Source organism: Alligator mississippiensis, chromosome 3 (assembly GCF_030867095.1).
Source record: "Alligator mississippiensis isolate rAllMis1 chromosome 3, rAllMis1, whole genome shotgun sequence".
Taxonomy (NCBI): Eukaryota; Metazoa; Chordata; order Crocodylia; family Alligatoridae; genus Alligator; species Alligator mississippiensis.
The window spans coordinates 166,204,478-166,348,656 of record NC_081826.1 but is presented as its reverse complement, the minus strand read 5'-3'; the positions used below and the strand labels follow the sequence as shown (position 1 = coordinate 166,348,656).

Sequence of the window (144,179 nt, the reverse complement as noted above, 5' to 3'; positions counted from 1 at the left end):
AAGCATCTAACCTTTATGATGGTGGAAAAGAACTTAAAAATATAACCCTAAAGGATCAAAAAAAAACAAATGGCAAATATAAAGGAACCCAAAAGTGTATGTGTGTATGTGTGAGGTCCTGAGTTTCTGAGGTGGTGGCATGTTCTTTGAGGGCTGGCAACATGGCTTTGTCCAGAGTGGTTTTTGTCTAACAAGATAATTCAAACTTGAGCCTCTCCCTGTACATGCTCCCTCTTACGTTACTGCCAGAAGTAGAGCTGTGCCACAAAGAGCAACCAGATGAAATGCTAAAGAAAATGTGTTTAATGTACAGAAGGCCAAGTGTGGGAAGCAAAGCACCAAGAGAGCTCAGTTTAGGTATTCCAGGAACTGCATGTGCTCTGCCTGTAATAAAATATAGAGGGTCTGAGTCATTTGCAGCCTTCCAAAATATCCGTGGAAGAATGTACCGCCTGCCGTTTGGCTCTCCTGCTTTTTTTTTTTTTTTTTTTTTGTATCTCATTAATGCTCCATATCTATTCTCTTGCCCTAACTTCTGAAGTTTGCTCTCACTCTCCCATTTAAATGTACAAATCAGGATGTCATTTTCATAAAGGACAATAATGCAAGAAAAATAAATGTAAAACAGTGGATATGGAAATCTGATGGAAGAGTAGATGTGGAAATTTCCTGTACAGACTCAATAGACTCCCAGAAGACAACAACATAGTTTTCTGCTTGGAAGAAATGTGGTAGTAGATACTGTACAAAGTTTGCCAATCATGACTTCTGACATTCTGGTTTCTGAGTCTCTGAATATATTGGTCCTGCCTTTCATAACAAAAACTCTTCAAAAATGGCCCTCAGAGTTATGTGTTGGCCACTCTTCCGTGTAAGCCAGACCTTCCAATTGACATTTGTTTTGATCCCTGTAAGTCTACCCAGGATTAATTTGTGGAGGCAGATACCCATCAGTTGTGTGTGCATGTGCCTGACTATGTCTACATCCATAATGATGTCCTCTTGTCATAAAAAATGTTTCCCAGTTCTTTCACATGTTCCATCACTACTACTATGAGCCCAATTCTTCCAAAGCAGATAGAAGTCTTGTCATTATTTGCAGTGGGAGCAGAATTGCACTCAACATGCTTAAAATCAGAGATAGGCAAGAACTGTAGATAAAATAAGAACTAACTTCATATTTCACACACATTTTTCAGCTACCCTAAGCCTAAACTCTCTTGAAGGTTGAAAGCATTTATTTCTCTTCCTCCATCCCTAATCTTTTAGGTAATTTTCCAGCCCTATAGCTTTTGGCTGGGACAAGTAACAGAGGAAATGAAGTAACCGAAGAGGTTTTCTAAAAAAAAAAATTTCTCACTCATGTGAAACTAGAAATATAGTGCAAGAGCTCAATTCAGGCAAAGTGATTTAGATAAGCTTCAAGAAAGCATCTGGTTTAACTCATCAAACCTTCTGGAGTTTCCCTACCAGTATGTTATAGGCCTACTGTTAAAAAACAAAACAAAACACGTTCAACACAAACCCAAGTCTTTCAAGTTGGCTCCAGACATTTGGCTCTGTATTTGCTTCATGCTGTAAAGCTATTTAAAAATGTGAGGCCATAATGAGTACATCAGGTTGCCTCTCTATTATTTTTATTATTCTTTCTTGTGCACCGAATCCTGTGGCAAGAGCTAAAATGGGGTTTGCCCTTGGAGTCTTGCTGCTTAACAACAGAGTAACCGTGTTTCTGCATCTGGTGAACTGAATTGTATTTTTTTAATCAATCCATTAAAAAGCAGAGCAATGACCAGAGCAAGCTGGCAGGGTACTGCTTCAGGCTTAGGAGTATAGGAACACCTGGAAAGAAGATAGAACTGTTTGAAACAGTTCCTGACTCTCTTTTCATGGGACCTGCTTTCTTCTCGGCAGGTCATGATGATGATAAATGATGTGTAGTTATGATTTTGAAAATAGACTGTGGAAAATATCCCTTCTCTTAAATTGCCTATCTATTCTTTGAGTGTCTTACTGACTCAAACAAAATAATACTCATCTTAGCACTGCAGACCAATTGCAGGGAAGAAAGAAAGAAATGGAGACACTTCTGCATCTTGTATCTTCATAAAATTGTCAGCTATGTTCTTACTCCAGCATCTCTATTACTGTTGATTGGGTGAAACCCAGGAAGAGCAGCTTGGTGCTGAGATTCAGGCAGAGTTTGCAGAGAGTGCAGTGATCCTCACTTGATTCAAACCTGTTCAGTTTAAAAGAGTAATTAACAGCAGTTAAATATGGAACTTCTCACTTCCTCACCAGGATACTTCAAGATAATTGTCCTGATATCTAATGATATTTGCTTAGTCCAGGAGTTATCAACTGGGGGTATACATACCCCTGGGGGTACTTGAGAAGGCCCTAGGGATTATGCACAGGTGGGCGGGGACAGAGCACCGCCACACACCATGCCGTGCAGGCACCGCCTCCCCAGTCAGACGCGGGGGGCGGGGAAAGGTGGCAGCTGCCACTGCTCTGTGTTCAGCTGTGCAACCCCCTACGCTGCACATCCGGCCGTGCACCATCCCCCTCACCCCCGCTCTGCATCTAGCCATGCACCACCACCCATAACCTCCCCCCACTCCACCTCCGGCCGCCGGGGGCACACTGATTCAGAAAGGTTGTAAACCTGTGGCCTAGTCCAATCAAGTCCTCTTACGCGCCAGGTATTATGTACACACAAATAGTGTAATTCAGAATATGAAATCAAAATGAAATGAGATAAAATTAAAGACAATTGCAGGTGTGGATTAGAATGTCTTATTTGCACCACTTTTTAAAAAAGCTATTATTAAGGAAAAGCAGATGATTAATATTCATTAGGTGTTTGCATGTTTGGATGTGGAGGGTAGTCTCCAAACATTTCTCAGATTTTCCCCTTTCTGGGTGCGTCTACACATGTAAGCACGTGTGCTTGCAGCAGCTCAAATAGCAGTGGTACAAATTTGTTCCAGAGACTTGTGCCTCAAATCATGTGCCTGAATGTACACTTTGGTGTGGTGCAAATTGTGCTGCTTGGGGCAAACTGACCCTGCCCATCTACTCCCAGATTTTCAGCCACAGGGAGCTGGGCACTGGGGTCAGCATCTGTGTTGTCCCCAGAAGTATAAAAAGGTGCCCTGGTAATCAGCTGAGGGCTGGCCAGTTGGTATCTGGGGACACTAATCCCCTGTGCCAGCTGGACTGCTGCAGGAGCCCTGATCTAGAGTGGCCCCTGCATCCTCCACTGCAGCAGTCTGACAGTGGAGGCTGCTGCCTGGCTGTGACTTGCTGCCACCTGCAACAGCATCTTCCCCCTTGGACCTGTGGCCCCATGGCTGTGCACCCACCAGGCCCTGAAGGGGACCACACAGCTGCCTGGGTTGTGGTAATGGGCACTACAGCAGAGCTGCCTACACCTCTTGGCCAGTGGGCTGTGGCTGTACTGTTGGCCTTTGTGCAGCACTGCTGTCATGTTTTCCAGTGGGTCCATTCTGCTATCTGAATTGCTATTGTCTGCAAGATACGTTCATTGCAATGGTCTGCACTGAGCTGTTGGAGTGTGTCCTCCTGGCCCTAAATGACAAGGTCAGCCACCTCATCCGCCATCCACCTGGGTCCCTAGTGCCAGCCCTGGGCAAGCCCCTCTGCCTGGGTCCCCCACTTGCCTTACTAGCAGAGATCTTGGTTTTCTCTGTCTAAAAATAGCAAATTTTCTGATTTAAAAAACCCTAAAATTCTGTGATTTAAGAAACCCCAAGTCTGCATGTTTCCACGATTAAAATGAATACATAGTTATCAATTGAGCACAGTTTTATTAATATATGTACAATTTTAATGCAGTTTTGAAACCTACCACCGCCTCAATCATTGTAATAAAATATATTCTAAATGCCTATATATTTTGGCATTTGCTTTTGATTACTTATCATAGGACATCAGAGCTCCCCCTGCTCCCTTAACACACCAGGATGTGGGTCTAGCTGTGTCTGTCCCTACCACTGGTTTGTTGTGCTGAGCCACGCTGATATGCCTGTGCCTTGTCCCTGACCATGGCCTTGCTGCTCACCCACCTACAGCTCCTACAGCCCTGCTAGTGCCTCTCACTCCTGACCCACAGCCCTTGCCTGCCTCCTACTCACTCCTTCCTGGCAGCAGCTTCCTCCCTTCACCAGGATGTGGGTCCAGCTGCAGCTGTCCCACCTGCTGCTTTATAGCTCGAAGCAGTGCTTCTGTTCTCCCTGGCCCCAGCAATCCCCACGGCCTTTCTGGGAAGCCCTTGACTGAAGCTCAGGGACTGGGCTGCGTGAGCCCCTTCCTTCCAGGTTGGCCTCTCCCTGCACAGACTACTCTCGGGGCCGGCAGTCTCCAAGCCTATGGGGCTTTGCCTGATGCAGGCCATGAGTGCCCCAAGGGCCTGCTGCTGTTTTTTCCACAAGCTGCTACAAGCCATGCCCCACTTTTATTTTCTCCAGCATGCTCAGGCAGTGTGCTGGAGCAGCAGAGGGATGCAGCAGCCATACAGATTGCTCTGGCCAGCTGCCAGAGCGTCTCCTTGGAGGACCCAGTTGCTTCTGGGCATGCTCCAAGAGTGCACCCCATGCTGCTTTTTTCCTGGCACATATTTTTTTAATACCGGTGTTCCCTGGTATCAAATTTAGAGTCCACACTGCAAATATTTTCAGCCCACCTTAGTACATCTGGCCACAGGGACTGAAAGCAGCAGAGTGGCAGTGTTATAACCCAGCTAAATAAAAAGCTGTTGGGCACCCGTCACAGAAATAACTCTTACAATCAGAAGATGGAAATATCCTGTATTACTAAGTACAGTGTGTTTTTGATTTGCTTTGTCTGTCTGTTTAGATTATGCAATCCTTGGAACACAGGTCACATCTTGCCCTGTAGTTGTGCATTAACAGTGCCTAAATAGTTACTATGGTATATGTTGCCATGGATTTGTTGAGATACATGTACACATATCAGCATCTTTACATAAGAGCAGCCTGTTCTGTAATGGTTTGGAGAGAATGTAGTGAGCTAGCTCAACACAGGTGCTGTTTTTTCTATCTTGGTGCATGCATGTTCTCACAAAGATCTTGCATGGATGTTTCTGTCCATCCTCCCCCGCCTCCCCTTAAAAAAACCTACCAAAAACACTGACTCCAAAACACTGACTGATGCTGTATGGAAGTGCTTTCCTCCATTGCTGGTCTCCAGGTGGTCACTTGCAGAATTAGCTCTTGCTTGCGCACTGCTTATGCTTGTCTGCTAGCTTCTTTGGCTGCGTCCAGATGAGCGTGAACGTTTGTTTCCCAGGGAATTACTAGCAGCAGCAAATCTTCTGTTGCCACTAGTTGTCCCCAGGGAATGCCCGTGCCACGCGCACTCTGGCATGCAGCAGATTATTCCGGGTGGTGTAGGGGAGGCCGGAGCCAGCACTGGGTTGGCCGCAGCAACCTTGCCCGGGGTCCTGGGGCTGCAGCAGTGACAATCCTGGCACCCGGATTCTGGCCGGCAAGTGCAGTGTGGCTCTGGCTGGCCAGGCTCCAGTTTTGAGCAGCATATGCTGCCCCTGCATGTGCTGCTCTGCTTTTCCTTTTTTCCCCCATGGGTTTTTTTGACCCCTGCTTCCTTGCAGCATGGAGAACAGCTGAACATGCAGTATGTGGCACTGCAGACATGTCTGCAGTGCCACATACCACACGGCTGTGCTTATCTGGATACAGCCTTTGCAGCTAGAGAAGGCTGAAGGCCAGGGGGCGAATGGAGTGGCTTGTCCCTCTGAACTGGGGACCCAGGGCCAGAGAGGGCAGTGAAAGATTGCTCCCAGGTGGGGTACCTGAGGAGTTCTGCTTGGAGCAGAGAAATACTATGTGCAGGGGGAGACTGCAGAATAGGGAACTGTCATTTGTACACAGAAGCAGTCATTGGCTAAGAGAGACTCTTTTCCCCTCTAGCACAGATCCTACAATTTGGCCATAATCATAGCAAGGTGAGGGCAGCAAAGGCAACTCCCATAACACTGGTATGTGGCAGTTTGTCCCTGCACTTTTAGGTACATCATATTCCTATTGAGACTGGTATCAAAACAAAAACTATTTTAAGTTTGAAGTTACCATTGTTGTTCAAGTTTTCTGCTCTGTTTGGAAGTGCGCCCATCCCATGCAATAAAGGAGATTGTGTGTGGTCCAAGAGGCTATGCAGAAGTCACAAGATGCCAGGTGCTTTTGAAGGATCTCCTTGACCTTTGATTACTTATAAAAGCATAGGACTTAATTTAGAATCTGGACACCAAAGCAGTAAAACAATAAAAGGGGGTAAACTATGGGGAATGGGGGTTTTTTTTGTTTGTTTGTTGTAACAGGGTGGTTGTTGACTTATTGCACTTCCTTGGCATTTGTTCTGGCTCAGTACAAGCTGATACATCTGAGATCCCCAGCGTCTCCTGCTAGGGATTGGGCCCTGTTTTGCATTCAGCTAACTAAAACATTAAAAAATTCCTTCACAACTCTGTCAACATTTCCCCATCCCATTAGTGTTGTTTAAGAGCATCTGATTATTAGAATGAGGCTGAGACTGATGTTAAAAAGGAAAAAAATTGTCTTGTAGATCTTAGATCATTTTAAATTCCATATTCTTATCTGATTCTCGTGGGTACACTTTTGCCGATAAAGACAAATAAAGTGTTCTCTCTTCTTCTCCAGTAAATATCTAGGGAGCAATTAATTGTATGCACACATCTGCAAGAATTGCGCATGCACCTGCGATGACCACCTCTTGGCCAGCACATAAGGAGCTGCTCTGGGGAAGTCCAGAACTAAAAGCATGGGTAAAAAGACACAGATTTCTTGATAGGGCAGCAAGGGAGGATTTGTGACACAGCCACTGATGCTTTTGCTGCTCAAAGGAAGCTTATCCTTAATGTCTGAAGCTGAATGTGTATTGAATCATGACCTCATTTGAGATCTCATTTGTGATGACTGCTTCTTGGCTGAAATGTGAGGAATCAAACAAGAAATGTCCTAAGCTAGAAATATGAGTGACGAGAGGTAGCTAGAGATGTTAGTCTGCAGTCAGGCAGAAGGCAAGGCAGGGTAGCACCTTATATACTAGCTGGTTCAGAGAGACAGAAAGATTATGTCAAGTACGATCTCAGCCGAGACTATGGATTCTTAGCCCATTACCTGTACTAGCCTTTATAACCTTCATGTCCCTCACTGGGTTTAACTGCCTTGCTTATCCCTACTGATCTGTCCAACCCACTTTTGCCTTTCTCAGCAGTACTCCCTTCTCCTATTATTTGTATTTAAATTCCTTTCTATTTAGAACCCCTGTTTTCTGCTAGTCAATTCATAGCATCTCTTGAAGTAGGTTGTCAAAGTGTGGGTGTTTATAGACATGCTTTGGGAGTGTGTATGTTGCAGGGAGGGATGTTCTTTAATTAGAGCAGCTCTGACAGCCACTCTAATTACAGAGCCCGGTGCATCACATGCATCAGCAACCCCATGCTGAAAAATGGTACTTTAACTGAAGCTGATTCAATGAGCTTTAGTTAAAGCTTCCCCACTGCCATTTTTCATCATAGGGATGCTGATACACATGATGCTGGAGTCCAGTAGAGCATAGTAATTGCCACACTCACAATTATAATTGTGATTATAGTGCCTCAGAGGAGCCTCACTGCATATCTGTAGGTGCCCTTTATGCGTCTCTGAACTGGTTAGGTGCCACACTGCCCTGCTTTCTGCCACACTAGAAACTTGAGATGATAAAGCTCTGTAGCAATAGGTTGAAACCTATATCTTCTGTATACTGAACACAGAGGGAGCACCAAAACACATGCCTACCATGCAGGCTACACTTAGCATATACAATTTATGCATGCCAACATCTAACTGGGCATTTGCATGGGCAGTTGCTTTAGCTGGTCATTAACCTACAGGAAATGGCCAAACTGCACATACACAATAGCTGCATATATAAATTAGGCATAAAACTGTATGAGCTGTTTTGAATTAGGCTTCAATCACATTAATAATAGATCTAATATGTTTGTTTGTGTTGAAGAACACATATACTATGGGAGTTCTTTAAAATGGCTATTGAGTTACATTCTTTAATCCCATAGCTGACCAGAGAAATGAGAGTGTGTAACAAAGAATTTCCTGCATTTCAATTTTTTGACCTATGTATATCATTTGCAGCCAAGAATGTGCATTTCTGTTCAATACCAGTGTTTGGGCTGAAATATCTTTAGCTTCATAATATCTCCAGAGAAACTAATACCCAGGAAGAACTTCACAGTGGTAAGCATTAACAAATGGAAGACAAGGTTCCTTGGATGAATTTGATATCTTTTATTAGACAAACCCAAATAGTTGGAGAATAGTTATTAAGCAAGCTTTTGGGTTCAAAAACCCTTCGTCAGGCTAAGGAAGTTTCAGCAGTTGGTGTGTGCTCTTCCTGGATGGAATAACAAATGGAAATCATTTAATGGCGACTAATTGTTTGTTGTCATTGGGGGGAAGTGATCAGGATAGTAGTTCACATGGTAAGGTTACGTTAGTGAACTGGAGTCACTGAGTGTGCTTGCTGTACCACAACCACAGTATAAAATTAACCCAGGAGCACAACAGGGTCCAAATAACTGTATTTACTAAACATGCATAAGATTTAAGACCTAGCTAGGTACATGTATTGCTGTTCATTTCTTTCTGGAACGTAAGACATAATAAACAATGCAAGATGGCTCACATTGTTTAAATGGAAGACAGGTCACGTGGCCTTTAGGGACTAATGGATATTATTTAAAGGAATGGATTGTAGTCCTATGCACTACAGAAGTTATTTAATTGGAGGAGAAAATTTAGCTGGAAACCGTTTAGCTTGGTTTTGGGTGATTGTGGAAAGTAGGTACGAAAAGCTAAAAACATGTAGCCTGAGAAAATGCAAAAGATGAACGTGTAGTCTTGCTGAAGTAAGTCACAAACCTCCCATTTGTCATGACCCAAAGGTCTGATTTTTTTGTGTGTGCTTCGGCACTAAGAATTATCCCCGTGGGTTTACCGCTTCGTTACACGGAGGAGTTCTGCTGCGCAGAGAACCTGCGTGCAGGGGAGTGTTCCCTCCACTTTGCAGCGATCTTTGCAGGGTGCATTTACTTTGCAACACAGAAATGCACGGTGCAAAGAGTTCCCACTTGTCGTATGCAAATTTGTGCCCCGCAATTGGCTAGTTCTAAATTATTCACATGTGGCGGCTAGCGATTGGCCTGCTAGCCGTATAAGAGGCTTGAGCAGTTTCCGCCCAAGCCGAAGAGGACTCCGCATCCATCTCGTGGGGACTCTGGGTGTGCGCGGCAGGGTAATAGAAACCCTGTGTGTCGCTCAGAGGGGTTTGGCGGCCTGATCCACCGCCCACCTCTTCCCGTCTTCGAACGGAGCCTACTATAAGACGTAACGACGAGTTTAATGCGTGCTTGTCCTGGACATCCGGAGTTTGTCTGCGTGGAGCCTAGCAAGCTCCACGTGATTGTTCGTGTTCTGTCTGCGTGGAGCCTTGCAACCTCCACGTGTGTTCGTGTTTTCTGTTGTAACCGCAACTCAAGCAAGTTCTCAGCCTACACCACGACCATCTCGGTGTAAGTAAAATAATCTTAAAATCAACCGTTACGTGTCTGTGCCTAATTCTAGCTCGGCGACCTCCCTCTCCGACCCGGCCTGCCTGGGCTGCTGGCCACAGCCCACGTGCAGAGCGATGAAAGCGACCCGGGGTCAGACCCGGCGCGCACACCATTAACTTCAGTAAAGCTAGGATTTCATATGGAGGGTGCTACCTTTGTTCAGTTTGTATTACAATACCGTTAATAGAACTGTCCTGGTACGGAAGGGAACTCTGAAATAGAGACAAGCATGGTTTACATTTTCAACCTGTACTAATCTTGGACGGCTTCGATACATTCCTTTGATCCCCTTACTTCTTTCTGTGATGTCAAATGTGCTATCAGATTAGCGAATGTCGCTTTAGTAAAGTATGTATCTTGTTTATAGATTTTGCTCCTGCAGACTCTCTAATTCTTTTTCTTGTGCTTCTTTGGAATTACTTTCTTACGTCTACTCTTATCTTCCAAAGAGTCTAAGTCTGAAAAGAACATGTGCTCATAAGGAAATGCAAGATAATCTTTCTATTACACTTTGGTAACCTGTTTGCAGTAGAAGTCAAACAAAAAATGGTGGTTTCTTATATCCCAGGAAAATAAAAAATAGTATTTCAATGACTACTAAAATGTCAATATCTTTTGTTTCCTTGTTAAATATTTTTGGTTTGTTCGCCTCACTTTTTTAAAGCATCAGAAAAGCAATTGTCACATAATTCCATAAGATTTGTTCATTCATTTTTAGTATAATTGAAAACAAAAATTGGCCAATTTACTTAGTTTTTCTTGCTACGCAGATTTTTATTGGGTTTTGCTTGCCACCTTAAAACATGACATTTGGTCATTTTCAATGGGTCTTACTGTTGCAAATGCAAATTCATAATGCTTTTCTGAATGCTATATATATTTTATGAAATGAAAACACAATACTAGTCCATATGCTAGGCCACATATTAATGGAACATGAGCTGGGTAACACAGATCAGAGAGAAACCTGGCCTAGAGTGCCTAAAGTGTGCTTAACACTAGTTTTTAAGCACTAGGACTAGTGTGCTTAAACTACAAGGCCCTGAAACTTTACTTACACACACACACACACACACACACACACATATATGAAAGTAAAGTTATAATATATATATTATGAAACTTTACTTTCATATATATATTAAGACAGTTCTGTCCAGAAAAGTTGACATCCAGGGCACCTCTCCTTCAAGGAACACCCTACAGATGGCCCCTTAACCCTCCCAGTGATTTGATGGGAGCTTGAGATCAGGTGTATCTCTGATCTGTGTTACCCAGCTCATGTTCCATTAATATGTGGCCACTCCCTACAGAAGAGCTGCCCAAGTTGCAGTCCTCCAGCATCCCAGGATGCAGTGTCCCCTCCCCCAACCTCCTGTTTTTGTGTGGACAAATTTTCCATCCCCCTCACTCTATTGCCAGGGTACAATTCTGGAGGTTGGAAAACAAGGTAGGGGGCTGGATCAGGTCCCCATAAGTTGGGGCTTCCTTCCCAGGGCAGGAGCAATAGTTCCCCCAAAAGTGCTGTCCCTCTCTGCTCCCACCTCCCAGCCCTCCCAGGAAACATGATCAGAACTTCCCACACCCCAAGCCCACATCCCAATTTATTAAAAACATGAGATCTTTAGTACTTCCTCTTTATTTATTTTTACATTCTTTTTCTTAATTTATTTTTATTTTACCCTTATTTATATTCATATTATTAACTTCCTTCATTTCATCACCTTTCCCCCACTCCCATTTCCTTTCCACCTCCCATTTTATTACCCATCCCCATTACATTAACTCTCCTTCTCCCAACTTCATATTCCCATGTTCCCCACACAATCCATCTCCCATACACCCCTACCTAGAGCAGGGGTAGAAGCCTTTCCTGGCTTACCAGCCCTAAACTGGCAACACACAGCTGTAGCTCCTAGTCGGGCCCCTGCTGGCAACTCTCAACTCTGCAGGTGCAGGACAGTTGGAGGTTTTTAGCTTTTAGGTGTGACTGCTCCAAATTCGACCTACCACTTACACCAATAAACATTTGTGCAGCTCAAAGTACAATGTGTAACAAGGCCCTCAGTTGTTCATTATTTCTTTAGCTACTTGACTGCATCCAAATCACTAATGTAAAGTCCGGTAAATGCTTCTGGGATGCAAAGAACAACTTTCCATTTTGTGTCTTCTGTCCTCTGAACTGGCTTGAAATCCCTTGGAGTAGTCATTCTTAGCACATCTCCCTGCACCATATCTAGAATGGCTCATCTTGGTCCATGATGGCTGTGGGGCCTGGGAAGCAGGTAGTCTCTCATGAGGTGCTGAGATGAGGAATGAGTCATTTATAGCAGTGGTTCCCAACTTTTTTTATACTGCGGACTGGCAAACTCACTCAAATTTTGGCGGACCGGGTAAGGAAACAATCAAATTTACATATTTAAATCTAATTTACATATTCAGACTTAATTTTTATGTGTGGGGTTGCAAGGATTAAATTGGGTTGAGGCACTGCAGCCACGGGCACTGCACCAGGGGACCCTGCAGGGAAGGGGGCTGTGCAGGTAGTGGCCCGGGGGGACCCAGCTGGAGCTGTCCAGTAAGAAGGGGCTCCGCTGCCTTCCCTAGGAGCAAGCAGCAGAGTCGCCTCCACACCCTCTGCCCCAGGCATTTTTCTGCCTGCATCCCCCTGCTCTCAGCTGTGGGTAGGGCTGGGGAGTCCTGCCCAGCCCAGCATGGGCACCCTACCCATTGCACAAGCAGCGCCTCACTGGGTACGGCCATGGTGGTGGGAGCGGGACAGGGTGCACAAAGCTGGCTGTCTCCCTCTTGGAGCTGCCCCACCTCCTAGTTTTAACTGCACGTAACTGCCAGTGGCAGAAGCCACTCACCCAGGTGGACACAGAGGGAGCCCGCTTTCGAGGGTAGGTAGGGAGCTCGACAGGCACGACCCAGCAGCCTACCCTTCGTGGCCTGGTACTGGACTGTGGCTGGTGGTTAGGAGCCTCTGGTTTAGAGGAATGGTGGCAGTTTATAGGGGCAGTCATAGCCAGCAAAATTGTAGCATTCTATGTCTGTCTAAACAGACTAAGCTCTGGATTTTTCAGTGTGTTTTCTTGCATTTTCTCTGCAGGTACTTGTCTCCTGATGTCAGGTGTCAGTATGTTGAATAAGTTTGCCAGTTTATATTTGGCTGTATGCAACCTGACATGGATCTTGTTCATTACTGAACATCAGTGAGTTAGGAATGGCAAGAATTTAACCACATATGCCCTATAAAAAGCCTACATCATGTATCATCCTCTTAAATCAAACTTGGTAGAACTTGGTAGCACCTAAAAGTGCTGGTGCACTCCCTGACAGCCAGCGCTCCCTGCTTAGGCGATGTGCAGGGGTGGCAGGCGGGAGCATCGGTGCCCCCCCTGCGAGCACCAACCGGGCAGTGGGGGTGCTAGGAAAAGCACTGATGGCACTTCTGGGAGTGCTGCTGGCACTTCCAGGTGCTGCGCTTCTGGGTCGGTGTGATTGGCTGAGGGATACCTCCCCCCCCGCCCCCAGTCAACAAGATTGGCTGTGAGGGGACTCCTCCCTGGTCACTGTGTGATTGGCCACAGGGGTCTCCCCCCCACCCCCAGTCTCTGACTGGCCACTGGGGGGAGCACATACCCCCCCCACCCCCGACCCAGGAGGCACCACTCACCCATGGGTTTCACGCCAGATGGAGTGATTATATGACTTCATGGTTGAAAGTTCTTCTTATATGCAACTCTTTTGGCCTTGCTGAAGTGACACTAAAGGCATGTCAACATCATCCAAGGACCTTGCTAGGGAGCACCTTGGTGAGGCCCAGAACAATAGTTCTGCACTCAGAACACATGTGTTATAATCACTTTAGCACAGGTTTCAGAGAGACCTCAACAAATTGGAGGATTGGACCAAAATTAATCTTATGAGGTTCAGTAAGGAGAAAACATTCTTGCTAAGTGGGTAGTAAATCACTGGAAGAGGTTAACCAGAGTGGTTGTGGAATCTCCATCCTTGCAGGTTTCTAAGACTTGGCTATATGAAGCCTTTGCTGGGATGATCTAGTTGGGGATGGTCCTGCTTTGAGCAGTGGTTGGACTAGAAGGCCTCCTGAGGTCCCTTCCAATGCTAACTTTCTATGATTCTATGAATGCATTAATAAGGACATCTGTGACAACCTGTCACCACTTTAAGGCTGTTATATTTAATCCACTTCAGGGTATAATACCTGTGGATTAGCCATGCCATGACATGGTTTTTCTGGCTCTTCCTAGCACAGTTGTTCTACAAGGTAGATGTTTTACCCATCAGTTTATTTTCATAAAAGGCAATTTATCTATCAATTCAGTTTTAACTTAGTGTTCCACAGAGACTCGTACTCTTAAAAGGAATTGCTTAAGCAAAGTCCAGATTTCAGCATTCTGAAATAGTTTAAATGGCACATTTCTGCATGGCTGGCTTCCCTATCATGTATACAATAGCTTAGAGTACAGTATATTAGATTAAGCAGAACTCAGTTTTTCCACTGTCTGCTGGCAAAGTGCCCCTTGGTTCGTAGACTACCTTTTGAGCCCTCCAGCCTCTAAAGTTTCTGTCACTTACAGCAGTCTGTTAAGAAAGCTTTTCCTGTTCGCTTTTGAATATAACCGCTGGTTGACAGTCAAAACAGCTGGCAGGAGGAGTGGGATTTAAGTATATTTCTAGATTGACCAAAAATGTGGAAAAGATGCTAATTAAGGCATTTTTGAATGTGAACCAGTACTTTAAAGACTTGCAGTTACTGTTCAAAGCAACTATCTAATGGATAAAATACTAGGAGATGTCTAATCTATTATTACAGTTGTTTGCCTTATTCTCTTGTGCCGAGGGCCTCAAAAGGGTCAGAACCCAATTGTGCCAAATGCTGCACAAACTCATATTAAGACAGTCTCCATCCAGAAAAGTTGACATCCAGGGCACCTCTCCTTCAAGGAACACCCTACAGATGGCCCCTTTACCCTCCCAGTGATTTGATGGGAGCTAGATATGGATGCAGAGGTCTTGCTGTGTATGCTGTTTATTGCAGCATTGGGGATGGTTTAAAACTAGATGGAACAAGCAGTTGTTAAAGACCACTGGAAAAGATAGGAGAGCCATGGGAAGAGTGCCAGTAATAGAAATATGCTGTGATCTCTGTTTACTTTATATACTAATAGCAGCCTTCTCACCAAAAGATTCATCTTGCTTTTAAATCTAATCTGGTTTGTCTTCATTAGTCCTGTCTCTTGAATCCTAATCTGACCTGTGCATCCAGATACTGTTCATATCATGTTTGGTCCCTATGACTCTTCTGATCCTCCCAGTTCAGTCTAGTCTATACTATCTCATCTGTAGTATGGAGGAGTGTTGTGATAGGTGTTTGATTTAGGCCCAACTGTAACGTTGATTGAGGGGGGAGGAGGGAATAAGGTTAAAGATGTCATATTGGCTGCAACATTTCCTCACATTTTGGAATTTCTTGACTTACAAACACTTTCCCACCCTTTTGACTTATACTGCTGGAATTAGGTTCTCAGGGCCAAAATAGTGTCTTTCTTCCTCAGACACTTACCTGGTTTTGATTAAAATAATATATGTCAAGGCTGCTTGTGGTTTATAACAATGTCGTACATGTTAAAAAAAAAGCGGGGGGGAACCTGTGGCTTAAAATAATATTTTTACGATACTGAGCCTGAATTTAAGTTTGAGGCAGGACTTATTCATTCTAAGGCTCTGTCTTACAGGCTTAAAAGTCAGTGCCCTCAGACAAGGCCTGTATCCAACTCCCTCGAATGAATTTTTTATTTTCTATAAAACCAGTGAAGACTTAAAAGTAATGACTGAAGACATGACCCAACCACAGAGTGCTCCAAATGAGATTTTGAAAGCAAGCCCTGCTTTGCAGAGACAAGGTCTGTGGTATCTCCAACCAGGAACATCAGATTTGAAAATATGTTAAGCATAGCTAAACAGAGCCTTTTATCTTGATGTGACACCTTTTCTGTATTTAGACTGGAAGCAGGATAGTCTTTGTTTGAGTCACAGGACAAGCTCAGGATATGTTGGTTGCATTCTGGGCTTTATTGCTGGCACTCTGTGACTCCTGGTGATATACTTTCATAGATTTTTTTTTCCCTACGTTGGTTGCTTAAAATTAATCTGGGGCTCTTCACTCCATCTGACTGTTAGGGTATTTACTGAGATAAAAATCTTTTGAAGTATCAGTCTAGGAACCCAGCTTTCGGGCCTGAATTTTGGCTAGTTTTAAATATTGTATTCCCTCTCCAATTTGCCCAGTTCCCCAGGTACTTTATTTGAGGTCTTGGCTGCCCTCCCCAAAGGCACTGATGGTTTCTTTAGGTAGGATGCCAAGATTGATTGGCCAGTGCTTTTAGCAGGTAGGCTAAATGCCATGTTTCTGTCCTTTACTGACCAAAATTTCTGTCTTTTACTGACCAAACTTCCTGACCAAAATTGTTTTGCCAACAATTTTGCATCCCGGCAAGTTTCAGTATCACACGTTTGAGCTAATTCCCTCCCCAGAAAAACCAGTGCAATGCTATTCATGAGAACCCACAAATACTTCATTTGCCTGAGCCTTCCCAAGCTGGCAAACACTTCAGTTGGACAACAAAACATGTTGGCCAAAATCACACTGAACCAGGAACAAAGCATGAAAGGAAAGCTCTAAGTCTTGACAGTTTCCCTGATTAAATCAGTGGCAGCTAAGCAGAGTGGCAATTCCCATCTCTTACACAGAATGTGCTGACAGAACTGAACTGAAGACGTTGGTAAACAGTGTTCAGCGAGATCCCACCTCCTGACTTCTGCTTTCCTGGTATTCTTCTTTCATTCTCCTCCCAAACATTTGGCTATGCTGTCTTTTCCCTTGTGACAATACAGTGCACTCCTGGGATCTGAGTTTGCATCATATTTTGGCATCCATGTCTTGCCAATACAAAGCTCCATCACGTAGCAAACAATAGAATAATGCCGCACTCCTGCCAAGATACTAGGCTTTAATAAATCTGTTATCACTTAATCAGCCCACTGCTCTCTGCACCTGCATATTTTGTTCTTGCATGATCTTCACACCTTCCATCAGCAGCTTCAACCTCTGCTGCTTAGATTACAGTATTTTGGAAAGAACACCTCCTCCCTCCCCCTCCCCTCTCCTTTCCGCCCCATCTCAGTCCTCATCATTTCTCAGCTCCATCTGGGAGATGAAGAATTCCTCGTCCATTTGTTCTCCTTAATGCACAGGTTACCTCTTTTACTCTCTCATTTGTAACTTTTAAATCTTAAGTTTATGGTATGACGCATTGCTCAGCACTGTGGAATGATGAGATGGTGCCAATGCACAAATCTGTAGTGAATCTTGCTTGTACTGCTTGCACTGGGATTTTTTTCCCTCTTCACTTCCTCCTTCCTCAAAGTTCTATGGTGCCCAGTCATTCCCCTCCTAATGCCTATAGGGAATGGCTTGTGATATGAATTAGAAAGTAGGCACACATGGTCTTATCCTGGAGATGGCAAATGTCCCTATAACTCCCTGGAGTAAATGGGTGGCTTATGTTTTCAGGGCCTTTCGGGATAAGTTGCAATGAGAAAAATAAGAAAAGCTCCAACATCTGTCAGGACTGAGAGAATTGTAGGCAATAAGTGTGAGAACAGAGGAATTGCTTACTTACAAAATAATGGAGAAACGTAAAGCAAAGTAAGAATCAGAGATAATGTGAAGGTTTGCAAGGGGAGCTTTGTTAACTGACCATTTAAAAAATAGTGCCACCCTTGGATAGAAGGCTACAACTGGTTAATGACATATAGCAATGCTAAGATCAGGAATAAAGGGTAATAATAATAACTACAAGTGGGTGGAAATTTAAATAAGCAACATATAAATAACCAAGGTCACGTTTGGCCAGGACCCAAGCCCAGAATCTGTAATCTTAGAAAGTGCCATAGGGCCTTTAAAAACAAAACAAAATAAAACAACAGCCACAACAAAATGGTGATGTCGGGTCTACATCTCATCTGACACATGTTGCCATCAGTAGGTCTGTATCCCCTGATGCCATATGGGAGAGTTATTCCACTACAGATATAGAGAGAAGTTTTTCATGTGTTGAATTGCCAAAAACATTCTTTGCAACAGGCTGACTTCTTAGAAGTCCCCCATCCAGACATCACACAGGCTGGATTTTGCTTTGCCTCAGGAGAGGCAAGTCTAACCTAAGATGGCATCACTGAAATGTACTTATTTTGTGTTTACATAACTTTACCGAGCATACGAATTCACTATGGACTGCATCCAACTCCCAAATGAGGTCAGTAGAAATCTTTCCATTGACTTGAATAGAGCTAGATCTGACACTGCTTTTCTAGTTGTTGTTATGGATAGTTTTAAATGATGAATACCATAGTTCTTTTTCTGTGCTAGTCTAGCTCATTAAAGCAAGCTGAGTGGGGCTGGGGAATCTGAATGTGCAGTTCTAAGAGGCTGCAGTTACTTTGTAGGTGTTTCATTTCCATTCAGATGTTGATGGGCAGCTCCAAAGTGTCTCCAGGTCAAATGTTAACCTTTTGTGCTTGAGCTGGGTTAAGTTGAGTAGACAATTACTTCAGTGCTCAGTTAAGTATTTACACCTGTTGCATGCACAGAAATAATAGTCAACACTTCATAAAAACCACCAAGATGGGCTTAAACATGAGCTTGTACTTGCCACATCCAAAATAAATGTACAGCCATGTTTATTATAGCTAACCAGTGTGTCATGCACAGTACTATCCCTTTTTCCATTAATAATGTTAGGTAATTAAATGGATGTGGTAGGTCTAGTGAAATTCCCAGTATGCTACGGTGCATGTTTTATGCCTCGCTTGGGACCAACAGAGATGGGGAAATGGCTTTTAAATAAAGTTGTGCTTGGCCAAACACATTTGGATAGTTTAACAGAACCATTAACCCATCAACGTGTCTGAATCACCGTAACCTAATACCGGGCGTAAATTTATGTGAAAACGCATCTTTTTTTACTCATTTTGGAACCATCTTAATCATGTTCCAATAAATTGGAACCCTCCTGTAGATAGGCATCCTAGAGATAAGACTTACCCTGTATCGCTTTTCTCATTGTGTGTTTTCTCTTTTGTTAAGAGAGCTTCCCATCACTCAAGGAAATACCTGTTAAGTCTTTAAAAGCTTTTTAAAAATGAAATTAGTGCTGATGAAAGCTGCTGGCCTGTAGCCCATATAACAGGCACACTGTGAGGACCAACAGCTTCTCCTTCCCACCATGCCTTAATCATATACTCAGACAGTCACTGGTAGGTCCAGGACGAAGGTGATTTTTCAGTCGTTGGCCTCTCCATAGAAACGTCCAACAGAGGTGCCATGTGATGTGTGTTTGCTAGGACAGGAATGAGACCACCAGCTCCCCATGAAAGCCAGCTCTACAACTGTCAGTTGGTAATAACTCTGAATTTCTACTAGCCCAGGCTTTCTTCCAAGCATAATGAAGAATTTAGTCCATGAAAAATGCTCATTATTCTTTGCCACTAGCACACTATGTAAGTGTTGAGCAAGGTGCCATACATAGACTTTGACTCCAAACAATATGGCTTTCACTAGGATCATGTTATATGTGCTTTTAAAGAGGATTAAGGGGTATGTATGAGTTTTGTGTGCAACAGGGAACTACAGAGGCTGCCATTACCTGTTGTTATTTCAGCCACTCACTGGATGCCAGCACTTCTTACAAATGTACTATAGCTGAAAAAAGGGGGAAAAATTCCTTCCATTCATCAGTCAATGAAAGTGTGCATGTGACTCAAGGGAAGACATTCCAAGAGACTGCTTCAGGGTGTTTGGCCCTCTGTCTTGCCAAAAATGAGTATTTGGAGTTAGCCAAATTGTTTGGATCCCAGTACAAACTTGTAGCTCGGAGATCTCTAATTACAAGTCAGGAAGCTGCCAAGGAAGGTCATCCACAGGTCATACTTATATAACTTTAGTAATAGCATGCAGCAAGTTATAAACTGATCAAAAGTGCCCTGCCTCATCTCAGTTGTAATAAAACAAGTGTCCTACATCATCTCACTAGTAATAAAACTTAACCTTTCTTAAACATTGGTGTTATAAAAATATTGCAGTCAACATTTAGAACAGTCTTTCCAAAGACTCTTGGTTTTGACCTACTGATTCACCTGCTCCTACATGAATTGAAGAATTTACCATTTTGCTTCAATGACAATGGAATCAGGTCAAAGCAAATGTAATTTTTGATGTAATTTTACTTTTTATGCACATGTACCTTTTATATGAGGAAGAGATGAAGGGTTAATCATAAATTACCACTCTGCTTCTCTCTTCCCAGAAAATGCAGAATTTAGTAGGTAGGAATGGATAATAGCTTGATATGCCAAAATGCAGTTACTCCAGGGTACCAGCAGAACATCTGCTGTCCATTGGGTATCACAGGTTTATTGGAGATTGCTTGTCAGGGTTTAGCGTAGATGTTGGAGTGCATGTTCATTCTTGGTCATGGTTCTACTGAGTGCTTTGAGGATTACCTGCTTTCCTTGCTTGGAAGCGGAGCTGCCTTCCTATCCAAACAGCCATCTGTGGATGAATTATGTTCTGTAGAAACAAGCCTGCTCAAGGGAGCATAGAAAGCCAGTTCTTTAGATAGATGGTTGCAGTATTTGGAACTGGAGTATTTGTATTTATCCACACAATTTTTTTAAGCCAGCCTCGTTCTCCCAGGGATTAACAACTGACATCCAGTGACCAAATGGAAGAAGTGCTCAGTGAGAAATACTGTATTTCACCTTTGTTCTTACATGGATGTTTTAGGATCATTCATGAAACGTAGGCTGGAAGGGACCTCACAAGGTCATCTAGTCTAGCCCCTTGGCAGAATCATTCCAAACTAAACCATCCCACTTATCAAATCACCCCTCAGTCTTCTCTTCTCCAGACTAAATTATCCTTGCTCTTACAGGCTTTCCTTATAAATCTTGCCTCCCAAGTCCCTAGTAATTTTTATTGCTCTATGCTGGACTCTTTCCAAACTATCTACATCTATCTTGAAGTGTAGGGCCCACAGCTGGACACCGTACTCCAGGTGAGGCCTCACCAATGCTTAATAGTGGAAGAATTACTTCCCTTGATTTGTAAGTCACATTCCTGCTAATACCACCCAGTATGCTGGTGGCTTTTTGTTGTTGGCTCATATTCAGTTTATCATCTGCTGTAGCCCCAGGTCCTTCTCTACAGTCCTGCAGCCTAGCCAGCCATTCCCCAGTTTGTATTTGTGATCTTTATAAAGCAACATTTTTTCACACTTATGCCCTGATCCAGCAAAACACTGCAACACACACTTAACATCAAGCATATAAGCAGATTTATTTAATCAATAGGACTACTTTGTACTTGAATATATGGCCTTTAACTTTTACAGGGTCAGAGGTTAGGAATGTAAATGTTCATCTTAGTTTTTTAGAATTAAAAAAACAATGTACATTTACCTCTGGAGTTGTGAGTCTCAACTGGGGTATAATGACACTTATACATTCATAGATGCTAGGGCTGGAAGGGACCTCAGAAGATCATTGAGTCCAGCCCCCTGCCCCAGGGGCAGGAAGTCAGCTGGGGTCATAGGATCCCAGCAAAATAAATATCCAAATGTCTCTTGAAGGCATTCAAGGTAGGCACTTGAACCACCTCCGGCGGCAGTCTATTCCAAACCTTGGGAGCTCGGACAGTAAAGAAGTTCTTCCTTATGTCCAGCCTGAAACAGTCATGGAGGAATTTGTGACTGTTCGACCTTGTCATCCCTTGGGGCGCTCTGGTGAACAGACGTTCCCCCAGATCCTGGTGAGCACCCCTAATAAACATATAGGTGGCCACCAGATCACCCCTGAGCCTGCGCTTTTCCAGGCTGAAGAGTCCCATGGCTCTCAGTCTCTTATCATAAAGTGTTTGCACCCCTGGGTACAGTTTTAAAAAATGGAAGAAAAAGATACTGTGGCATCCGGAGCAGTGCCCCTTTGTGACCATATTTTTTGGTAAAAAGTGTTATACTTTGTAAAATCATAGGAGAAAGAAGGATTCCTTAGTGACCTTTGCTGTTGACTTTCACCAGGAAGATGTCAGTGTTAGGTCATCTAATTTAGTCTCTTGCTAGTGTAAGACTATTGCCTTCAATATACTATTGATGCCAAACTGAAAGTCAGCCCAATTTTGCTTGAAACAAAGCCTAAATTCAGCCCAAAGGATTGTAGACCTTGTAATAAACCTGGGCTGAGTAAGTAATGACACCCAAAAGCAGGCATCTTTGCATTGCTTAAGGTTTTTGTTCTGAACATTTTGTATGGTTCATGCCAGGAGAGATTTCTAAATGAGGAAGAGCCATACAAACCCAGTGAGAGCTGTAACTTTATTAAACAATATGCTTGGTCACCGCACTGAGATCCAAATTCCAGCCTTATGACCCATAGTGCTCTATGAACTGAGTTGAAACTTCTGCCTAGGCTCTAGTCCTTTGGGGGCAGAGACCGCTTTTTTGTTTTGCATGTACAGTGTCTAGCCTAGTGAGTCTGCAGCTTGGGGGCAATATACATCAATATAAATAATAAAAATTAAGCACCATAGGACTGTAAGTAGATCGACGCACTGGCTCCTTTAAGAGGAGGACGTAAGTGTGGCATTTTAGCCATGCAGGAAACGACGTTCCTCAAGTGAAGAACTTCTAGTTCCCCGCTGTTCTTCCCACACAGAGATCCTCTGTCATCCTCTTGATTCTCAGCAAGGTGTTGGAAGCTTCACAGTCTTCACTGTAACTAAAGCCTCCCTGTTCTCTAGTATCAGTGCCTGTGAAGTTTAATATGACTTTAAATAAGAAGATAAATTTAGCCCTGAATGAGCTCACCCTTCCAGCGAGTGAATGACCTTCTTTCATTCATTCAGTGCATCTCCTTTCAGCACAGTCCCACTCTTCCTCGAAGTTGTTTGTTTACATAAAAGTTTTCCTGCCTATACAAACTCATGAGCTATAACACCTCATTTACATAAGAGTCCTGGGGGACAGCAAATAAGCATATAAATATCCTTCCAGGCTTGCTCGTGCTGGTTCAATGTATAGAGTGCAGCCATTCTGGACACTAAATAGAAACATTGACCTATCAAGTTCATTAGATTTGCACCAAATCTGTAGAAAGCCAAGCAGTGTTCAAATATTTGCTCAGATTATTATTATTATTATTATGAAATGACGATGGTGTTAGTGATGTCAGAATTCTTAGAAAATTCTGGCTGTCAGCTGCTGATAAAACATTTGCGTAGTTTAGTCTTAAATGTGGGTTGGAAATGTGAAGCGAAGTATCAGAAACATAAATGGACTTTAATATAAAATGCAATCTCTATTCCAGTCAGCAGCCTCAGTACACTGTGTACAGGAAAAGTCCAGGTATTGCATAGGTAAAACCTTATGGTTTTAGCTCATCCTGCAGACAATTATTACCAAAGGTGGTGTTTGCTATATAATAAGTCCATTTTAGGGAAGCCCTGTGTAGTAAATACTACAGGAATATATATAAAAACTTTCTTTAAAAGTTTTTGTCAATAAGTTCCAGTGAAAGATTCCCCTTTTTTTGTTAGAAATTTTGGAGGAAAGCCAGAAGCTCTGCAACTGTAAGAAATGTTTGTAAATTAAGCATTGTTTTTTATGTTAATGAGAGGAGGATCCTGGAACTGGCCTTTCAGAATCCTTGAAGCCCTCTGATTTCCAACCGCCTGTGACTGGAAAACCAGTTTTCCTTGGACTTCACAGACTTGAGGTGTCAAGTATAATGGAGCAATAAGAAGCCTAAATTCCTCTGGACTGAAGACCTGATTCCAATTTGTAAATAACATTGGGGAAAAAAGTCTTAAATAATAATTGGAAGGAATAGGATGAAGCTTTTCAAAGGCACAAAGCTCAGAGGACCCTCACAAGCCTCATTGCCTTAACAGGCAAGGTCCTTTGGGTAGATGTGATACCTTTTATTAGACCAGCTAAATAGTTGGAAAAAAGGTTTTTGCAAGCTTTTGGGCACAAGTACCCTTCTTCAGGCATTGGGAGATTTGAGTCCCAAACTGCTGAGTCTCCCAATGCCTAAAGAAGGGTGCTTGTGCCCAAAAGCTTGCAAAGAACAAATTTTCCTACTATTTAGTTGGTCTAATAAAAGATACATTTACCCAAAAAACCTTGTCTGCCTATGTCCTTAGACCAACACAGCTACAACCAACAGCCCTGCAACAGGGGGCCTTAACAGGCAGCCCAACCAGGGCTAACTGCCTAGTTGGCCAACCCTAACTAAGGCTCTGCCTGGTAGCCCCACCCTACCTGATAAACCGGTTGGCCACTGTTAGCACTTCCGGACTGGTTGCTGGGGAGAGCAGCATCCCCATTTAAGTCTACATGTGGCCAGCTGGCTAGAGGTCAGCCAACACTTCTGCCTGAAAATCTGTTTTGGTGACTATGTGTTCTTTGTTTTCTGACCCCTGCTTCTGCTTGGCTCAGATCTGCTCTTTTTTGTACTGTAGGTTTTTGGAAAGTCCCCTTGGATTTGGTAATTTGGTGTCTGACTTCTGAACCCTGACCCAGCCTGTCACTTGGAATCTGCTGCTGGATTTCCCCTTTGGATCTGATAACTTGGGATCTAGCTCCTGCCGTTCCCCAGTGGCTTTACCCCAGGCCAGACTGCGTATGATATGCTCCTTACACTCTGGGTGCAGGGCAGGCTTCCTTTTGTCTTTTTTCTCCTACATAAACACAGAAAAGCAATATCCATTAAAAAGGGCAGGAGCAAGACCTTACTGACAATGTTCCCCTTGAGAAAGTGATGGGGAGGACAAGCCACATATAGGCAGTCAGATTCCTTCATGCATGCCTGGAAAGTATTTGAGTACCACAGAGGTGAAGGCTCTATGGGAACTCAGGTAGGTTAGAATAGCAGATCTTCCAAAAGCAACCAGAGACTTTGGGTACCTCTCTTTTTTGTTCCCCCCAAATCTACATAAACACCTGAAATGAGCCTGGTTTTACTGAAGGCAGGAAGCAAACACTTCTGTCATCATCTGTCAACTCATCCCTAGGACCTCAGGTCCTATTAATACCATCGAGTTAATGGTAGAAAAATAAGTATACCCAAATGTTTCAAAATGCTGTTCAGGGCTGAGGGTCTAACTACCCTTAGTCATTTGAACATTCCTTACTATTCCTTTAGGTTTATGGAGAGAAGTGTTAGCCTGAAGTCAGACAGAAGGTAGGGCAGGGTAGCACCTTAGGGACAGCATGTAAGACATCTTCTTTTTCAGAGATTTTAGGTGCAAGAATTAGAGTTTCTTTTATAGTGAACTTGAATTTGCCTTTAAAGCAAGAAAGAAGGTAGTCCAGTTCTTTGTTCATGGTACATGTGCTGCAGGTAGGCACAGGAGTCAAACCAAAGCAGGAAAATATTTCTGTGACTTAGTTTGCATTTTCAGAAGTTAATGCAACTGGGCTGGGCTCACTTTCCTTGAACATTCAGGTTTTTATTGACATAAATCTTCACAGATGGTGAAATCCACCCTTCTATAGAAGGTCAATGAACCTTTAAAGTTTAATTTACATCCTAAAATGTAGGGATTGTTCATCTTGTGCATCTGTGGCCCTTCACAAAGGGTTGTGATTCTCATAATCGGGACATCTCAGGGCATCCATATGGCATTCACAGAAGCTAATTTTAAGTGCCCCAGAAAGATTGCTGCGCCCAAACAGTTTGCGTGTCATGTCAAGTACTGAGGAAGAGACATACCTCCTGTCTTACCTGATTAATAATATCTAAGAAATAGAGTTTTACTCAAGGACAGAATGATTTTTAAAATTCAGTTGCACAGAATGCATGTGTGCAAGCAACAGTTGCCTGCATATGGATGTCTGTGCCAAAAAAAGGCAAAGATGTCTTGGATAAACTCTCTATTGCAAATTTATTTGTTCAGCTGCATTTTATACAGAGCAGATTCACTTTAACTTTATGCCATACATTTACTCCTGATATACACTAAAGCAAGTGAGATCAGTATTCAGACCCAAGACGTTTCTAGGAATCTTGGGTAAGAGGAAGCCCTCTTCCTTATGTAGAGGAGGCTTCCTTTTCACTGTTTTTCTAGGATACAGTGGCATTAGTATAAAGGTCAATCAACCCCTGGTTATTTTAGTAGCCTCCCATCTTAGCTTTGTTTCACCTTGCAGTAGTAAGCACTTGATAGTCATCAGTCATTCTTGACTAGCTCGGAGCACTTCAGTTCTGATGTATACTTCACTTTGCTAGCATAAGTCTGGGAGGGCACAATTTGTTTGTCTGGTCCTTTAAACCATTCCACTTGTTCAGAAAAAACTTGGTTTGTTCCTACAAAACTTAGTTGAAATACCCCTTTTGCTGCCAGTAAAATACAGAAAAAGAACCATATTTAATAGACAGTAGTACAATTGGTCCTTGCTAACTAGTTCCAGCTTGAGCACCCTAACACAGCCCTACAGCCTACAGTCCACAGGTTAGATCCAGCCTATTGGGTCCTAGTGGAGGAATCGGCAGCACAGGTGCCCCAGAGAAGGTGTCCCCAGGGTCCTTTTTTGCCTACCATTCACATCAGTGATTTCCCAACCGGTTCCTTCTGCCCATCATTCATCCTGTCACATTCTTGTGCCAGACTCCACAGTATTGATGCCCCAGCCCTATTTTGCTGCCAGATTTGTTCTTCAGCAGGGCCGTTGGTCAGGGGAATCTGCCATGTGGTATGCACAGACTACAGGAGATGGGAGCCCTGCAAGAGCAAGAGTGCACGGAGTGCGGGGTCAGCAGCAAAGGATCAGTAGACCACAATGGCATCTGGGTCACAAGCAGTGGCCGGTCCCCTGACCTTCAGCTGCAGCATACTATAATAAAACCAACATGAAAATTAAAGTTGTGATAAAACTGACATTCAGATGTGAAATGGAGTCTGTTTTGACAACTTACTGAGCTTCCAAATCATAAAATTGAAGGGGATTTTTTAAAATTGCTTAGGATTGTTCTTGACTTTTCAAGATCCACCTTTTTATTGTGTAAAATACTACACACAAGCATTACAGAGGCAGTGCTAGTGTGCAAAACTTCCTGTGCAATGTATATCATGTCTTGGGCTCTCCTTCAGAACCATCATTCACAAAATGCATAGGAGATAAATTCAAGAGATCATAAATCCAAAACAAAACAGGTATATGGTCTATGCAAAAGTGTTTGATTTAGGAGTGACCAATAAGATTTAGACCAGGGTACATTTATGGGGTTCTTCCTTTTGGCCAAGATAACTTTCTGTTGCAGACAGTAAATTATTAGAAATTGAAGCCAAGCATGTAAAATAAATTTTATTATATCTCTTTTAAAAGATTTATGAAAATATGAATGAGTGGATTTCTGCACCCCTTGTTGTGTCAAGGTAATCACCTCATACCATATGTCCTTAGTAGTAAAATTTCATATATACTATGAGTGCTCTAGAGAAGACTCCTGACAAGGGGATGCTCTTGGCAAACATGATGATGCAAAACTACCCCTACTGATTTAGGCCTTGATCCAGTGCCTAGTGAAATCAATTGAAGACTCCCTTGTACTCAAATGGGTTTTGGAAGAGGGCCTTAGAAAATTCTATCCTGATACTTTGCTCTCTTCTGTGAAAACACTTCAATCCATATTAGAGACTGTAAAACAGTTTTATCTTCAGTTTGTTTTAAGCAGAGCCCTATTGTCTATCCAAAACAAAAACGTTGTGGTAAATTGGAGAACATACACTGACAGAGCAGAACTCTCACATGAAGGGAAAGCCCTCTGACAGAAGGCAAATTCTGTAGAGCAGGTGGAAAAATATACAACAGGAGGAAACCCTCAGGGAAAAATTCACCCAAGTGCAGAGACAGGTGCAAGGTCTGTGCCCTGCTTAAAACTTTCAAAAGGAGGCATCATTTAGGTGATGCCTAGGGCCTGTACTTCTGTACAGGGTTGAATTTCACCCATGAAGAATGCATGCGGGATGTTTTACTATGAACAACTTGATTTTCCCCATGCAAGAGGGTTAAACCATTCTATGCAGCATTTAAATGAAGGGGCACTAACTGCAGTACATTTATAGTTCACTCTTATATTGCAAAGGCTGGAATGCTGGACAAGGAAAACCAAGTTCTCCTCTCATACACCCTTGGACACATTCCCTTTGACCTTTATGAAGCTCAAATACTGTCACCGAGAGGAGGACTTGGCCAGGAAAGTGCAATGAACAGGGCTGTCATTCCAATGTTGTAGGAATCTTTTTTTTTCCTGATGAGAGGTGGGGAAAGGGTACAGCATGTGACATTATAGGATTTTTAACTCTAAAGGCTACAAGTAAGATCAGGAAAGCATCAAGAAAACTGTATTAGTATCTCAGAACATCTTGATCAGGTGACAGAGGGGAAAGAGTAAAAGGGATCAGCTGAAGTCAACATGGGAATCTCAGAGACAGAAAATGAATTTAAATCCCTCAAGCTTTAAATGTATTAATGCTGTTTAGAGTAGTTATACATAGCACAGGCTCTCCAGAAATCCACTCTTGATACCTTTGGAGAAGGGAGAGTCTTAGATTACACTTGTTTATAGAAGCATTTGCAATGGAGGTAGGACAGAAGCTGCTGACTGACATACAAAGTCTGAACACATTGGGGAATAGGAAAGAAAAAAGGATGGGCAGGTAGGGGGGAGGGGGAGATAATGCTAAAGGAGACTATTTTCCTAAAAGAAAATATATAAATGTGAGTTCATAAAGGAGAATGTATTTTCTCATAGAATTTGTGGCTGTAAAAATAAAGGGTTGATCTAGTAAGGAATAGTGATAATAACTGATAATAAGTCTAACTGCTGTATTTTTACCCTTGATTTTTGTGCAAACCACTGCAGGCTAAGGGGAATAGATGAGCCTGACCCATGGACCAGAACTGAATTTGTTTGTCACTACAGAATTAACTTGAAAACCCTGCTCTGGAACTTCCCACGAGGAGTTGATATTCACCACTATCTGGAAGACATATGATTTTGTGAATTTAAATTAGGATTAATGTAGTGTAATATATAGATCCCTTCATCCCGCAACATGTTTAATGAAGGAGGTTAAGATCAGTATTCTCATTTTACAGAGGCAAGAATAAAAGATACCACAAGAAACAGGGAAGTAGCTTGATTTTTGTGCCTGAGGTCACCAAGTAGGCTAGTGGCCAAGAGAACCCTAAATCTCCTAAATCTTAATTTAGGGCTTTTTTTGTTTAATTGCTCTTGCTGTGGGCAATGTTAATTTTGCCACTGCTTTCAGATGGGACCATGCTTGGCCCAAGCTGTGAGACTCTCACAAAACGCAATGTTATCACTCTAGCTTTTGAGCCTAGTCTTCCAAAACCCTCTTATTAATACCTGAAAAATATAATCACTGTTGTTTTCAATCAGACAATAAAAGCGGTTCAGGAAACGGGGTTATAACTTAGCCCTGCCTTTTCTCTGCTCGCAGAACTCTCATTGACCTCAACAGGAGGTTGCAAGAAACTCAGAATGAAGTTATAATTAAAAGGCTAACAAGAATTACGCAACCTGGCATCCACTGACAAAAATTGTAACAGTATAAAGGTATTTCAGGGCTGCTTCTGCACACGAGAAATGTATGTGTGTTGAAACTAATCATGACTTTGAACCGTGGCTTTAAAGATATGGAGAGAACGCTTTTTTTTTTTTGGTGCAAATTCTCAGACAAACAGAGTATTTCATAAGGGCTTAACTGGATTACAGGGTGACTGATAAAGTCCCACCCAGCATTCTCTCCAGTACAATTATTATCTTCTCTAAGCTACCACCCAGATTGCCCTTGTGAGACATAATGATGAAACAAGCTGGACATTTGTCTAAAATTCTTCCCTTTACAATGTGATGCCAGTCTGCTGAGATGTTGTTGGTCTCTTCATCAGATCAATTATATATGTGAGGTGAAACTGAAAGGGCCAAAATACCAAACTCCTTATTAAGGGCTGGAGTGTGCTTATAAGGATCAGCTCTGCACTGGGGGTTATAGAGAACTACCCCCCTACAGAAATCACAAGGAGGAATTCCATCTTGGAGAAGCAACAGTCCCTCCGAGGGAATCCAGCATCCTGGATGAGTACTTCTGCTGCTGTATTCAATCAGGGAAGTCCATGTACTCCCTCCTGTGTGCCTGGCCTACTTCCCCAGCCCATGGATAGGGCCATGGCCTCTACTCCTATGTGATATCTTTTTACCCAGGATACATAAAAGGGAGAAATCCAGGGATTAGAATAAGTCAGGGATGGATGGGCAGAAGTTTAGTTCCTCCCTCACTCTGCCTCATGCATCCTTGCAGACCTGTGAGGCAAAAAGTCAATCTGCCCCTCATTTTCTATTCAGCTGTACTGAGCAAACTCCCACTGATTTCATTGAGTGCTGTGGTTCTTCAGCATGTATGTAAATCAAGATTGTTATCCAGGAGCCTAACTTCAGGCACCTTAGGTTGAAAATGTTTGCCTACGTGCATTATGGGAATTTACTTTCTTCTGTAGAATCATGTATTAGCCACTGGTGGGCTAATGGTGTAACAGTGTACGGATATTATCTCTCTGAATGGGCAGGAGGGAAATATGATGGGGGGAAAGAAATGGGATAAAGCACAAGAAATATCTTTTAAAAGGAAATGAATGTGACCAAAGACAACTTAACGGAAACCAATACAAAAAGAGATTTAAGAAAAAAATCTGAACGCAGGCAGTGAAGGCAAAATGGAATAAAAGCCAAGTACTGCAAAAAGAAATGAAAAGGAAGGCAAAGAGAGACGAAAAGAAAGGGAAGCTGGGGTCAGCAGAAAGTTTTGCTTTCCTTGGTGCTGTTCCTCAGGAATTATGAATAGTAACTATTAAACAAATTTGCAGTAACAAAACCAAGATTCCCTCTAACCCAAGGGAGTCCAAGCCTTATAACCGCAGATTAGTTTAGAAGATAAATCCTGTTTATGAAGGTGACATTTGATTTTGCCCTTTGATGCACAAACAATCTGTTTCTGTTCTTAAGAAAACGATCCTCTCATAATGCAAGCAAAACTCCCAAATATCCTATTTGGCAGAGGCATGCTCTTCCCCTTCCCCTTTTCAGCTTAGCAGATTGAAGCTTTGGAGTCCTGTTTGGCAGTCCTCACTCAGGTAAAACTCCCCATGAATTCAACTGCAGCTTGGGAGTTGTGACTGAGTTATCACAATAGGCCTGGACAGTTCTGTTAGCTATTCCTGCTGTTTTCCTGACCTACCCAGGCCCAGCTTGACTGTTTACCCTGAAGGTTGCTTGATCTGAATCACCAAGAACAGGGCAGGGAAAAGGGGTGAAATGTTACACTGCTGTATGCAGCTCACACATGAAGAGCAGCCACCGCCCTCTCATATATACGCTCCAAAATGCGATGGATGCTGGCAAAACTGGGTCTGTCAGAAGGCAGCTTACTCCAGCAAAGGCGCATGAGGTTGTAGAGCTCCAAAGGGCAGTTGTCGGGACACGAGAGAACGTTGCCATCTCTCACGTAGTAGATCACCTCCTCGTGAGCCATACCGTAGTATGGCTGCATGCCATAGGAAAAAATCTCCCATAGGACCACACCATAGGCCCACACATCAGACTCAGTTGTATAGCGGTTGTAGAATATGGATTCTGGCGGCATCCAGCGTATAGGAATAGCATCATTTTCATTGGCTTTGTAATAGTCTGCTGAATACATATTTCTTGAGAGACCAAAGTCAGCAATTTTTACCACCATGTTCTCTCCCACCAAACAATTCCTGGTGGCTAAATCCCTGTGGACAAACTTGCGTTCTGAGAGGTAAGCCATGCCAGCTGCCACCTGTTTGGCAATGCAGAGTTGATCAGTGCAGCACAAAGCGAGTGGATTAGAGAGCCGGACTCTGGTGTCAAAGTTACCGGGCGTCAGGCTGCAGAGGTTGCGAGGTGAGCGGTCACGCAGGTACTCGTTGAGATCCCCATAGGCCATGTATTCAAACAGCAGGCACATTGGTTTCCCAACAGCACACACCCCTGGAAACAAGAAAATATACCAGATAAGTCCTGGGGGTTGTGTTAAGTCACATTTATCAAGAGACTCCAAAATGTACTGACTTTTATTGACTCCTTTGTACCTTTGAAAATCTTCCCCTAAAGTTCTAAAACTGAACTCACAGGAGAGAATAAAATCTTAGGTAGTATGATTGGTTGGTTTGCTCTGATACCACAGAACAAAAGATTTGGATAGTGGATATTTATTTAAGCGCCAAATTCTGGTTAAATTGGTACTAATGGGAGTTTTGCCATTGACTTAAATGCTTCCCAGACTTGATCAGAGGGGTTGTGCTTTCAATGAACAGTCTTTAACATTTTGTTCTCAGTTTTGCCTATTCAGAATGTTGTGACCCAATTTTTCAAATGCCATTTTGTGTCAGCACAAATACTGGAGGGTTTTGCATGCAAGCTATGCTACTTTGTACACATTAGGTAGCATGACTTCAGATTTGTGCACAAAGATAATTTCTGCACACACACCCAAGAGTCAGGAATGAGAAGGGGAAGGAGGCATAATTATAGGAAAAAACCTGTGTGTGTCTGAAAACAGCAAGCAAAACTGAAAACGTTGTTCTAGAGCCCAAATGAGGGTCACTGAAAATTACAGATATTTGAAAATGCCTTCAGGGAATCAAAATGGTGGAAAAGCAGGAGTCATCAGAAAAGATAGATTTGCAGCACAAACAAAAATGTTAAAAAAGCTAGAACTAATCCTGGAAATGGATCCATGCTGGTGGAGCCTTGCATATACACAGAGCTTCAGTGACTTACATGGGGTGTTAGATGGCCACCTGCACAGAACTTGTCAAAGGATTGGAGTCTAAATTCACCAGATAGGTGCATGTGCCTTATATTCCTTAACATTATTAGCATTATTTTTTGTAATTCTTTACTGTCTAGGAGCCCCAGTCATAGGTCAGGGCCCCACTCTACTACACAGTGTACAAACACTAAATAAACAGATAGTTTGTACCCCAATCTAATGCTGAGACTTCTCCATGTGAGTGTCTGTCTTCTAATTCTAATGCCCATTTTCTCATTCTAGTTTTCCACTAAGACTTCTCTTTAATTTCCCCCTAAAATCTCTTTATAATATTTTTGTCCCACTGAGGTTCAAACAATCAATTTCTAAGCTTTGAACATGAAGATGAATAGTTATTTAACCTGAGGGAGATTTCCAAAACAGCTGTTGTTCCTAATGGCAGCAATTGGGTGTCCTGAATTCTTTTGAAAGTCAGGATGCAAATTCTTTCTTTCTTTGCAAAATGCAGCAACTGCAGATTCTTCAATTAACAAATTTCCAAACCAGATTATTCACTCGGTTTTACCAAATGCATGGCAATATTAAACTAGTGTTAAAGGTGAACATCGAGGCAAGAATGTTGCTCTTGTTCTAATGTTTGACAATGACCCACCAAAAGCAATGGAATTGTTCAGACTATACAGCATTTGCATTCAGGCTGTACACAATTTGCCTTATTATGACTACCACTGAACAGTCTGTTATCTTGCTTATTGTGAAATATGAAATTCTTGCCTATGACCTAACACTTGACTCTTTGAAAAAGAACAGACAAAATTTCCCAATGTAATACATCTGGATCTGGCAAGCAGGAGCAGTGTATGTGAAAGGTTTATAGGCCAAATCATCTTCAACAGCGTGGCCATTTCTCAACACCCCCTCAACACATAATGGTTTAATTCCTGCATCTTTGGCTTTTCCTAATTTATCCAACATGTTAGTAGCAAACAACAAGTTGATTCCAGTTTAGTGCATGCTTCCTGTTTCTCCTTTCTTTTGCTACAGTAAATGTTTGTTTTGTTCTTGTGAAACTGGAGTGCTTACAGAATTCCTGCAGTTTTCACTACAGAAAACTTCCTTGATATTCTGTTGACATAAGCAAAGGGTACAGGTAGATACAACAACTGTAGGGCTATGAAAGGATACCAATACAAGCTGTTATATGTGACCATGGGTGAATCCAGAGGGGGTGCAGTGGCATGGATGTACCCCTCACACCTTTCAATCAATGCTGTGGGAACAGTAGTCAGGGCCTCTTTTTTTTTTTTTTTTAAATCCCCAAAGTCAGTAAGGATTCCCTCCTCTCCCTACCCCCACCCCCGTCCCCATCCATGGCATGTCCTGTCCTCTCCCACTCCCTCCCTCCCCTGCCCACTGCTGCTGCTGTCCCCATTGGGATGGTGAGGCGTCACAACTGCTCCTGCTTTGCTCCAGTGAGGCTCAGCTGGGTACAACAGTAGTGGTAGGCAGGTCCCCTCTCCCTGCTCAGTCCACCCCTTCCCACCCCACCAGGTATTCCCTGCCAGCCCAGGAGGAGATATGGGGGAAGGAAATTTGCCCGCTGCTGCTGCAGCCAACCCCAGCCAATTCACCCCAGCTGAAGCAAGACAGGAGGACCTCCCCTCTGTCCCTTGCCTCCAAGCAGCCAGGGTCAACAGCAGTGGAGGTAGGGAAGGGAAGAGAGGGGACTTGTTGCTGAGCACAGAGGAGAAGGGAGTGGAGACCAAGAACAAGGAGGGGAGATCCTTATCTGATTGGGCACTCCACTGCTGCTTCCAATGCAGGATATGCCAACCTGCTGGGAGTGGGAAAAGGTGGGAGCAAGGGGTGCAGCCACCCCTGCAGTGCTGGTGGCTGCTCCCACACCCCCCTTTACAAAATCCTGGATTCACCCATGGATGGGATTATTATGTCTGCATGATTCTGTAGCAAAACAAGTATAGTGTAACGGATACCAGCCGCAGCTCTTCCTGCTCTTATAAATGGCTAAAAAGTGTATTGGCCCATACCAAAACATTTGAATGCTTGACGATGAAGGTAACAACTATCCACAGCCGATTCATGTGATGATGCCTATTAATGGTCTCTATGATATGTAGATGATAAAGCTTTCTAGACTAAAACTTGTTTGTTGGTAGATTTCTTCATGGCATAAAAGTAACAGAGACAGTTTGTGGTCAAGATTTGTCCCTGTTTTTTGTACCTGCAACTCTAGCCAGTTTATTTGTGCCCATAGATAAAACTAGAAACCTACATCTTTCAGAAGCATGCAGAGAAATGCCTTTCTGCAGCGAAGTGGTGATGCAAGTTCCTCAGTAGGATTTAGATATTTTTTATTTCCTTAATTGTAAATAAAATTGCATTAAAGTTAAATTTTCAAATATGTGCCAATTAGGACAAAATGGAAGGGGCTTGAAAAAGCAAATTTCAGTTTCCTAGAGTGACCCTACATGCATTATATTTTCTGAAGTGTAGCAGATAGCAAATGGTTTCCTTAAAAGACCAGAACCCAAAAGCTTCACATTATGGTTTTGTACCTAAAAGTTTGACAATATTTGGGTTATCAAATTCTGCCATGAGAGCTGCCTCCCTCTGGAAATCAGCCTGCATGTCTGCTGATGCTTCTTCCTTCAGCATTTTCACTGCCACCATAGTGAATGGCTCATAAGGAAGCAATCCAGGAGCCCTAAGGAGAGAGAGAAAGTATATGAGCACAAGGGAGAAGTAATGCCCAAACTTCATCTTCAGTTACTGATAAAAACAGGGATGTGAGGTTTTTCAAAGCTCTAATGTGCATTGGAATTGAAATGCAGTGTTGTTGGACAGTGTGAAGAAGGGACAAGGACTGAAGGAACATGAAGAGAAGAATATCTGCATTTCACCTTTAGAGAGAGTTCATCTAAGGATATGGATGTGTGAACAAGTTACCCTGTGATAAAGGAGGGCAAGGCTTTACCATATGTTAGTTACTTCGTGATAACTGCCTATGTGCATGCTTTTGCCCAGCAGTAAATGAAAGCTAGCCATAATGTACCCCTCTTTCATTGAGGCCTAAGCTACCGCAAGTCAGATTCCATTGCTACAGGGTAAGATGTACACATGCATAATTACTACAGAGCAGGTGATGCACTGTAAAATACCACCTTCCTTTACTTCGCAATAGCTTGTCCATGTGTCCATGCCCTAAATCAGGATAAGTGAGGGTCTGTGTGGATAACTGATTTTTTGGACAGAGGCTTGAACTGAAAAATTGGTACCAAATAAAATATCCCATTCCATGAACCATTTAATATAATGTGTAGATCTATTTTAACCTTTTTGACAACAACAGTAAAAAAGTTCAGTATCAAAAATGTTGAAATAGAATATTTAAACATTTTCAAACCTTCTTCCCACCTTTTTTGGGGTCCAGAAAAACAAACAAACTAGTATTTCAGTTGTCCCAGGATTGCATCTTACAGCAGACAGGCTATTCAGGCACAACATTTTGTGTAGCTCTGGGTAAAATATATCTACATTGTCTATAAGAAAGATGGCACCATGGTGACTCTCGGTATGCCTGTTTGTGCTTACAAAGAAGATTATAGTCCCCCAGCCAGTGACTCTTGCACACTGCACCAGCTCTAGAAGGTGGATGTCTTTGAGGGAACACCAGTGTTTCAGGTCCACCCAAGAACAGATTTTGTACCATGTTGTAGACCCACTGGTAAATACAGCATGAGTTGGAAAGTCATGATACCTTGGTTCTCTTCCTGCTTCTTCCACTGACCTCTTTAAGACTTAGGAAAAGCCAATATCTTGTCAGAGAAGATAAGCCAAAGCTAAAGCTTCATGGGGACAGGCTGCCACTCACTGCGTATGTGTATTTAGTGTGTCTTCAAAACTGAGGCTGCTTTCTTATTTGGAGCCTCTAGAGATTATTGTAATATAAACATTTTCATTTTCAAATTTACAGGGCAGTCTGTACTCAAGACTTGTAATTAAAGATGCTGGCTCCCAAGCTTGCCAGAGGTTTTGAGATGGTCATTTCCAAAGCTCAGGAACTTTCTACTCTGTAAACAGTTGAGGTATATCATGAATTTTATTAGCCACAGTATTTCATACCCAGGGAGACGTGGAAGGCAGGTGCTCAGCACGAAAATATTATGTCTAGACGTAGCCTGCTAATGCCTATAGAAGGTGGCATCTCTTTGGGATTCGTGTTTCTTTCCTGGATTTACTGATCACCCATTACTTAAACGTCAGCTTATTTTACTGTCCAGTAGCATTGGGCAGGTTCTAATTTCCAAAGCAAACTTCCAGTTTCCTTGTCATCTACTCCAGACATATGGCTTTGCAACAGATGTACTTGGACATGGTAAATGTCAGATCATTGTCAAATGTCAAAGAATGGCATAATGCCCATCTTAAAGGAAATCTCGCAGGGCAGCAATATCACAGCTGAAAAGATTGCCCATTGAGTTCCAGCACTCAGGAGCAATAAAACTGATTCAACATTCATTTGCAAAAATGGGAGGATGGGAGTGTATGGAAGCTTCTACTCTATGAAGAGGGAGAATACCCTTTTCATGTGCTGGCCAATATCACATATTTTGGTGCTTGAGAGTAAATGATCTGTATCATTCTTTCTATTAATAACAAAAGTATGAAAAAGATAAGGGGTCTCATGTCTTCTGATTGGTATTGGGGGTTCATTACACCCCATTAGTAGCTTACATGAGCTTATATGGTAGAAAAATAAAAGGTTGGCACGGATTTCACATTTTGTTTATTGCAAGGCCAGCAATAAACCATGTGTTGTCTGATCTCTGAGAGTGAAATGTAAGTGGAACATAAGCAGTATCCTTGGGGCTTTGTTCACAGGGGATTTTTACTCTGTGTAAATTGTCTCAATGATCTCAGACCAGCTCTTAATGGACAAGTATTCATATGGCAGAAAACTGCCACAGTTTGGACATAATTGGTGTCTTTATTAGCCCACTTTGTACAAATACAGAGACCAACCTCTTTAATTTCAATGAATGATCTTTTCAGGCTGAAATAGAGACAGTTGTAGGACAGTACTAGGAGGCTACTTATTCTGAAGTTAACAAAGGATTTCAAGTTTCCAAGTCTGAAAACTGAGGGCCTTCTGCCCAACTGGCCATTACCTCCTGGAACAAGGTTATACCAACAGCTATTTTCACCAGTATATCTCTTTAATGCTTTCTTCAGTGCTTGGATTAAATAGTCAGCTGTTGGTGCACAAGGGTATACATGACGAAAAAAGATATTAATGTCTCCTCTCCCTCCAGGGAATCTGCACAGCTCTGGAAAGAACTGTGACTGCTTTGGTTTTAAGCTGTCTACCAGTGCAGAGGTCAGACTAGTCATACAGAGTTGTAGACCCTGAATCCAATGGCTATGGTATCTGAGACTCTTTCATGAGTGCCATAAGCAACATGGTTATGACATGCAGTTCATTTGATTTCTTCCTCCCTCTCCCAAGGGACAATGATGTACTGGTGTTGGTAGAGGATTACGCTGTTCTTCTTTTGTTATATTTTATTTGTGAATGCTGCTCTCTGTTTATATTAGGAAAGGCGGGGTGAAGAAGTACCCCTTGCACTTGGAGTGGAAGCTGATGAGGTGTGCACTGGAGAAGTTCCAGCCATCCTGATTTCTGGATGGGTTTCCACAGGCACAGACTAGCCCCTGAGACAGCTCTCTCTCCTGCACAGACAGAGAGTCTTTATGGTAGAAAGAGCTGTTGTGCCAGAGAAATAGGGTTGCCAACCACAGTCTTTATCTAAGAGTTTAGCAAGTTTTGATAGACTGAGCCCAGACCATTTAGCTCCAGCTCTAGAAGAAATCTGCATGTTGGTCCATAACAAATCAGACCTATCTTGAGAGCTATTAGCTGACTGTTAGTGAGCACAAGGAAATACTCAGCAGCCTTGAAAGCAGAAGGCCTTGACCTGGCCATAGCCATGCAGACAGGACAGATTTGAGCATGATAAAGACAAATGTGAAGGTAACTTGTTACATCCTCATTCTCTTGCAGCGTGAGTTAGTTCTTAGCAAACATGGCAGCTTTTCAGAATTAGCCAGTAAATAATAGCCAGTCACTTCCTGTCCTGACATGTTGCTTGACCCAAGAATAAGAAAACATTGAATCAGAATTCTAGGCAAGCCAACTGGCAAAGAGATTATTGGCACCATGCATAGAAGTATGTTTACAGGGATGAAATATTAGACAAGGAGAAATAGGAAGCTTACTATATTTAGTCGGAGACATCCATTTAACACACATAGGCCAATGCATTGCAGTTTGTTTTCGAAGGCTGAAGGGAATAATTTAACTTTGGCAGCTTTAGTGATCCATGAAGGTGTTATCTTCAATACTGTCAGGCCAAAGATTCATTGTATCTTTTACCTGCCAGGGCTGTACAGTAGGGCCAAGTTCTTCCATTTGCCTAGCAAATGAAAAGCTTCTGAAGCATGCTAAATTAACATGCTACTGGGAGTGAGAAGATCATACCAAAAAACCCATTCAGAAATCAGGAGGGCTGGAACTCCCCCCAAAAGCCAATTTAAACAGTCATTGGCAAAGAAGAGGATCTTTCCATTGTCTAAATCAGTGGTGTTCAATCATTTGGCCCTGCAGGCCACTTGACTGGCACCGGGCTGGTTCATGAGCTGGATCAGACCCCACACACTGCCTCCACTTGGCCCCATATGCTGGCGTTAGTCCCCATGCCACCCCGCATGCCCAATCCAGCAAGTGGAGCTAGGACCCATGGGGAACCCCATGGGCCAAATGACATGGTGTTGGAGGCCATATCTGGTCCATGGGCTAGGGATTGAGCACCTCTGGTCTAAACACTAGATAGGATGTTTTTCATACATGTGCTGCCTTTCTCCTTTTTTTTTCTTTAAATATAGCTATAGGGTTTTTTTGAAAGTAATTAAAAAAGGGCACTGATATGCCAACATGAAGTACTACATCACACATATCCAGTGTACCAGAGACCAACAGAGCATAAATGGAGATTGAAGAGATTTATAAAGGCTGTGTTCCTTTTTTTTTGGGGGGGGGAGAAGGGTGATACTGACCTCCATCCAGAGGACTAGTACAAAGAAAGCCTATGCAGTATTAAGTCCTCCTTAAAACTCTCAAAATAGAGCTTGAGTGGCACTCAAGTAGGGGGATAATCCTTGTTTTGCCTCTCTCTAGGGGTGAATTTTGCCCAGGATGAAATAAAATAATGAGCTATATTCAACAGCATGCTCTTTGGGTTTGTTTTAAAATTTACATACACTGGGTTTAGGGGAGCTTTGCATCATCAGCATGGCATACAGCATCTGGAACATAGCTGAAACTCTGCCCTAGTATGCTTTGTTGTCACTTCAAATTTAACTCATCCAGTTTAGCCATCAAAGCTCACAGATTCACAGAAGTTTAGAGCTGGAAGGGACCTTGTGAGATCATCCGGTCCAGCCCCCCTGCCCTGGGCAGGAAAGACTGCTGGGGTCAAATAACCCCAGCAAACAATCAATCATAAGCTAAGTATCTGTGATTTCCCACTGCATGCCCTTTAAACTGTTATTTTTAACACTCCCCATATAAATAAATGCATGCCCACACTTCTTCTCCATCTCTTCGTTAAAAATATTTCTCACATCCATCACAAGTATTTCCCCATTGAAAAAAATGTAGTCTACCCATCATTCGTTTCCTAATAAGCTTGTCAACAGTAGAACTGTCCATATTTAGTGCAGACTATTTTCATACTATAAACTTAAAAATATCAGCTGTTGCAGCCATTCTGTGAAAGAGGAAGACTTCAATTTTGCTGAACAAGACACCATAATTAACAAGTTGCAGCAGAATATTCTCTTCTGTCCATCATGCTTAACCTGTAAGAGAATGGAATAACTGACAGCATTTAAGCTTCATCTCACTTCTCATGGAATCACATAGGAAAGTAGGGCTGGAAGGGACCTCATAAGGTCATTTGGTCACGTGTAGGGCTGGGCCAGCTGCCAAACTCAGGCAGTGGTGTGAGGCAGTGGTGTGTCTTCTGATTGCTGCTGGCATGATTGTGCGGTGGTAACAGTGGCAATTTTTTCCCCTCATGCCCTCTAAATTGGTACCTGGGGCAGCTGCCCCAGTTGCCCTGCCCTAGTTATGCCATGCACCTAATCCAGCCTCTTACTCAAGGCAGGATGATCCCAGACTAAACCATTCCAGCCGAATGCCTGTCCAACCTGCTCTTGACATTTTCTAGGGATGGAGATTCTACAATTTCTCTAGGGAGCCTGCTCCAATGCTTGCCCACCCTCAGAGTCAATCTTTCTTCATAAGTCATGCTCTCCAGGCATCTTGTCATTTTTGCTGCTCTACCCTGGGCTTTCAAATTTGCCCACATCTTTCTTGAAGTGTGGGGCCCAAAACTGAAAATCCTGAAGCATACAATATCATCACAACAAATCACTCTCAGTAACAACAGGAAGAGTTATATAATTGTCCTCAATGCATGATAAACTGAGCTGCCACCTTAAACTGGTTTTGTGGGAGTACCTGACCTTCCCTATCTAATAAACAGGAGGAGAATGGGGACATTTACAAGACTATTTTGCTAAATAACAATGAAAAAATGATTAACAATAGAAATAAGTGAGCTGTTCTTATGCTTTCATATATGAAGATTTCACTTTTATTTGAATTATGCATTTCTCTATGGCACGTTGAGTATATGAGCCAGTGGTTTCCTGTTTTCAGTACTCTGGCCAGACAGTTATGGCATCTAATTGTGAGCACTAGGGAGTACTCACTAGCAGGACCTTTACCTTGCTTGAAAGACTCTTCCAAATGCTCCTTCTCCGATATCCCTCACATATTCAATGTTGTTTCTTGGATATTCCAGGCTGAGCAATTTAGGATTCAGGAGAAGTGGCATACGCTGGTACATAGGATTAGGATGAAGTCTGTCCAGTAAGAGCTCGGAGGGAAGAGTTGTAAGTGCTGGTGCCTCTGATTCCCTGAATTGAGGGACAAGGAATCAATGGTTAGGTGAAATCATGTAGATATTACTCTGCCAGGTGACAACATTTTTTCATCTCATTTGATGTTTGACCCTGGATGACTAGAGAAATGTGGTACAAAAAGACCCCACAGGGCCTCTTGGCATATGTGGAGTCAGTTGCAATCCTTCAAAAGACAGCCTATCGCTTCTTGCCCTAGTCTGCAGTGGCAGAAATGATTTGCCACAAGAATGGGAATTTCAGCAGATTCGGGCCTCTTGTCTTTGCCATGCCCTCTGTGCTCCTGCCAGCATGTCCATGTTCAGCATGGCACACTCAGGTGAAACTGTACTTGGGGACTATCTTTGATGCATAGCACCCCTTAACATGGAGCTATGCACCTCTCTATGAGCACCCTGCTTTATTGGGCATTTTGCCATCTGTCCTTAGTTTATTAATTGTGTACTGTTGTCTCATGACACTGAATCGTTACTTCTGATCCATTTCCAATTTTCTTCTTATTTCTGGGCTGAGCCTGTCAGCTTGCCAGGCCAGAATCCAATCTAGTACATCCTCACGTATGGGGCTGATCTCTTTCTCCTATGATTAGTCATGTTGAGGTAGCAATGGAATGACCCATGTGAGCAAGAAATATTTGTCTGTTTAAGAGGTTTTAGGACCATATATATGTAATAATTATTATACGTAATAATATTGCGTATTATGGTACCAATATTACCATAATACGCAATATTGGTATTGTGGAGCAGCAATATGGAGACAGAAGACCTAAAAGTCTTTGAGAACCCTACAAAAAGCAATGATACCCAGGAAGCATTATCCTGAATAATAAACAAAGTGCCCTGCACATTGACATGCCTTTACAAAAAAGGCGCCTTTCAGTTTTTGACAACAGAAGGAATCTAGGCTGGAAAAATCCTTGGTCTGATTCATAAACACTGTTGGCTATTAACCACAGAGGCTTAGGGTTGAGGCTGTGGAATTTGCTTTAAGTGGATGAGGATTCATGTCTAGATAATGTCTTGTGTATTCACTGAAAAGTCTGTAGAGTAATGCCTGGCAACAGGAGAAATTTAATTCAAAGACTCTTTTTTGTATTTATTTGAGTCTTTTTCTGTTCCTTTCTTCCCCTTTGATCATTCAACCCTTAACAATGTCCAATAATCTACTGAATAGTGTTCTTGCCAAGGAGGAAAGTTTTACAATTTTAGAATGGCAAATATGGCCTAGAAGACCTGGTCCTTACTTTCAAAGCCATGCTTGATCTGCACAACTGATTCTTTAATTCAGCATTTGCTAAACTGTGATGCATGCCCCCCCTGCCCCCCAGGGGAGGCAGGGTGGACCTGAACATTTCCTAATGGGAACATGTGAATCACAGCAGTATTTCCCTACTTCAGCCTCTGTCACACCCTGTCCTCACTTCAGCTACCATTGTCTCCCCTTGCCAGTGACAGCAGCTGGTGAGGGGTATCTGTAGTGGGGGAAATCAGCAGCAAGGGAAGCAGAGGCAGTAGTTGAAGTACAAGAGGCATGAGAGTACCTGACTGCCTACAGTGGGACATAAACACACAAGGTTTGGGAAATGCTGCTTTAATCTGTCAATTGCCTGCAAAACCAGAACTTTTTTTTCCATTCAGAACCGAACCAATGAATTTGCTTAACTGTTTACATATGTGGCCAGGTACCTTTGTTAAACAATCTCTTAGGGTTACATCAAGTCCCAACTAGTTTCAGCTGTAGCAAAATTCATATGGCTGTCTTGGCTGTACTCTAGCTGAAATCACCATTTCCTTGTTTCGCTGTGCTGAGAATTTAAAATCAAATACCATTCTCCTTAACTAGAAGTATGTAGGAGACCTGTAACACTGGACAAGCATCAACATTCTCCAAAAGACTCATAAGGGAAGCAGACTGCTGCTGTTCCCTGTCCCCGGGTCCCAGGGAAGAATATGAGGATCTTCAATCTGCTTGATGCAGAATCTTATTATTATTAATATGATATTCATTTTCAAGTAGCAGCCAGATGTTTCAGTCAGACTGAGAACTCTATGGCAGGTACTAGCAGACATCTCTCTGCCCCAAAGCATTTACAATTTAATATTTCCCTTTGCATGATCACCTTTTAATATAAAACAGACATTGAACAGAGTGTGCAAGCCTGTTGGTCGAAAGAAAATGTGGACTTCTAAAGTAGATTTAATCAGTTTACTCTTATGACTTTTCCACTCAGACTACAAAACAAATATTTGAGGACAACTTACATGTCTTCCTTGTATCACAACTTAATGAGCACTGAAATTACATCTACAATTCCTGTTTCAAAGCTGAATTTGCTTTGGTAAATTCTACGTGACTTATGACTATTGATAGCTCTCTTTCCTTGCCTGCACCAAGAAATCTTAGGTCATACCTCTTTTTGTTTTTCCATTGTTTTCTTCTCCGGAAGCAAATAAGAGCAACAATAATGAAGATCACTATCAGTGCAAAGCTGGAGATGATGGAAATAATGACAGTCATGGAGTATGTAGGGGAGAAAGGAGGAGGAGGGAGATTTGGAGTCTCTGCACTTGGGTTTTTAGTTCCTTGTGTAAAGAAGGCTGTAATGAAAACAAAAACAGTGAGTGCACCCCTCTGAAATGCTATTGGACTTTTCTTAAAAGATGCTTGTAACATTAGCCTGTTGTCAAGGTCATTTTGTGATGTCAAAAATTCTTAGTGTGGTTATGCCTTTCAAAAAAATAACCCACCATGAATATACAAGTAATTATTAAGTTAGCTCTCTCAGGGCCATCCCAGAAGTCAGCTAATTTGTAAATGCAATGACCAGGACTTAGAAGGAAAACTAAATTAGGTTGCCTTGTTCATTCCTTCTCGAGTGCAGCCAAAGCAAGGTAGCTTCAGTTCATGAAGACCCGTGTTTCTGACCTCTGCTTCATGAAAGTGGGGGAAAAGAAGCCTTTGTTAAAGTGTATTTTGAACAGTTTGGTATTCTTGTGATAGTTTAAAATCCCAACATATATGAAGAATTGGATTTTTTAGCAAACCAGCCAGTAGCAAAAATAAAATGGCCAGAGGTTGGATACAGTGTTGGATACAAACGTTTCATTTTCAGAGGGTTTTTTTAGGGGGTTTTGTGTATAAAATAGAAAATCAAAATTGAAGATCAAAAAGATTTTGTTTATAAAAATGAAGAAACAAAGCATTTGGATTTTCAACATTGTTTCAGGGTTGTTTTTTTTTACTGAAATAAACCTGGCAAAATATACATGGATTTATTAAATATTTCATTCAACCTGAATCTGTATTTTTCATCAATGATGAAAATTACACCCAAAATGTTTCACCATATTCTATTCTAAGTTCCCCTCTCCTTGACCATAGTTTGTGTTGTGCTTTACAAGAGCAAAACACTTGGCTTCTCTGCCCCCACTTCTCATCTGTAATGTGAAGAAATATCTGTTAGTCAAGGGTTCTGTGAGGCTGGGTTGTTTGGTAAAGCACTCTGAACTTGAAGGGCTATATTGTGTTCCCTCTGAAGTCATTGCAAATAGCTAAAAACATTGAGGTGACTATTAGGGTAAAACAGACCTGGAAGGTTTTTATGTGTCAGTGCTTAATGGGAATCCTACAAGGAGAACTGCTGTCCAAAGTTGTCAGCCGCAGTCCCTTACCATCTCCACAAAGAGGAACACTGCAGTATTCCCAGTTTACAGAGGGATCCTTTGTGTAACACCAGGGTCGCTCATTCTCACCTCCTGGATTACGGCAATAGTTTTCGGCATTGAAGAGCTCTGGGAAAACCTGAGGGGTCCTTCTGTGCAAATGGGGTGCCTTGTGGTGAGAAGGAAATTAGATTACTCTTTTTCCGAATGTAAGCGAGGCAGCCATTGATGTGAAATGCTAACACTGTAAAACACCTACTTAATTGGTGAATGAAGACACCCCATTTAAGTACCTCGCTTCTGCTTCTCAGTCTCTACAGAATTTGCTCAGTGCCTTGGTAATGAGTCTTCAGGTGGGTAATGATTATATCTTTATTAGGCCATATGAAATGATTGAAAGCGTTACTGTAATGGTTCTTCTGTGTAGCAGAAGCCACACAGAGTGGTCATCTCAGCATAAGGGAATCCTTCAGCAGCGTGCAGCTAGCGCTGTGGCTCTTGTACCCTTTGCTTGCTGCTATGGGGTACAAGGCCCAGGAATAAGGGACCTTTTGTTCCCAAATGATCTGCAGCTGCCATACCATCCCACATTGGGGTCACTGGCACTTGGCATAATTACAAAGAGTTTTCAGGCTGTCATGCTGCAGGGAGATGCTTTGCAGGCAGCTGGCCCAGGCCTGGCTATCACACATGCCATCTTTTCCCACACTTCCTACAGCAGAGTTGAGTGTGCCACAGCTCTCAAAGAGGCTCTAGGCCTGTTACATAGTTAAGCCAGGATTTTTAGAGCATCCTAAGGGAACATGGGTCCAACTCCCTTTCAGTGGGATGTGCGTGCCTGACTCTGAGAACTGGGCTATACATTCAGCCATTCTTTTAGATCTGAAGAAATGGATTCTTTACCTGCTCGCTCCACCTCTGACAAGGAACACCGGAGGCTGTGACATTGACAGGACCCTGGTAGAACCGCCCATTGCCTTTGTAGCACTTTGCTGTGGACAAAGAGCATTCGAACAAGGAAAGTAAGACCATGCACTGCAGCAGTGTAATGATGATAACTCCTGATTAGAAGCAGGGAAGCCTTGGGAGCATTAACATGGCCAAGCAGCTTAGCCTTCCACTTAAGAGACTACCTAGACTTCCATTCACTTGGAACTGCTTCTTAGCTCATTACAGCAGAGTTAATCTAGTGTAACTCCAAAGGAGGAGATGGATTTAAACTAGTGTAAATGAGATGCATTCAGGTTCCAGTCACTCTGAAATCTTCATCTTATTTATCCCCTTCACTTCCCTCCATTGCAACCCTGACCTTCATAGATTCATAGATTCACAGATGTTAGGGTCGGAAGGGACCTCAATAGATCATCGAGTCCGACCCCCTGCATAAGCAGGAAAGAGTGCTGGGTCTAGATGACCCCAGCTAGATACTCATCTAACCTCCTCTTGAAGACCCCCAGGGTAGGGGAGAGCACCACCTCCCTTGGGAGCCCGTTCCAGACCCTGGCCACTCGAACTGTGAAGAAGTTCTTCCTAATGTCCAATCTAAATCTGCTCTCTGCTAGCTTGTGGCCATTGTTTCTTGTAACCCCCGGGGGCGCCTTGGTGAATAAATACTCACCAATTCCCTTCTGTGCCCCCGTGATGAATTTAAAGGCAGCCACAAGGTCGCCTCTCAACCTTCTCTTGCGGAGGCTGAAAAGGTCCAGTTTCTCTAGTCTCTCCTCGTAGGGCTTGGTCTGCAGGCCCTTGACCATACGAGTTGCCCTTCTCTGGACCCTCTCCAGGTTATCCTCATCCTTCTTGAAGTGTGGCACCCAGAATTGCACGCAGTACTCCAACTGCGGTCTGACCAGCGCCCGATAGAGGGGAAGTATCACCTCCTTGGACCTATTCGTCATGCATCTGCTGATGCACGATAAAGTGCCATTGGCTTTTCTGATGGCTTCGTCACACTGCCGGCTCATGTTCATCTTGGAGTCCACTAGGACTCCAAGATCCCTTTCCACCTCTGTGCCACCCAGCAGGTCATTCCCTAGGCTGTAGGTGTGCTGGACATTTTTCCTCCCTAGGTGCAGCACTTTCCATTTCTCCTTGTTGAACTGCATCCTGTTGTTTTCTGCCCACTTGTCCAACCTGTCCAGGTCTGCCTGCAGCTGTTCCCTGCCCTCCGGCGTGTCCACTTCTCCCCATAGCTTTGTGTCATCTGCAAACTTGGACAGAGTACATTTGACTCCCTCGTCCAAGTCGCTGATGAAGACATTAAAGAGTATCGGTCCAAGGACCGAGCCCTGCAGAACCCCACTGCCCACACCCTTCCAGGTCGAGACCGACCCATCCACCACGACTCTCTGGGTGCAACCCTCCAGCCAATTCGCCACCCACCGGACTGTGTAGTCATCCAAGTCACAGCCTCTTAACTTGTTCACCAGTATTGGGTGGGATACCGTATCGAAGGCCTTCCTGAAGTCTAAGTATACGACATCCACCCCTCCTCCTGTGTCCAGGTGTTTCGTAATCTGGTCATAGAAAGAGACTAGATTGGTCAGGCACGATCTGCCTGCCATGAACCCGTGCTGGTTTCCCCTCAGCATAATTTGCCTTGCCGGGCTCTCACAAATGTGAGCCTTGATAATTTTTTCAAAGACTTTACCAAGGATGGAGGTGAGACTGACTGGCCTATAGTTCCCCGGGTCCTCCTTCTTCCCCTTTTTGAAAATGGGGACCACGTTAGCCCTTTTCCAGTCCTCCGGGACTTGGCCCGTGCGCCACGAGCGTTCAAATATTCCCGCCAGTGGCTCTGCAATGATGTCGGCCAGTGCCTTCAGCACCCTCGGATGGAGCTCATCCGGGCCTGCCGACTTAAAGGCATCCAGTTCTTCCAAGTGACTCTGCACCACCTCAGGATCTACGCATGGAAGTCTGGCGCCTTGCTGCTGCCTCCCTACAACCCCAGTGAGAGACTTGTCGTGCCCCTTGCTTAGGAACACTGAGGCAAAGAACTCGTTGAGGAGTTCAGCCTTGTCCCCCCTGTCTGACACCAGTTGTTTCTGCCCGTTTAGCAGGGGTCCTATTCCTCCCTGGGCCTTCCTTTTACTCTCTATATATCTAAAAAACAATTTCTTGTTGTCTTTTACTTGGGTTGCCATCCTCAGCTCCATGGTAGCTTTGGCCCGTCTAACTGCCTCCCTACAAGCACGAGCAGAGGAGGTATATTCATCTTTAGTGATCTCACCTTGTTTCCACTTTTTATGTGCTCCCCTTTTGTGCTCCCCTTCATTTAAACAGTACCAAGAGTATCTCTGTAACATGGTTCTCAACCTTTTTTAGACTCAAGACACCCCTTGTTAGACTTAAGGCACCCCTTGGAAAATGCCAGCTCTTAGCTTTACTCATTTTTTGACAATGGAAAAAAACACAGCAATTCTTCTGTTGCAAAGACCTCAGAAAGACAGGTCAGAATGTTTTTGATGCCGATAATTCCTGTTTGAAATCTCTCAGTTACTCTTGTGAATCAGGTGTAGGTTTTTGCCCAGTTAACAGTGCTAATATTGCATGACGTCTCGTATCACCCTTAGAAGGATCCAACAACACCCTGGTTAAGAATCACTTCTCTATAAATTTCATATACAGATATATGTAACAAATCCATATTGTTAAACTCCACCACAGGGGTGGGCAAAATGCCAGATGTGGCCCACCAGGCCATTCTATCCAGCCCATGGGGCTCCTAAAAATTTTAGAAAATGAATATGTATCTGCCCTGGGCTGCCTGTCACACGGCCCTTGATGGCTTGCCAAAACTCAATAAGCAGCCCTCTACCCAAAATAATTGCCCGCCTCTGCTCCACCACATAAAAAGAACCATTCCTTTTAAAATTTAGGAAAAAAGAAGGGAAGCTATTAGAATTTAACAATTTAATGCAACCTTGTACATAAAAAGTATTATTTACTAGACTTGTTTATCTAATTGTAAAGAATTGGCTGTAAGGAATTTAGGGAATTTTCAAAAGCATCTAGTGGGTTTAGGTACATTAACCCCATGCTAAACTCTTTGGGACACTGACTGTATTTTCTGGCTTTATTATTATTATTATTATATTATTATTAACCCTTTTAACTACAAAAGGAATAGACTGAGTAGGACATTTGGTGAGAACAAGTCCCAATAACTCCATGGACCTGACAATGGTACCATAATAAAAAAGGAGTAAAATCTTAGTTTTGTACCTAATGCCATGAGATCAGATTAAATAAACACAGAGAACAGATCAGCTGAATAAGATGGTGATGCAGAGTACTCTTGACAAAAAGCTAAAAGGTAGCATGTTTACACAGCCCTTCTTTTGACCTGACACAGCATTTAAAAAATCTGTCTGGAGAGAAGTATAGTGGGGGTGACTCACTCACAGGCATGCACATGTATATACATTGCTCTCTTTCCTTTTGCACAAAGGAATAACCGCAGCTGTATGTATTCCTTAAATGCAAGGATTGTCCAAGTAACAGGGACGGGGCAGCTGCAGTGAATTAAGCCAGTTCTCCCTGCACACCATAAAAGGGATGCACTATGGTAACAAGGAGCAGGGGAGGAGTAGCTGATACTAGAAGCAAACCCTTAAAGAAAATTTATAGAGAAAAGACTACTTTTACTCTATTGATTTTTCCATTGAATGCATGCATGCTGTAGTATCTGAGCACTTCTCAAGGGTTACAGAACATTAAGTGGCAGCAGAGCTTAACTCACTGTCTTTAAAAATGAGCCTTCAGGTGCCAGAATGAGGGGTTGCATACACACATTTTAGTCCACAGTAAAGTAAAGGTCTGCTCAGTTTATGAAATCAGAGGCACCAGAGTAGGCACAGAAGTATCATACTACAAAAATATTGCCTGGCCATAACAAAAACATAGGCTGCAAATATTTTAAACCTGAAATATTGTCAGCATTGCCAGCCACCAAAGGTTCACAAACCAGGAGTCAGGGCCTCCTCAAAACATGGGACTGAAATTGTTGTGCTGGGTTTTTGCCTCCTGATATTGAAATGTTTAGGGAGTCACAATTCTCCACATCCCCAAAGCCTAGAAACTTATTTTTTTCTCTCTCAAATGAAACCTGAAAAATAGAGGGTTAGTGGCTGATTCCAGGTGGGCCTCAAATTAAAACACCAAGGGTCAGATCTTCCTCCACCTATTAAGTGCCTACGTATATTCCTGTTCCACCTTGCTTGAATCCCTGAAAAACTGTTTGCTTTTGTTACCCACCATCAGGTCAGCCTGAAGACTAAATTACAAAAGGCATCAAGAAGGAGAAAGAGCAACCCAACATTTGCATTAATGTTGTTTTAGGTACTCGGGCAGGGTGGAATTGAATCACAGTTAGATGCCTCCATTCACTTAGGTACCAAAAAGGTGGAATGGCCCCAAATGTTTTGAGGGCTGGCAACATTGCATCTATCAATTCAAGGCATCTAGATGTAAATCATAAGGGAATCTACTTACTGGTTATATTTTCCTTCTTAAAATCTGAAAAAAAAAGACAGACAGTACGTAAGCAACTGATAGTCTATTTGTTAAAGTAAGAGCTTGGTCACTAGCACAGCTACTATCAGTTCTCTCACAGATTAGAGAGAAGTTAGGGCAGGGTGAACCTTAGAGTCTACCTTGTTTGGAAATGCATAAGCTTTTGTAGGCAACAACCTACTCTGTCGGGTGCTACGATGAAGATGCTTCATCAGAAACTTCTGACAAAGTAGGCTGTTGCCTACAAAAACTTACATATTTCTGAATGCGTTAGTCTTTTGTGGTGCTACACTGCCCTGCCTTGCCTTCTGCCTCACTTCAGACTAACAAGGCTAACTACCTCTCAAGAAGAAACGTTCTTTCCCAGCAATATGCTGATTATTTGCTTTTCTGCTACTACCGCAGGTGTTTGAAATGACAGTACTGTCACAATAAACCTGATCTTTTCAAGTAGGCCATTTTTGAGATCAGGTTTTGGAAAGGGGGCTAGGTCTTCTAACATCAGTCTCAGCTCAAATAAACTGATGACTGCTTTTGCCATCATTCTTTTGCACAGAACCTGACACGTTAAACACAGGGTAAAGTAGAGCTGGATATATTGCAAGGCTGCACTTCCCTTCAAAGGCCCCTTCCAACTCTAAAGATTGGTATTAGGAACCTGTGGTTTCCTTCCAGTGTTGATTTTATTTGTAAATTTCATATTCTACAATTGCCACTTTTTAGAGGATGTCTGATGCCATGATTTAATAAATAAACATACTGGCCATGGCCAGATGGGCAAAGACTTGCAGTGTATGTTGTCGCAGATCCATCTGGCATTCCCCTCGCTGCTACCTTGCAGCACAGGGGAGGAGGTTGACCCTGGGAGATCCCAGGGTCAAAAAAACCTACACCAAAAAAAAAACAGGGAAGCACACATGGCAGCAGCATGCACTGCCCAAAACTGGAGCCTGCATGACCAGAGCCACACTACAGCTGTTGGCCAGGCTTCCTGCCATGGCTGCAGCCCCCAGGACCCCAGGTAAGGCTGCTAGGCTCAGCACAGTTGCTGGCCCCAGCCTCCCTTACACCACCCACGGTAACCTGCTGCATGCCAAAGCCCACATGGCATGGGCATTCCCCAGAGACAAGTAGCAGTAGCACAAGGTGTGCCGCTGCTACTTGTCTTTAGGGAAACAAATGACCATGCTCATCTGGACATGCCCACTGGGTGCATTGACACATGTGCTTTCTGCAGTTAACTAATTAGCTCCACAGTAAAGCGGTATAGTCTACACATAGGGAACAGTAAATTAAGTCTGGGACAGTACTATCCTACAGTAGAGTAATTTACTTCATCAAAACACACATGTAGATGGTGACGGGCTGGCTGGGGCACAAGGGTGCTAAAGCACAGGGTCTGCCTGCCACCTAGCCCTTGTGCCATAGCCAGCCCTGGCACCACCAGCCAGAGCCTGAGGCTGATTTCCTGGGCCCCTTGTCAGCCCGGGGCTGCTCTGCCCCAGCTCAAAGTGCTGCCATCCCAGGCTCATATGTAAACCCTCACTCAGAAGCAGTTTTCTCCTGCATGAACTGAACTGCACCAGAGTTTACCACATTGACTTAATGGCATGTAGATGCACCCACTGTGGGCCAAATCCATTGCTGATTCAAACTGTTTATACCTCCAGGGAAACCAGTAGACTGCAGACAGAAGTCTCATGGTCTTAAGTTGCTTCCTCTCCCTGGCAATCTGACTCCCTGGGAGTTATACCGGATTCCCCAATCCACTCCAGACACTGATACCACAGGTCCCCCCACAAAAAAGGGGAATCCTTGGGAGAAGAACTGAGGTATATCAGCTTTCCTCTGCAGTTACTACTGAGTGGAAGGAGGATGAATTCTCCCACTTCAAACCACAACCCTCCAGTCCTAGGGAGAATCCTGTATGGAGTCCCTTTTCTCTGCAAAGAGGGTGCCTCATCATTAGCCTATAAATCAGGTCACACATTGGTCTTATTACTTGCCAACTCCACTGGAAGGTGGGTCAGGCCTCCCCCTCCTCCCCAAACTGTTGCTAAGCCTCAGCCCCATTTCATACAGCTGGAAGGCAAATTGACAGCACAATTCTGTTACCAAGGTATGGAATCCTAGTGCAGGCCTTGGGGTCTTGGTGTAGGCTGGGAAGCCTGTTGCATTCAGGAAGAGTCAGCAGCATTAGTCCAGGCTTATAAATTCCCTTCTGGGAATTTTCCTCCATTGCAAGCCATTCCTTAAAGCAGTAGAGATCCTTCACCGCAAGGCAGTGCTCTCTACATTATTTTAAGAAGAACAACAAAATATGCAGTCAGTGGCCGGATAGCAAATAATTAATTTACAAGGTCATGCAAGAGTTATGCAATGAAATCCTCAGGCAGAAGGGTTATCTCCATTGTTTTCAGCAGGACTATGATACTTTACACCAGGTGAGAAGCTGGCCCATAAATTATAATGGAAATATTGTGGGGATTATAACAACTTCTTCTCTTAAAGCTACATTTTAATGAAGCATGATGCTATTCAAAGCCCATCACCTATCATTCCATGTGATGAGTTCCCACCAGTTATTCTTATATAATTACTGCCATCATCTTATAACAAAATGTCACACCTGTGCACCGTCTTAACCTCCCTCTCACTGTCCTCTAAATTCACCTTCTTTCTATAATGCAAAGAGAGAAATGATATGTGATAATGGCAGGAGGCAAGCTGCAGTCACTATACCTGACTGGCTAAGAACTGTGGACATTGTATTATGTCTGTTATCTTCCCACCCTTGTCTACTGGCTGCTCCATTAGTATGTCTAGTCTTTTGGAGCAGGATCTGTTTAGGATAGAAATCTTTGGATAGCATCAAGCACAATGGGACTCTGTTCTGGCTGAGATCTCTAGGTGCTTTCTCAATATAAAAAGTAAATCATAATAATCAAAGGACATAATCAAATGAAAATTGTTATTGCAAGTTCTTCATTGAAAGTATGTATTTAAATGTTAAGAGCGACCCTTTTGACCATCAGATCTTTCACAAATAGGGTGCAGGTAAGACACTGTTTTATAAGAAAACCAGAACTGTCATAACTCAAACTTTGTAGAAGGGTTGGAGATGAGGCATCTTAGTTAATTATCAGCCATTCACTTTGTTGGACTCTGCATTGAAGTACTGGCTTAGAGGTTAAAAGTGGAGGTGATTTATTGGACTCAGCCAAGTCTCCACTTGGTGCTTGTTTCTTCAGAACCACCATATTCTGGGCACTTCTGCAAATGCTGTTAATGCTATGAGGGCTTACTGCACAGTAAAATACTGCACAGTAAGCCTTCCCTGGGAGCATATCTACACGTGCTCCCCGTTGGGAGCTTCCAACAGGAGCAGCCCAGGTACAGGGCTGTTCCTACCCTGCTCTGCCCCCTGCAGCAGCCAGGGGGAGCTCCAGGCTCTCCTGGAGTGCTTAGCTCAGAGTCTGGCAGGGAGCACCGGGGCCGATGCACATGGGGCCAGGAAAGCTCTGCTGGCTGCAGCAGCAGCCGTCTCCTGGCATGGATAGCCCCGCCCCTTGACAGGGGCCCCGCCCCCTGGTCGCTATCTTGGGACCTGAAGTCCTGCCCCTAACCTCTGACCTTTGCCACTGGAAGTCCCTCCCCTTGCCCCTGGAAGTACTCCTTTGGGGAAGAAGGTTTGCCATCTTAGGCGGAAAAAAACACATTATATACTAAAAATCAAGCACCCATAATAATATATTTTAATTTAATTTAAAAATATATTTTTGTTCTGATTTGTGTGCATTTGTGCTGTATATGTAGAAGTGATTGTATAATAACTCAAAATGCAGTCTTACTCTTCTATATTGTGTGGGGTGTGCAGGGGTATTGGGGAGGTATGGCTGCTGGGCATGGGGTTTGTGGGGAGCTGTGGATGGGTGGGTATGGGGGTTTCTGGGGATGTGTGGATGTGCGTGTGTGGGTGAGTATGGATGTGGGTATGGGAGCAATGTAGTGCAGAGCAGCCAGCCTAGCACTGATACAGTACTCAACTTATAGGAAGGCAGTGTAAAACAATAAATGCCTGTCTGAACCACGCATGTCTACTTGTGCTCTGTAGTAATGACTTATCTTTGTTCCCTTCAGTAGTGTAACTAAGGCAGGGATCAGTGGGAAGCCAACCCCAGGCGACAATTTAAAAGGGGTACAGGATTGATGGTGGCAGCCATCTCCAATTCAGCCACCACTGCTGTCAGCCTCCATAGAAACTGCTTGATACACATCTGGATCTCCGGACTTTAAGTGCAGGTTAACTGAAGGATTACAATCTATCTGCTACTAAGTAAGTTGTAACTAAGACCTTGTCTACCCTAGGATTCCAGCTATCAGTGTAGCTGCATTACTACACTGATAGTGTATACCTGTTTTGTATCAGTGGGGCTATATAAAGGGGTAGAGTGGTGCAAATTATCTTGCACTAATGAAAGTTATAACTAAGCAAGGGTGGCCAGTAGGCAGGCAGAAAAGTGAGGAAAGCGGCAGTCAGGGGGGTGGGGGGTGGAGTGGAAGCGAGCGGATGTGCGGGAGCACGGGGTCTGCACCAATGTCCCATGGCCAGAGCGGCCCAGAGTGGGGCAATAGGAGTGTGGGGCATGGGCTCGCAGGGGTCTGCGGAGCTGGGCTGCGCCAGCAGGGAAAAGGGGGAGCTGGCCTGGCTCCATAGAGCCCTTGCTAGCTGGGACCCCGCGCTCCTGCCGCCCTGCTCTGGGCCCTGCTGGCGCTGGCCCTAGGACACTGGCATGGGCCCTGTGCTCCCACCCAGCTGCCGCTGGCTCCCACATGTGCGCTCACTCCCAGTCCTCCCCACCACAGCCCCACGGTACAGGCGGGGACGAGCACACAGCCCCAGCCCCACGCAGCCTGCGCTCACCTGTCTGAGCTGAGCAGTAGTGGCAGGGAACAAACTGCTGCTCAGTGTCGGTGAAAAGTGGCTCCCCCACTCCCCGTGGCTGGCACTTCCTGGGGCAGCCTACCCTGCAGGCTGTGCGGGGCTGTCCTGTGTTGCCACCGCATCACCACTGCCCCATGGGGCAGCAGTGGCAACAGAGAGCAGGCACAGGCAGCCCCATGTGGGCTCTGAGTGGCTGCAGCAGGGGCACTGCCAGCAGAAAGGGGAGGGGCCACTTTTCGCCCATGCTGAGCAGCAGTTTGTTCCCCGCTGCCACTGCTTAGCCTGGGTCCCATGATGGCTCCGGACTCACCTGTCAGGGTTAAGCGGCAGCAGCAGCTGGGCAGAAACTGCTGCTTGGCGCGGAGGAAAGCAGTTCTCCTGCTGTGCACACGTCTCTGCCTGTACCGTGGGGCTGGGGCAGGGGGGACTGGGAGTGAGCGGGCCAGTGGCAGCCGGGCAGGAGCGTGGGGCCTGCACTGGTATCCTGGGGCCAGTGCCAACGAGGCCCAGAGCAGGGCGGCAGGAGCGCAGGGTCCTGGCCAGCAGGGGCCTAATGCCTTTTATCAAGTATGTTTACACGAGATGCCAACTGTGCAGTAGCCAAAAAATACTGTGCAGTAGCATGTCACAGCATGGACAGTGCTAATATGCTACTGCACAGTATTAGGCTACTGCACAGTAGCGTCGTCTAAAAGACATTTGCTGGCGCTACTGTACAGTAAATCCAGTTACTGCACATTTATTTAGTACTTGCTAATACACAGTAGCATCTCATGTAGACGTGCCACATGAAAATCAATGTTAATAGTAGCTAGGCACAATGTAAACCTTTACAATGCATTCTGCCCCTGCAGATTTGCAAATAGAAAGTGATATTAGAATTGAGATGGAAGCAGTTTGACGAGTAGTGGTGGCCCCTACTCTTCCGCAGGTACAGCTGATGCACCATCAAGTCTCTGTTTGTCAGCAGAATACACAGAACCCACTTGCGCTGTCTTTGCCTTTAGGAAAATCTTTTTCCTGCTAATTTTAATTTAACAGTGTATTCAGCAGCAGCAACCTTGCAAATCAGACACATGCTAAACTAAAGAGAGAGGATGATCTTTTGGCTAAGATACTGCCCAGGAACATGGAAAATATGAATGCACTATCTGGCACTCCTGCCAACAGCCTGAGCATCCACAAGCAAGCTAGTTAATCAGATCTGTGCCTGTAAACAAATATGTGCCTTTAATCCTGTTCCTACTTCCCCAGGGTGATGTGAGAATAAATCCTTTAATGTTTCTGAGGTTCTCTGGTACTATGGTTAGGGGACCATGTAAGCAGATATAGAGAATCTCTTTCACATGAGATCATGTCATTGTTACAGAACCTAATACTAAAACGTGTGAGCTTGATGAGATCATACACAAAGGCAGAGGACTTCAGACTATTATTAGAAACCTTGTAATGAAATGGCAGATATACAAAACCAGCAGGATAGATGCACCAGTAATTTCTTACTGGCCATTCAGAGCAGTAGAAAAAAAATCAGCTCCCAGTAAAGGAGTCAATGATACCCACCTGTCTGCCCATTTTAGATCCTTTTAAAGTAGTGAATATCCCTTGCTTCTTCATCCATTTACTACCAACAGCAGTAATATTTAAAAAAAATACTTTGTTCTTCTCCTGCCTGAGTATCTTGTCCCAGCAGCTGGCAGTACAGTAGGAAGGATAGAATTGATGGGTATATGAGATGAGGGGTTGCTTTCTCTCAGAACATAGCAACTCACCATTTTCCAGTGCTTTTTATCTGGGGGTGTCAAGAGTCAGTCAGAAAGAATTGAAACTCCCTGAAATTTTGGATACCATTTTTTTGCAACAAGACAACACTTCCGCAAACTAGAAGATAAATACCACAGTAAACATGTATTAAAGCCAGAGTGCTTGTATGTGTGTCAGTGATGACCAAGTCCCTTGGCACCCAAATCCTAGGAAAATACATTGTGCTAACTATACTTGGAAATATAATAAGCTCAGTAATAAGCTTTAGATAGGTGCAGACAGTACAATTTACTCTGAGTGAACGGGCCACATTGCGTGTTTCTTTCTGTTTCACATCAATTTGTTCAACATATTTATTATTTCTATCATGTATGGTATGTTCACAATAGAAACAAGTAATAGTTCAAGTCTGCTAGTGCCTAATCAGAAAGAAAGGAGCAAGTGGAGACAAAACCAAAAAAGGATAAAGGTTATTAGAGAAATATATTTTTTTTTTTGTAAAAAATATAAGTTTTTGTAAAAGAAATACTAAAAGAAAGCAGGGTCCTTAATTAAAAGCTATCATTATTTAATTGGCTTAGCCAAATTCTGCACTTTGTCCTTGCTTAGTGAAACTGTCTTGAATAACAACTTGATGAGTTTGCCCCTTAATGATATTTAGCATACGTTGATTCAGTGTGCTTCCTCTTCAACCCATTAATTGCATCAACCGGTTAATTAATTACCTCAATTAGCTGTGCCCTTCAAAGGGAAAAACAATGGGATATTTTGAAGGGACTTTGGTTCTTTAAATTGCTCTCTGTAAATTCCCTATGTTCCCGAGCCAAGACTACGTTGCCCTGATCCTAATTCCCACTGAAGTTGATGCAAGCTCTCTCATTGAGTTCAAAGGGGAAAGGGATACATCCTTCCTAAACAGAAGAAAAACAATAGTGAAGTTGGTGCAAAGGAAAACCTCACATGTGTGTGCATGTGTGTTTATGTCTAATATACTGTTTCAAACATAAGAAGTTCCATTTGCCTAGCCTTCTCATCCATCCCTACTTCTTGTCTGGATAAGACCTCTCATCATCACCTCCTTCTGTTGGAACATCCACATGCAATACACATGGGCACTCAGTGGTTTTTACCTGCACACAGGTTTTGGAGCCGGTCCAACTCCTGAAGGGTTGCACTCCTGGAAGATGTAGTTACACAGCAGTGATTCAGCGGCTGGGTGGCAGAATGAACTCACTGTTTTCAGTTCCGTCCAGGCGGTGTGCACAAGCAATTCTTGGGTCTTCTCTGGGTCAGCATAGGAGGAGTTGAAGAAAACAAGAGCATCCTTCACCAAGATAGCACTACACACCTCACCTCTGTATGTGCTGCAGTAGCCTGCATCACCCTTGTACAGTCTGCTGGTGAAGGGGAACAGTCACATACAGTAAGTGTACAATCATATTCTAACTGAAATGCAGAAGCAAATAGCTAAAGAGAGGCATGCCTTCATCAACGAGATGTTATTTGAAAAGCTAATACATACTGAACAAGAGGAAGCACAAACACACTCGCTGAAACAATCATGTGCCATCCAGACATGTTACAAAGTGTGACAACACATAGCCACTCTGCGTGTAACATGAGTTCAGTGTTAGGAAAACCTCTGTGTTGGGAAGCTGTACCATAAAGGTACCTGACACACCTGATACATGAACCAATTCCAAGCACAACCTAACTCTCAAGATAGATTTTAAACAAGCAGCTCCCAAACTAGGGGTCATAGCTCTAAATGTGGTTCAATGGGACTTAGCAAGTAGGGTCACAAGCAGCAGAAACATTCAATGAGAGCAGTCAGGATTGGGTTGGAAGTGGGGTCGTGATCCTGGAAGGAGGGGCACTAAGGAAGGAAATTGGAAACTGCTGTCCTGATCCAATATTTACTCAGGAACGGAAAAAGCTTATCTGCATTTTCCAATTGCATTTCTGGACTTCAGGGGAGGCCAGAAGTGGAAGGAGCTGTCCTAGCACAGAATAGGTATAATAGGAAAAAATAACAATGTATGGTTCCTTATTCTTATTATTTCTAATAACTTTGTTTAAACGCTACTAGATTTCTGACACAGACACTCAGGCTGTGCACCAACCTAGAAATGCGCTCTGCCCATCAGTTCCTTCCCCTCCAAGTAAGTGCCCCAGAAAAGGCAGATCTCATCAATGTGATGGTGCCAGAGGCTATACTACAGCCATGCTTGCTACAGTAATACGGCCAGAAAGGCCATGTCTTCCTCCTCATATCAAGTTATTGTTTCTGTAGTCCTGAGATTGAAGTCCTCCACACACCCCTGCTAGAGGATGTGCATACACAGGTCAACTGTGATACTAGCTAGTAACATGACTGACCCACAGGGGTAGCTTGGGTGCATGAGCGTCCCTGCATGCCAAAGTCTATTCTCTTTACACTCACACCTCAGCCAGCCATCCCACCAAGACAGGTCACAAAGCAGAAGGGGTGCAGGAAAATGCACCTGGGAACACCTGATTTGACGATAACCAGAGCATAATCAACATGTAAAGAGAGCAGGTCAGGCTGCAGCTGTCTTCACTGCTTGTACAGTCAGTTTAACAGAGGTCATGGAGTTCAGTTCACAACATGCTAACTATGTGGAAAGGCCAGTGGAGTTATTTGTAGCTTTGCGTTTTGTTCCTTCACCCTCTACAAATAATAACCCCTTGTCAATTTGCTATTTTCATGCCTTGAGAAAACTGGGGCTGTATTACATGCAGGAATAGGCAAGGCAACAGAACAAGCCTTTCCCAACACTCATGTCTATGAGTTTCAGATGCTGCTCCCAGCAATCTAGTTATACTTTCTGGCTGCCTCCTGTTTCTAATTGCAATGCCATGGGGTCAATAGCAAAGGGCTGGTTTTTTGTTTGTTTGTTTGTTTTTGGAATTGGCTGAAAGAAAAGGAAACAATTAATCCTGGTAATGGCATGATATAAAACATCCTAAATGACAAAGCTGTCAAATAATGGTACAGATTGTCTCAGGAATTTATATTATTTCCTTCAATGGAGGTTTTAAGATGAGGCTGGCCAGGCCTCTGTCAGTCATTGTTTAAGGACAGAAAAACCTGTCTCCATGGAAAGAATTGGACTAGGTAACCCCTGAAGTCCCTTCCAGCACTATGCTTCTATAATAATATTGCTACCATGTTGCTCCACGCATTCTCACTGACATGACCAAGATACCCCTGCCTGTGTTACAGCTACTCCACCCAGCTTGTAAGCCAAATGCACTCACTGCCTGTAACTCCCTGCTTTTCTGAATAAGCTCCAGTGGAGGGAAGGTTTCTAAATCAACACAGTGGTATTAGAGACATTCTGGAGCCATGCTTATGACAGTAAGAAGGACAGTAGGATCAGTAACTTCTTGGACCACTTCTATATTTTGTCCTCAGTGTTGCTGTTTTTGTGCAGGCAGGAGAGGAACACTCTCTGCATACCCTTCACCAGAGAGCACAGAGGGGTCAATGCAAGTATGGGATTGCACAGGTCTGACCTCCTGGTCTAGAGGCCTAAAGTGAGTCTGTATATATGGTCATCTTGGCTAAGTGCAGACAGTCAAAAAGCCTGAGGCTGAATCAATTCAATCTTCACAGTTTTCTCTAACCGCATAGAGAAGGTTTCTCTATGCCACATAAACGCTCACTTTCAAATCTGGAAGGTAGCCAGATGCCTGCAGTGGCGCGGACCAGAAGCCGGGGGGCACTAGAGTATGCCTCCCAGCCTGCCCACCACTGCTGAGGGCAGCTGAATGCAGCCCAGCACATGCCTCCCACCCCCTCTGCTATCCCCCCAAAGGCCCCTCCAGCCTGGGGCATCAGCCCAGGTGGGGGGATCCCTGCACCTTAATGGGGGTGCCCTGCCCTAAGCAGGGTCCCCTGAGCTCTGCCAGAGGGGGAATTCCTCCCTCCTACCCCTCAGCATGGTTTGGCGTCAGCTTAAGTCCACTCCCATGGTTCAGCACCAGCTAGACCCCAGGCTGGAGGGACTGTTCTCTCCTCTGCAGCTGTGGGGGTGCAGTTAAGCTGTTGCCAAACCATGCAAAGAAGTGGGAGGAGGGAAATTCTCCCTCTGCACCAGCAGCAGGGCTCAGGGGACCCTGCCCAGGGTGGGGGAAATCCCTTGAGACATGGAGATCCAGGCTGGCCTGGGGCTGGAGGGACTACTCCCCTACTTCCCACCTGTATGTCAGTGACTGCTACAGGCCTAGGGTGGGGAAACCCTTGCACACCAGGAATTGGGGAGGGGACCGAGGAGGAGAAGTCTGTTCCCCTTCCCACCCTGCGGGGCTGCAAGGTATAAGCAGAACCAGAGTTGCAGAACAACGGCTCAGGGGCAGAGCCAGCCCTGCTCTGCTGGACCAGACAGCACAGGCCAAGCCTAATCTGCCCACCCTGCAAGCAGGGGTTTGCAGGGAGAATAAGGGGGAGGGGTGCAAAACATCCTGGGATGCTGGACTGTGAGTTAACCTGATTTGGGAGGGGATCTGGAACAGAAGCTTGATAGACTGGTTAAACCTAAATCAGTGAAATCTGGTACTACAGCCATCCAGACCTATCTTAAACTGGTTTCAGCGATTTTGAAACCAGTTTATGTGCACTGAACTTCTGTTATGGGCTTAAACCAGTTTCTGATCCCATAAATAAGTTTATGTGTAATGTCTGTCCCTAGCCTTTACGACTAGATTAAGGAAACACCGATTTAGCCATCAAATGTATTCCTTAGAGAGCACAGCATGAAATAAATTCCAAACAGCAAATCTGAATGCAGTGGTCTGTGAGCAGATACAGGCTGGAACTTGCATGTGTAAAATGTTTGTTATATAATGAACAACAGATGCCACAGTCCAAACTCTGCCGAGAGGAGTTGTATAAAGATGACAAGGACAGAATACCACATTGTTCTGGTTATATTTTCAGTTTAAATTTTAGGAAAAAACAGTTTATTCTCTCAAGATGAGGCAATAACTACAGATAAAGTTCTGAATTATTATGGTGCTTACAAAACTCCCACAGGAGAATCAAACAATCAATGAAAGGCCCCAAAAGGCTGAATGCACTGCAAATGCTCAGCTCAAAACTGCACAGAAAATCCTTCTGACCTGATACTTTTATTTCACACACAAAAATACTTCAAGTATAAAAGTAAATACTGTCTGGGGGTGTTGATTATAGGCTGACCTCATGCATAAACTGAATTAAATTTTTATGTTTTTTGGAGGAAAATGATAGATATATAATCAAGCCAATGGAGTAGATGATCAGTTATCAATAGTTTATCCAATTTTAGGTTTGGCCATAAAAGAGCCTGTTCCAATAAAATGTGATGGAGGAATTTAAAAAGGAAGAACCAAATTTATCCAGATTTCTTAATTCTTGATACTACACAGGAGAACTCAGATTAGCCATACTATTTATTTTTTATTTCCATTTCAACTGGCATGAATATACCCTAATCACTTTAGTTACACTTCATATTAAGGATACATTTATGAATAGGGTAGAATAACTTAATATACAATTTATAGATTTTTAATAAATGATACATTAAATTAATAGGACTTTGAAGGCTCTTGGTTGCTCATAACAACATCTTAAAACTCATCCATTACACCATCTATTGACCAACTTTAAGCTATCATATGCAGCTTGTCGCAGGGGTACCAGGGAAGGAGGGGATACAGGAGGGGAATGGGGCTCAGCTATGCTCTAGGGCAGTGGTTTTCAAACTGTTTGTTTGCGGACCACTTGAAAATTGCTGAGGGTCTTGGAGGACCACTTAATAAACTTTTTGCTGTTCTACAAATCAAAGCACACAACTCATATTTTTATATCTGTAGTCTTACCTTTCTAATGTGATTGATGTGCCTGTTTTTTTGAGCAAAGTTCTGGGAAGTCAGGTATAATGTTTGTCAGCTTTAGCCTTAGGTCACCTTTCTGCAGACCACCTGAATAGAGCTCACGGACCAGTGGTGGTATGCAGACCACAGTTTGAGAACTTCTGCCCTAGGGGATGGCCTAGCCAGCAAGTGAAAGAATTACATTGATAAGGGTGGGGCCCACCTGGGAAAATTAAAAGACTCAGCATGAAGGAAGAGAGAGTTTGTGGTGCATTAGTTGCTTTCCTGTAGCCTGGTGAATGGGAAAATGCTCCTGCCTGAGGTTAGGAAGGTGGGGCTACTTGGTTGTGGTTTGTGTTGACTGTAGCTGCTTTCTATTTGGGTAGTTTTTGCCTTCACGAGAACAAAACCAGCTGGGAAGGCTGAAAAACTGGCTTAGAATGTAGCAGGATGGCTTCATCCCTGATTAAGAAGCGAGAGCCCAGCAGGGGCATGTTTACAACATTAAGTTTCCATCTACAAGCAATTTGTGAAGGATTAATCTAAAGTGTAACCCCAGTTTCTTTGCATTCATATGTTAGTCAGTGCATGAATACCATCTTGCAATTGTTTGCAGCTTGCAAGCCTTGCTAAGACAATCCTGACAAAATAGCCGAGACAGGCAGGAATTACCATTGTGTCTTTCAGTCAGGGAAAGTGAGACAGCACCAAGACATCAGGCTAGGGACAGAAGTTGCACACAAACTGATTTAATTAATCAGAAACTGGTTTAAACCTGTAACAGAACAGAAGTTCAGTGCCCATAAGGCAGTTTCAAAATGGCTGAAACTGGTTTAAGATAAACCTGGTTGAATATAGTATCAGACTTAACTGATTTAGGTCAAACCGGTTTATGAAACTTCTGTCCCAGATCCCTTCCTGGTTCAAGTTAAATCACAGACCTCCAGTATGCTTTGCAGCCCTGGGCTGTGCTGTCTGCTCCAGGGAGCAGGACTTTCCATGCCCCTCTGCTCCCTTGCTGGAGCAGTGAGGGCTGGCAGATAAGGAGTGCGGGAAGGGCAAGCCTGGGATGTAGTCCAGTCTACAGGGTGGGACTGCCCTCTCTAGGCAAACCCTGGCTGGGGCCTGGGGCCAAGGAGGGGAGTTAAACTCCCCTTCCCCCACTCAAATTTACTGCCAGTTGCAACTGTGGACCACAAATCCCAGAGGCACTTGGAAGCATGAAGAGGAACTGACAAGCAATCCTGCAGAATCCTGCTGCTCTGATTCTGGACTGCAAATCCCAGAGACCTCAGGGGCAGCAGGAAGAGAAAGTGAACACAGAGCCAGAGAACCCATGCTATAGTGTCCTCCCAGCTTCTGGCCTGAACTACTCATTGTAGGCATGTGGCTGCATATCCTGAATCAAAGGTAAATGCATGTCACTTCTGATTCAATTTAATCTGTGCAGTTTAGACTAACCTGCAAAGACTGAATTGATTCAGCCTCAGGCTTTTTGACTGTCTGTACCTAGCCCTTGGGACTTGCCCAGGATCCCTGATGAACCTGGTGGTAAAACCAGGCACAGAATCCAGACTTCCTGGCCCTGGTCCACAACTCAGTATAGATAGATTTGGCTCCAGCTCTCACCAGTAGTGTACCAACAGGGGGGCGGGAGGGGGCTATGGTCCCCAGGCTGGCGCCTGGGGGAGATGGGATGCCAGCCAGAGAGGCCGAGGCAGCTCCTGCATTTTGTGTGTGGCCCACCATCCTGCCCGGTGCGTTGTGGCTTTCTTTGGCTGTTCCAGCCAGAAATTCTAGCTGCCGCCCCTCCCCCCGCGGCCGGTGTGCCGTGTTGCTAATTCCCCTGCAGAAGTGTCATGGGGTGGGAGGCGGGGCCCCTCACCCTGCTCAGATCATCCCTGGGGAGGTGTAAATGCAAGCATTGGACCCTGGGTGCTGGAGACCCACGGTACTCCACTGGCTCTCATACTAATCCCATAGTTCTGCTTCCAGTCCTCTTTGAAAGCATGACGTGCACAACTCTGTGTGTGTGTTTTAAAGCAAAGCAAACTTTTCAAACTCAAAATAAAATGGGCTTTGTATAAAGCTGACAAAGGGGCTATGTTACATCTGGTTTTACCCATCTTTTGGTTCACTCACTAATAATCTTGCTTTGAATAACTAAATCTATTGACATAACTTTGTACTTGTCATCATATTTAATAATTTAGTGAATATAGGGCCATTACTGTTCTCCATGTCTTGCCTTCAAGCCAGTGAAGTCAATAATGTTGCCAGGAGAGCAAAATCTGGCCCTCAGTATTTTGCCAAGTTAACATATTTTAAATACTCTTATGTTACAGCATTTGCTGTATCAGACAAACAAGTTAATCTGCTTAGAGCCCTGTTTCCACTAGCTGTCTGAGTGTCTGTGTAATGAGCACCATGTTATGTATGTGAAAACTCCTTACAGAAGCTGTTCTTCCTACATATTTATGCTTGCTGTCAACAAACTTGCTCCATTAGTTTGGGGACTCTATAATATCCTCACAATTCTTCTTCTTCATTTTTTAGTTTCTCTCATCTAATAAACACCCCAAGAAAAAATATAACATCATTCTTACCTCCATTCTGCACAGGATCCAGTCACCCCAATGAACCAGGTATGGGAAAAAAAAGGAAAGGCTTGTCAGTGACAGTGTATGTGTTCCTTTTGAATGCAAAATGTACGAGGCATCTGCTAGAAAATGTTCTAAATTTTAGCAAAATATTGTTACTCATTTCTCTTTTTGCTCTGCTGTTTTGAGGGGAGGGAGGTCTCGGTGTGCCTGGAGGTGATTTGTGGAAAGAGAAAGGCAAATTAGGAACAGGATGCCTTTGAAATTTTTTGTGGAAGTGGATCATAGTAGTGGCAGTAGCAGTGGATATGAGAAGTAGGTCTGCAAAATCAATGGTTGAAATCGGGATTTATTCACTATGCGTGATTGTAAGGGATACCAGTATTGCCAGGAGCAGCAGCAATATTAGGGGAGAGCGGGCATGTCTGCACATGCTTTAGTTAACGCACATTAAATCTATACCTCCATTATGAGGTACTAAGAAAATGTGCATTTGTCTTAATGTGCTAACTAAAGAGCATGGTTTCTGAGTGATGCTTAATGTGCATTAGCCTATTTTAATGCGCAATACCTAAATAGCAAGTGGTTTTAGTGACAATTTAATGCTAATTAAAATGGTCTAATGTACATGAAAGCACACATGTAGATGTGCCCAGTATCTACAACAGTCATATTGGGAGTGGAGTTAATGGACAGAAATAGCAAATAAAGGGATCTTTGCTCCTCCTCTTCCCACTGCATGCTAACATGTACAGCTGATAGAAGGAAGTCATCTATATGTGACAAATGAACTAACACAGGCCACTTGCACCACAGCAAGTCATGACCCATGGTCCAAACTGTGATTCTGGGTCACTCTTGGATCCTTGGACAAACTGGTTACATACTGTCCCTTATTCAGAGCTTACAGTGAACCTGCCATCAATTCATGTGTCAACTTGTGAGACGCTCTGGGTCTTCATGTCTTTTCTTACTGCATAGGGAAGGATTTTCACCTTTTCCTATCCCCAAATAGGGAAGGAATCAATCTCAGCATCATCATTCCTGAGCCTCATTAGGCCAGAATGTCCAAATGTGAAACCTAGATCCAGTGTGGCCTAACCAATGGTATTTAAGGAAAAGGCTGTTTCTCCTTTTCAGCCTAAAAAGCTTGCTTCCTCTTAGCAACTGACATTTTGAGATTTCTGCATGTTCCATATAGGTTTGGGCATGCGGACAAACTACTGTGAGCTAAGATAGGGGGAGAACTTACAGCATATCAGCTGCTTCTTAGTAACTAACTGCCTGTTCACATGATCTCGCCCCCTCCATGGTTGAGAGGTGAGCTCTTTTGTGCTTATGCCAATGACAGACATTGATAATGTAATGTAAAGTGAACATGCCCAGATGGATGGGACAAGCGGCTCAGTGACCTGAAGCAGGAAGAGAGCTGCAATTTGCAAGCAATGACCATTTGATCTGGAAGCAAAATGAGTTTCCTTTGACCCTCTATTAACTGTGGTGTTAAAAAACTGACATTTTCATTATTTCACCATTCAAACACAAGAGTAAAAGAGCATGATGCTCTCAGGTTTGCACAATGCTAGGAGTAATAACTGGAGAAGGAAATAAAAGCATAAAATTTTTTGCAAAAATCTTAATAACATTGACAATTTTTCGTGAAAATCTTTTGAAGAAAGGCCAATTTTCAAAGGAAACGCTTACTCTTGGAACAAGCTTCTTTAACTTTGTTATAGAAGCTGCTTAAGGCATATACATTGTCTTTAGAAAAATTCTTCCACATGTCTAGGCTACCAAAGGCACTGGGGCAATAAGTGAGAGATGAATAAAGCAATAAGTCCAGCTTAGGGGTACAGGGAGTTATATGTCAGTGTTCTCCTATATGATTCACCTTACAAATCTAGATGCAATATTGTGGCATAGCCGTTTTGAGTCTTGTAAGATGGCACAAAGGAGCTAGAGGAGAGGTATAGTATCTCTACCCAGGAAGTTTCTGCACTACACTAACTGGAGCCACAGCAGCACTGGAGACTGAGGCCAGGAGAGGGTATGGTTACCTTTGGCACCCAAGAATTCGGTGCCACGCTGGTGCCCCACAGGTTTTCCAGTGTAACACAGGGAGATGTTAGTAGCTCATTACAGCTATTTTCACTTAGCTGTTAGGTGATATTCATACTGTGTCATCACTGTTACTTCCTCCACATGGATGAGTTACAGAGTGCTGCGGCACGGTGGCCAAAATGACAGCACATATGCAGGAAGTGACAGCTGCGCTAGCCTCTGAAGTGTAATAATATATGAGGAAATAGCCTAGCAGAGGGTTGCACTTGTGGTCAAATTTATTCCACCGTAAATCATTATCAAGTAGAGCTGTTCAAGACCCTCCCCCACTGCTGCCTTTCCTGGATGTAAGTAAGCTGACGCTGGAATTGCATGATGCTGAGTAAAAGTTTTTTCTGACTTCCCCCAACATACCTGACACGCTGATAGTCGCTGCTGCTTTTGCAGTGCCAAATGCTTTGCTGTGCTTGTTAGTGGCTATGCAAGTGAACAGGCCCGGCCTGGTGACATACACTTGCAGTCTGGAGTCGATTGCTCTGTCTTTTACACTTTCAACTATTGACCCTGCAGAAACCTAAAAGGTTTATTAAAACAAATAAAACAGTGAAGTGTTGGGGGTTTAAAATAAATTTTAATTTTACAAAGTAAGATGGAGTAAATGGATTAAAGTGGAAGTGACTTAAAAATGGGATAGCCAGAAATAGGAGCTACAGCGTAATGACGCTTTCATATCAACTGGTTTTACGACAAACGTGAACTTTAATAACCCAGCCTGTCAAACTCCTAGTGATTTAAGATATCTTTAGCAGGCTTCACTTTCAGCTGGAGGTGCTTGATACTTTCTAAAAAGGAGACCCCATGTGTTAATGTAGATAGCACTACCGAGCCAGCACAGGCGAAAGGGTTTTCTGTTTCACACATCTTCAGTAACTATTGATTAAGCTGCAGTTTCAAAGAGCTGTATTTGTATCTCAGCTGGTGTAACTGAGTTAAAAATATATTTAAGGTTCATTCTCTATTGGTGGTAATGCTGAAGTCTGAAAGAATAGATATTCTGACTTTGATATTCTGGGGCTGATTGTTGCAGAGAGGGAGGGGAGGTCATTGTGGAATTCACTGAGTCCTAATAAATATGGCATATCCATTTTTACAGCATCACTTTTCAAGATAGCACCATGTTATTAAGGCAACATTCAAGAGATCAAACATGCTGGCTCCCATATTCTAAAGGGCTCATGCATTTTCCTACTTTGTGTTCCAAGAACTATGCAAGTTGGTTAAGATTTGGCAAGACTGTTTTGTTTGCACATTTCAGAAATCTATGAGCAAGTGAGCAAGGAGCCATGTAACCTTACCAGTCTGTGGTAATTTTATCCTCAGTCTCTTCCTGCTTGTAAACTGCATTGGCATTCATTGAAATAATATTATCTTAATGAAGTATTGCTTCTGCAGCATTGCTACAAAAGGAGTAAAATGGCCATGATAGCAGCCAAATATAAAAAATAAAAGAAGTGCAAGGCACTTGCTTTCAGACGCAAATAATACTACCTGAAAATGGAGATCTGGTCTCAGTTCAGTAAGATAGTTAAGGATGTGGCTAACTTTGAACACAGCAATTGTCTCATTAAAGTCAACAGAGTTCCCATGCTGAAAGTCAAGCACGTGCTCAGTCAGGATCTTTCTCTGCTGTTTGTGTCAGAAATAGATAAGTAGGGTAATGTGTATTATAGATTTAATTCCACTGCCTCTTCAGTTAATAAAAGCAATGGTACCAATCACTCCTAAATAGTTCAAAACCCTACAACATTTTCAGTTAACTATGTTTAAAATCCTCCTTCAACTAAAATGTATCAACATCTTACCCAAAGTGAATTCATACATTCTTGAAAAACTCTTGCACAAGCGTATTTATATAAGAAACACTTTCCACCAAAATGCAGCCAAGCTATCCTAGGGGTGAAATATAATGATTGTTAAATCACTGCACAGATGACTGATAAAGCAGTTTAGGTCAGGAAGTAAGGATGCAACTTTAAATTGAAGCTTAAAATGTACAACCTACTGAGGGTAGCAAGTACTATGCAGTAGAATATATATTAGTAACTGATGGCTCTCAAAAGGTTAAGATACTTTGATGTGTATTCAGAACAAATTTATTCTCACTGAACCTCTTAAATTTGCTAAATGATGATCTGGCAGGTACTGAGCACCCTGAACTGTTTTATTTAACTCTTGAAAATGTCATTTTCCAGTCAGGATAGGAAAGGTATGAGTGAAAACCTGGTCCCACTGAAATTAGTTGTTTTGTTATTGGCTTCAGTGGGGTCAGGATTTCACCTGTTCTTGTCTTACACTTGTGCTTCTGTTCTTGGTCTGAAAATTAAACAGATCATAGAATCATAGAGAAGCAGGGCTGGAAGGCACCTCCAGAGGTCATCTAGTCCAACCCTTTGCCTGAGGCATGATAATTCCTATGTAAACCATCCCATACAAACCATCATTTAAACTCTATTTAAGACGCAACACTGACCTAACACCCTAACCTGTCCCAGTTAATGCAGGAGAACCATGGTAGCCAATGTCCTGAGTCTATGAAATGTTGTCAATATATGCTCAAGAGATCCTGGGTAGAGGGCCACATCTCTGCTACAGAGGAAGGCAAAAACGCCAACAGCTTATATCAATCTGACCATGGGGTACAATTCCTTCCTGACTCCAAATATGGTGATTGGTCTGACCCTGAGTGGAAGGGCAAGACCCTCTAGCCAAGAACCTCCAGCATTGGTCCCAGCAGGAGCACTGGCACAACTGCAAAGCCCCCAGCCTTGACTGTAGCCAACACCTAATGCTTCTGAGATCTTTAAAGGCTGAGGGTTTGGGCTCGGTAGGCATACTGGGGAAGGTTCAATGCATTATGTTATCAGACCCTGTTCAAGCTTCTTTAAACTATGCATGTGTCTGAGATCTGCATGTCTGCATTAGACCATCATAATGTCCCTTCTTTCAGCTAACATTTTGAACAAGAGTCACCAGTGTATTCTCTGGACATTGGATACTCCAGTGACACAAAGCAACCATAGACCCATCTGAAGTGGCTGGTTAAAACAGGTGTATGACTCATCAATATGGCTGGTGCATCTGGGCCTTAATATTGTCCACCATATTATTTTAAAATAAAGTAAAAATGAACCAAACTTAATTTGACATTCATTGTTACATTGTTTCAAGACATGCAGTGCCTACTCTTTTCGGGAAGTGTTGACTAAGGATTAATGGCTCTTAGTTTCTGGTCAATAAATACGTGCACAAGGAACCACTCTAAGAAGAGACCAATAACAAGAAGCAGCAAGGAGGAACTCTCCAAGACTGGAATCAGACTGAAAGGAGAGAACTAGGTTCATGTGGAAAAGTTGTGCTATATTTGAAGTAGCTACTGCCAATGGCAGGAATCCTTTTCAGCATCAGTTATAGGCAGCTCAGTGTCAGGTAGGTTTCTATTAGCAGGAATCAATTCTGGTTCAAAGGGTGTTATAATGCCCAGAGGTAGTTTCGATCAATTATTTCTTTTAGGAAACGTCTGGAAGCAGTTTTATAAAAACATTTAGATCCCACAGTCACCCAAGCCTTTTGGAATTTAGTTGTGTTACAGATTACCCAGTTTAGCTGGAAACTGTACCCAGCTCTGAAGCCATCCAACAGCAAGAAGAAGAGTGCATACTGCTATTATCAGTTATTATCTGTACTGCCTAGAAAACTTTCATGGATCAAGAACTCACTGAGCTAGAAGATGCACAACTATGGGACCAGAAAGCATCCCAGCATCTACATTTACAAGGTAACTTCGCTTGGAAGAGAGTGCACTGGGTTTTGAATTTTCTCTCCTCTTCCACACCTGCACCCCACTTCTATGTTTGTTCCTTGTTAAACAATTGATCAAAGGATTTTTCTTCCAGATGCCATTTCTCTGGATGAAACATTGTAATCATTCTCACTGGTACAGAGAAGGAATTTTCTCTGGGGCTAAACCAAGGCCTCCTGCTGGAGTTCATCCAGATTTTGTAACATTAGGGCTGACTGGGCTTTAATAAATTGCTTCTTGGAAGCCTTCTTTTGCATTTCATACTCCATCATTCTGTTCATAATCCGTAAGCGTAGAGCGCAAAAGTCAGTTGAGTTTTGCCAGTGTCTTGTGACCTGAAATATGTCCCTCTCTCTCCTCCTGTAGCCTTATTTTCTCTTCTGTTCAATCAGAGCTAAGGAGTCTCATTCAAGCCTGGGATCTTCTGTGGAATTTTACTCAGGCTGATTGCCCTCGGAAAGGAAATCTGAGAATGGTGAGTCATGATTGTGCCTTCTTAGCCTGGATCACACAATGAAAAATGGCTTAGCCTGCCACGTCAAGTTGATAGAACTTGCAGGGACAGGGGAATGTGCTACAGCTGAAAATAATTCAATGGCTAGTTTGAACTCAAGGCCTCTTTTTGTGAAAATGATCTCTTACTGGCTTGGATAGTTTCAAACAGTATGAGCATTACATACTGTCATTTGCATGATGAAAAATAACAGAAAATAGCATGAGGAAGCCTTATGCAGCTCTTAAAAATGGCAAATACCCATATTTTAGATCTTCCAAGTTGGCTGTCAGTTTTTCTTCTGGGAACCTGAGACTCTCTTCATTAAATTTGATTCTTTTTACTTTTGAAATAAAGTCCTAAGGACTTTTTTCCAGTAGGGTGTTTTGACCATTAAAGTCCCATTCCAGAATGTAGCAAAGGTGACACATCTCCATATCTTTACATTTAACTTAATTATCCTTGCAGGAAAACAGAGGGCTATCACCTGAGCCCATGATGCCTGGAAGTGGCTAATGAGTAGAAACTGAATTGGAGCAGTATTTTTATTTGGATGGAGAGGACAACTACTGTTTAAATGAACTTTCATCTTTCTGTTCCAGGGCAGTTTAGGAATGACAGTGCTTTCAGTCTCTTTAAACTTCAGAACAATTACATGTCAGCATTCAGAAACTCTAGCAACACAGACACTGCAGGGAGGACATCCTCAAATTACTCACTGTTGCTTGTTTGTGAGTCAGTCTTTAAATACATATGCTTGATTCCACCTGTTTCCTGGTTTAACTTTAGCAAAGGCAGGCACTCATTAAACAAAGGTCTCCTTACCATATTTAAAACTATGTGGTCTGGAAGGCAATCCTCATAGGACTGATTTTTGCCTTGCAGACATAGATACCACAGGCAGATCTGAGCTAGAGTCCCAGAAAAACAATGTCAATTAAAAGAAAAGATTTAAAATCTGAAGATCCACCCTTGGGTGGTTGGGAGGGAAACCAAGTATACTGGTGACACATGTTCCTCTGATGAACTGGAATAAGTTTTGTACTGATTGGATCTGTACAGAATGGCTAAGTACAGACAATCAAAAAGCCTGAGTCTGAATTCATTCAACCTTCACAGGTTAGTTTAAGCTGCACAGATTGGACTGATAAGCAAGTGAGTACACATTCACTTTTGATTCTGGAAATGCAGTCACATGCCTGCAGTGGCCCAGGCCAGAAGCTGTGGAGCACAAAAGTATGCCTGCCTGTTTGGCTGGAGCAGACAGCTTGGGTCAAGGCTAGCCCACCCATCCTGCAATACTGGGGGATAATGAGTTAACTTGAATCTGGAGGGGATCTGGGACAGAAGTTCAATTAAGTCTGATAGTACATCCATCCAGGTTTATCTTAAACTGGTTTTGGCCACTTTGAAAGTGGTTTATGTGCACTGAACTTCTGTTGTGTTACAGATTTGAACCAGCTTCTGATCACTTATAGTAGTTTGTGTGCAATTTCTCTCCCTGGCCAATAAGTTCTGTACAAGTCATTTGGATCTAGGATCTGGATTCCCAAATGAAAAGAATGCCTAGTATGCTGTTTGACCACTTGTATTCAGGAACTTGTGCACATGCGGTCCTGAGAAAATAGCCACATGACAGAGGTCAGCAACCTCCAGTATGCACGCCAGAACATGGCACAGAGGCCATTTTGCTCAGCGTGCCACAGCTCACTTGGGGTCTGCACAGCTTCCACCAGCCATGAAGCCCAGGCTGATCGCAGCAGTTGGTGGGGAGGCTGCAAGCCCTGCTACAAGCAGCCTGGGCTCCATGGCAGGCAGCAGCTGTCCAGAGTACAGGCTGGATGTGGCAGGCAGCCAGGAGGTTGCAGTCAGTGCACTGGGCTTTGGAGCCCTACCCCAACTCCATGACCAGTGGCAGCTGCATGCTCACTTCAGGGTACATGCCGAGGAAGGAGCCAAGTGGTGGCATTTGTGCGGGCAGGCGGGCAGTATGGAGCTGGAGGAGCTGGGCATCCACACTGAGTCTGGTGTGTTTGTCTGCATTGCCTTGGGCACGTGGCCCACAGAGCTGGACATGCCACATGTCATCATACTGAGGCTGCTGGGGCTGCAGTGCAGGTAAGCGGGCGGGGCAGGGCGGGAGTGGTGCTACAGCTGTAGCAGCCTGGGATCCCCTCCATGGGAGGCAGAGGCAGCTGCAGGCACTGCCTCCTGCAAGCTGCAGCCCCGGCAGAGGGACTAGCCACCCTCAACAGCCCAGCTGGGCAGGCTTCGTGTGTGCTGTCTCTGTGCTTTGAGGCTTGTCCTTGCCACATGTGCATCCTGGGAGGTGCACCCAGGTCAGGGCAGTGGTGCTATGGAACATCGAGCCACAGGGGGCAAGGGTGGGGTGGGCAGAAGCTCCAAGTCGGTTGAGGTTGGCTGGCTGCCCCACGCTTCTTCCCTGCTGTGTGCCCCGAGGCACATGTGCAGGTGCCATCACCACAGAGTCCGGGCTGCTCGCAACAAGCAGTGGGCAGTCTGCAAACAGCTGCACCAGGGTCCAGAGTCCTAGCCCAGTTCCACTGCCAGCACTGACTGAACATGTGCCTCAGGGTGCACAGTGGGGAAGGGGCTAGGGGCAGTACAGCCCTGGCTCCTCTCCCATCATGCTCCCCAAGGCATGCATGCAGCCGCTGCTGGCAGTGAGCTGGGCTGGGGTTCCAGAGCCTGGTGCAAGCTCTGGCAGGCTCACGGCTACCTGCTGTAAGCAGCCCGTACTCCGTGGTGGGTGGCAGGGGCTTGCTCAGAGCCTGGGCTGCTTGCAGCAGGCAGCCACAAGGCTGCAAGCAGTTGCACCTGAGTCCAGAGTCCCTGCCTGGCTCATTGCTGGCAGTGGCTACACGCATGCCTTGGGGAGCACAGCGGAAAAGGGGCAAGGATTGGGCCCCTTGCGGCTCCTCCACCATCTGCACCTGGCACGCCAACATCTTCAAAGTCCAGGATGAAGGGGTTTTTGGCACTTGGCCCAAAAACGTTGCCAACATACGACATACTACCAACTTCTTTCCCATTGGCAACCAACTTACAAAGCCTTTACCTCTGTTACCACTTCCCCAGAAGAACAGGAATGCTATCAAACCTTGTAGGCAGTTACAGGGTGCTCATCACCAACAGTGTCAGCAACCAGAAAGATGTACTTTCCCTCTGCCAAACAGTATTAAGCCTAGCTATAAAAAACAGTTGTGCAATATTGTCCAAAACTTTAATGCAGAAAGAGTGTGACTTTCAACGAAACAGAAGCTAGGCCACCTAATGGATATAGCATAGCCCCAAGTCCAGATACTGAGAAAAAAAGAGAAGAGAAAGAATAACAAATCCTTCTCCTTCCCTGCATAGTGTTCCCCTGAAGATCTTCTACCTTTTACTGCTGCTACCAAAGATAACATAAAAGGGATTGTAGGTGTGTGAGGAAAAAACCACTCAAGTACCAACTCCTTTAGTTCTGAAGGACTCCAGGAGACATTAAAAGAGGAATTCACACAACACCAAAGTGAAGCAGGTAACATTGTATGAGTATTATCCTCATTTTACAGAAGGGAAAGGGAGATGCAGGAAGGTTAAGATTTCCCTACGGTTGAACAGTAAGTCATTTAATAAGACAGGAATGGAACCCACAGATCCTGGCACCCAGCCTTATGTTTGAGACAGTAGACTGCTTCCGCTTGGTACTAGACTTTATTAGACCATACGTAAGTGCATAAAGAAGACACTTACAGCTTTTCCATTTTCAAGCCATGTGACAGTGGGAATTGGAATGCCTGTAGCTGTGCACCGCAGAGTCACCACAGACCCAAAGGTGACATTGTGGGATTCAGGAGCCTTCAGGATTCTGGCATAAACTGTTAAGAAGACAAAGGTACTAGTTAAGTGACTATTTAAAGCTGAGACTCAGACACTGTTCTGACATGCATGTGTTTCCTCTTCAATAAATCTTATAATAGATAATAGCCCCAGCTCTACAATAAATAAAAACATAGCACAGATGCTCCAGTGAAGGAGATGAAGATCATGGGGATAAAGTCTCTAAGAGGCAAGAAGGTACCATATATGCTGAGCATTAAAGGCCAAATTTTGCTTTCAGACTTTTGTGCACAACTCCAATTGACTTCAGTGAAGAGCACAGAGTGCAGCAAGCAGACGGCAGCATTTGATGCAGTGAGATAATGAATGCATAGAACTAAAAGTATGATAATTTTACTATTACATGGCAAGCTACGATGCCCATGCTGAATGACCTCACCTCCTGTCTATGAAGAGTGAAACTTATTTTAAGCAGTCATGCAAGAGACCTGCAGAAATCATTCAAATGCCATTAACAATATAGGACCGAGGGAGGAGTCTCTGTACCTTTTCTAATTCTACTACATCCTTTTTGAGATGTAAGGATCAGGACTGCACACAGTATAGGCGCACCGTGGGTTATATAATGGTATGATGATTCCCCATTTTGTTTTCAGTTCCCTTCTCAATGAACACTTTATTATCTTTTTCGGTTGCTTCTGCACATTGTACTATTTTAAAGGACTATCTACAATGACTCAAAGGTCCCTTTTCTGAGGTGTAATAGCTAATCAGAACCCAACGTCGTGTATGTACAATTCAGATTATTTTTCCTCCAGTGCATTACCTTGCACTTGTTGACATTGAAGTTCATTTGCCACTTGTTTGCCCACTCACTTAATGTGATCAGATCTTTCTGCAGCTTGTCTCCCATCAGCTTAGCACTTGACCACTCAGAATAATATGGCACCATCTGCAAACCTGGAGATTTCACTGTGCATCCCCATTTCCAGATCCTTGATGAAAATGTTGAACAAAATAGGGCCCAGCACAGCTCCTTCTGGGACCCCACTTTTGACCTGCCTCCATCTTGAAAAATGACTATTGAGTCCTACTGTTTGCTTCCTCCTTCTTAACTATTTCTCAAGCCACAAAAGAACCTTCCCTCCAGTCCTGTGGCAGTGCAGTTTTTTTAAAAGCCTTCAGTGAGGGACCTTGTTAAATGCCTTTTGAAAGTCAGTATACATTATGTCAACTGGGTCCCCCTTGTCCACATGCTTATTGACACCCTCAAAGAAATCCAGCAGCCTAGTGAATAAATACATGTCAAACCCTTACAAAAAGGATTTGATATATATTTATTCAGTTTACCCACTTTATTTATCCAGTTTATTCTGGGTTTGATGAGTGTTTATTCAGTGTCTCACACAGCGTATCTCCGACTGGAGCCTCTGAGAACTACCCCAGCAGCTGCTTACCTATATAAATACATAAAATATATATGTATATACACGCACACAGAATTTTCAAAGGGCTTACCTTCCATTTAGGCAACCAGCCTCATTATCAACATCATAACAAATAATGTATAATGTTAACTACCTCTCGGTACACAATGGACTCCATCACTAGAGGAAGTGCATAGTATCCAGGGAAGTCACAGACCTACTAGGTTAGGTAACTAACTTGCATCTCCCCTGCAGTCCTGATGTAAATGGGAATGCTCCCACTTTGTCAAGTCAGGAATGTGTTTTATCTTCTGTATTGGTGCAGAAATTTGCACATCCTGTCCCCATGCTATGTGTGATCCATAGTTAAATGCAGGACTACAGTCTCCAAGGGTGTGTCTACACATGCAAAGGCTGCAGGGTGGGTTTACTCTAGAGTTAATTCCTCTACAGTAAAAGCACGCTGGGCAGGCGTATACATGTGCGGCGAGGTGGAAGCAGAATGTCTGAAACAGGGCAGTCCCCAGCCATGTCCAGGCAGCACATGCAGACTTCCCCATGCAGCCTGGGCTGGCCAGGAATTGTCCTGGTCAGGGGCTGGTCCCAGCCAGCTCCAGGCTGGGTGGGGAACTCTCCCTGTGCAGAGAGCTCCCAGCCCCAGTCTGCAGTTGCAGAGCTGGGTCTGGGAGCTCCCTACTGCAGGAGCAGGGGGACAATGTCCTTGCTCGAGCTCTGGTGTCAGAGCCCACCCCAGCAGCAGGCAGCTTCTGGGGATAGGGAGCAATCTCCCACCCCAGCTGCCCAACTGACCGGGAGCAAATTTGCTCCTGGTCGGCTACCTACACATGCTGTACTGAGCAGTAATTACTCACGAGTACATTTTCTCCTTGTATTTACAGGTAGCAGATATACTCGTGATTAGAGCAAATTACTGTTCAGTAAGCATCTGCATGTGTAAGCATGATGCTTACTACACAGTAATATAATCTTCAGTAAAATGTCTCATGTAGTTGCACCCTAAAACTGTTAATTTTGTCCCTTTTCCTGCTTCTGCTAAGTTACAGAGAATGAGAGAGAGAGAGAGAAAATTCCACATGCACGATCTTCAATAACAAGGGGAAAATCTACTCTTAACTCTCCTCTAACCAAAGCACTTTTCAGCCACTCCCACACTGGGAACTACCCCATCTACCTCTTTCAGATCCTTCCATCTAGCCTGAGTATAACCCCCCATTTGCATTTAGCAACAAATTGTGATCCCCAGCAGCAGTTTACAATTGCCTTAAGGATTATGACATCCAAGTGGAGATCCCACGCTGTAAGTAATAGGATCTACATTAAAATTTGCCAAACTGGAGGTGCTAAAGAAGCTGTCTCCTAATTCATCTATTTCATAGACATTAGGGCTGGGAGGGACATCGCGAGATCATCGGGTCCAGCCCCCTGCCCGAGGGGCAGAAAGTCAGCTGTGGTCAAATGACGTCAGCAAGATAATCATCCAAATGCTTCTTGAATGTGTCCAGAGTAGGTGCTTGCACCACTTCTGGGGGGAGTCTGTTCCAGACTCTGGAGACTCAGACAGTAAAGAAGTTTTTCCTTATGTCCAGTCTAAAACGGTCTTCCAGCAGTTTGTGACTGTTAGACCTTGTCTTCCCTTGTTATTTAATAAAATGGAAAAAACTGAATTTCTTACTCATATTAATGAGAAATTAAATCTGTCCAGCCACAGATCAGGCCAGCACACCAAGCTTTGTTCCCAAACTCCCTAATAAATGTGCTTTTATTTTATATGTTTCAGGCATGTTGATTATAGCCAAGTTGGTCTGAGGACATAGGCAGACAAGGTTCTTTGGGTAAATGTGATATCTTTTATTAGACTAGCTAAATAGTTGGAAAAATTGTTCTTTACAAGCTTTCAGGCACAAATACCCTTTAGGCATAGAAAGTCTGCTATTGTTTGTGTACTCTCCTAGGTGAAATAGAAGCTTAAGCCAATATGCAAAATGCAGGTCAATGAAACTTTTGACCAGTGGTAAAATGTAGCTGGTAAAATGTAGAGAGCTTACCTCACATTACCAAATGGCAGGTCGGTTGTAATATGCCATAAATCCAATGTCAATATTTAGTCTATGATTATTTTGTATCTAGTACATTTATGAAGTGAAGTTTCTAGGCTCATCTACTAAAGATGTTTTGTAAATTCCCTTTGAGGATTAGATTTGAGAGATTGGAGAGAGAGTGATTGCCTTGTGAGAAGTGCCTCCCCGCCCCCGGTAATTGGGTATTTTTGTCTTTAATAGATTTTTGGCATGTATTGTTTCTGGTATGCAGTTGTTTGTTTTTTGCTATGTAGTTTCCATCAGGTCATTCTGTGCACTGGATGAGATATATTACATTTCTGGAGGTGCAGGTATAAGATCCAGGAATAAGAGTGGTAGAGATGTGTTAGCAGGTTTTACATTTCTTCCCTGGAACTTATATGGAAAACCCTCGAACAGTTGCAACACATACTAGAAAAAGACCCAGTTCTTAAAGAGATCTTTCCAGAACCACCCATCCTAGCCTTTAAACAGGCACTCAACCTCACCAACCTCATCAGTAGAAGCAAACTTCCTATGGCCTCAAGCACACCAAATAGATCCAAACCATGCTGGGACAGAAATATAAAACCTGCCAACACATCTCCACCACTGCCACAATAACTACACCCCACAACAGAACCATCACCATGGTTAATCTAGTAAAACCATGGGTTTGGGGTTATTTTTCATTTTCCCCTGCAGTTGTATACTCATTTACATATTTCTCTAATGGTGTGAGGACTCCTTACCAGTTTCCCTAGTATGGCCCAATTTTAATCTCTAACACCTTTATTATTCTGTCCTGGACTTCCCCATGGAAGAGAGCTTGCCAACTATGCTGAATTGTGTCAAACAGCATAAAAGTTATTTGAGGTGTATGTTGAAGGAAAAGGATGGAACCTCCAAATGTCTTTTCACATATGACCTTAAGTTAAGGCCAGTACTTCAAATATAAACAGCTACTACCACATTTCATTAGCCAGACCCCTGTCCAGAGAATTTCTCATTTTTCCCTTTACTTTGAGATGCCATTTTCACTACTGCCAATTTGGAAATAACCTGTTTAGGTATTCTGTATATCAGTAATTCTACAGGATGGGAGGGAACTATAAAACAATAATATTAGAGTGCCATTTATTTTCAGGAGTATTCTACATCTTCTGCAACATGCAGAATGGCCAAGATTTTAGAGACGGGCTGCCTAAAGTTAGCTCCTAAGGCCATATACAGAATCTGGAAGAAATGGCCTGGTTTTTCAAAACTGCCAAGTACTCTGGCACTCTCCCATTAACTTGGTGGGTGGTCAGCACTTCTGGAAATCAGGCCTACAACTTCACCAACCCAGAAGATTCAAAATAATGGAGTCAAACCCCCCAAAATCCTGATAGATTTCTTTAAAGTCATGAGTTTTAAAGAAAAATAATGTGGGTACTCTTTTTAGTTGTCTTCTGGTTCTCAAGATTGCATGGGCTCATGGATTCTTGTTTCAATCCTAGAAACTCAATTTTAAAAAATAAGTGAAAGGGAAAGCCTCCTATAATTACATAAACCCAGGAGCTGTAGATTTAAGCAATAAGGGCACAAACAGAAGTGACAATTTTTGCCCAATCTGGCCACAGAAAGTGGTCTATAGTTGTGACCAAGCACAAGTGTACGGCTGCAGCCCACTTAAAAATGGCAGATCAGATGAAAATCTGAACCCTTGTACATGAGGGTTCAGATGAAGTAATTTCAAAACAGCATCTTCTGTAACTTCTGTCTGCGCTGCCTGCCAGCCTGTCACTGTTTTAAGAGAGGGAGGGGGGAAAGGGAGCCGAAGAAGTTTGGTCTGGGGGGTTTTCAGCCCACACTAGGGGTTGGGGTGGATAGATTTGAGCCCTCTAAGGTGACTCCAATTCACCCACCCTGCCCTTCAGCCCCAGCTGGTTAACACCTAGAACAAGCTCCCTCTGCTGCCTTTCCCCCCTCCCATTCTGAAACAGGGACAGGCTGGGAAGGAAGAGGGGCCAGAGAAACTGGCTGCAGGCTCACAACCAACAGCTAGATTCCCCTCCCCCCTGGACCTAAGAGTGAAATTCTGTTTGGTCTGGAGGACTGTTGTAACTCAGAACATTTCCTGCAAACCATTCCCAGTTACATCAGGGAGCTACACTGCTGTCTGAGCCCTAACACTATCAACAATATGAGATTTGGGATACAATCATGACAAGTTGCAACACAAGGGCCCTCTTTGTTAGATGTCTGTTAGAAACTAAGGGCAGATCTCCATGGTACTCTTGAGACTGCTGCCAAAAACTGTGCCTTGCCCAGCTGTTTATGTTCTCCATGCTCCAAAGCTGACAATAAGGTGATGAGGACACTAAGGGACTTTACCCCCACATATCACTCTTCCAAAGCACATCAGTAACAGATTTTGAGACAGCTGGGGAAAATGGGGGTGTCTATACAACCTCCTCATTGCCTCAGTGCTGGATTTGCAGCATGCTTACTCTTTACAGAGGATTTCTTCAAATTCCTGGCTTTCTTTACTAACCTTCAGAAAAGCACTTATGCTTGCCATCCATGTTGCTCTCTGCAAGCAGGCAAACTTGTGTGCAAACACTCACAATCCATGCCACTAAATACAGTCCTATAGGTTCCCATCAGCCACATTCACTGAAGAAATTAGACTGAGCAGGGTCAGGAGAGGCAGTGAGACTTGGTGTTCAATTTTGAGGGTTGTGGGCAGAGGATAGGTCATATATAAACTCTTCATATATATATTACTAACCATTCTCAGTATTATCATTGGATCACTGCTTGTGTTTCTTTGTAAATGTAAAGTGAATGCACATTTATTAAGAAAAATAAAAGGTCACACACACACACACACACATATGACCTTCCCTCCCCCTGCCTCTGTGTTTGTGTGCGCAAAAATACACATACATATACACACAGTTTGTATATATTGGGTGTATATATATCTATATACATGCATGCAAATAAAAGCTGTAATGAGAAACATACTCATTTCTGTGAAATTGGGCAATGTCCACAAAATCCAGCAAAAAAATAAAAACTTACTAAAAATTAAATGCTGGCTCTCCAGTGGGAGCCAGCAGTCCTCATGGCCACTGCAGCCCAGCCACACAGCTGGCGGGGGGGAAGGAGGGAAGGGGCTGCTAGCACAAAAGGGAGCAGCCAAGATAGTTGCCCCTCACTGCTGACTGGCCTGTTGTGTGGCCCTGCCCCTTTCCACCAATCAGTGGTGAAAGGCGGGGCCACATGACAGACAGCTCTCTCAAGCAATCAGCAGTGAGGGGTTGGGCTATCAGGGCCCGTTAGCCAATTGGAGGTGTGGGGGGCACTGCCACGATAACCCCATGAAATCGGCCACCCCATCTACCCATGAAATCAGCCACCTGCCTCCTCAATTTGGGTAGGTCTCTAGCTATAACAATTTTACCTTATGACATTTCAAATTATTCCGTGTGAAATCCCAATAATTCTCCAAATACCATGTCTGAAAAATACATACATATATTCCATTGACACACTTTGCTCTGACTAGCACACTGAATTGAATACAGCGACTAATCTCATGCCATGACCCAGACCAGAAATTGACAAGAGAGGCACAGTCTCCATAGTTAACATGACAGAAATGGATCCCATCTTAGAAAACAAATTGCTTTTTTACGAAGTCTGATCTATGATTCTTCTCACAAAGATACACTCTGATTATGTATGGATCATTAAAAGCTATATGGAAGTTTCCAACCTTTATACATAAAACACAACCCACCGATCACCACTGATATGTATACTTTTTCCACTCCATTGCACAGTTGATAAGTACTCATTGAATCCAGTGAAATCCATTATTGCAACTTTGTACTTCATGGTTCTTACTAATTCTTAATGTTTATTTATACTGCAATAATCACAAGCAACAGCAAAACACCATTACCAAAAATGAGGTGAGATGCCACCACTTCTTCCTACTGCCTTTCTCACTCACTTCTGATTATGCTTCCTGGAAATGGGCTGGAAATTAGGTAGGTGCATGTGCACAGCAAAGTAAAAGGCCAGTCAAAAAGATGGGTAGAATCATTGTATGGTTATTAAGAAAAAGGCATCTGGTGATTATCCATTGATAATACTATGAATGGTCAACAACATTGTGCAGTTTCATTTACTGTAAAATTGCTGAGTAAAAGCCAAGTGTTTCCAACTCATTATTGTATCATGAGTCTTGTAATATTTTGTATTGTTCCAAAATCTCCGTCTCCTGGAGACAAGTGAATATGTGAATCTCTCAGTTTTCTTTTTTTATTTAAAGAAAAGGACATTTCTATCATCAAGACTAAAGGGAAATATTTGAAAGTGTCACTCAAGTGCATCATAAATGCCTCAAAAATGAGAAGACAATTTGACATCAACTCAAAACATAACATTTTTATAAAAATCTCACAATGGCAAAACCAATCTCATGACTGGGATGGGGCTCTTGACTCATGATTTTTTAATTATAAAGGCATGATTTTTTCATTGTAAATCTTACTAAAAAGAGAGACAAGCACAGCATCAGTGTCCAGAAGAATATCTTTTCAGAATATCAGCCACAGTGTCTAATATCACAGCCTGGTTTTTCTTAGCAAGGTACCAGCCTTGCAAAGTGTAACCTTATTCTAATTTGAGCTTCAAGTTTTATATAGAGTTGGCCAGATAGAATTAGTGGAGTGACTTGCTGAATGTTAAAAGTACCAATTGGCAAAGGACATTCTTAGCTGTATGATGCAAATATGTATAGCTATAATAACCAGGAGTAAAATGAAAATAGATAGCTTATATCCAGTGTAACTATATAAAACCTGTGTAGAGGGGAAGTACTCATTTCTATATACAGAGCAAATCCCAGATTCAAGGACATGCAAAGATAAGGTGTTCAAGTTACTTTCCCAAGGAAACGAACACAGCCATTCTTTTCATGCCAATGCTGTTCCACAAGTATGTGTGTTTTGGGAAAGGAAGACCCCTGTAAACACTAGCTTTTCTAAAATATGGAGACACACTAATGACAGCAAAGTAGGGGATCAGACTGTAACTGGCTAATGATTACCCATGTGAAACTAGGGACAGGTGCATATCTCCTGCATCTAGGACCAGCACCCTTCTTTTGCCCCACAAGAAGCAGTTTTTCACCTGTTAAAACTTCAGGTGTGCTGTGTCTGTAACTCCCATCTTACCTGCACGAGACTCTGCCAAGCCAGGAAATGGGCATTGGACTAGATGACCTCCTGAGGTCCCTTCCAACCCTAATTTTCTGTGTCTATATGAAACACAAGTGTGGGACTATCCAGAGTTGTTAAAGAAAATATTGGTTAAACATGCATTATTTAAAAATTAAGAGGTTTGGAAGGCTAAGTGAAATCAGTCAGCCTCTTATTAGTGTGGGTCAGAAGGAAATTTATCTTGGGAAGGAGATTATTCTATAATGGACCAGAGTTTCTTGCACCTTCCTCTGAAGCATCTGGCACTGGCCACTGCTAGTGGCATAATACTGACCTAGGTGGATCATATGATCCTGCACCTGTGTCTAAGCTATCTGCAGGTTCAAGTGAGTTGCCACATTACATGCAGCTGCATGTATGACACCTTTCAAAGGTGAGCCAAGGTCACTGAATTCCTCCTCGTAGACCCCCCAGCCAATAGCAGTAACTGTGGAAGGAAATGCAAACCTATTCCCAGCAGAAGTAAAGAGACTCAGGGGGAAGTAGAGACACATGGGGATCCTGGGGAACCTAGCAGGGACTATGGCATAGGAGGGAGTCAGGGGGTCTTTAGAGAAGAGAGTCTAGAAGATGGTTTTTGGTGAGGGTGTATGTTGTATTGGGTGAGAGGAGATCTCAGGGAGAAGAGAGGAGATCCCTGGGAAGCTTAGTTGAGGAGGCAGATATTAAAAGGCAGAGGTAGCCTGGGGTCTGTAAGGTTGTTGAGCATATGTACAACCATCCTTTATTTTGTGTTGCTTGTTGGTGTCCCAGTGCTCACCCCACATTACATTTCCCTTCCAGCCTACATCTCCCCAATCTCTCCTGCTCCTTGTTGCACCCTATAGCTCCTGGCTCTTTCCTTGGGGTTCCACATTAGCCTGGTGCTGACACAAGGGTAGAGAGGAGGATAGTCACTGAGCTGGGAACTGTGAAAGCAGTTGTCTAACCACACATAGCTGAATGCAGCTGGGTTACAGGCAGGCACAACAGGGCTGCCAAATGCATGTGTCATGCAAGATGCCTCTGATCCTTGGCAGGCTTGATAGCCCATTGCTTGAATATTAAAGAACTTCCAGGCTCCATTGTGACTATTATAGAGCTCAATTTCTGAGGTAGCCACTATGGAACAACATCATGTCTTATAGCGCCTGTTTTACAGGAAAACTGAGGCATGGTTATGGGGCCTCAGGGAGTATTTGACTGTAGATCTGTAAGATCCTAACAAGTTGGCTTGTCTTATCCTTTGTGCCATCTTTTGTCACAGTATATCATCACTCATTTCATTTCTTTCCTTGATCAGCAGTTGGTAGCAAGAAGAGGAATTCATTCTGCCAGACAGGATTTTCTTCCTTTCTTTATACTGCTTTCATTGCACAAGCGTGCAAGCAGCTAGAAAGATAAGAAGCAAGAGGATAATATTGACCAGAGCCTAATGTTATAATGAAAAGCTATAGCTATGAAGTATGAAAATGTGATCTTTCAAGAAATAATCAGACGGGCTTTCTTCTGTGCCATGTGCCACATGATTGTAGGGGAGGGGGGCGTGAAGAACTCAGAGCAACGACTGCCATGAAAAAAACAGATATTCATTTAGAGTTAAGTTTTCAAAATGGCTATTTGAAATTGTACTATCGTGTTTGGATTTTTTCCCCTGTAAAACCTAGATTTCTGTGATAGGGAACAGCAAGAAACTTGTAAGACAAAATGTAAAACTGAATGGGTTTAATGCATTTTAACCATAAAGCAGCATGAACCAAAAGCTCCATGTACTCTAGACAATAATGAAAGTGCCCGCTACTGGGGAAAAAACAGAGAAGGAACTAGAGCAGCGATTCTCTACTGAGGTATTGCAAAATCCTTCTAAGAGTGCCATACAATATTAGCACTGTTCGGTGTGCAAATGGCTACACACAATTCACAAATCAACCCAGAGATTTCAAATAGGAATCCATAGTGTCAAAGGCATCTTACCTATTGCGGTCTTTCTGAGCCCTTTGCAACAGAAAGAATTGCCCTATTATTTTTCCATGATCAAAAAATGAGTGAAAGCTAAGAGCTGGCATTTTTTGAGGGATGCCTGGGGTCTAACAAGGGGTAACCTGAGTCTAAAAAGGTTGGGGGCAAAAATGCTTCTTTTCAGTCCCAATTGCATCTCATTTTCAAAATGTGGTTATTTCAGCTAGTTGGTTCAAAGTAAACTTTTCCTCTGGTTTCAGCTCCACCCCCAGCTCCCGCCCCTAGGTACAGACATTCCTGAGCTCTGTGTGTAAATGAGGCTTATGCTACCTGGCTTGCCAATGTGAAGATACCAGCTCTGGTGATTTAGTCATGCAATACTGGTTTCTTTTAAAGTTTGGCTTTTGGATTATTGTGCTTATGTAACAATCCCATTTACTAAAAGGCTAAGTTTCTGGCCCTTGTGGTTGTACAGTGAGGCTTCAACATAAGACCTTGCATCACTATTTTTTTTAAATGTCATGATTTTTGACTGCATGAGGCCGTCCATACATCAGCTGTGCTCTAGATCTGTGCTTCCTCAGCTCAAGTATGTCAACAGCTAATTGCTGACTGCTGTTTCCCAGCCATGTTGGGAATAAAGCAAACAGTTGGTGCTTGTTTGTTCATGCTCTGAATTTTTTGTTTTTTCTGTGACATGCTCTGTTACTTTGTAATTAGGGTCACAGGCACCTCCCTAGTGCATCCAGGGCCTCTACACAGAAACATCACCATGGTGACTGCTGCAGGTATTTACTAAATAGACCAGAGCCTCAGTTATGCCCATGCAACCCTACTGAAGTCAGTCTTCTGTGCTGCTGAAACTGAGAGTTGGATCTGAACAAATGTCCATTGATGTTAACACGGATTCCTCCAAGGCTTCCCCATCTTGGAATAACCCTGTGCTGTAGCTAAACTGACATCAGCCAGTGTTACAAGTAAAACAACAACTTACCCAGGCCCTCGTGTACCTTAGTACAGGCTGCCAGTACTCAGTAGTGTAACTAGAGCTGGGCGACTGCAGCATGAGCCCTAGGCACTGCCTTTAATGGTGTGGTGGCAGGGGGATGTACTTCAAACAATATAGCTTATGCTCCAACCATGCATATTGGAAGCAGGATTCCCCTCCGAGTTCTCCTGCACTTGACACAGTCCCCTCGCGAACCCCTACCCCCCTCTGTCAACAGTGCCAAAATGGTACTTAACAATAAGCATAACAATAAAGTGTCACATCCTGTCCTCTGCCCTGGAAAAATCTAGGTCAACTCCAGCCATCTACCGTTTCTCCAGATTTAGTCCAAAATGTCATATATAAAGAAATGATTTTACTGGTCAAAGAGAATGTGGCTCACAAAGGCTAGATGTGTACAGTGAAGTACTAGCATGGATATATTTTCTTCCTGGCAAGCAGGCTGCATCTGGCACTATTACAACCTTCCCAAAGAAGGGCTATCTTCTCTCTTAAAGAAAGCTCACGCAGCTGGCTGGTTAGGATTTGTGCCCTAGCTTCCTAAAAGATGCAGTAGCTTAAACATATAAGTTCCAGGAACCAAATAACACCTGGCTGTCTTGGCTTTTTCATCCACTCAAATGATGATTTGTCACCAAATTAAGTCTTTTCCCAGAATGCATACCATGGTCTGTGTCAGCATGTCCCATTCATCTATCTCGTGGCTGAAGCAGACTCCATTTCTACCAAAGGCTTTCTGCCTCAGATAGGTGGTAAGAGATAACTTTCTGGTTCAGAGTTGACCTTCATTTCAGGTAGCCTAGATACTATGGTGACTGGCCTTATATAGATTAATAGAATAACTAGATTAATAAATTAGATGCACCCTCATGATCCAAACCTCTGACCCTCCCTCTCCACAGTCTTTCTCTCTCTATTGGTCTCTTACCTCTGTCTAGTATTTTTTCTGGCAGACCTGTTTATACTCTGGTACTTGCAGGATGTATAAAGAGGAGGTGGGGGGGGGGTCATCCGCACATGAAATGAATGCACAGCAACATGAAATGAACGCACTTTGCACTGGAGTTTATTGCTCCCGAGAGCCACATTTACAAATGCACCCACTGGCAGGAGTCCTCGGGGCTGCTCTGACCTGGCTCATTGTGCTGCGGAGGGCACGAGGGTGCTTCAGTGTGGGGCTAACTGGCAGGCAGCCTCCACACTGAAGCAGCTTCATGCCCCAGTCAGCCCATCACCATCTATACATGTGTTGCAACACAATAAAAAACTTTGCCACAAGATAGCATTTGTATTTATAAGTACTGTCCTATGGCACAGTTACTTAGTTTACTGTAGCCTAATAGGGCCATGTGTGTAGATTCGGAGACTTTACTGCAGAACTAATTAGGCAGCTCCACAGTAAACATCTCATGTAGATGTGTCCAGAGATTTCCAATTTAGTCTCTGTTTGGCCTAGTGGGTCCCCTTGCTTTCTCTCATTAAGCTGTGGCTAGCAGGTCTGGTCTTCTTAGGCCTCATTCTTCCAAGGGATCACAGTCAAGATAATAGAGTTTCTAAAGGATCTGCTCTTGACAAGAGGCGTAGTGGTCTGGCATCCAGTTACACATTTTTTCCAGCAATTGTGTATTTTACATGCATGGTTATCTATCTTCCCAACATGACTATTTCTTATACTTAAATGCCTGCATTTTTACAGTAATGTAAGAATGAGGTTGTAACTGTGACGGTCCAGAAATTATGTGAAAGGCAAAGTGAGAACAGCCCTCCTCCCTTTTGATAATTGTGTCTGCTGCCCCTGAATAGATCTCTCACCCCTCCAACACCTGTTCTTTACTGGGCTGTGCTAGGCTTGTTCTGGTCAGACCTGACAAAGAATGTCTTGCATTCAAAAACTTGTCTAACTGTATCCCAACTCCACAGTTGATCCAATAAAAGATATCACCCTAAGAAATCCTTGCCTCTTGCATACATTTTTACAGAAAATGTAGTGATTTTATGACACAAGCTTACAAAATTTCTGAGATTAATTAAAAGTTTTTCCCAGACCATCTAACAAATTGAGGCTAGCTAACATTTTTATACTTTGTATCCTTAACTTTTCAAGTTGTAAATTTGCTATCTACTTTTTCCCCAAGCTTTCAGAACTCTAGTTGATTTGGAGACAAAAGTGGATAGACTTTTTGCAGATATAGAAATAGCTTCAGGTTCTTTTCAAAACAAAATCTGTACACCAGCTTTCTGATGGTCCCCCTCTCTAAAGGGATGGTTCACCAGGCAAGCTTTTCCTATTTCAAGGGCAACGCAGTTCTCACAAGTGGCTTGTGGAGGAACATATTTGTGGGCTGTGGCAGAACATTATTTTAGTAGCTAGTAATAAGCAATAAACTGCAGGCAGGAAGGGCTTCTGTCTACAAGGGCTGGAGCTTTACAACCATCATCATCCAAGTCAGAGGCAAACTGCTTCAAGGCTTGTTTTGATGTATTTGCTTTGAGTTATGTCAAAAAGAGGCACACCGGGAAGTGAATTATGAACATTTTGACTGAGGGTTGAATGAATCTGTCTGCATAAAGGGCAAATGGGTCTCAACCTTTGCCCATTCTTCAAACTGGAACTGACTTGGAAACATCCAGTAATCATGAAATCTTCAACCCCGATGTAAGTTCATATAGGCCAGGGGTGGGCAAAATATGGCCTGCGGGCCGGATTTGGCCCACAAGGCTATTCTATCCAGCCCGTGAGGCCCCTGAAAAATGTAGAAAATTAATATTTCTCTGCCCTTGGTTCCTGTCAAAAATGATGGGAGCCAAGGGCAATAGGACCCAGGGGAAGCCTGGTGGGCTCCAACAACAGCAGGGTCCACCCAGCCCTGCCCTCCCAGCTGGAAGCCCCACCTGGGGCTTCTGGTCTGGGAGTAGTGGCTTCCCTGTGCTGGAACCACAGGTAAGTCGGAGGCGGGGGGAGAAGGGTGTGGGAGAGAAGGGCGGGGGGGACCCCGGGCAGGGAAGGAGCGCGGGGAGGGGGATAGTGGCCCCTTCCCCACCCCGTGGCTGGTGCCCTGTGCTGCAGCTGCTCGCAGCCTGCATGGGGCTGGCTGTGCCTGTTCTGGACAGCCCTGTGCGGGCTGCAAGCGGCTGCAGCAGGGAGCACCGGCCATTGGGTGGGGGAGGGGCTGCTTTTCCCCCCGCGCTCAGCTTTTCCCTGGGCTCCTTCCTTGTGCAGAGAAAAGCAGCCCCTTGTCTGCCCTATGGCCAGCACTCCCTGCTGCAGGCACTCGCAGCCTGCACGAGGCTGTCCGGTGCAGGCACAGGCAGCCCCAGGCTGGCTGCGAGCGGCTGCAGCGGGGGGCACCAGGCATGGAGCAGGCAAGGGGCTGCTTTTCCCAACCCCCCCTGCACTCAACACCACCTTGTAACCTGGCCCCACTGCCAGGCTACCATCTGGTACTGAGAGCGGGGAAGAGTGGCTCCTCGCTCGCTGTGCGGCCAGTGCCCCACACTGCAGCTACTCACAGCCCGCCTGGGACTGCCTGGGACTGCCTGTGCCTGCTCCAGGCAGCCCCACGTGGGCTGCCAGTCCCTGCAGCAGGGAACACCAGCCATGGGGTGGGTGAGGGGCCGCTTTTCACTGCGTTCTGCAACAGCTTCTTCCCTGCCGGCAAGCAGATCGGGGCTTTGCGCTGTCCCCCGCCTGTACCGCGGGGCTGGGGGGCACTGGGTGGGAGTGAGTGGGGCACCAGTGGGAGCACAGGACCCACACCGGTGCCCCAGGGTCTGTGCCGGCGGGGCCCAGAGCACGGTGGCAGGAGCACGGGGTCCCAGCTAGCAGGGGCTCTATTGAGCTGGGCCAGCTCCCCCCTCCCTGCTGGTGCAGCCCAGCCCAACTCCACAGACCCCTGCCAGCCTGTGCCCCACTCTGGGCCCCACCGGTGCTGGCCCTGGGACATTAGTCCCAAGAAATTGGGACACTGGTCCCAAGATGGTGACCAGGGGACAGGGCACCTGTCAAGGGGTGGGGCTACCCATGCAGCCCTTGACAGCCTGCCAAAACTGGGTAAGCGGCCCTCCGCCCGAAATAATTGCCTGCCCCTGATATAGGCCCTGGAACCTGATGTCAGTTGAGTCTCTGGTGGGTTTTTGTTCATTCCCCTTCTATCACTCAGTGCCTCCTCCAGCTGAAACAAGCTTCCAATCCTTTTGTGGCTTGCTGATTACTAATTTCCATGCATGAGCCCTCTATCTCATGCCATCATGTCAATGCTTTTAGAGCTATCACCAAAGCTCAGTGTACTCCAGGATGAGGTTGATGTACTTCTATGGTACGGTCTGGGTTCTGCCCCATTCTGGTGCCTCAGACAGGAGATTCAGCATAGCTTCTGATACAAATGGAGACTCTTACTGAGCCAGTACAGCTATGAATAACAGAAGTAGTGTTCCCCATGCTCTTTCCTTTGACATTTAATTCTATTTCTTTAAAATTAGCAGGTGTTTTTAATAAACAACATGTCATACTGACACACAATTGCTGTGTAGCAATTGTAAAGCAGGGAAATTGGAGGGTTTGGAAGCTGAGTGGGACACTGTGCACCTGGCTACTGAGGCGGTAGGGAGGCACTTTGGGATAAGCACAGATTCTTCATTTCCAAAAAGAGGGGCATGTCTTTCAGGAATTTTATAATGAGAGGCAAGGATTTCTTAGCGTGATATATATTTGACCAACTCTGTAGTTGGGATAGTTAGACAGGCTTTTGAATGCAAGGCATCTTTGTCAGGTCTCACCACCATAGGGATTTTATATACAGATTCATAGATTCTGAGGCCAGAAAGGAACATTGTGCCCAGCTGATCTGACCTCTAGCTATATAACAGAGGGCTTAGGACTTCCCTGAACTGTAATTTGACCTAGGCAGATCTTTAGGAAAAAAAGTCTTCACTTGCCAGCAACAGGTAATCCACTACAACTTTCAGTAAATTGCTCCATGGATAAAAATGGCTTTTTTTCACAGCTCAGATTATATTGTAAAAATAAATTGCTCCAATAGAAAAATAACATTTGTACCTATCTTCTGTAAACAGAAGATAGATAAAATGGTACTGAGAAATGGTCTATTCTAAATGGTTCTGAGCTCACATTTACACCTTTAATTTTATTCCTCTTTAGAGTGAGATGAATTTAGCACATTTATTTATCCTTTCTAGGTAATGTCTAAAATGGTACTTCCTTTTCTCTAGAGGACTTTTTGATCTGTACATAAAGAGGTTCTCCAAATACATAACTGCTCCGATAACCAGTGTGCTATTGAATACAGGTTCCTCTGTTCTGAATACTTAATTGTCCATTTAGCTAGTGCACCTGCTATAGCAGTTGTACAAGGTTTACTTCTGTAATATGCTAGGCAGAGGTGTAGCACATGAATTACGCACCTGACCCAAACCTCTCTCACCCTTCCCCACTAATCAGCAAGCAGTGCAGCAGCAAACAGTGGGCATTGGCAGTGTCACGTAGAGCAATGTGTTCTGGGAACTGTAGCTCCCTAGAGCGACAGTGGAGTTCGCTGCTGCTAGGGGTAGGGTGGAACTTTTACACAATTTTTTTTGCCACCAATGTCCATGTTGTGAGGGCAAAAAAATTACTGTTTTTGGCAGTGAAAAATAGGGCTAATTCTCTCTGTGCCCCCCCCACACACACACACGCACACAACAAACTACAATGCTGCTCTACAAAACTATGATTCCCAGAATGCCTCGTACTGCATGGCACACATTGCCCATACCACTGCAATATGCAGCTAGGAAGTGCAAGTGGAATGAGGGATGGGAAAGTGATGTACCCCCCTTTTTCTGGTGCCCCTCCCTTTATGTAGCAGTCAGGACACATGCCCCACTTATAATGCCCCACCCTATATAATGTTAGTAATGTAAGGTAAAAATGCTAGAGCTCTTTAGGTATATCACTGTTTTAAAGATAAGGATGACCAAGAGGCTTTCTACTTTTCTTTTGCTGACTGAGAACACATGAGTGTTTTTATTACAATGAAAAATATGGAACTATGATAGCCTTACTTCCGGGGATGGCTAAAGAAATGCAGACTAGGTGAAAGTACTGTAAAGTGGATATACAACTGGTTAGATTATCATACTCAACAGGTAGTCATCAATGGCTCAGCATCTAGCTGGGAGTAGGTATCAAATGGAGTTCCTCAAGGGATCTCTCCCGAGTGTGGTCTTGTTTAATATCTCCATTAATGAGTTGAAGGATGGGATCAAGTGCATGCTTAGCAAATCTGCAAACAATGCCAAATTGCAGATACTCCAGAGGGTAGGGCTAGGATCCAGAATAACCCAAACAGACTGGAAAATGGTGCACAATCAACCGGATGATTTTCAACAAGAACAAGTGCAAAGTCCTGCATTTGGAATGGAATAACTGCACGCACAAATATAGACTGGGGAATGACTGGCTGGGTTGAGATTGTATTAACAGGATTGTCTCTTGCAAATCAAGGTAAGTGATTCTTCCACTCTGTTCAGCATACTGAGGCCTAACTTTGAGTCTTGCATCTAGTTTAGGTCCTTACACTTCAAGAAGAATATGGACGCTTTGGAAAGAGTTCAGTGCAGAATTATAAAAATGGTTAGGAACCTGGGAAGCAAAACATATGAGGAGAGGGTGAAAGAACTGGGGTTTAGTCTGGAGAACAGAAGACTGAGTGGGGTTTGCTAACAGTTTTCAAATACCTGGAGAGTGATTATAAAGAAGATGAGGATGGACTTTTTGCTGTGACTAGGGGACAGAACTAGAAGCAATGGCTTCAAGCTTCACCAGGGGAAATTTATGTTGGAGATTAGAAGGAACTTTCTGACTATGAGGGTGATCACGTATTGAAAGGGGCTACCTAGAGAAATTGTGAAATCTCCATTCTTGGAAGTTTTCAAGAGCAGGGTAGATTAGACAGACATTTGGCTGAGATGATTTAGTCAGGGATGATCCTGCCTTGAGCAGGGGGCTGGATGAGATGACCTCATGAGGTCCTTCCAGCCCTACTCTCCTGTGATCCTATAGTCTTAAATCTTCATGCCAGCTAAAGTAGCCTAGCCTAAAACTTCCTTGCTTACTTAATTACCAATCTGTTTGTCAAACCATGTGGCGGATTCCTGTGGCTCTTTTTCCTCATTTCTTTCTATATGGGGGTACAGGTTTCCCTCAATTTATGCGGGTTCTTTATATGCAAATTCACTCTTATGCAATGAGCATATTTAGACCTATAATTTATTATATGCGAGGCAAATTCACTCTTATACAATCAGCATAGATGCCACCCCCTCCCCCCGGCCCAAGCAGGTAAGACTATGGGGAGAGGGGAAAGGGTTGTGGCCCCACTCACCCCAGCCCCGGGAGCAGCCAACACCAGCTGCCTGCACCAGGACATGGTGCAGAGGAGCTGAGGTGAGTGGGGATAGGCATAGCACGGTGCAACCCAGCTGGCGCCAGCCACTCCCAGGGCCACTGCAACCGGGGCTGGGGTGAGTGCTGCTGTGTTCCCTCTGCTTTGCTGCCTTGTGCAGCCTCAAGAGCAGCACCCCTCCCCCCACCCCTTCCCTAGTCCCAGCCTCCCTCCCTCCCTCCCTTTCTCACCGCCATGGGAAGCTATCCCTATTTGTTACATTGTAAAGTGGGTTTGTTTTATGCAAATTTGATTTATATGCTGTTCTCTGGGAATGCACGTACAGCATAAATTGAGGGAAATCTGTACTGGACTAGTAAAGAAAAAAAATCCAGTATCTTTTTGTAACACTGTAGCCCTGATACTTTATTCTACATAGCAAGAGACTCAGGAAGGATATCCACAATCACTGGAGCTATTTGGTCCCTGTGAAAGTTATAAAAGCACTGGCCTATTATATGGTGCATCAGTGTATAACAGGCCTTGGGCAACTACTAGTTCAACTAGGAACTGCTTAAGTGTATCACACTTTGACATATCTGCTCTACTCGATGATGTCTGGAGGGGGAGGTGGTGCTTATACCAGTTTACACCAGGAAGGAATTCCTCATGGTAAGCAAAATCCCTACCCTCCATGGAAAAGTAGCTTTAAAGTTTCTTTATGGTATCAGGGCAAATCAAATCAACCTTACTGGATACCATGACCTTCCAAATCATTTGGATTGAAACCCAATAATGGAAACACCCTCTGACACACAGATCAGGCAGGGCAGAGCAAGGAGCTTGGTTCTGAGGAGCAGTAGACCTGTCTTCTATTAAGAGCAGAAAACACATCCTCCCTTAATGCAGATGTCACATACTCTTTGAATATTGACTAGAATATATAGATTAGTAGACCTGAAGAAGGGCACCTTCTGCCTGAAAGCTTGTCCAACACCTGTTCCAACTATACAGTTGGTCTATTAAAAGATATCACAAAAATGTTGGCTCCTTGTACATTTCCTGGTCTATCATGGCTGCAAGAACACTAGAAATAAATATCTATTGTTCTGACCAGACTAGAAATATCTCATGTTTGCATACAAACAGAAAAAGGGGAGATGTAGAACAATTTATTTTTGATGTAAAAATATTTTGATGTCCAGCTTCTTTTCCTAGTTTGGACAGGTGTGGCCATGTTTACCCTTTCCATTCCCTTCCCTCCCCTCCCCCCCGCACTGACTTCTTTGGATTTGTCCCAGACAGGATTTTGGTATATGGAGTTTATTTGATCCTGCATTACATAATCAATTTGGCACTGTGAATGATTTCCGGATACAACCATAGGGTCATTCTCTTGGAAGGATCCACCATAATCCTGACTACAGACAGTGAGAACCAGATACAAAAATATGTAGATACATAAGTAGTTATTTGTGGAGCCAACAGTTCAGCTGAAATCATTTAGGAGCTTAGATGCTTCAGGAGGAGTCAGCTGCCTAAATACATTCTTGGATTTGGCTGTGTCTGTTTTCCTTGTGCAGGAGTGTGATGCATAACAAGAAATTTGTACAAATATTCACTAATCTATTAGCAAGCTACCTCTGTCCCAATGTTCTGGGCTGTTCAAAACTGGTTTTATTTTGGGACCATCTCTCTTGTCCCTGACATACCCCTATGGCCTCATATGCCAAAGTAGCTCCTAAAAACTAACCCACAGGTTCAATGACATTCCAATTTCATGGACGTGTGATTTTATTGCACCTGACAATGCTGGCATAGTAAAAATAGTTTGCAGCTTTTCCTCCTTACTAACTCCGCTGACCTAACATGGTTAATTATAACACCTTCCTAACAAATGCTTGCCACTTATGTTCCTTCCCTGCTGTGAAAACTACTTGCTCAGCTTCATACCTGCAAATCCATCTATACCACCAATATATTTTCCTTCAGGAAGGCTTTTGAACTGTAAAGGTTGAGGGACTTCAGTGAACTAATTTTCATGCTTGCAGTGAGGAACCTTTTGCTCTAGACGGCATAATTTCTTGTAGCAGCGTGGATTATGTTGAGAATCCTGGATAGTTATGTGGATGTAAGGTAATTCCATAATCATTAGTCAATCTCCAGATATCAAGAACTGTACAATTGTGTTATGATGATTAAAACAGATGCATGACTATACAATATTCATGATGGTGCAACATCCTCAGAGTCTATGCAAGAGCCAATAGAATAATGATTTTCTAATTATTTCTTTGAGCAATTTTTCCAGTATTTTTCAAATAAATATTTAACATTTTCCCTATTAGTCACTAAATTCTATAAAATAGGGAATGAATTACAAAATTTGTGAAATTTTTTCAAATAAAATATACACAATTAAATGTTTCCTTTATCAAATCAGATCAGTTTGGTATACTAAACTGTGGTCTCAGTTCCATCACGGTAAATCTTAATTTGTTCTGGATTGATAGTGTTAATAACAGCAGAATTTGGCTCTCTTTGCAAATAAAATAAATTTCCAAATCAAGCTAGGTACAGGAAATGTGGAACATGTTATATTGTAGTATACATATATCATTCTAGTACTAACAGCAACATATTTACTATATGTTCAAATGTATTGAAGTTTTAGCGGGAGCATTAGCAAGAGTATTGTTAAGGTTGCATTAGCATTTCTATTCAAAGGCTCCGTATTTAGTTGCTTATAACTTTATCTTTGGAGAACTTGGTTCTAAAGATACTTTTTGTGACAGGTTTGATTGAATACTGTTGTTCAGGTATTTCTGAGAGTAAAGAAAGAAAATATTAAAAAACCTCTTGTTACTATGTAAAAAAAATTAAATCCTTGAGGCTTTCTTTGTATATGCCTAACACGAAAAATGTAGGGGGAAGAAAGCTGAGGTTTGGCAGCAACATAGTCCTTGGGGGGGATAATGCCAAGCAACATTCTGATGAGAATTGGTTTTGTGTTGCCTTTAATGCAGGGATGGAGAAAACAGTTCTTGAAAACAAAGTGCAAATGGCTTGCTGAAGGTGTTTTTAAGCCTTTTTATAAGAAGTGTAGGTGAAATCTGGGCCTCATTGAACTGAATGGCAAAACTCCCCTGATCTTCACTGGGGACAGGAGTTCATTCTGCAGGAGACAGTAGGTTGCATGGGACATAGGCAGTGTCTGTTGTAAAGTGTAAACTGAATGAGGAAGGGTGCCATGGAAACCCTACCTCACTTTGCCCCTTGTCCTGTTCCACAGCTAGTTGACATTTGATTTGCTAAAACATTTTTTCTATGAAATTTGGAATATTTGGGCAGGGGTTGCCAAAAATCACTATTTTCTTATTTCTTTCTGAAAAAATAATTAAACCAAGGGGATTTTTTTTCCCTGGACTATTGACTTTAGTAGAACTGCTACTCACATCATGTCAGGACTTTAAAGCATGTCAGAGCTTACACTACTGAACATTTAAAAGCTCAGGAATTTCAGTTACCTTGAACCCATCAAACATCCAGCCCACAAGGTTTCCTACAGTTTTGAGATAGGGCTCTGGGTACGAATTCAGTAATGTAAGTGCCTACTTCTAAGACCTTGGTAGTCTCCTTAAATTCAATTGGCACTGGATCAGTCCCTCATACAAACAGATACCAGATACTATAAACTGTGCCTGAAACAATAATTGCATACTCAAAGCTGCAGACATAAAATTAGAAACTCAAGTTAGAAAATGAAAAACCTCTTTAAAAAATCAGGACCCACATGCCCTACATTTAGCTTGGTGTTACAGATATTTCTATTACTTTGTGGATATTTCCTCGGGGTTAAATCTTAAGAGTTTTCTGGTCATGGGGTGTGTGTAGAGGAAACAGGGGCCCTAAACTGAAGCGGCAGGTTTTAAGAAACACTGCTTCAATTTAGGTCTGATTAAACTCCTGTGTTGTACACACACCCCAGTGACTTACCTGCCTCTCCGGCCGGGAGGGCGGGCTGCCAGTGGGCGGAGTTGTCCCTGGCCCATGGTGGGGGAGGGGGCTGGTGCTTCCCTCTGCAGCAGTGGCAACCCCCCTCCCCAGGCAGCACCCAGCTCAGGTAGTCCCAGGGGGCACCGCAACTGCCAAGGAAAGCACCAGGCCCCCCTGCAGCTCAGGCAGGCAGGCAGGCTCCGGTGGGGGGGAATCAGGCTCGCTGCTTTTCTTGGGTGGAGCCTGCCTTCCCGGGCTGCTTCCAGGCTGCCTGCAGAGCTTCCTGCAGAACCGTGGAACCGCACAGAGCCGGGTACTTCACTCTGCACCTGAACAGGCAGCAAACTAAAACACCTCAAAAGAGTTTTAGTTTGCCACGCCCCAAGTGATTTAAGGTACATTACACCGCTGAATTTCAGCAGCTGGAATTAATGCGCAATACATCACCGAGGTGTGCAAACACCAACTATTAAAGCAAAGCAAAAGCATTTAGCCCGCTTTAAAGTGTCGTGCATACACGCCTCTTGTTTCATCTGCACATGGCCATACTTGATAATACGATTTTACTGTTAATCAGTAATATTTAGGATGGAAGCTTGAAAGAGTGGTTGTACTAAGGGAAGTTATTTCTATTTAGGTGATAGAGATGAGGTCCTTTCTTTTGTTTTCTGACATAGGGCTCCAGCAAATACACACAGTATTTATAGCTGCAAATGGCTTGTCTCCGTTTTGCTTTTTTAGATGATTATTTACCCTGAGTTATTTTAAAATTGTGACATCTGGGGAAAATACTAAAAATAATGCCAAGCAGGGAGTTCCAGGTCAGAAACCAGTCGGCTGACTGCTTGAGAGGTGGGTGGGTGTGTCATTAATACTCATGGGAGTTGCACTCAAACACTGGAAGGAGAACAGACCCATTATACTCCGTGAACTGCAGTTAGAATGATTACCTTTGGATTTTGGAAGCTAAAAAGTAAAACAAACATGTATCTGTCTAGTTTGGGTGGCAGCCTGGAATGAGGTACATTGTATGGGCACCTCCCCAGAGAAACCAAAGCAAGACTGGTGAACAACATTACTCTGTTAGTATTACACACACAAATGCAATATGAAGGGATAGTTTGTGCATGAGCACTGAGCTTTCATTGATTAATTAAACACTAATCTCTCTTGCTTTGAAAAGTATGTGCATGCAGGCCTGCACACCATGATTTTGCTAATTATTTCTGCACTGGTTGAAATAGAGTGCTGTGTAATTTGTGAGATAGGTACAAAATGCAGCATTATTAATCCAGGCACCCCTGATTTGGTGTGGTTCCAACCCAGATTCTGACTTTGCAGCTGGCTCCTTCACTTGTGGAGCTGTAAAATTCCAGCTGTCTGGGGATTTCCTATGCTCTGGGGAAAACTCGATTGAATGGCACCAAGTTCTTGTAATCCATTAACGCTTCAGAAACTGAGGGACTGTATTTTCACGAGTGCAATCCATAACTCATTGTGATATTTAGATCCAGATCTAAAAACCTTGGATGCCCCTCATCAATCAGTAAATTGAGACCAAAACCCCAATATGCACTTTGTATCTTGGAATCGTTTCTAGTTATAATAAAAATCTTTTATCTCTCATTAAATCTACTTCAAGATTTTCTGAGATGCACTTGTATAGTGAAATATTAAAGGGACTGAAAAATTATGGTATATTTGTTAAGAAAATAACAAATGTACAACAGCTTGCATTGAAATGCAGTGGGCAAAAGCCTGCCCCCACAGAAGTTGGGTATTTTGGAAATAAGATTGCACCTACATATTCAAAGATGTCTAAAAGCTAAATATAGCCTGGACTGATCAAAACCAGGAGAGCTCAGAACTAATGTTGCTGCAGAAATGAAAGATCCTTTTTGCATAAGTGGTGAACCACAGAATGTGGCTGATCCACTGACTGAAACCTTCCTTTACCACTGACTGTGATAAAATACTGCTTAATGCAACACATTTTAGCTCCTTCATTCTCTCACACTCTTGCAGTCATTTGCTCTCAGCATGCTGCAAGTGGTGAGAATTTGCACCAGAGAGTAAATAAGCCAAATAAATTAAAAAACAAGGACAGTCAGTAACTAAAGACCACAAACTAAAAATTAGTCTAATGTCTGAGTGAACAGCAGGAAAATGCACAGGTTCCTCAAGAAGAACTACTTTGTGCACGGTATTAATTTCAATTAAAAATCTGATAGATGTGGCAGGAATAATGCTACTGCTGCAGTCTTTAGAAAGCTCAGGAACTGTGCTCTGAACTAAAAACACCTGTGACAGTGCACTTTGCAGCCCTCTTCCTGCTGAATGTTTTCCAGAGCACAAGGCAGGGAAATATTTCATCTCACCAAAGGGTTTGAGGGGGCTGTGAACACTGAGGCATGACCTGAGATATCAAAAATGGGCAGACATGAGAAAAGGAAGATACATGAACACTTCTCCTGTAATCCTCACTCAAGGAGAATTCTCAATGAAGCCAAAGGTCCTGCAGGATTTGGCCTGATGTGTGTTTATCTGCTTTTTCTTTTTTCCAGTTCTCCATCAGTCATGGACACAGAGCAGGTATTCTTAGACTGAGCATTTATGTTTTTGCCCTTTTGTAGTCACCTGTGTCTCGTTTAACATAGGCTATTCAAAATAACAACATTTACATCCCATTAATTTAACATATTGTAGAAGCCCATGTGTGAAGGATATTCAAATGCCAGTAGTCCAGGTATGAGGGTTACTCACCTTCCACTTCTACTGTTACAGGTTTTGAATAGGCTGCGCCAAGGCTGTTCTTTGCTACACATCGATATTGCCCTGTATCTTCTTTTTGAACGTTATGAATCCTTAAGCTCCCTGAGTCAAGGACTGCAATTCGAACATTTTCCTGCCAGACAGGAGGTTAGGGGTTGGGAAAGGGAAAATGGATAATTTACATGTCATAGTAACGCAGTCATAAATTTAGAACTATTAGGGTACTTCAAAAACTAACAGCAAAATGACTGCCTATGTTATATGTCTGCAAGAAGTGGGAAACTACAAAAGTGGGAAACTCAAATGGCAGCAGCATTGTTGCATGCAGTCATAGTTTACAGCTACGTAGCTTATATAGTTTACAGCTATGTAGAAAAATGTTGTGGCCTAGTAAATGATCACAGAAGAGTTTTATTTCATAACTGACAGTAGTTTTTGCAACATCCTCATACAAAAGACATTCCTACAGGAATGAGCAAGATAGTTCTTGAATAATGTAATGGTGCTGGAAATAATCTTAATTTCTACATAACAATTATTTGTACATTCCTACATCTTAAGGAATTTAGAACCAGATACTCTTGTCTACATTACCTGGCTTTCACTGTTCAAGCCACTTGCCCAATTTTTTGCAAATACCAGATAACTTTAAAAGGGTAGCGACAATCTCAAACCACATTGGTACATTTATTAAAATATTCACAAATAGGTTTTTTTACCATTTTAGGCCAGATCTACCAGTGAGAAATACAGAAAACCTTTAGTTTATTAGAAGAATATTCCTAAACCTTATCTTCTTCTAATTTCTACTAGCTGATTTTGGGAACTCTCTACATGCTGTTGAAGATAGAATTTACAAACACTCTGAAAGATGTTAAAGATGTGTTGTTACATTTTTAAATAATATTATAGTGATTTCTTAGGTTTATTCTCTACTCACCTTTACAACATTTTCTCCCTTGATCCATGATACAGAAGGTTTTGGATTCCCCATGGTAGTACATGGCAGAACAGCCTTCAATCCTTCTATTATTTTTACATTTATGGGAGGACGTGTTATTTTAGGTTCTAAAATGAAAAGGTCAGAATTGAAGCTGAAGAGCAAACAAGAGACAAATATTAAGCAAACAAAACAGACATTCACACTACTTTTCTTCATTGAAAATTCTCCATTTCTGTACCATTAATATCAGTTTCTCAGAGACAGAATGGCCAAGGAAGTCTTGATGGGTCACATAATAATAATAATGTCTTGTTGTGTTACAGATGGCCACTGAAAGAAAAAATATATATACATATGTATGTGTATGTGGGGGGAAGGGGGGTGTGACAGAGAGAGAGAATCTGTGATGCTAAAATGAAATCATCTTAATGAACTGGCATATTACATTTATTTTCCTAAAAGGTAGACTTGACTTTATACAATTCAAGGCAGGTAAAAATTCTTAATCTAAGCTTTTCAAAAACACTTGAAGTCTTCTTTTCTATGGTCTCTAGGAGGACTTTTATTTAAAATGGTTTCAAAGATACTTTGTTTTCTCAAAAAGAGTTTAATCCAGTGGCACTTGCTGTTAGTAGGTGCGTCTCTACACATGTGCTTTACTGTGCAGTAAACTAATTTACTGTGCAGTAAAGCATCGTCATCTACACGTGCACAGCAATTGGGCTGGTGTAGACTAATATACAGCACTGTTGGAGAGTCCCATCAGATACAGATACTATCTGACGGTGGAGTAAACTACTGCACTTAAATGCAAATGTAGATGGTGACATTGGGATAAGACAGATGGTGACATTGGGTGACCCCAGGAGATCCCAGGGTCAAAAAAACTTGTACAAAAAAAAGACGGAGCAACGCACACGGAGGTAGCACACGCTGTCCCAAACTGGCCATGCTCCAGCTGCTGACCAGGCTCCAAGTGGTAGGATTGCTGTGTGCCAGATGGCGCGTGGCACAGGCAGTCCCGAGGGACAAGTGCATTCCCCAGGGAACCAAACATCCATGCTCATGTGGACATGGCCATTGGTCATGTCCAGACAAGCAGGGGTCTGTGCTTGCAGCAGCACAAACAGCAGTGGCACTAAGCCCCGTTAGCCCCGGCCTTCCTCTGCCTATGGTTGTCAGTGCCTTCTGGCTACATATGAATTCACACTTTGGGTATGTATGGAAACAAAAAGGAGGCTCCAGCTTCTGATAATAAAGTGGTTTGCTCATATGGATGCATATTGTATAAATGCATTGGTCAAAGAATTAATTGCTTTGCATTCATTTTCTTACAGAATCTAATGCAGTGATTCTCAACCATGAGCTAGGATGAGACATTCAAAAACCCTGAGCCTGAATTGATTCAATCTTTGCAGGTTAGTTTAACCTGGCTAGGCTAAATGACTTTGTAACCATACAGACATCCCCACTGGACTGAAAAAATGCCGGCGCTTGCCTGCAGTGGCTCAGGCTAGAAGCTGGGGGGCGCTAGAGCAGCCCTCCCTTCCCTTCCAAAGGGCTGAGCTGAAGGGGGCATGGCCAGGCCCTGGCAGGACACTGTGATTAGGGAGGGGTCCCCCGCCCCTTGATAACAGAGCATTTATCAGCTCTGTTATCAGCATTTAGCACCCCATCAGAAAACAATGCCTCGCTCATTATTTAAGCTCTTTTTAAACAGCTTTTTCCAAAGGAAGGAATGCAGGGACATTACCAGCTGAGCTGCTGATTAGCTCCAAAAAGCCCTAAGCGGACACTGTCCTATCTGCCTTACACAGCATTCGCTAGCTTACCACATGCTGGCTACAGTCTGTGCTGTGGGAGAATGGAGGAAGGGATTTCTGCTTAAGCAGCGAGTGGTGAGAGAATGGGGGAAGGGGGCACAGGGAAGCCAGGCAGACCCTGCTTTGCCTGCAAGTCTCTGCTGGAGCTGCAGCCAGGGAGCAGAGGGGAGGGGGCTGCTCTGCTGGGGAGCAGAGAGTCCTGCTCAGCCCAGAGAGCATGCCAAGATACCGAGAAAATTTGATTTAACTTAAACCAGCAAGGGGTCTGGGACAGATATTGCATAAACTGGTTTGAGCCAAATCAGTTAAGTCTGATACTACATTCAACCAGGTTTATCTCAAACCGGTTTCAGCCATTTTCAAACTGGTTTATGTGCACTGAGTGTCTGTTCTGTTACAGGTTTAGACCAGTTTCTGATCACTTAAACCAGTTTATGTGTAATGTCTGTCCCTGTCCATGGTATCCTGGGGTGCCTTGAGATCCTTTCTAGGGTATTGTGGGGTACCAAACAATATTAGCACAGTTAGGTGCTAAACATGATAAACAAGGTAAACCTAGAGATTTCAGATGGGTATTCATAATGTTAAAAACATTCTGATTTCTCGTGATGTTTCTGAGTTCTTTGCAACAAAATAATTGCTCTATTATTTTTCTTCAGTCAAAAATGAGTAAAAACTAAGAGTTATCATCTTCTGACGGGTGCCTTGAGGCTAAAACAGTTAAGAGTCACTGATCTAATTGGATGTTGTGTGGGCTTGGAAAATGAGAGTTACTCTACCTTCTTGACCTCTCATTAGGGATCCAGAGATCTCACACCCCCATCTTTAGTGGGTAGAGAAGCTATCACCATATTGTTGCCATAATGAAGAGATGTATCCAAATGTTAGAGGCATCATTCCCTCCTCCATAGCTGGATTTTAAGAGCAGTAGTCCCCAGCAACCCTACCTGACTGAGCCCCATATTGAAAATGTCTGATACAGGGATGTCGTATTTATATCTAACAGCATTCAGGACAGGCTTCTGTGGTTGTTGTTACTGAACACAGGGTAACATAAACATTCTCTGCCTTACAATCTTGAGATGTATAGAACACCATGTGCAAATTTTGTTTGGGACAGGAGCATAGATTTTTTTTATCACATTATCCTTGTGGTTATTATCACAGTTTGTATTATTTCCCAGTGAGGGGCAGCCAGAAGAAATCATCTGGCATTGGATAGTCAGAAGAAAGAACACAGTAAGTACATATGAATAAACAAAGATCTCAATATGTGTTCAAGAAACACTTGACCCTATTTGCCAGATACAAAAACCAAATGCAAAACCACATGTGCATGTCCAGATGTGGAAAGAGTGTGCATTTATCAAGAGGACAGATTCCCTGGATAGTGCAAAGAACTGCTTCTTTAAAACTGCAGCAGAAGAGGGTCCTAAGTATATAGTAGTGGAAAAAAGGAGGGCATCTTTGATCAGAGCTTCAGTTTAGATGCTTTAAAACAGTTCACCCACTTACTCATTTTCACTTGCAAAGCCCCACAACTTTTAGCAGCTGCTCCAACTCCGTTGTCAGCAGTACAGCAGTACACTCCGTCATCGCTGTCCTCCACACTCAGGATGGTCAGGAGTTGCCCATCTTCTTGTATGCTGTATCTTGTATCAAACAGCCTGCAAGGTACAGTGAAATACTGGTGAAACAACGAAACAAACAGCATACATTTCAACTGGTTATAAAACACCAAACCCACTCAAGGGTTTCGTTTTGATTTTTTTTTTTACCTGAACATAAAGGTGATGTTAACTTACAAGTTTAATATTTTCTGGCTCTTCCTAAAATGGTAGCATTCCTACGGTTTGGGAACATGTCTAAACAATCATCCATCTAACCAACCTACCTGAACTATGATAATTATATATCAATCAATATATCAATCATTACCATATCTAGCTGAGTATCGTGGACTACCATTTGGCAAAGGGCTATTCAGGAACAGACTATAGCAACTACTTGAATCATAAATAATCTTGACCCACCTGGGTCATATTCTGGATGTAGTTAACAGGCATCTGCAGTTCAGTGACAGCTTGCCTATATAAGAAGCAGAGCTGGTCGGAAAATGTTCAGGGAAACATATCCAGACAAAGATAACTTTTTCAAGAAAATAACTTTTGTTTTCATCAAATATTCAATTTTCAGCAACCATTTTTTTCAGTGCCTGGAATTCAATACTGCCCCCTCCCCTGCTTCCTTTTCTTATTTTTTAAACAAGAACCTGAAGCAAAAATGTTTGCAGGGAAAAAAAAGTATTTGCAAATTTAATCTAATAAGCTCTAAATAATTTGACTTTAGATATCATTCAGGTAACAGTAAGATCTGGATCACAAGCCTTTGAAGAATAAAATAAAAGTCCTGAGGTCAGCTCAGAGCTGTGATGATTTTGGATTCTGTTGAAGGAAAAAAGTAGCCTAGATGAATAAAGACTATGCAGCTCTGTAAAATTCCTGGTGTAGTGGTGGGGGAGAGAGACGGTCTGTGGTTTTCATTGCAAAATGGGAAGAAATAATAAATTATGCTGTATTTTCATGGTGCAAAATTTATCTCGCTTACAATAAACCTCATAAATCCATCAGTTTATGAGTTTAGCATGTCTTTGGAACTTTTTGAAGCACATTCATGATATGTGTCTTTTGCTTCTGACAAGAGGGCTTCTGCTCTCTGCTTCTTTCAGGGGGTGTCAAACATAAAAAGTTTAAATCCTCCCTTTTTTCTTTTCATTGTTAAACTAAATATTTTGCACCAGTCACCAAGTCTAAATTTTCCAGTAAAGTTTTCATAGGATGAGTTAAGAAGTAACAGACATTTAAGCTAGCCCCTATGTTTACCGGGCCATATCTGCCTGTGCCCCCAAAACCTTTACAGTAGCTCAGTGGTTATAGCACTGGCCCAGCCATATAGAGGAGACAGTATAAATTCTCACCTTTGCCTAAAAGGATTTACCACATCCTGGTATAACCCATAAGAGTTACTTATAGTTGCTTATAGTAAGCCCATAAGGGTGGTAGTAGTTAGGTCACCCTCCTAGGGTATGGGAGTTGTGCATTCCTCTTTAGTGAAAACTAATTTTACATTCCCTGTGAACAGTTGTAAGCAACTCCCCAGAGTTAAATGTGGTGGAATATTCCTATTATCCAGGATTTTAACTTGTCTCTGGTTTGCTTTCCTTCTTTTTTTTTGTGTCCTTGTGACAAAGTATTTAGCAAAATTCACAGATTTGTTGGAATCGGACAGGCTACGCTGTGAACACTTCTGCTGTGGCCTCAAATTTGCAACTTCTAGGTGGTCAGCTGTGCACCTTAGCACCCATGCCATCCCAGCCCCCTGTGGTTTGCTGTTGGATGTGATATCCCAAATGATGACATAAAATTCATACTGCAAAGCCCAGGACAAACATTTGTGGCTTTACAGGAAGCACTGGCTTCCTCAAATTAATTATCTGGTGGCCAATGCAAACCAGGAACACAAAGAAGAGTTGCATGCATTGTACCACCAACACTGCAGTGCAGGCCTGATGAATTCAAATGTTTATGTATTGCTTTGATTTGCAGTTAACTAGCTATGCAGCGCCCCTGAACCTTGGCAAAAAAACCTATTTCATAAATAACATAAGTATTATTTATTGCTTGTAATAATTAGCCTCTTTGAAGTTTTTAATTTTCTGGGGGTTTTTTTAATATGTTGATTTCAATCTTTTCCATTTCACAAATACCTCGCACAGAGTTTGGAAAGGAGTTGAAATAGTTTCAGCTTATATAGCTCCTTGTCTTCATGCAAAAACTTTGCTTCCACTAGCATTGGACACTGATGTCCATAAAGCTTTACGAAAAGCTCTTTTAACTGCTGCTGTTCCCTATGACTCGTGCTCCTGCAGAAACCCCAGAGAAAAAACAAAGCACTTCAGATGTTTGCCCCATCCCAAAATAGTTTGTTGTAGGGTTTTTTGTTTTGTTTTGTTTTGGTTTTTTTGCAACTGTATCTAAAACAAGAGGTGCTCTGCCTACATTGATAACATTTCATATGAGACCATATGAAGGGTCTTTGGGAAAAGCCTTCTGGATTGTGAGTGAAGGAAACTGTGCACCAAATTTACTAGGACCTAAAAAGGGTTTGTGTTTCCATATGCTTTCAAGAAGGTATATGGGGCTTTAAGGACTGCATAGAAGGCAGGTCTTGTCAATTCAATTCTGTCATATATCCCTCAACCTTCCTTTCTTTTCAGACTTAGTTTTATTAATAGAGAAAGAGTTTTGAGGTCATTATCCTAGAGACAGCAGCAGTAGGGACTTAGCTTTGGCCTTGCAGCCTGCTTGGCACAGAGAATTGGGATTGGGCTTTAGTGCAGTTCAGCTGCTGTCAGTGAAGCCTGATTTCTGACACATTTTGTGTGCATGCACACGTCTGTGGATACCAACTGGTAAGTCGTTTCTGTGTGGTCTAGAATGGTTTCACTAGCAACAAAATCAGCCTGCTCCAATGCCCCCTGAAGTCCTTTGAGTGTTCCCCATCAGCTCACAAAAAAAGAAACATCCTTAAGAATGGTTTAATTTAATGAGCAGAGAGTGATAGTTAGCCATGGTAGTCTGAAGTCAGGAAGAAGGCAGGGTAGATTTACACCTAATTAAATCAGAGCTGTACTGTATAAGCATAAGCTTTTGTCAGCCCAAGATTACCCTGCCTTTTAATTTAATGTGCAAATTCTGCAATAAAGTAGCTCTCATTGCTACTATGCAAAGTTTATTATAATTTTCCAAAACAGAGAGACCCAAACAAGGGTCCAGAATGTGAAAGAGAAAATGTAAAAGAATTTGCCAGATCCAAGATGCTTAGAAGTCAAGTGACTGTGTTTTACCTTTGTAAGAGGCTATCTTAAAAATGTAGGTATTGCAACAATACTACAATTCCCTACCTCCCTGAAATGAAATTCCTAATGCATATGAGTGCTTAGTTTGTTTGGGGGGGGTTTTAGATGATGTGGTAGTGGGTAATGAATGAGATTTGACAGTGTATAAGACGTTAAAAGCCATGTTTCAAATAATATTTTGTTTTGAAAAACCCCTTCTGTGAAAGGATTTCAAAATGCTTTTTAAACACAAAGTCTCAAAACACCAATTTACTTAGAGAAGTGTCAGCTCTCTCTTCTAAATGGGTAAAATGAATCAGCAACAGCACTTGTAGGCTTTTCTATCCCACATTAGAGGTCAGTCTCAAGGGTGATGGGACTGAGCATATTTTTCCCACATGAATCCAGTGACATGCTCCAGAGCCAGAAGTTTACCTATGCAGCTGCTTTACACTCATCTCCACTTCCTGCTCTATGAAGAGCAGTCACGGCACATTAAATTTAGTACTTTTATAATCAAGTACTGAATTAATGTTCAGTAACCAGAGTTACTGTGCAGTAGTGCTGGCGCATGTCTTTTTAGTGACGCTACTCTTTATCAGAAGAGGAAGTGTGTTAGTTCAGCCCGGCTCACCTAACATCTGTATAGATCGTGCACTTTCGTGGGGTTTTTTAGTGCTTTTATTTAATAGCTAATTGAATCAGCTTTAAATAAAAACACCAAAAAGCCCCGCTGAAGCGCCCAGTCTATATAGATGCTGGGGAGCTGCTTTGAACTAACACACTTCCTCTTCCAGCCAAGTGCTGTTTTGTTTTCTTTTGTTTTTTCACATCTGTCAGTGCCCCAAGTTTTGATTTGACTCTTCATTCATCTGACATCCCTGAACTGCTGCCTTATGTGTCCAAGCTGGCTAAGGAAGCCCCCAAGATGCACTACACCTTCTCTGATGTACTGTGGTCACCTATTCCATGTTGAACCCTGCTGGTTCAACCAGAGGGAGACCCAGGTGCATCATACCAGATGTAGTTTTGCCAACAAGCCTGGTCAACAGAGTAGAACTGGGATATGAAGCACCACAGCAATTCAGGCATACACAGACACATTTTGAACTGACATGAAACAGATCGTTTCAGTTTGGATCAAAAAAACTGCAAAGGAAAATTTTTCTTTAGATTTTCCTGATAGAAAATTGAAAAAGTCTAGCAAAATCTCTTTGTATATATATATAAATGCTGTATTTTCCACTGTGGGGAAAATAAAAGTTTTTGATGGAAAACTGCCAACCAGGCCCAGCACATAGGTTATGGACAAAGGTGTGCTTATATTATAAACCTTCCTCAGGTTTGCAGTCTTACCTGATGGGAATGTTATTACGTGTCCAGGTAATCTCTGGCTCAGGATAGGATTCTACCACACACATGAATTTGGCAACTTCTTCTACTAATGCATCTACTGTTTCCGGAGGAGTGGTAATAAGGGGAGCTGGAATTTAAAGAAAAAGAAAACATGCTCTTTCAGTGCTGGGTCTCTTGTGAGAAAAAACTGCTAATGGTATCAAATTACCAAGGACATTTACAAGCATAAAGAAAAGCCACATTCCCTGCAGGGTCACCACCGGATAACTCCCTTGAAAATTCAGGAATGTACATTGTACCCCCTCCATTAGCTCAATTTAACTGAGGTCCCCATGAGCATTTGTTTTTTGCAGTGTCCCAATTCTTATATCATGTTTTTCCTTATACTTTCCATATATAGCATGGAATTACTTCAATCCTTAAGTGATATGTAGAGTCACAATTTGGACCTTACCTCCCTTTCCATGACAATTCAGCTACATTGAGAGGATACAGCCAAGGCGCTATCCGCGTGCACATAATGTGCTCTCTTTCATGGACTGGTAATGTGAGTAGTCTGTACATGGAAGCAAGGAAACTCCTTTTTCTCTCTGTCTTTGTAAATTACCTCACTACTGATGAATATCATGTGAGATCCAGTTATCCCTGTTGTTAGTTTGACCTGATGAACTGCAAAGGTATTTTGATATTTTTTAAATAAAAATGTAATGCTATTATTTATATGAGGATCATTTCTAGATGTTCCTCATGTGTGGCAATAGCACAGAAACACAACCATTTGTTTCTTCTTTCTTTCATCAAGTAGCACTTGGTGTCATGCAAATAATAAATATCTTTTTTTTTTTTGTCACAGACCCACCACATACGAAATTCTGCTTTATCTTTGGAAAGGTATTTTCCACCCCTCTTGGTACAGGCTGATAAAAGATCAAAAGGCACTACTCATGTATGTCTGTTAGAGACATATATCCAGTGCTCATTGAACTGGATTTATTTGACAGCTGTGTATGTAGAAACTACGCTTATGCCTTCTCTGTGAAATGTGACAGTGCAGAAGGGACAAGAGAAATGGCACCAATCTTTACACAATTGACAAAAATTACCCTGCCCATCTGTACATTACCAAACAGACATGATCTGTTAACTGCAGAGATTCTTGGTATACTTTATGTCTCTTCACAGAAAAAACTTCATGCATTATATCTTCTGTCCTTTACCTAAGCAATCAACTTTAATTTTTCAGAGCTTTAAATATACCATTACAACTTTAAATACACCATTTTCATCTCACTAAATATCATAAGATAATGCAAAGCACTCTGGTACAGATTAATCAGATTATTTATATGGTATGACATGAACTTTGGGCTTAATTCTTCTATCACCTGTGTGGGTATAAAATTATGACTCCACTGGAGTTATGGAGTTGAACTGGAATAATATCTGTGGAACTGAGAAACAAATATGTTCCTTCATACTAATGACACCTTTCAAGTTCACATATTATTGTACACCATTGAAAATATTGAGATTTTGTACATTTGAAAATTCCACTATGGTAAATCTATGCCAATAAACTTTCTCTCCAATTTGACAGCGAGCTGCTAATAGACATCAGTACCTGTATTATTAATGTGAAAAGAGGGTCATATTTATAGAGCTGAAAGATCCCTAAGATCCTAAGGGTTATGTGCTAAAGTTAGCTAAAATATTGGGTCTGTATCTGGTTATTGCCTGGTAGCACTGCTTTAAAAGATCTAGGGCCTTAATTAATTACACGGTCAGAAATGTCTCCTTCAATGTTAGTAAATATTGCAACCAGGGTGAAGTGCATGCCCCACTTAAGTCCATGAGTGTTTTGCTTCTGGCTTCAGAGAAGTCAAGATTTCACCCCAGGGTCCTATGAAAACGTGTTATGAGAATGTGTATTATGTAGTGAAATGTTGCTCTGTCCATTTTAGAAATGACTGTTATTTTCTGAATCAAATGTTATGGCTAGGGTTTAGGGTTGTTGGTTGTAGACGTGTTGGTCTAAGGACATAAGCAGACAAGGTTCTTTGGGTAAATGTGATATCTTTTATAATACCAACTAAATAGTTGGAAAAATTGTTGTTTGCAAGCTTTCAGGTACAAACACCCTTCCTTAGGCACTGGGACAGTTTGTTGTTGCTTTGTGTGCTCTCCTGGCGGGAATGGAAGTCAGTATGCAAAATGCAGGTCTGTGAAAATGCAAATGCGTAGTATTTTCCCCCTTCTCCCCCACAACTACCTGTCTCACACCTATTGTCTCACAGAGCCTCTGAACCTCACTGCTACACATTTGCATTTTCACAGACCTGCATTTTGCATACTGGCTTCCATTCCAGCCAGGAGAGAACAGGATTGAGCCCTATCAAAGCTATGTTATATAGGAAGTACCATCCAAATTACTAATACAATTGTAAAAAGCAAAAGAAAACTTGCTAAGCCTCACCATTTTTAAGGGCCCTTTGTTCCTTTCTAAACCTTTAAAACAATAATATTAATACCTGGGTATATCCCATACTTACTGTCCTACCATTTTTTTTCTTTTCCTTTATTAAAATGCAGTGTTGGAGAAAAAGAGAAGATAAAGAAAGTATTATTTTTCTAGGATGACAGGAGAGAAGGGCCTCTTTCCAGGAAGTCATTGATGTGCTTGTGAGATCGAGTCACATGGGGGGCAAGCCACCATTTTGTTGCTGCTCAGAAAGAGAACCCAAAAATGGCGGTGACGGTGCTTATTTTAATGACCAATGTCTCAAAGCTAAAATATTGAGGAAAATTGAGAGAAAAAAACCCTCAAAATGCAGCTCATGCCACATTTCTAATTAGGCTGAGAAAAAAAATCATGGTGCATTAACACTGGACTAAAAAAAGAGCCCAGGTCTTTTGTATGTAATGGCACACCGCATAGGAACATATCCATGACGTTTTTAAGTAATGCTGTGACTTTATACATAATCACAAGACTTAGTTCTCCATCCCTAAGGCCACCGAGGTGCCATTTTCCTGAATGTCCACTGTAAATTCAGGAGGCATAAAAGGTGCTAAGACCACTCCTAAAAACTCTACTGTTTATTACTTCCTATGAGAAGACCATGAGTCTTGTTCTAACATCAGTCCATCAGCTAGTGGAAGATTGTTGTTATTTTTTTATTAAATTTTCTTTTTTTAAAGTGAAGAAGTGAAATGGAAAAATAAAGCTTTACCTCAGTGTTATTGATTTTTTGCAAATGGTACTCTTTCTCTAGTTAGGTATTTCCTTGGGGCCTGATCTTGGCAATGACAGTCCAGTTTTTCTGCAGAATCTAAAACAGCTACTGCCTTGTGGTCTTTCTAGCATACTTCGCTGTATTCATAAGTTTAATATGACAATTCACCTGAACATATAGCATCACACTTCCTTAAAAAGAAAATCCACTGAAAATGTTTCATTAAAATATACTTCTTTTCATTGCATGTTGCTATCAGAGATATCATATCTATTCCTATTTGTTTTCTCATTTGTAAAGTCTTATTTTGGTCTTCCAAAGGCTTTGCAGGCTTTGCAGGCTTTGCAAGCGGACAGTCTCCACTATTTGAGTTGGTGTTGCTGCTTGAACAAAAACACCTTTTGTCTAAATTCAGTATTTTTGTGAAGTAAGGAACTTGCAGTTCTTTGTATCAATCTGGGTACCAGTTACAAAAAATCAGCTAGACAAGAGCAGAGCTACTGGTAAAGTAGATAATGATCAGCTTCATGGGCCAAAATCAGTTACTTGTTCTTCCTAAGACGCTGAAAGCTATTGCCGGTACATTTTCATCCTGTCCTAATAAGATGAAATAAAACCCTTCACCCAACAGGCAGTAAGTGCTTGATGTGGTAAATCTTTAATTCCCACTGGAGGAAACTTGCATTTTTTAACAGATTTTTATAACTTCAGCCTCATATTGTCTTGAACTTGTGTGACTTCCATATGGAAAGGTAAAGGTACCTTTCATATAAACTATATAAATAACACACATATTGTATATAGGTTTATTATCATGCAACATGCATATATGTATATGTCAATTTATTTTAATTATATAGGTATTATATATATGCACATCTAGTAAATATATATGCATTAATATGTGCACACAGTGGCACTGAGTATTTTTTTTGTTTTCTGTGAGAATAAAACAACTGCCAGCATTAGATATAAATGCAGGATTATTTCATTGATCTCCTCTAAAGAACATAAAGAAATTCTATGACAGGTGAAAATGAAAACAGCGTATTTATACAGTTTCCGGAAATAAAACAACAGTCCCTATACAACACTTAAAAGACTTCAGCACCTTTATAAAAATGCCGTAAGTGACAAAAGCAATGAAAAGATGAAGGCTGTTTAAACAAACCTTTTGGAAGTTTTTCGGCTAAGCTGAAGGCCGCCAGGGTGAAGATATGTAAAAGTGGAATGTTTATTAAGTCTTTCATAGTTAATCCAGGAAAATGCCGGTTCCTTTAGGCAAAATGCACCAGGTTCCCTGCCTGTTTCATTTTAAACCGTGGTTTGTTACGAAGTTCCTCAGCTACTGACCGTCCCTGCTGCAGACTCTATAGGATCTAAGTATAATCAGGAATTCTCAGACTTGGCTACTGTGATGGACATGACCAGCTGGTGTACATCCACTTAGGTCAGTATGAAAACGTGGGGCTCGTGAAACAAGAGAAAGCAAATCCCTTTAGAATTCCTTTTAGGCAAATAGCATGCAACAAAACACAATGACTGAATGCCTTTCCTAAACAATAACCCAACCCAGAACAGCTCAGATCGAAAGGGCTTTACTCCAGCTCAAGGTAAATACACTCCTAGCACAAATATCTGTCACTGACACTATGGATTTTCTTTCAGGTTTGTACTTCTCCCCGTTTTTTTCTCTTTCTCTCTCTCTCCTCCCCACCCTGCTCTCCCCAGCCCCTTTCATTATAACCTTAGTGATTAGCTGGAATATACCACCTGTTCCCCTGCTGATAGCCTATCTTTTCTTTCCAAATATATTTGCTAGAGTAGGAGATGTTGGTATCAGTGAGCTGACAGCCAGTCTTGTTTACCAAGGAGATTGTCAGTTCTCAAGATTTGTTGCAGCAAACTGAAAAAGAAGAGTCATGTCCCGGAAATAAACCCTTGAGCGCACACAAGCTCTGGGAAAGCGAGAGCAATTGCCACACAGGGGAGTTTCTCAAGTTGTGCTCTGGCGAACGAAGTGTGGTTTGTTTTTTATCTCAGGAACAGCATAGGAAATTCAGGCAACAGTGGAGATGTTCATGCAGTGAAATAGTTATGTTAAATTTGGGCATTGCTATCTCAGGAACTTCTCATTTTTTGATAAGTCTCTTTAAAGTGAGCTATATAACATTGCAGCACATGGCCAAGGGGGCTTCAGAGGAACATCTAGTTGGAAGAGACTCCTGGCTCAAGTCCAGTCCCTTCCTATTTCAGGAAAGTGCAACATCCCCTTCACAATTTTGAACCCAGAATAGACATTTTTTCCCCACAGTTTTCATTATTTACTAATTTATAGGGATCCCAAGATAACCCCTGAAAAAAATGAAGCATCCAAGATGGGTAGCCACTTCTCACTGAGATGCCTAGATAATTATGTGACTTTTAAATGCCAAATAACCGGAATCCTTCCCCCTTCCCTTGCTTTGCATCCCAGCTGTAGACCAGGGGTCAGTTGTAGTGAAACTACTTATATGGCTAATCAAAAAAAGGAGATAAAGCCTAGTGGCACCTTTAGCTCTGAAACACCTTAGAGAACTAAAGGATTTTAAAGGGGCTACATATAGGAGGGCATTGAATGGGAGAAAGGGAAAGATCTCTGAGGATTAAGTGCAGAGCACAGTTAGTGGGGGAAATGTGAGCAGGAAAAAACAGAATACACCATGGGAAAAACTGAGGAGGAAAAGAGAGACCTAAGTTTCTATAGAGATTACACTAAGAACAATAAATTTCAATGGTGGATCTCATCCTTTCTGTAGCGGGAATATATTTTTTGGCTAAAAAACACTATGTACAAGTCACCATTTTTTCTTTAGTTCTATAAGAACCTTACCATAAAAGTAGACAGAAAAGGATACAGAGTGGGGGTGAGACTTAAAATTTAGGTACAGGCATTCAAAAAGCCCAATGAGGAATTGATCTAAGTTATGTGGTTTTCTATAAGTGGCATCATTTAGATTGATAGCAAACAGAACACATATTCACTCTTTTATTGAGGGGACAAATCTTAGATTGGGTTCTGCCGTTTTTAAACCACCCTGTGTGTGCTGAACTTCTTTTCTGCTATGGGTATAGACTGGTTTTGTGTGCCAGACTTCTGTTATGGGTATAAACCAGTTTCCAATCACTTATACTGGAGGCAGAATGCAGATAGAGAGGAAGAAGGTAGTCTGGGATGGATAGTGGGAGAGAGAAAATGTATGATCTCTAGAGATCTCTTCTCCATGAGAAATCTATGTTGCATTTGACAATTGCAAGGTATTCAAATATGTTATTGCCACTGTAAATAGTTTGTCTGCCTGCTGGTCTTCAGGGTGTTCTATATATGTTCACATACACATAGATACACACACATGTATGTTTGCATGTGTATGCATACATACACATATATTAATAAGCATGGCTTTTGAGGGTACCTGCAGTTTCTTCATATTGTTCTCTTTGAGAAGGAACAAAAGACATAATCAGGGGGCTTAGGAACTTGAAAAGGAGAGGAGAGGCCTTAGCAGGAGAAAGAAGACACAGAAGAAGTAGACTGGAAAGGTAAAGATGTCCCTGGAAGATAACTCCTGGAACTTTCAGTCACCAAAGATTATGCTCAGAACAGTTCAGTTGCAGTAGTACCACAGTTGCAGTAATACCACATTAGAAAGTATTTCCCACCAGGCACTAGCAGAGGATAAATCCCACTTGAGCATTAGCTTAAGGATTTTATTGGCAGATAGATCTTGTCCCAGCTCAGGAGTGAATTTCACCATTAGTACCTGCCATAAGTGGACAATGAAGGGGCTAAGGTGGTATGCTAGCCAGGGTGATGTCATACTTTGTCCAGATTGATTTATTGTTGAGCTCTTTGGAATTTCCTAAATATTGCATGCTGTATTTTTCAGCTTCAGCTGTGTATTAAGAGTAATTTATTCAATTAACATATGAAATTTAGTCTCCTACCAGGCAAGCAGGTAAAGATGCAATGGGATCAGATGTGGGTCACACATGCATGGCAGGAGGCTTGATTGTAGGATCATGCATCTGCTCCCATCATGCCTTATTGCCCATGTAAGGCATGATTATCATAGTAGCTAGGGTCAGAAGGGACCTAAACAGATCATCTAGTCCGCCCCCCTGCCTTGGGTGGAAACAGATGCTAGGGTCATCTGACCCCAGTCAGGTGTCTATCCAACCTCCTCTTAAAGACCCCCAAGGTAGGAGCAAGCACCACTTCCCTTGGATGTTGGTTCCAGGTCCTAGCTGCCCTAATCATAAAGTAATGCGTCCTGATGTCTAGCCTGGACCTGCTCTTTATCAACTTATGGCCATTATTCCTAGTTACCCTATGTGGTGCCCAGGGCATGATCGTGGGCATGATGATCCTGGGCTCCCCCTGCATCAGCAAGTAGTAAGGGCCCACAGCTGGGAGCCCCCTCAGCTGATGAAGCTCCCAGCCACGGGGACACATCATGAGTTCCTGTGGCTGGGAGCCCAGATCAGCTGCAGATTCCCAGCTGTGAGGGCACATAGTGCACCCTTGCAGCTGAGAGCCACATCAGCTAATGGGGCTCCCAGTCACAAGGGTAGTCTCTAATCTCACCTTTTTTATTTTAACTGACCTTGGCCACATGTTTGGTTAATGGTGTGATAGGAACCAGCCACACAGTTATTACATGCCTATTCCTCTTTTTATTTCACCATTAATTAATTGAATGTGTAGTTGGGTCACAACTTAAGACATGATTAACTGGTTAATCACATCTTAAGTTTAACGTGTGACAGGGGCCTCAGTGGAATGTCCTCTGAAGGGCACAGTATATGTCTGTATTTCAGAGAGACAGAAAAAGATACATGGGGCTGTGTTTCAGTACAACAATATTATTAGTGCTTGCTGGGCACTGCCATCATAATTATGAGTAAAATTCCCCTGATAAATCACTTTACTAAATTGGAGGTAAGCCAGGGAATACATGACAATTAAATTAATGTTAAAAATGTTACAAGAAGGCTGAAATTACATAATACTGATTATTATAACAACAACAGCACAATGATGATGCTGATGCTAATAATAATAATAATACGTTGGACAACCAAGAAATGCAAATTAAGGTGAATCATAAAAGAATAAAAGAAACACACATTTTTGGCAATCTGGTTGCCCCCTCTAGGATACCACCTTAGCCCCTTCATCGTCCTTTTATGGCAGGCTAATGGTGAAATTCACTCCTGGACTAGCTAGCACAAGGCCTATAAGCCAATGAAATCCTTAAACTAAAGCTCAAGTAGGATTTATGCTGGCTGTCTGCATGGGCTGAATTTCACCTTCTGGGCATTTCTATATCACCTCCATGTCATGCCTGGGATTATCACCACGGAATATGCCGCACCCACTCACTCCCACTCCATATGCATCACCTACCCAAAGTGATGGGAATGTAGCCATCTTTGAGCAGTGCTGAGCACACACCAGTCATCATGCCAGGGACAGTGTGCCCCAGACCGTGGCTTCAGCCCCACCCCAAGCCCATTACGTTGCCTCAACCCTGGCACGGAGGGATCCAGAGTGAACAAGTAGGTCGTGCTTCGTAGCAAAGTTCCTGCATGAAGCACACAGGCAGTATATATATATATATATATATATATATATATATATATGGAAGGTGAAATCTGCCATGTGCAGAGATCCAGCACAAAGCCCACACATCACTGAATTCTCCCTGGAGCTTTAATTTCATTGGATTTCATAGATTCATAGATGTTAGGGTCGGAAGGGACCTCAATAGATCATCGAGTCCGACCCCCTGCATAAGCAGGAAAGAGTGCTGGGTCTAGATGACCCCAGCTAGATACTCATCTAACCTCCTCTTGAAGACCCCCAGGGTAGGGGAGAGCACCACCTCCCTTGGGAGCCCATTCCAGACCTTGGCCACTCGAACTGTGAAGAAGATCTTCCTAATGTCCAGTCTAAATCTGCTGTCTGCTAGCTTGTGGCCATAATTAAATTTCATTTAATTCCATTGGTGGATAGATCTTGTACTAGCCTAGGAGTGAATTCCAACCTTAGTACCTGCTTATTAAGATTGTTTTCCTGAAAGCCTCAAAGAAGGCCAAAGCCACAAGCTTCAGACATCTGTTATTTGCCTAAACCTGTGCATTTTTAGAGTATGTGCACTACTGCTAGTCTCTAATCTCACCTTTTTTATTTTAATTAAGGTTTTTAAGAAGCTGGGCTATTTTAAAATGAAAGGAAATAGAGTGAACCTCTTACATCTGAATAGAAAGTAGGGCACATGTAAACCAGAGCACTGCTTTTGCATCTCTTGCATATTCCCTCTAGATACAAGTGTCAAATGTTGCTCATTATTAATTTCTACTGCTATTTACAGTAGCTTCTCAAGGATGACCAGCTGGGATTAAGGTACCATACTAAATGCTGTACAAAAGCACAGTAACTCCATACTACAATTGGGAGTGCCACCATAAGTTTGTTATGTGTAACCCAGTCTTTTCTGCTCCAAATTTGCCCAAGTGCCAAATGGGAGGCAATGTCAGGGGCAGATCCAGGGGGGAAGCAGTGGTAAAGTCACACCCCCCTCCTTTGATTCCTGGGCCTCCCAAATTTTAAAACTGGTTGTCTGGCAGCAGCATTCCTATTCAGGCAGCAGTTAGGGAATCATTTGTCTTCATGGCTCATTATAATCACTCCTTCCTTCTGAACTCTTTATTCCACAGGTGTTAACAACCCTCTCTCCTTTTCAGTGCCCTTGATGTTCCACTTATCAAGCTATTCTTTCTTCTGCAGTTCTGCTAATTGGTAGCTGTTCCTGGTAATATACCTCCTGCAGACTGTTTTAAACTTTAGCTAAAAACATTAACTCAGGTGTGGAAATGTTAACTCAGGTGAGCATTAACTCAGGTGTGGAAATAACCTTCAGTTAAGTATTGGATGCACTGGCAAGATGCTCAAGAAGCCTAGGTTTTGTTCTATAAAGCTGAAAAGAGATGTACAGGGTCTTCATAAAGTCCTTGTGCACTTTTAAACTTTAATATCTTAGGTTGTAGGTATGATAGAAACACTCTGTAAACAGCATTTAAAAGCAAATGTATTATAGTTTTAGGACAACTGGAGTACACAATGCTAGACTTCATAAGTAATAATGAATTTATTCTTATTTCAGATCCTTTGACAAATGAAAAATGGCTACTGTAGACGAGAAGGTAAACTGTGTCCTATGGCTAGCAGAATTGAATTCCATATCAGCTGTGAAAAGAAAGTGGTGGTTATGTTGAAGTCTAGTATTGTGTACTCTAGTTGTCCTAAAACTTTAATAAATTTGATTTTAAATGCCATTTACAGATTGTTTCTATCATACCTACAACCTAAGTTATTAAAGTTTAAAAGTGCACAATGATTTTATGAAGACCCTGTATATTTCATTCTAATGACTACAAGAGTAATGACACAACATATTTTAATTACTTTTGCCTATTTTGTTGTGTTTTTTGCACACAATATATGACATAGCATATGCTTTATAGCCCATAAAGATACACTTGCTTTTACTTTGACCTTAAACTGGAGAATATAGAACAAGCCCCTTAGCATATTCGTAAAGCTTCTAGTTTCTTTTTAATTGGAGAACAATAAATGTTTTACTTTATGTGATGATGTACCAGACCATCTGCACCCACTTTTTTAAAATCCTAGATCTACCCATGGGCAATGTAGTCACTTTGCAAAAGCTCTGAGCACATTCCAAAAAGTACACCTGAGGCACATGCTTAGTGCCACTCCAGGGCAGTCCAAGTACCTTATTTCCAGGATGTGGCATGTACATAGGTGTGCATAGTGTGCTTTACAGCAGTGTTCCCAGGGCTGCACAGAAGTGGGGCAGACATGCCTTAGGGATGTGGTTCTCAACCTTTTCAGGGCCATGGCACTCTGGAATGTGGTGGCACCAACAGTGGTTCTCAGCTGGGAGTGCCACCACATTCAGTTTATCTCAGTGTTTCCCAGCCAGGTTCTGCTACCTCCAAAAGAAATTGCCCCACAGACCTACTGCACAGCCAGCCCAGGAAGGGCTGTATCATGTGGACATGGTGCCCTGGCAGTAGAGCTCTCCAATCAGCCTAAAGCAGGCAGGGGCCACCTCATATTGTGTAACCCTACCTAGTCAGGCACCACCTACGATCCTCCCAGAAACAGAACGGGATGGTTCCACCTGCCAGACCACTAATTGCTGCATAGTGGGAACATTTACACGTGCACGCCACTACACCGTTGGTATTGCGCAACCATTTAGTACTTGCTTCAGCAAGCACTAAATGTCTGCGCAGTACCCGCCAGGACTGCACAATCCCAGTGGCGCACAGGTTGTTTCTGACCCTACTGTGCAGTAGCAATGAGCTGCCAGGTGACCGTGTACACATCGCTACAGTAACGTAGCATCTCATGTAGACACTCCTAGCATGAAGCAGCTTTACTATCTGCTTTGGGCTGATTAGGGAGCCCTAATGTAGGGAAAGCACACAGGGCAGTTTTACCTGGCTGCTGCCACTGCTGCAGCATCCCTGAGGGGACATCACAGCACCCTGGTTGAGGACCCTTGCCTTAGGGGACAGTCCCTGCCCTGAAAAGGCTTACAATCTGAAACCCTGTGCCTGCAAGGGCTTACAAATATGGCTAACCTTATGCACTGTGAATAGTCCCATGAAAAATAGTGGGGCTGCTTACAGTGCATAAAGTTTAAACAGTTATATGTCCTGGCAGCATTGGTATCTATATAGAATACATAGAAAAAGGGTTGGAAAAGATATATCACAACCACTGGAACATGATGAATTATTTGTTGGCAATAATTATATACCCATTTTTGAGTAGAGAGGTTATGGAGGGTTAGTCTATATGGTTGTTTTTCTGCTCATTAGTTATTTGCAAACTGCTCTTTGTTGCTACAAATATATTTAGAATTTGGGGGTACTAACCGAACATTTTTGATGAACAATTTGCAGGTTTTGAGTTGCTCATGAACTGGTCATTGTGATGATTAAATACTCGATAGCCATTTTTTGTGGGGTGCAATTAGTCTCAAAAATCTTAAATAGCTGTTTAAAAAAATATAAATCTACTTTGATTATAGTACTAGGTGGGAGTGGTGTCGTAGCTGAGATGATTGTAGTAGATGTTTTCTCCATTTATTCTGGTAGGTGTTACTCATGACATTTATAATCTTAATCTTTAAACGTAGATGTCTTCACTCTTGACTTTATAAATTCTTTATTCTTTGTCTATTATCACTTTCTCTCTGCATCACCAGCTGAGAACTATGAAGATGTTCTTTCTTGAGCATCCCTAGATGCAAAGGTTCTCAACTGTGTTAGATTCACGGCACTCCTTGGAAAATGCCAGCTTTTCAGTTTCACTCCTTTTTTAACTCCAGAGAAATAATACAGCAATTTTTATGTTGCGGAGAACTCAGAAAGACCATAAGAGGTCAAATTCATTGATCTACAACAGGGTTAATACTATGGATTCTTATTTGAAATGTCTTAGCTTATTTTATCAATCATGTGCAGGAGTTTGCACACCCAACTGTACTAATATTGCATGACCCAACTGAGAAGGATCACCTGGCACCCCAGAGTGCTGCGTGCATCACCCTGGTAGGAATCACAGCCCTGGTTGTATTTTTGAGAGCTGTAGAGTGCTTTCAGTGGAACATATGCAGATGTGAAGCAAACTCCCTCTAGTGATCAAATAGAGTCCAGACTTATTGCCATGGACTCTTGTCTAAACTGCAGACATAGGTGTGAATACAGTGCACATAGACATACCTGAAACAATTTTACTTTATCTCACTTAGGTACCAATATCAATCAAGATACAGTGACAGGCCTTGGAAGAGATTAGCCACCTAAGAAGAGAGATTAACCAAAGTGTTCAGAGTCCTTGATGGGCTTCTCCAGTCCATAATGAACCTTATGCTGCTACCATTTTGCTGTTATTGGTGCTGAAAACATACCTTTGATTGCAGTAGTGTTGGGACGTATTGGCCTTCAGGCCTGGGTTTGACCTTTGTGCTTATCTTAAGCTACGTGCTTGGTTTGAGTTGTGGTCAAGACATGCACTCAGTGAAAGCAGCAGATGGAAAAATACTGTCCCTGACTTAACATGAACTGGGAAGTTGGCTAATGAAATTGAATAAAAATAGCCTGGGCAAAAGAGGGACAGTCAGAGTAGGACCTGCTCCCCTAGAATGAAAAAATTACCTCAGAATAGAAAATTCTAGTTAAAGGTAACCATATTTGGCAAACAAAAGCAAAATTATAAATATGCATTAGGAGGAAGGCTTAACCTAAAATTTTATGTATTAAGAAAAGCAAACTATATGTTATATAAAGATAAGTGAGAGAGTGTACCCTTTGGAACACTTGTAACCTCCTGTGCCGCTCGCTGGCATGTTTTGCTCTTCCTGGTTTTTCAGGAGCCACCATCTTCTTTATGGTTGACAGCTTGTCATCTGGTCAGATGTCTTGGATGGTCCTTAGGGGTTCTCATCTGCCATGTCTTGTTGGTATAGGTTTACTATCGGGAAGATGTTTTTAAGTTCTGCCTCCCCTGGTTCTCTCCTGCAATCTGCCCATCTGGTTTACTGTTTCAGGGCTCTGCCTCCCCTACACCCTGCCTTATGCCAGCCACAGATGTTAATTCCAAGCCACAACTAAGACAAAGTTCACTTGTCATGGTAAGGGTTTTTTTTTTCCCTTCTTAGGTTCGACAAGTCCTGTTAGGATGGTGTACTGTCCAGCTTTGGGTCGTACATTAACTGACCTGTAATTTTACCTGTCCCTGGTTACCTTGCTCCCAGGTATGCTCCTTTCATGAATCCAGGAAGAAAACAGGTGCATGCCATATGTTAATGAATGTATAGGTATTAGTGTTTAAATGGCTTTCCTCCATCCTGGACTTTTTTTTACCCCTATAAAATAGTCAGTAAATCTTTGGTTTACGCAACAATATTCAGCATAGCCAGACCCTCAGGACTGATCTTCAGCCATTGGAGCTATGTTGATGACGCCAATTGAGAATCTATTAGATAACTTCACTGCAGGGCCAATTACACAAGGCGAATGGACCATGACTGAGCTCTAAAACAATTATCTCCAATCATTAGTAAATGTAAGAAAAGGTTGGGAGACATAATTGAATGTTTGCATACTATGAAAGACAGGCTGTCTGCCTCTCTATCCATTTTAATTATGCCTACAAAGCCTTCAGGTAAGAGAAACATTATTTAGAGCCGTTTACAATCTTGGTCTTGGTCTTTACAAGTATTTCACTTAAAACTCTGCCTTCATGCTGTAAATTAGCAGCTGGTCTCCAGCCTTTATTATGCTTGGCTAAACCTGTTTTTTTTTGTAGATGTGGTGGTGTACAGTAAAACATTGTTTAAGAAGATTGGATTGAATGAATTGGATGTGTTTCTGATTTCCAATCCTTCTTCTGGCAATGAAATGCGCAAATCAGTTTCCTACATACAGGTTGTTTCAGTAGGAGAATGTACACCCAACCCTCCCCATACACACCCACACCCCAATCACCCACCCCACCCTATGCACACATACAAGCATCCCCCCACTCCACCGTATCCATACTTATACCCCCCACACAACCCCACACCCCACACACCCCCCACACCCTCCCACATACACTCCCCTACTCTGCTATGCACAATATACAAGACTAAGAGTTTATTTTGAGATATTATGGAATTGCCTTTATATAAACTACTCAAACACAAATACATCGGTACAAATTTTTTTTGGAAATAAAATTAAAATATAGTAGATGTTTGATTTTTAGTGTATTATTTGTTTTTAACTATATTTTGTTAAAATAATCTCTTCTGTATGTTTTTGTGTGGCACTGAACTCAATTGGTTTGGTGCTGTTTTCAGGGAGGTCCAGTGCCCCTAAAACTCCCACCAGTTTGTTGAGGGTGATGGGGCAGGTTGTTAGAGGAATCACAACCCCTCACTACCTGATAGGTGATGCTTGTGCCTCATGCCATAAAGGGCAGAACTTCTGGGGCCCCAGGGGCAGGCCATGCACCATGAAGGCATGCCCTGTGTAGGGGCAGTGTTTCCCAGTCAAGGGGTGGACCTTCTGATGTCGGGCACTACAGTGATGGGGGCTGGGGATTCTGAGACCAACTTGGCAGTGAGCAGGGCAAGGTTTGTTTTTGGATGGATGGCCTTGTTATGTCATGGATCATGTGACAGGGCAGGTCTTCTGGTTTCAAGATGTCAACCCCCTGCCTCCCAAAAGGAGTACTCTTGGGGTAAGGGGAGGAACATCGATGACAAAGGTCAGGGGTTAGGGCTGGGATTTCTGGTTCCAAGATGGTGACCGAGCGAGGCACCTGTCAAGGGCCAGGGCTTAGCAGTTTGACAAGCGGTGTACCCTTGTGGCCCTTGACAGCTCACCAAAACTGTGAGCCTTCCAGCGAAAATAATTGCCCACCTCTGATCTAGACATTGAACGTGACTCTTAACATTTATCCTGGATGAAAGATTGTTACATCGGCCAATTTAAATTGACTGTAACTCAAGTCATAACAAATGTATTGTTTACAAGGTGTCATTCCTAATGTTAATGGAAATAATGTACCTTGTGAATAGATATATCCAGCTTATCATGTTCAGATTCTGGGAAGAGTTCTGTGTTCTGTTCTTATACGTTTCTTGAAGTGTCTACACAGGAAAAATATACAAAGCATTTTAATAAAAGTAGGCCCAAACCAAAACACCAGGTATGTAAACTTCTAAGCTTTAGAAACATTTGTCTTTCCCCTAAACTGAGCAGCCTGGATTGATGTCTCGTGTCCATGTTGCGTTTCAAGACTTATTTACAATTTCTACTAAATTTCTAGAAAATTGTCTCCTTTGTCAGTACCCTGCATGTCACAAGACAAAAAAACCCAAGTCCTGTATTATTCTCAAAACACTTTCTTACAGCATATTCCCCTGGATTTTCCAAGGTACATGGTCTGCTGCAGTGGATGAGGCCAATGGCCAACTTCATCTAATCTCCTATGTTTGGCAGTGTTCCTTACTTGACACTTTAGTGAAAGATAAAAATCCCTTGTAATGCAGCCTAAGATGCTAGAGTACTTATGGCATTGGGGGAAGGGTAATTCTTTCTTGATTGCTGCAGACAACCTATTTACTTCAAAAGGCATGACATTTTATTAGTTTTATCTTCACAACTCAAACAGTACCAAACAATTTAAACCACCCAAAAATTATTCAGCCTTTCTTTAAAGCTTGTCCCTTTGCATTATTAATTTATTATTCAATGTCCCACTGCAGCATTGGTTTTTGCTGTCTGACTCTATACAGGGTAAAGAAAGATTTCCATTAATTTGGTTCTTTTTTCTGCAATCAAGTGTCCCTTTGTTCTTTAATTATCTGAAGGAATGAAGGGAAGTGACTGATTCATTTTCCCTACACCATTCACAATGGTAAATAATTGCAACCAGTCCTTGTTAGTCTTCTCTTTTAAAACTAAATTATCTCAGATTCTATCTCCCATCATGCAATACAGTCTCCCCAGAGCTATATGGTACCTGGTGGAGTCACATGACAGAAGATGTTGTCAGACTAGGGATGCCAGTCTATATGCTGGAAAGGAGGTATCAATCACCTAAACTACAGCTGTCACAGAGAACTGTGGCCCCCTGATTGCAATGTTGAATTGACTTGAAATGAGACATCTTAAGTCACCCCAGCAGGTCAAGATGGCTTGAGAGTAGGGTCTTATGTATGGCCAGCTGAGGGGCTGCAGGATCACTGACTAAGTTGCTGAGGCACTTTCTTCCATTGTAGGTATAGAAGAAAAGCAGCAGTTATTTTAGCCTACCAGCCTTATGGCTTGCATGTGGACTGGAGAGCTTGCAGCTTACATCTTCTGTCAACAGCTCATTCTCTACACAAGTGCTAAGGTCTCAGGCATTGTATGAATGGAATGAGCCCCAGCCTTGGTAAACACAGTTCCGCTATCAGAAAAATCATATCAAGTCAGTTTAGTCATGACAGAGCTCCCTGGCCTCTAATTTTCAGCTTCCTAGTAATAATTCAAAAGAACCATCTCTTGTCTCTCTTCCATATTTTCCTTTTCTACCCCCCTGTGCACACATGTGCATGCACGCACATGCACACACATACAACTTGTCACAGCAAGCCATACCTTGCCTCCCTTCCACAGGTTACTATAGATTAACCCATTACTTTGCATGGGCCTCCCTCAGTTAAAAGACCTCACTTTTTTCTCAGCCAAGTGCCACTTCTCCAGTGCTTAGCATTGCCCTGTAAAAACCTGAAAAACATTCAGCCTAGTTATCCTCAACAACAGTGCCATAACAATGTTGTCATGGTGCTTTGGACTAAGTGATGGGTAATATAGGTCTTGGTCTTGGTTTTTCAAGAGTGACACCCCATGGCCCCACTCCCTCCCAACCCCCTGACCCGACACCCTTGGTAGTCACCATTCTCTAATTTCAGCCCATTTAAGGTTAAATGTAATAGAAGGAATGTAAGATACTTGGGCACTCTAGTCATTGATGTATTTAACCTGTTATACGTTACATGGCACAACAGTCTAATATGTGAAACAAAATCAGGGACACATTTAGAAACCATTAGTAGAGCCAGCATAAAAATCATTTCAGTATCCCCAGTCCCTTTGACTTTAGGTAAAAAAAAATAATGGGAATCGAGTACTTCCTTGTGGATTGACAGATAGCACACACATGTTTTATATAATTACATGGGCCTCTATTTATTTATTTATATATTTATTCATTTATGCAATGTCTATACCACTTTTCCCAACAAAGGCTCAAGGAGGCTTGTAGAGCCTATTTTACATCCTTAAGACAAGTAGACGGAATTTGTTACTTGTGTTCCTAATCCATAAAAAACAATTTCTTAAAAAGCATGAAGGTTGAAAACTCAGATAAACACATGCCATTGGTAGGCACTAGGCAGACAAGGTTCTTTGGGTGAATCTGATATCTTTTATTAGACAAACTAAATAGTTGGAGAACAATATTTAAGCAAGCTTTGGGGTTCAAAAATCCTTCATCACACTAAGGAAGTTTCTGCAGTTGGTGTGTGCTCTTCCTGGATGGAATGAAAAGTAAAGAAGCCAGCGGCTGGGCTGGTATGCATACAAGACAGGCAGTCAGTGAAAATGTAGATTGAGGAGTCAATGGGTGAGAGACAGGCTGGGTATGGGGGAGAGAAGGGAGATGAATAGTGGAGAAGTACCTGGGAAGTCAGCTGTCAGGCAGGTTGTGTGTCATAAATCCAATGTCTATATTTAGTCCATGATTTTTAGTGTCCAGGAGGTTGATGAAGTGGAGTTCATAGGCTTGTCTCTGGGAAGTGTTTTGTAAGTTTCCTTGGAGGATCAGGACTGAGAGATTGGAAAGAGAGTGGCCCTCCTGTGAGAAATGTGCCCCCACCGGTAATTAGGTATTTCTGTCTTTGATAGATTTCCGGTGTGCGTTCATGCTGGTGCGCAGTTGTTGTTTGGTCTCTCCTACGTATTTTCCATCAGGGCATTTGGTGCATTGGATGAGGTATATTATATTTCTGGAGGTGCATCTATAAGATCCGGGAATGCTGATGGCTCTGTTGTGGGGTGTAGCAATTGTGGGGGTGGTAGAGATATGTTGGCAGGTTTTGCATTTCTTGTCATGGCACGGTCTGGGTCCATTTCGTGTGTGCTGGGTCTGAGGAAGTTTGGTTCTGGTGATGAGGTTAGCGAGGTTTGGTGCTTGTTTGAAAGTTAGGGTGGGTGGCTCTGGGAAAATCTCTTTAAGAATAGGGTCTCTTTCTAGTATGGGTTGCAATTGGTAGGCACTGTAATTCAGAATGTTCTTGTGTCTGAAATATTTAAAGACCAAAAATCTGAAGTGCATTTGCAGTTTCACCACAGATTTCTTGTGTGACCTAAGTCAAAATTCTCGAATTGAGGTGCCTAGAGTTTGGTACCCAAATCCATGTTTAGCTAGTTTTCAGAGGTGTGGAGTACTTACAGCTTCCATAGATGACATGGAATTGGGAACAATTGATGCAAAATATATTCTTAAAGAATATAATGAGGTGTTTAATGAACTAGGATGCATTAAATATATAATATATTATATTGCTATATATCCCAGAATGGTGGATCACATAAAGTCTCATTAGCACAGAGGGTGAAAAAAGTAACCCTGACTTTGACCAGATGGTAATATTAGATGAGTGAATACAGATACCAACTCATAAGAGCCAGGAAATAAAGTTCAGTTGTCCCTTACCAGCACTCCCGTGAGTCATACTTTAATCACTGTCAGCACTTCTGAAAAATCCAGCCACCAATTTTGGTGTCTCAGTGTGGAATCATGTGTCTAACTTGAGGCAGTGTGTTTAAAAATGTTGTTCCTAACCTTTTTCTTATTATGAATATAGCTATTTATTTGTACTGTGGGAGAGGTCAGTTGAGAACCAGGGACCTACTGTTAGGCAGTGCATGAATAAATAACAAGGGTTTCAATTCCAAATGTGTTTTTACAAGACCTAACTCAGCAGGGCTCCAGTCTCTGATTGTGCCCTAGGATACTACCACAACACAGATATTAATGAAAGTTTCCCCATTAGTCTATATTCAGAAATGTACAAACACTTTTCTGTGTGTAAACAATTGAGATATCACTTAATTACTCTGGGACCAAAGGGGATGAAAGAGGTTGCAATGTATGTATATTAGATAAATAAACCCTACATTTTAAACAATACCCTAAAAATACCAGTTTTCCTCTGTATGTGGCTTCAGGTGGAGTATAACAGAAGTGAAAAAAGAGATGGTACACATCTAAAATATAGCTGCTCTGTCCTATGCAGCTATTGCAATTCCCAAATTGCATCTTACTGGTTGCAGGTGTCTCACTTCACCTACATGCATGCAACAGAGCAATAAATACTACAGCCCCTTATGCTCTCTCTTTAGGGCTCTGCCCTGTTAGTGACAGTAAGGCATGCACAACACAGGAATAACTATGCAGTATTTGTAGCTAAGGATGTTTGCCTAATGACAGGCACTAATGCCTGCTCTGTTACCCCCAGGCAACCCCACTGACATCAATGGACTGGCATAAGTGTAACTGACAGCAGAGCATAGCCTATGATCTTTATTTCTTGGGTGCACATTTAAAGCAATAATCCTTTGTGACATCCCAGTCATTCTCAGTATAGAAGGGCTTGACCCGCAAAGTGAGCATCCTGTTCTGAACTTTTCCTAGCCTTTCAGAGGTTTTTGGCTTTAGGATTTTGCCTCAAGCCCCTCTGTTTTTTCACAGCAATCACATCCATTGCCACTAGAATATTGGCATTACCATTTTAAAGTACTGTGATTAATATTGTAGTATCAGTAGCATGCCTCTGTAATATGACTTTGTTACAAAGTCATTATTACAATGATGTTGCTGTGGCTCCACGGTATATGCCAGCACTTTAATGATGAGTGCTGCAACTGTGATGTCACAAAGGATTTTGACTTAAGGTAAGAAATAAGAATAATAAATGAGAGCAGAACCAAAACTCCCTTTCAAATGTACCATAGTTGCTTGATTAAAAAATAATGTTTTCCCCGCATTTAACATGGGGAGGAGGGAAGCTCCTCATCTTAGAACTTAGTATGAGGTGGTTGGGGGCAGGCAGCTGCTGTGGCTCCGGCTCCAGCTTCAGCCCCATTCCCAGGTCAGGTCTGTCTCCCCCTTAGCTTTGCTCCAGTGCCAGCGGGTTCCATCCTCACTGCAGTCTGGAGCATAAAGCAAGGCCCACCCTGTAGCAGCAGTGCTGGCTCCATGCTGCTGCTATGGGGCTGGGCTGGAGCTGTGCGTAGTGCCCCAGGCTGCAGCAGGGATGAAGCCTGGTGGTGCAATAGCGGAGGGGAGGGGAGGAGCAGGCAGGAAGGGTAGAGACTTCAGGGGGGAAAATGGGGGGTGGGGGCCTGAGGCTTCAGGGGACAGAAGCAGCGTGGAGAGGAAATAAGGGAGATGGGGAAAGGGGATGGAGGTCTGAGGCTGTGGGGTGTAAGTACAAGGGGGGGCAAGTGGGGGAGACAGGTGGAAAGGGACAAATTGCATGCCTCCCCCACTGCCTCCACACTGCCTGCCCCCCATCACCTGCCCCCCTACTGCCTGTCCTCCAGGGCTCCTCTACTGCCTGACCTCTTCTTGCCTCCCCCACTGTCTGTCCCCACATTATCCTCCCCATTATACTTCCCTCATTTCTTTTCCTCCCTCCACCTGTAGTAGGAGACAGGACAAATTGAAGACGATCCTCCGATAATTAGATTCTATACATGGAAAATTAGAATAAATATATACAATTTCCATGTATAGAATCTAATAATTTGAGTGTTGTCTTAAATTCAAGATTGTCTTAGATTCAGGTAAAAGTCTTTTCCAGTACCCAGCTCTGTGCCAGGGCTGTGAAACTGATGTCAATGTGCATCTGGCACCACTTTGTGAACAAGCACATCAGAGCCTAGCACAAAGACCCCTTCCATATCAGAGGGGAATACACAGGCAGCTTTGCCGGCAGACACTTTGCCTGCTATGTATTTACACAAGAACTCAATGGTGAGGAGAACCTTCTGCAAGCTCTGCATGTCAGCAGAATTTAGCTCCTTTTGAAGAAGCAAGGTAAATGCAGCCTCATTGGCAAGTAAATCCCAAGGTCATGTAATAGGAGTATCCCCAGCACTATAAAATCAGTGAAGGGAGAAGCAAAAACTCAGGACAGGAAAGCTTCCAGTGTGCTAGGGTAATTATCTGACCCTTGTTTCAATGAACATCCTTTATTTTAATAACTGTCTGGCTTTGTATCCTAAAATCTCAATGCATGATAATATGCACTTTGCCTTTCCTCTAATAAGTTCCCATGCAAAAGAGAGTTCATGGTTCCAAACATGATTTTTCACCATGTTAGTTATGTTGGTCCTCTTCACACTAGAGGTGTAAAATACATGGACAGGAAAACTCCCTCTGACATGATCAGCATCTGTGGCTGTGTCAGACTCTGGGTTCTTTTCTGTGTCTGAGGTGCCTCTGTGACACGTTCCCCAAGTCAAAACCTTAGTCAGCAAAGCCCCTCTGGCCAGATCATGTGTGAATCCCAGAGTGTATCCCTTTTGGGTACCTGCTTCTTTACAGGAGATTAGTGACTTATTCCAAGGATTTTACCTGGAGAATAGTGATTATGCTCTTTAGTTATACTATGAGCTTCAATAAGGTTTAACCCACCTGTAACATGAAGGAACTGCATGGGCACCAATAACTAGGTTCACTAACTATGTACAACATCCCTGGCCTGCTAGTCTAGAAGGTGCTTGGTAGCTCCTTGAAAGGGAGGCCTAACAGAGAGCTGACAAATTATTTAAAGAGATATTATCTAAATCCTATACACAGTAAGCTTTTGCAATGTTCAGAATTCAGAACTCATGTACAAATCAGTCTGTATGATGGGACATGAAGCCCACCCCCTCTCCCCCTCTGCTGGCAAGCAGGGGGTTAACCAAACCCTGTCCTACTCTGCTATACCAAATGATCCCACTCTGCTATAGCTATAAAGCAGAGGTGTAACAAGGCACCCAGGCACCTGGGGTAGTGGCAGGTTCCAGCTTCTGCTGTGCTGCTGGTGCAATCACACAGCTGCAGCAGCACATTTTTGCACACCTCCCCCCCACACACACACACAAGTTGCTGCCCAGGACTACTGCCCTGGTCACACCAGCCTTAGTTACACTACTACTCTCTGGAAAAACAGATGTTCAGAGGGGAGATAAAAGGCACTGGTCTAGCCCAGCTGTGAGTTGATGAAGTAGGTGACAGAGTCTTTCTTTTCTCTCTGTGTGGGAGCCCTCGTTGAAGCCAAGAGACTAAAGCAGCTTGGCAGTTGGATGAGCCTTGGGGTGGAAGAAATGCTTGGGACTAGGAATACTTTGCAGGATCTTGGGCTGAGGGTCCCAACCAAGTAAAAAGTGGGTCAAGGCCAGGGAACCTTAGCCCAGACAAGGGCCTGAGACCTGAAGCAAAACCCCCTCTGCCATCGAAGGGAAGCCTCCCCATCCAATTATAACACCAAGGTGTGGCAGGTTGGACAGCAGGGTGGGACCCTGAGAGACCAGAAGGGGCAAGAAAAGCAGGACCCAGGCAACTGCTAAGTAGTGACTTGGCCATCCCAGGGCTGGGCCTGCTATACTTCCCCAGTTATCTATGGGCTCACTGATGACTACTGGAAGACTGTTGTCTTTGTCTTTGTCAGTGGTAGCAGCAGTCCCTCGAAGTTGAGGATGATGTCCGTCAGGCTTGATGGGTCCTCAGGTGACTGAGGAGCCCAATTCTGGATACACACATTCTTCGGCAATGGGAGCATGTTGTTGCGTGAGGGAGTGGGATTTGTAGCCCCAGGTTGATCACCTTCTCCTTCCTCCACCGCCGCCATTCCACCTCAGTATCGAGTCATTGGGCCTCAAAGTGGTGCATGTCTTGGTGGACCAGGTGGCACCACACCAAACAGTCAGCAGCTTGCTCCTCCCAGCCATTGGTGTCTATGCCTCCGTGGTTGAGGGCAACCTTGAGTGTGTCTTTGTACTGTTTCCTTTGGCCGCCCTTTGAGCATTGGCCAACAGAGAGCTCGGAAAAGAGAATCTGGCGAGGGATTTGGTTCTCAGACATCCAGACACAGTGGCCCATCCATTGGAGTTGATTTCTCAAGAGCAAGGTTTTGATGCTGGTGGACGCAGCTCCATAGAGGACACTGGTCCGGCAGTTCTCCCATTTGATCCCCAGGATTCAATGCGAGCACCGCTGGTGAAAGCTCTCAAGGGTCTTAATGTGGCATTGGTAGATGGTCCAGGTTTCACTGCAGTAGAGGAGGGTGATCAGCACAACAGCCTTGTAAACCAGGACCTTTGTCAACTTCCTAAGTTCTCTATCTTCAAAGGCACGTTGTCGTAGTTTGAAGAAAGTGGCACTGGTGCAGTTGACCCAGTGCTGGACTTCTCCATCAATGGTAGCCCATTGAGAAAGGTGGCTGCTGAGAATTAGAAAGTGCTCTATATACTCCAGAGCCTCCCCATCTTTGTATCAAAGGACTAACACCACTCACTGACTTTTCAGTTCACACATTTAGTAATTTTGGGTTAACTTTCCTGAATTTTATTTTGTAGCCAAACCCTTATAAATTAATTTAATTCTACTGAGAGAAATTCTGCCCTTACTGTATATTTGTAGTACCTTACCATTTGGAGCCTTTACCATTTAACTCAATCGGAGTGAAGCATGAACTTACACAGGAAAAATTTGGCATTAGGTTTTACTGCAAACACTTATATATAAGTATTTATTTTAGTGCAAAGAAACAAAAATGGCAGAATAGCAGTTGCCACACTGAGCATCTCTGATTGGGAACTATCTCCACAGTCCTCCCCAGCATGCTGTACATCACCCGTGGAACTGCTATGAAGAGGCAAATTCCATCCAGTGGCTGCACCTCTTCCAACATCCCTTCCCAGGGGAAGGAAGAAAAAATATCCAAACACTGGTAGATTCATTGACTCTCCCTCATCCTGTCCCATCTACTGCTGAACAGGGAGCCTCAACATATCTCTCTCCATGCCGCTTTCTCTCTCCAAGTTATATCTCTTCCTGTATAGTGGATTTACTGACAGAGGGGGAAATTTGACAGGACAGACTGGAGGGGTTAATTATATATACCAGACCATTATGTTTAATCAGAGCAAACATTTTTAAGGAATATTTTGGCAACCAACAAGAAAGGTACCAGTATCAGCCTGTTTCATCAATCCACAGTGAGTGAGCAATTCTGGGCTTTATTCCCCAAAATAGTTTGAGATCAAATGGTAGTAGACTGTGCTGGTAAGTGACTCCCCCACTGCAAGCTTTTGCTTGGGGCTTTTTCATAATATTTGGCTTTTCTTTGAATAACTGTGACAGCTTCCCAGTACCTGAGCAAATAAAAATACCTTCGGCCAAATTCATACCAGGTGTAGCTCCAACTGACTGCAGTGGGTTTACACCAGAGCTGATTGCTCCCCCCTGGAATTCAACTTTTAATATGCTACAGCTGCTAAGAGTAGTGCGTGCGTGCATGCGTGTGTGTGTGCAGCAGGCATGGGATTTCCTAGTAACAGATCGTTGATGTATATGTCCTCTGGCACACAAACCAGTTCTGTCAAAATAAAATCTCTTGTATCCCTTACTGGACATCTACAATCTGTAGTCAAATGGTTCAATCTCTGAGAGGGATGCTTAGAGACAGAAAACAACTGAGGACCGTAACAGCTAGGTTGCTATTTTGGTTTAGATCAGCAACAGGATCAGTTGTATTTTCTGTGTGAGCATTAAGATATCCTCCCAACAAGCAATGATCATCAATATAGGTAGGGCCTGGTTCAAATCATGGGCCCAGCTCACTAATAGCCTAATCACGGTGGGAGGCCAACATTTTCATGTCCAGATTGCCGGGGGGGGGCGTTGCTCCAATGGCTGCTGAAGGCTGAGGAAAGCCTTTCCCAGCCAGCAGCAAAAGCCTAGCTTTTGGGGTTGGTTGCAAAAGGGACAAGGGGAGGAGAGAGCTTGGGAATGGGGGGGAGGGGCTCTTTGCTCCTCCAGGTGGGAAAACTGGGGCACGAGGGGTTGGGGGCACCTGACGGCTGCCTTGGCAGACAGCCCTGGCGCTGGATAAGGGGGCACAAGATCGACAAGAACACTAGATTCAACTGAAGATTATCTTCAGTAGATGCCACTCAAGCTTTGAGATATGAAATACGTTAGCATAGGTTAAATCAACTCTCTGATTGCAAAGAAAATTATTCTAATATTATAAAAGCCTATGTCTGTCTGTCTGCCCATAACGCTTTATTTGCACTCTGGTTGGTTGACGGAAACAGGCTCCGAGGACTGGACGGAGGGTGGGGGAGCTGGGGTCAGCAAGAAAAACATCTTCACGGTAAGGGTGGCCAAAATCTGGAATGGGCTCCCAAGGGAGGTGGTGCTCTCCGCTACCCTGGGGGTCTTCAAGAGGAGGTTAGATAGGCATCTGACTGGGGTCATCTGACCCCAGCACACTTTCCTGCCTATGCAGGGGGTCAGACTCAATTATCTGTTGAGGTCCCTTCCGACCCTAGCATCTATGAATCTATGAATCTGTTTTTCCACTTCTGGGCCTTAGTTTTAGACTGGTTTCATTACATAATTCAGGGCTTTTGTTTTCCTTCATGTTTGTGATCATGATGAAGGGAGTCAATATCACAAATTTCTGACATTCTATAAAACTCCCGCAAGAACTTCTGTCATCCATTTGGCAAGACTCTTTAAACTTCCTAAAGTATTTCTTTGGTTTCAAAATTACTCTCTTTAACAAGAAAGTAGGTTGCCAGGAAGGTCTCTTTCAATGTCCATGAAGTGTCAATTGTTGCAATTTCAACAATTATAGAAGTGACCTTTTTCCACAGTGTCTGGGATCGTTGAGCAACTGCTAGTAGGGACAGCCTGCCTGGTGTTAGCCCCAGTAACCCCAATATGCTTGACAGGGAAGGAAACATTCTTTCCTCTCTGCTAAAACATTCTGTCCTCCTCCTGGAGTTCTCTATTCAGTGCCCCGTGAGACAAACAATTCTGTGTGTCCTCTCATGCCCTAATCCAAGACTTTGGTTCCTGGACTGCTGCAGCCAGCAAATTTTGCAGTGGAGAGGAAGAAGTACAGATATCGCAGTGCTTTCCCTTCCTGCTTGGAGACAGTAAAGAAAGTTGGAGAAACACAGCACGGGGGAAAAAAATATAAAAGGGCAGAGGGGTTGGCTATAAAGCTCTGTAGGAAGTAACAAAAATAATTAATCTAGATTTCTTTTTCTTAACTAATGTCAGATCATTAACATTTAATTTAAATTATTTTTATTTTTTAGTGAAATCTGAAATGCTCACCTAATCCCATAAATTCTCAACCAGAGTACCATCCCACCCAGGGATGCCACCAGATACTTTGAAGGATGTTGCAAGGTGTGTGGAGATAAGCCAGGTGTGAAGAGAGAAGCATATAAGGGCAGGCTTGGCCAGTCTCCCACTCCCACTGCCTAGCCCCTCATCAAAGAGGTAAGCACTGCAATATGTAAGGTTGTTTTTGAAACTGGGTGCCACTCAAACCACGGAAGTTATAGAAGGATGTTTCAAGTCCGGAGTGGGGTGCTTTGAGTCCAATAAAGTTAAGTAACCTAGGGCCTGGTCCTTAACCAAAACATCATATATGGTAAAATCACAAAAGCCGACGATAGTGAAGTATAGTTTTAGTAACTGATCTGGTGTCCCATTCAGCAACACTTATTCACAGGCAAGGCTGTTAGTGGCACAATACATGTCGCATTGTTCTGTCTCAGAAAAGTAACCCTCCCTCCCCAGAGTCAGTAACATTTCACAGGGGGAAAAAATTCCTTCCTGGCCCCAGGTGGCAAACACCAAAAGGGCTGAGACATGGCATGACCAAGGGAGAGAAGGGAGAAGCTGCTTGCTTGTAGCATCTGAGTGGCTTCACTGATGCTGCCCATGGGGCCAAGATGGGGGAACTGAGGGGCCTGCAGAGGTAAGTGGGGGGAGGGGCTTGTACGGAACCCTCCCCTGGTGTTGCCATGGCAGCATTCGTATCATCCCTCCGGTGCCCTGGGATTCCCTTCAGTTGCTGTCAGAGGCTCCATCAGTGCACGTGGCTGCTCCTCGTCTTTGCAGACATGTGGGTAAGTGGGGCCTGGGGAAAGCTGCGTCCTTTCCTCCCCTGAGCTGTGGTGAGCAAAGTCCATGCAGAAGAAATGGATCACAACCCTGGGCTGGATTTCATGGTATTTCGACTCATCTCCCCAACTCTAGGAACTTGGGGTGCAGGGGGTCTAGTCATGCTGGTCTTATCAGGGCAAACTCGACTTCTTCCCTTTTGATACAGGCAGACATGAAGCACAATCTATGCCATCTGAGATGTGATATCATTTTCAAGAGGTCCTTGTTATCTCCAGGAAACAGTAGGGGAGCCCTCCTGTGCCTCCTTGACATCACCTGGGCAATGGCCACAACCTGGCACTAAAACCTTGCTCAGTGACAGGCGGTACGCATCTAAGGTTGCCCAAGAAAAGCCTCGGTCTCCCTTACTTTCTCAACATCAGGCTCAACAGAGTCAGTCGAGTTTTTCTTCCATCTTGCCTCCAGAGGTGTAAGCCAGATCTGATCCCAACCCCCAGATTAATCTAAAGGGCTGATACTTTCAGTGGTAAAAGTGGCCAGTGCTGGGCCCTGGGCAGTAGGAGTGCACAGGATGGGAGCAGTGGCCAAGGTTCACAGCTTCTGAGTCAAACACTCAAAACCTTTGTTTCTGGTCACTGACATGTGTTGAGTAGCTATTTAAATACTGCTATTGGGCATCAAGAAAGGTGGTGATGTTCTCCCACCAACAACAAATCTCCAGCCGCTCCTCCTCCTCCATGCACCACCCCTGCTCTGTCCTCCTCTCTACTGGAGCCAGATTAGGAGCCATTGTAGGGAAGGTGCAGGGTGTGACTATGGGGCAGAAATGAGAATAATGGGTGATAGGGTGAGGCACTTGCCCAGCTCCATTACAGTGACCCCAGTTTGACAGTACTTGGGGGTTCATGCCTATTTCACCTACCATCATTACTGACTTCCATACTCATACTGGGGTCAAATTGTGCCTGAGTTCCTGCAAGTTGGGGAAATCAAAGGCATGTTTTGTCTCTCTTTGCAATTGGTTGACGGTTGACTGGACCATGACCCAGGAGTGCCCGACCCTGAGGAGGATTTGGGTTGGACAACTTGTCAGTTGACAATCAGGTAGTTAGGTGCAGTACCCCAGGGACACGTAGGGCATTCTCTGGGAGCTGGCACTGCAGCTGGCCCTGCAGAGGATCCTAGGTGAGGAGGGAGCAGCAAACCAATATTTTTTCCAACAGTGTGTGCTGGATTCAGGAGCTGGGCCTCCTATGGAGAAAACGTGGATTAGGAGATGATAAGAAATGCTTGTGGTTTAACTTTCCTTGTCTATTCTATTCCCAGTGTAGACCATCTGTCCCTGACATGGCCCTTCCTGTTGGGTGAATGCTGACTTCCAGTTGTTTCCTGATCCAGGTTCCCCTTGCTAACTAGGATAGATGAGTGCAAAACTGGCAATTGGAATCCTTACTGGGGAAGATTTCTTTATCTTTTTAATATTGGCATAGACTGTGCCTTAAGGAAGGTCTTTGCAGGATGAATGAAGAATAAAGAGGGAGCAGCAGGGAGAGAGATAATAGCAAGGAAGGGAAATGTCCCATTTGTGCTGACAATATCCAACAGTGGCAAAAAATTATAGAAACAGTAGGGACAATGAGTTAAGGGGGAGGGAAGTAATTGGGAATCACAAAGTGAAGTAGTTGCAAATCATGGGATTTGTGTGTTATGTATCAGGCCGAGGTGCCATGTTCCAAAACACCCCATTCATATGATCTGGGAATGTCCTTTCAGGAAGACCTTTTGGGAGACTCACAAGAGCTGCATCAAGATCCAGTGTCTCCTTAATAGGAAAGAAATCAACAGCAGTTGCCCTTTTTTGGAAGCTAAGATCTTGACTTTAGGTTGTTCAGTCTGACCACCTGTGGCCAGCAGGGAACACGCAGGCCTCAAAAGCAGTGATGAGGCACCATCAGGGCAGCTTCACTGCCTCATTTCTGCATTTGCCTTGTGTCTTCAAAGGAGCATTGTAAAAGTGGTACAGATGTGCTGTTAGAGTCCCTGCTTCCCTTTCTCTCCCTCCTTTCTCTCCCTCTCTTCCTTCCATCCTGCCCTTCCACCTGCTTCCTTCTCTCCTGGAGAAAGGGAAAAGAGCTGTCCCTGAAGAGTTGGACAGTGACACAACATCTGAGTCAGAACAAACTGTGGGGTTACTGTGTGCATTGTACTCTTCTTCCTAAAGCTAGGAAGAGAGGTTGCTCCTTTAGAAAGGTGAAAACTGTTGATCTTTTTTTCTCGCTGAGAAATCATTTCCGACTAACTTGTAACATATCAATGGGAATCATGGGCTTAGGCCCATCAATTAATGATAAGTCCCCTTTGGTAACGGAGGCCACTAATGACATGATATTGATTCCTTGGGACAAATAATATTGAAAATGAGGACGGGAGTGAAGGTCAAGTGTTAATAACTACTGTGCCAAGGAAGGGCACCAAGCAAGTCCAAGGAGCCAAGGGACACTGCCCGATGACAGTCTGCCCACAGATGGGATCAGATCAGGGACAAGAAAGTGGCCTCACAGTCCCTGAAGGCCCTCCTAGTCAGAACCACCTTCCTGGTGAGGTATATTGCTAGGTTGGCTAAAGCCAGGAGACAGTTGACCGGGAGGTCCTGGGACTTGGTGGAGCCACGGATGGGGAGTGCAAAAATAAACAGGTGAGGAGAGAAGAGCAGCCAGAAGCTTGGCAGAAGGAGTCGGTGAAGGAGCTGCAGCCTGGCGCACTGCAGGTAGGCATGCGCCAGGGTCTTTTTCTACTCAGAATGGGCAGGTTTGGGGGTGTCTGTGAACTATGCCAGATACATGCCCATAGCAACAGCTCCATGGAGGAGCCACCAGCTGAGGTCTGCAGTGGCTTATGGGTTTAAGATGGAATACAGACTTATCCACTGGGGACACTTGTCGTTGCCAAGGATGTCCCACCACTTGGTATCTGGGCAGGACACTTGGATGGGATGGTGGAGGATGCAGACCATGAGTGTGTAGAACTGGTGGAATTTGGAAATGAGCCAGCTTGGTATTCCCCCGTTTGCTAAAATGGTGAGGTGGGGAGTGCCATGGGTCCTTCCAGGGAAGGGGCCCCACAATGAGCTCTGGGAGGCTGTGGGATACCGGACAGTGGGGACTGCCCTCGCACAGGTTCCCAACTAACAGGAGACTACCCAAAATAATGCCTCCTCCAATTCTTATGCACAACGCTTATCCTAGACCAAACATGCAACAGACAAGCTATGTGCTACAACACAACAGGAGAAACATTGTCCTAGAAAAGTCAAAAAATTGTTCAATCACTACTACACATCAGCTTCCAATCAGGACTTTAAACATAGCTTCATACCCAAGGTCTGGAACAGCCTGCCACCGGAGGTGGTTCAAGCGCCTACATTGAACACCTTCAAGAGCAAACTGGATGCTTATCTTGCTGGGATCCTATGACCCCAGCTGACTTCCTGCCCTTTGGGCGGGGGGCTGGACTCGATGATCTTTCGAGGTCCCTTCCAGCCCTAAATGTCTATGAAATCTATATGTAAGCAATTCATACTGGGTTATTATAAGAACTAAGAGTCAACACAGCGGAGACTTAGTTCCAGGTTACTCTCTTCTCAAACCAAGCAAATAATTCCTAGCCAACCTTGTTAGTGATGAGGTATAAAGCTTCCTACTTGTCTATGAGCAGCAATTTATGAACCTCTGGGAGGTATTAGGTTTTCTAAAGATTTTGCTGTATAATGGTCCTCAGCAGTTTTGGGACTGTTGCTCCCTGGCAACCCCTTTATTGCAGGCATTTAAGTAATAAAACTGGTTAGTTTGTAAGATAATCTAAAGTTGGTGAGCCTGGAAGTCAGGTTGTCTGGGTCTTGTTGCTCCTAGCGCCTGTGAATACTCTGAGGAAGAGAAGAAGGTTTTCTACCAAGGAAGGTGAGGAGCCCAGGCTCCAAGCCCATCTGCCCAGCAGCACTCCATCCCCTAGAGCAAGTGTGTGTTATGTAGTGTGCCCCTATGCAGGCAAAGGCAGAACTGAGGGGGAAATCCCAACCCAGGGGTGGGTAATTATTTTGGCCAGAGCCCATTTATGAAGTTTTAGTGAGCTGTCATGGGCTTGGTCAGCACCTCCCTCCCCAAAGCTCACCAAAACTCCCTAAGTGGCCCCTGCGTGCAGCCAAGCAGCTGGGATAGGGTTGCGGGCCAGCAGGGAGTCGCATCTGGGAACTGGATGTGTGGACTATGCCACGGCCAGGACTGGGATTGGGATTGAAGGGTGGTGACAGTGAGGGGCCAGGGCAGAGCTGTGATTCACTCCCTGCATGTGATAACAGGGGCAGGGATATGTGGGGACCAGATTGTGGCTCTGCCATGGGTGCCAGCCCCAAGCTGTCACTACCCCACAATCCCAGGGTCTCCATGGAAACCAGCTGGGACCCACATGGGCAGGGCATCTAACTGGGTACCTGGGATGGGACTGTGGGCCAGTGGAGAGCAGCATCCAGGAATGGGACAGTCAGGCACAGTCAGGGCCTGGGCTGGGATTGGAATCACGGGACGGTGACAGTGAAGGGCTGGGGCCTGGGGCAGAGCTGCCATCTGGTCCCTGTATATGTCTTCATGGGCAGGGACAAGCAGGGAGCAGATGGTGGCTCGGCCCCAGGCCCCAGTCCCATGCTGTCACCACTCAGTGATCTCAGGGTCTCCATGGAGACTGGCTGGGACCTGTATGGGAAGGTCCTGTGGCCAGGGGGATGGGATGGGGTCACAGA

General features: G+C 43.3%; 1 protein-coding gene across 1 annotated transcript; it reads right to left on the bottom strand.

The window, feature by feature from the left end:
* Positions 1–27,133: 27,133 nt before the first annotated feature.
* MUSK (muscle associated receptor tyrosine kinase) lies at positions 27,134–116,022 on the bottom strand. The gene is made up of 17 exons (XM_006270630.4): positions 115,670–116,022; positions 111,266–111,392; positions 106,528–106,679; positions 103,187–103,314; positions 102,238–102,379; positions 76,279–76,403; positions 68,585–68,744; positions 66,116–66,122; positions 58,757–59,023; positions 53,033–53,208; positions 50,897–50,920; positions 46,304–46,392; positions 45,410–45,569; positions 44,149–44,335; positions 41,541–41,732; positions 35,246–35,394; positions 27,134–31,885 (listed from the first exon to the last, which is right to left on the bottom strand). The coding sequence occupies exons 1-17, from the start codon at positions 115,746–115,748 to the stop codon at positions 31,209–31,211; spliced, it is 2,841 nt and encodes a 946-aa protein (XP_006270692.1). The 5' UTR covers positions 115,749–116,022; the 3' UTR covers positions 27,134–31,208.
* Positions 116,023–144,179: the final 28,157 nt, after the last annotated feature.

Excerpts from the sequence above, each read along its gene's own strand:
- MUSK (XM_006270630.4), bottom strand. The coding sequence starts at position 115,748 with ATGAAAGACTTAATAAACATTCCACTTTTACATATCTTCACCCTGGCG. Across the intron at positions 106,680-111,265 it reads CGTAATAACATTCCCATCAG|GCTGTTTGATACAAGATACA; the intron begins GTAAGACTGCAA and ends TGTACCTTGCAG. Across the intron at positions 68,745-76,278 it reads GGCTTGAAAATGGAAAAGCT|GTTTCTGCAGGGTCAATAGT; the intron begins GTAAGTGTCTTC and ends TAAACCTTTTAG.